This window comes from Pan troglodytes, chromosome 2, assembly GCF_028858775.2.
Source record: "Pan troglodytes isolate AG18354 chromosome 2, NHGRI_mPanTro3-v2.0_pri, whole genome shotgun sequence".
In the NCBI taxonomy this organism is placed as follows: Eukaryota; Metazoa; Chordata; class Mammalia; order Primates; family Hominidae; genus Pan; species Pan troglodytes.
The window spans coordinates 194,619,125-194,763,303 of record NC_086015.1 but is presented as its reverse complement, the minus strand read 5'-3'; the positions used below and the strand labels follow the sequence as shown (position 1 = coordinate 194,763,303).

The 144,179-nt window shown below is 36.9% G+C and overlaps 1 protein-coding gene across 1 annotated transcript; it reads right to left on the bottom strand.

Annotated features, from left to right (window-relative positions):
• Window positions 1–104,324: 104,324 nt before the first annotated feature.
• Window positions 104,325–141,753, bottom strand: PYDC2 (pyrin domain containing 2). The gene has a single exon (XM_054682402.2). It carries the CDS (start codon window positions 106,252–106,254, stop codon window positions 105,961–105,963), a length of 294 nt encoding a protein of 97 aa, XP_054538377.1. The 5' UTR covers window positions 106,255–141,753; the 3' UTR covers window positions 104,325–105,960.
• Window positions 141,754–144,179: the final 2,426 nt, after the last annotated feature.

Sequence of the window (144,179 nt, the reverse complement as noted above, 5' to 3'; positions counted from 1 at the left end):
CTCTTGGTGATGGGAAGCTATTTATGGTTTTGCTTGGGGGAGAAACATTAAACAGCGATCTTAAAATGTTTATTTAATATCAGGCATCATGCTAAAATGTAATACGCATAACCTTGCTTAAACCTTGCAATAAGTCAGAGAATAAGATTGTAAAATTGAGGAAACAGATTTTCAAAAAAGATAAATAAGATGAAAAGGTAAAACAGCTTGAAAGTACAAGAAATAGTTTAAAGACAGCTTCATCCATGTCCCTACAAAGGACATTAACTCATCATTTTTCTATGGCTGCATAGTATTCCATGGTGTATATGTGCCACATTTTCTTAATGCAGTCTATCATTGTTGGACATTTGGGTTGGTTCCAAGTCTTTGCTATTGTGAATAGTGCCACAATAAACATACGTATTCTAATTTTGGGTTCCAGGTTTATCCCAGTCCACCTGCCTGATTAAATCTGCTATTTAAAACATTTCTTTGGAACCATTATTTACGAGATACTTTAGTGAAACAAAAAATCCAGTTATGGAGTTCATATAGGAATTTTCTGCAAAAAAAGAAAAAAAAACCTGAAATAACGAGGGCCTGAACTAGAACACGGGATGGAAATAAAAGGACAGATGGGATAGGCTGTGTGAAGTTATTACAGAGACCACTGGACAACTGGGCATTTTCCCTCTGGGCTTGTTTAATTTTGAAGAAGAAAATAAATACTAAATTTCATTTTATTATTATTAATTTATATGGTCAACTAACTTAAGGGAAGAAAAATTAAAATAGCAGTAGAATATAAAACCAAGTGCCAATAAAGGCTTTTAAAAGAATGGATACTATCATATATTTTCTTCTTTCTTTTCTAAAAATAAACGAGAAATAAAAGCTTTCAATGTTTTTAGGTTTTTGAATCCACCCACTTACACCTGTTCAGAAACATCTGTTTTCCTATAAAATGGAAACCAGAAAAAATCAAAAGGCCAGCTAGTAATAATATATGGTGAAGAGAAAAAACTTCTTTCATAGTTTATTTAGTTTTTTTGTGTGTTTGTTTTTGATTTTTAGGATATATCTGTAAAACTAAACTGCACATGATTGGTTAGGTATCAATATGGGAATCTCCCCCATTGTGCTTTGGATTCCTGGCACTCTCTTATTTGTTAATGTCGTTAGCACATCACTTATTTTCATATGGTTTTAGAGATACGTGGTTATTCTGGGTATTTCATGGTGTTAATTTACTAAGATTTGGATATATAGAGAATAAATTCCATTATCTTAGAATACAGCTAAAACTCATGGCATCTTTTATTTTGGAACTGCAATGACCCTAAGCACATCTAAATTAATTATAATCTAGCACAACAATGAATCTTAGCAAGGTACTGTCTGGCTAAGAAGATGATACATCTGACTTGAGAAATAAATAAAGGAGACAAGCCATACTTAAAATAGGGAAGAGACGATCCCAGACAAAGTTAACAATAAGGGAGAAGATTCTGAAACTAAACCAAGCCTGGAATTTTCAATGGATAGAAAAAAGTCCAGTGTGTCCGAAGTCAGAGAAGATGAGAGAAACAATGAAAGAGGAGCTGGAAAAGACGGCAGAAACAAGATCAGGCTTGCTTTGCAGGTCATGAACAAAATATTCTATTTACAATGGGAATTCATTGGAGTGTTTTAATTAAGAGAGTAACAGATCCAATTTACATTTTAAAAAGTTTACACTGATGTCTCTAGATGATGAAAGTAGGAGTTCAGGGATTGAAACAAGGACACCAGTTAAACAACTTTAACAATTCCAGATAAGAAACAATTGAAGTCTTGGGCTGGAGCATTGGAGATGATAGAAAGTGTTCATAGTTGGGATACAGAGTAGAAGAATAACAGATTTGGGTATAAATGAGCACGGAGTTTATGTCACTGAATTTATATTCAATTAGTCTACGTTGTGTAGAATTTATTTTTAAAATCGTAAAGAATAATCGGTGATATTTTTAACAATGATTAAATGAATGAAGCTAAAAACTGGAATTTCTCTATTTGGTACACATTGGTTTTTAGAACCAGGCTATTAAGCCATTTAATTTTTTGAGACAGGGTCTTACTCTGTCGCCCAGCCTGGAGTGCAGTGGCACAATCATGGCTCACTGCAGCCCTTGATTTCCCAGGCTCAGGTGATTCTGCCACCTCAGCTGGGACTACAAATGTGTGCCACCACGCCCAGCTAATTTTTATATTATTTGTAGGGACAGAGTTTTGCCATGTTGCCCAGGCTGGAATAAAGCCATTTTAATTCATAAAAGGACACTGACAATATTCCATTTATACCGAACACAATTGTTTATTCACATGATTTATTTTTTATAAAACTTCTGAATATCTTACTGTGTCATTTATCTGCTCTTAAACTCATTGAATTATGTTATTTTAGCAGAGGTTTTATTTAAGGAATGTGTTATATACAAAAATTTCAAGAAAAATAGATAATTACGCAAAAGAATGTTTAAGAGTTAATTTTCGATGTACATGAGTTTAGGTTTTCCTGTACATTAGTAAAATATAACTGAACCATTTGATAGTAAACATGGCCAATACTTCCAAGCCTAATTTCAACTAGAGAAATGCCTGTTTGGTTGGAATTGTGTGAACCGTTTACATTTTCTGCTGATGTATGTTCAAATTCAAGTGGTGTTTGTGTAATGAGATAGTCCACCTTAAGCACTAATAATGGTTTGCTGCACGATCATCATCATACCAATGTGTTGTAATTTATCACACCTGCCATCGACGGAACTCTAAGAATTTCACAAACAGCCCCTCATTAATCTACTCACTTAGCTCCTTTCCCCTTGAAAGCTTCTAAGCAATTTAAGAAATTATGCAGCAACTATGGGAAAGAGATTTTGGACCACTCAGTGAAAAACACAGGACTGAAACAGGGTTTCAGGGTTGCAAAGATGTAAATTCCATGTGAAACAATCTGGAGAACTGACACAATTATATATATGTATATACACATATATATATACACATATATATACATATATATACACATATATACATATATATATAATCAATTTCTGTTTTTTTTAATGGGAAACACTCTAAAATATTTAGATCAAGTTCTTCATTTTAAAAATTGTGCTTCTCTGTCCAGTTTCTTACTCATCTGTTTTCCCTGGCAGTTTGGAGCTTACTGAAGACCTGGGGGTCTGTCACACTAAAACAAATTACGTATTGCACCAGAACTACATAATTATAGCTAAAGATTGTTTCCCATGACACTAAATTTGATGCCATGTTCATGTACAATATACTTGGTATTCTAAAAAATTCTGAAATATTATTTATACTGTTTAATAATAAAGCATAAAGTATACTCTGAATATCTTAAACAGGTATATGTTCTTGATTGGCATAAAATGTTAGACTAGTTAGAATGTTAGTAATTGTTCTTTAATTTTATAATCTCTTTATAGATCTATTTATGTCATTAGATTATTGATTTTATAAGCACTTACAGAAGACCCTCATTTGATAGCTGTTATATAATTTCCCCAAAATGCTAAACCTTAAGCAAATATATTTTATAGATAATAAATAACTTTGAAAAATATTCTGCTGACAAAATGAGTTAACATTCACCTGAATTTAAGGAATTGAAAAGTTTTAGAAAGATAATAAAGAGATAATTTATATTTACAAAGATTAATTCCCACGACAAAAAGATATTTCACTTTACAAAAATATTCACATTAGGATTTGTATAGACATCACTTTAGATATCCCTGTGTAAACTGTATATTTTATGTTAAAATATTATTTAAAGCTCATACGATGGAAAACTGTTTATACTGGGAAAATACTTAGGTTCTTAAAAGGTAATAGGTTTGGATGTAGTTGAGAAGCTGCAAAGTTTCATGAGAATGTAGTAGCAAGCAGACACACCCAATTAATTATGTAAATGTTAAATCAAGCATTCATCTATAGGTGAAATAGGCTAGTCAAGATAAAATTTCTTCTTAATTAGAAAATGGCAGTCATATTTGCAAGTGGCATATATAGATATAAATCTCCTTCTGAATAAATGGAATCAGGGCACCTAATTGGATTGAAAAATAATGTCACTTAAACCTGTCTCAGCTTAAGCACAAAACATGCCTTCCTTATTTTTAATGAAAATCAGAATTACCTGCAGAAGAAAGACTAAAAAATGACTTAAAACGTAGTAATTATTGGTTCTGGCTAGAGACCTGGGGATATTTGATCCCAGTGAGTTTTAATTGTAGAAGGAATATTACAACAAACACCTATGTAGACACTGTATCTGTTGAAATTCAGCCACTTTATCATTATGTTATCAAAAAATAATTTTTAAGTGATAAATAATATATAGGTGGGGTTGAAGCCTCTCATGCTCATCTTGCATTCCATGACCCATCAGAAAAGATACTAAATATGCTTAATTTTGCATTTTTTCAATACCATTCATGGTTGCATATATTTACGTCCTATATTTGCCTTTATTGAGTTGGAACATTATTATTTTGTATGATTTAGACTTTACATAAGTGCTACATCCTATATGTAGTTTTCTGCAACTTGCTTTTTGCCATGATCTTACATTCTTTAATATTTATCTTTGTTGATATGTGTAAATATAGTTGATTCATTTGAAGTACCCTGTAGTATATCACATTATGGGTATATTATGATTTATTCATCTATTCACTTAATGAACATTCAGATTTTCTTCTATCATAATATAGCAATGTTCTCTTCTGTTTATGTCTTTTTAATCACATGCCTGTTTCTCTGAAAATTGTTTTCACATCTTTAAATTTACTGGATATTATCAAATTGATCTAATTGTATTTACTATTATCTGCTCCATCAAAGAATAATCATTAGTGGTTTCATTCTAACTGTACATATTATTGCCAGGTGTTTAATTTTTGTATCATATTGTTGATGTATTATTTTATAAAATATAAATGATCCTATTTCCTAGGAAGTATGAGCATCTTTCAGTGTTACCTGACCATTTATCTCCATTTTGTGCTGCTATAACAGAACACCACAGACTGGGTAATTTATAACAAACAAACAGAAATTTACTGGCTCATGTTTTTGGAGGCTGGAAAATCAAAGATCGAGGGGCTGGAATCTGGTGAGGGTCTTCTTGCTGCATCATCCCATGGCAGAAGAGCAAAGAAAGGGCAAGAATGAAAGAGAGAGAGAGGGAGAGAGACAAAAGGGTGCCAAATCTGTCTTTTTATGAAAAACCCAATACCAAGATAAGAAGCCCATTCTCATGATAATGACAATCCATTCATAAGGGCAGAGCTGATATGGTTTGGCTGTGTCCCCAGCCAAATCTCATCTTGAATGTAATCCCCATAATCCCCATGTGTCAAGGGAGGGACCCAGTGGGAGGTGATTGGATCATGGGGGCAGTTTTCCCCATGCTGTTCTCATGATAGTGAGTGAGTTCTCACTATCTTCTCTTGATGGTTTTATAAGTGTTTTTCAGTTCTTGATGGTTTTATAAGTGTTTGACAGTTCCTCTTACACACACTCTTCTCTCTTTCCTAACAATGTTCCTGCTTCCCCTTCCTCCATGATTGTAAGTTTCCTGAGGCCTCCCCAGCCATGTGGAGCTGTGAGTCAATTAAACCTCTTTCCTTTATAAATTACCCAGTCTTGGGTATTTCTTTATAACAGTGTGAAAACAGACTAATACACAAAAGCCTTCATAGTCTTATCACCGCTTAAATGTCCCATCTCCCAACAATGCTGCATTGGGGAATCAAGCTTCTAGCACATAAACTTTGGGGGACACATTCAAACCATAACACCACTTATTTATCCTCTGATATGAACCTTACCCATTTTCTTTGAGATTGTTTTTAAATCTTAAAGATGTTTTAGTTAAGGATATGAATAATCACATCACAAAGACAGATAATTAAATAGTCAAGTATCATGTCAAAAAATGTTCATTCTAAAGAATGATCCAGGATATAAAACCCATATTCTTGGTATTTGGTATGAGTATCTGTTTGGGTTTATTCCCAATTACATATATTATTGTTAAATTTTTATCTTTTACTTAATCTAAAGGAAATTATTTCCTGTTTACTGAGCAGAAGCATCATTTAATTTTCATAAAGCCCTAAAAGTTAAGAATAATTAATACCACATTTCATTGACTTAAACCTGGAAAAGTCCCTCAACTGGCTCAAATTCACCCAGCCAGAAATGAAAAATGTCAGGTTTGAAACTGAGGGGTATGGTTCTATGCTGTTATTTGTTTAACCACTCCACTATCCTTTCTAAATGAACTGTGGCAAAGGTTTTCTTCTTTTCTAATCCTAGTATCTCTTATTTCTGTATCTTTTCCTTCCAGACTTTTAAGAAGATGAAATAATGCTAATAGAAGCTCTGGTATTAAGAATATTAAGAAATTTTTATCTATTCCTACCTTTAAATGAAACACAATTAACATATCAGTTTTAGGAATAACATTTGTTTTTAAATTGATAGAGTAGCTCTATAGCATAGTGATTAAAGAGAGTAGGACTAGAGCTAAGATACTTAAAATGCAAATCCAAGTGATATGGTTTGGCTGTGTCCCCACCCAAATCTCACCTTGAATTGTAATAATCCCCACATGTCAAGGGCAGGACCAGGTGGAGATAACTGAATCATGGGGGCAGTTTTCCCCATAATGTTTTCCTGGTAGTGAATAAGTCTCACAAGATCTGATGGTTTTATCAATGGGAGTTCCCCTGGACAAGCTCTCTTGTCTGCCACAATAGGAGCAGATATGATAGGAAGAATCAGGCTATTACCCAGGCACTTACCCACCCTCCATCCATTGACAAGAATAAGGTTTTCATTTCCACATTGTGTGTTCTGACCTCGGTTTTATTAGCTCCCCCTGTAAAATAAAGGGGATGAAGTAGATAATTAATGGATCTTTCTAAAACAACATGTAGATTGTAATTGATAAATGAAAGAGGTAGGATAACAAGTCAGAAAAGAGTTTTCTAATCAAATACTGATTCTGAATCAACTGACTCCCCCTAAGAAAAAACAAATAATATTTGCTCTTCTACACTGTATACAACATAAATTTCAAAGTAAAATCTTGAAAAATAAAGCCTTAAAATTTTAGAGGAAAACATTTTGTATTACCTTAGTATAGCAAAATAAATTTAAAAACAGGGATTGGAAAGTACAAAACTTAAAGAAAAAGATAATTAGATTTGACTATCTTAAAACTAAATGTGTGAAATACTAAAACATCAATATATAAACTTTAAAGTACAATTAAAATATATAAAATGTTAATACATACATTTAGTAATAGCTATCCATAATATATATATAAATTATATAGATATATACACAACAAAGTGAAAAAAATGTCAGTGATGAGCGGAATATACAAGTATCAGTAAGTTAAAGACAAAAAAAAAATGCAGAATAGGAGATTTTTGGTAGACTTTAAAAGACAACTAGAATTTTCCACATAAAAATTATTTTAGGCCAGGCACATTGGCTCATGCCTATAAATCCTAGCACTTTGCAAGGCTGAGGCAGAAGGATCTCTTGAGCACAGGAGTTTGAGACCAGCCTGGGCAACATGGTGAAACCCCATCTCTTAAAAAAAAAAAAAAAAAAAAGAGCCAGGCATGGTGGTGCACGCCCATAGTCCTGGCTGCTTGGGAGGCTGAGGTGAGATGATCACCTGAGCCCAGAAGGTTGAGGCTGCAGTGAGCCATGATCATACCACTGCACTCTAGCCTGGGCAATGGAGTGAGACCTTGTCTCAAAATTATACGTATGTTCTTTAAAATTCAAAGATGATAAGCAGTTACTCTGTTTCATTTCCTTCTGGGTTAATAAAAACATATTAGAACTAGATAGAGGTGGTTGTTGGACAATATTGTGAGTGTATGAGATGCCACTGAACTGTTAACTTTAAAACAGTTAATTTTTTGTTATATAACTTTTACCTTAATAAAATCAAAGACATTAGATAAAAAGAATCTTGTTAATTTGATCACAGAACTTAAAATTAAGTTATGGTTCTCTCAAATTAAATTATATCATAAAAACAGAGAACAATTTGATATGTTTAAATATAGAATGCGGTTATTTTGATGTACTAAATATGGAATAAAAAGTTATGATTCTAAATTCCTGACAATATGAAGGACAAAAAAAGTTAGAACACATCTTCTTTGCCAGATGTCTAGCACAGTAAGCCAAGGTGTTGCTTGATAAAATATTTTGCACACTGCAGAAAATGTTTTTGACTTTCACTGAGACTTATCAAACTGGCTTATTCATTCTCTGATGGCTGCATGTTCAAGATGCAAAAATTATTCCCATTTTCTCTTCTTTTAATTCTTTCTCTTTCCTTTTAACATCAATTTACCAATTAACAATTCCTAAGCCACAGATAACTACACAGATATTCCCATTATCTCATTTCCGCTTCCTCCAGAGGATTAGCTGACATAGGAGTAAATCTGAGATCAGATTGTTCAGGATGAACTTCATTTAGAGAATTGGTCTGGGAGTGGAAAAACACAATGGTTAGAACACGCTCTCAAGGTGCCTGACTCCCTGGCTTTAAGTCGTAGCTGGTAATTGATGTGGATTCCCTACATCAACTATGTGACCTTGGAGAGGTGACTTAAATTCCATGCACGTTAGTTGCCTGACTTGTAAAATAAAAATGAGGATAGTAATAGTACCTACCTCCAAGCCTATTTTTTTTTTAAAAAGAGTTAACATAGAACATTTAGAACAGTTTCTGTCACATGGTAAGAGCACAGTAAATTTTAGCTATTGTTATGATCATCATTAGTAGCACAGCTTGAAAGCAAAGTTTGTTTCCCATTAGGGCATCAAATCCTGCTCCTATGGAGTCTAATGGTTTTTGAATTATGAATCAATGAGTATTCAAGAGAAGAAACTGCAACACTAGGAGTCACACACCAACACTCACTCTTTGATTGACTGTAAATATTTGATGGTATACAATTGTGGGAGCTGATTAAAAACACATGTAAGGCTGCTGTCCTTGTGTCTGGTACTGAGGCTGAGTTCAGAAAGGGAAATGAAGCAACAATAATATGCTTGTTACATCCAGCGGTGGGGGTGGGGTGGTTATACAGGGGTCCTACGCACTGTTGCAACTTGCTTACATTGTCACTGGTAGCTGACTTACCTTGTTAGTGTGAGGCAGTAGACAGGCCAATTGTTACTGAGATTTCAACCAGATTCTTTTTTAGTTACTTTGATTTTTGTCACAAGTGCCATTTACCATTCTGATGAAGGACTCCAGCATTTCCTGCAGGATAACCAAATCATTCCAGTTGGAGGCTTGGACATATTGAAAGATCAATGTGAGTCTCAGTTCATCAGGGATCCAGACATTGATTATGGGTTTGCCCTCACTCTCACCGCTTTATACCCATCTTACATATCTGACTGCCTGTTGAGTCAGTAGACCTTTCAAAATTCATGCAGAACTCCTTTTGTTCCAAGTTTCTTCCAGTAACTTGGAACTCTTCAGTGAAGGGAATTCTTAGAAACGTAGCCCCAGATTTGCTATTGAGAGAATACAAACCCAGCACAGTCCACCCCTTTTTAAGCTAGCTTCCAATGACACCTCTTTTAGCCATACTGAACTTCTAAATAAAGACAGTAGCAAACCCACACTTTCACCTAACATAATGCAACTATCCCTCACAAAACCAAAAACATGCTAGCCCTCTCCCCAAAAGAGTATACAAATTTTCTTCAACTATTTTGGACTGATGTTCATTTCTCTTCTAGTTGAGTCACATTCCCCTTTTGATATTCTGAAATGTAAGTACTAAAATATGAAATTGACTACTATTAATACACTGTATTGTAGACAGTAAGGAAATGGGAGAAGTGAGGATAAAAAATTGCTACTATATACACAAATCTATTCATATCAAAGTAAGGAAAGTTTTGCATGACCAATGCAGTGTTCATTTCTACAACTGGTCATATCAACTTAATTAGGATTTATAACTACCTTTTTCCACCAGTCATTCTATAACCCCTTTACCCTCAGCAAATACCTCAGCTGTTTATGGTTTCTTGCTGTGTAGGATGTCCCACATCATCATTCTTGAAGGATCTGGACCATTATCAGGTCTGCTTACTTCAGGCCATTGTAATTTTTTTTAATTGACTTTAATCTTGGGATATGTGAGTACTGGGAGGCATTCCACGGGATCTCCCTAGATTATTACAGAAACATTTTCCCCATGATTTTGTATTATATTTTCTATATGTATTATATTAAATACATACGTGTTTGTATTTACATATATATCAAATATGGTATTTAGTATAGATGTTTGACCTAATGCCATTGTGTGAGCTGTTTATTTAGTCTCTGTGAAGCTGGTATATACAACCTGAATTCTACAGACCAGTAAGCATAAAAGGGAAGATGGGTATGAAGTTGGTAAAAGCTAAGACAAACTGGAACCCACAAACACAAGGTGGAACCCCTGAGGACAGAGAGGAACCCACATCAGTCTTTACCATCTCTAAGCCTCCAACTTTGATGCTGCAAGTGTTCTGCAAGACATGCTGATGCCTTTCAACAAGGAGCTAAAAATGTGCCTCCTTGGAAGTCAGATAAGTCAAATGAGGTTTCAGATGAGCTACATTAACTAGGAATTATGCATGGGAGGCAATTCTGGAAAACACACTTTTAGCCTACCTAAATTGGTGCAATATGGTACCACAATATACTCCAATCCAGGCAAGAAAACAAACAAACAAACACTCTGTATTAGAATGCAAGAGGTTTCTAATCTTCTAGAATTCATCCCCAGTGGTGCTTTTGTTTTGTTTCATTTTTTCAAAATCAGTGATTAAGTTCTTTTGTTAAAAATGAGAAACACTCTCCTAGAAGTTAATGTTCTACATTCTAGACTTGGTTTTGTAACTCAATAAGTTTGTGACATTCAGGAATTTACTTTTCTAAACTAAGACTTTGCCTCCCCACCTATAATTGGAACAAATAACCCAGCCTCTTCTTATTCCCTGATTTGTTGATATAAACAAATCAAATAATGGATGTTGAAATGTTCTGTAGCTTACAAAAAGTAATATACAAACTACGAATAGAATGATTAAATTTGTTTTTGCTTTTGTGAACAACAAAGACAAATGATGTCATCAACTACAGAGAATATAATTGATCTCGATTCCTTATGTGGCCTCAGCCCAGGTCCTTAATGACAGTTTTTTCAGCATTTCAACAAGCTGCCTGCTTTATGTGTGAGGCATTTTCTTTCCATGTGGCCAGCAGCAGGAAATGAAATCCATTACAGCCCCATGTAGGTGGTTAATTTCTTTGAATTGTCATTTAGCTAGATCTTCAGTATCTTCCTAATGATCTCCCTAGTGCAATGCAGTGCAAATCTTCCATGTTACTTGTCATCAAAGCAGCTGTTTTCAAAGATGCTATTTGCTTTTATTTTATGGATTAGTATCCTTTTTTACTTTAATGAAAAACACATTATTATACACACGGCACTTGGCCAAGCACTGGAGATGAAGTTTGGGGAGGGGGTGATTTTTTTTTTTTTGAGACGGAGTCTCACTCTGTCACCTAGGCTGGAGTGCAATGGCATGATCTCAGCACACTGTAACCTCTAACTCCCGGGTTCAAGCAATTCTCCTGCCTCAGCCTCCCAAGCAGCTGGGATTACAGGTGTGTGCCACCACGTTCAGCTAATTTTTGTTTTTTTTGTTTTTTTTGTTTTTAGTAGAGATGTGGTTTCGCCATGTTGGCCACGCTGGTCTCGAACTCCTGACCTCAAGTGATCCACCCACCTCGGCCTCCCAAAGTGCTGGGATTACAGGTGTGAGCCACTGCACCTGGCCACAAATCATTTTTCTACCTATAAAAAACTCCACCTACTCTAAAAGAAAGACCACAAATAAGATGAGAGAGAGAAATTTCTATTGGAGTCAAAAGAATGGGAGTTTGTTTCAATTGAGGGCAATTAGAATATATCTTAAAGGAAGATACACTGGAACCAGGCCTCAAAGAATATTCCAGATTTCCTTAAGTAGACAGGGGTATGTGCATTTCAGAGGTACGGCAGAGGGAAAAAGAGAGAGAAAAGATTATGTCTGTAAGGAAAAGTTGTCATGAGCCTGGTGAGTATAAAGTTGAATAACATAAGAAAATGATTTGTGTATGTCCCAGATAGCAAAGGCCACCTAATCAGTTGGAACTTACCCCAGGAGCAAAAGTGAGCTATGTGAATGGGCTAGTGATACAATCAGAGAAGTGCTTAGAGGGTTGCTCTGTTTTTCTACCTATAAAATAAAATCTGGACTAAGAGACCAAAGTCTTGGAAAATACTTGGCTTATTTATGTATTAGTGCCTGTATGGGGAAAAGATTCCATGAGGATAGAGATTTGGTTGAAAAAAAGAAAGGATATGAAATGCAGGCAACAAAAAATAAAGACATTGTGTTGTATCAAATCTCTGTCACTTAAAATTATTACCTTCTCTCCTTTGAAGCAAGTCATTTTTTCTTCACACACAAAAATATACGGTGGCAGGATTATCTAACACAGCAACATATTTTGAAATAATACTACTGGAAAAAATCTTATAGACAATCATGGGAGAATTAGGATTCTGCAAATTCCCTAATGACCCTTCTCCCCATCATTTCAGCTCTAAAAGATTTGGAGGATCACTTTGGGATACAGAGGTAATAATTGAATGCCGCTGTGCTCAGGGAAAGGCTTCAGATTCTCCATGGGTGAGTTGGGCCATCAGCTCACCGCTACAGTCAACAGTAAACATGGTGGCATATTTGAAAGTGGAATAATTCACATTCCTTCCCTAAAACACAACATACGAAGACGTACTCACTGATGTGCATCATCGACTTTTCTAACATCAGGTGAATGCAGCACAAGAGCTGGCCAAAGGCCAGCTGCCATTTTACCCCCATCACTTGCTTCTTCCATCACGTTTATCTTTTTAATTTTGCAAACATCTATGCTATATTAATTATATATGCTTCCATAATTTTGCACATGCCACGTTTTTCTCTTTGCCTCAAGTACTGTAATCCTTCCCTCACCCTGTCTGAACAACTATTTTTCTTACTCAGAAATTCAAGAAAAAATATCACTTTAATTTATCTCTCTAACTTTAAATGTTTTGAGAAATATTTAATTATTCACTCTTATCTGTTAAAATTGTACCATGTGCATACCTCTAGTGTTACATTTAATCACACACTGAATTATCTCAGTTCATATATAGTATATCCCTCAGCATGTACATACTGTTCCATAGCCTGCACTTTATCCAATAACCTATATCTAGCCATATTTTATTGCTCTATCCTTGATTATCCTTCACCATAACTTTCTTACCTACTTCTAGCTTATATTATTTTATACTATATGAGGTTTTATAGATTACCTAAGTCATATCTGGTGCAAGATGAGGTACATATAAATGCATAAATGTGTGAATAAACAAAGTAATAATCTCTCCTCTCCTACTGGTCTATTCAATCCTTGATGCATCCATTGCCTTTGGGTGACCTTCGATGTTTCTGAAGGTGGCAGAATAAATAGCATACAGCAAGGGCTCACTCGAGTTTGGTTAAGAAGCAAACGGTAACTTTTTGAGAGCTACTTCTTAATACTTTTAAACAAGTGAATTAGCATTTCCATCATAACTGATACTTTTGCTGAAAGAAAATGTGCATGCTTTTAAATGTGAATAAAATGTTATTCTTGTTATGTGGATTAGTAAGATTTTTTTTCAAGTGTCTTTCTCAGTGGCATCTACAGATCAACTTTAGGCATTCTATATAACAAGTATATTAATAGATCTACATGCTAAAGACAAAGGGTAAAAAACAATCAGAGTCATTTTATGTTAATGTAAACTGACCGCCTCCTGCTTTAATCACTTACCTACATCCTGCTGATCTCATGGCTTCACCTTTTTGACATTAAAAGAGAGGGGGAAAAAACTAAATTTCTTTACATTGAAATACATAGAACACTGACGTTAGATAAAGGGTGATTTTTTTTAACTGACTGCTTGGCTTATCTAGGTTTTATTGTTAGCTTTCTATAACTGGTTCCTTGTGCAAATGTATTTGATGGACTAAACAGTATATACCTGTACAAATGTGCATGGGAACTTTAAGAATGGTGATAGATTAGATATTCATCATAGTTCTCCTTGAAGAGGTCCTTCAAGTCCCTTGTAAGTTGGATTCCTAAGTATTTTATTCTCTTTGAAGCAATTGTGAATGGGAGTTCACTCATGATTTGGCTCTCTGTTTGTCTGTTATTGGTGTATAAGAATGCTTGTGATTTTTGTACATTGATTTTGTATCCTGAGACTTTGCTCAAGTTGCTTATCAGCTTAAGGAGATTTTGGGCTGAGACAATGGGGTTTTCTAGATATACAATCATGTCGTCTGCAAACAGGGACAATTTGACCTCTTCAAGGAGAACTACAAACCACTGCTCAATGAAATAAAAGACGATACAAACAAATGGAAGAACATTCCATGCTCATGGGTAGGAAGAATCAATATCGTGAAAATGGCCATACTGCCCAGGGTAATTTATAGATTCAATGCCATCCCCATCAAGCTACCAATGACTTTCTTCACAGAATTGGAAAAAACTACTTTAAAGTTCATATGGAACCAAAAAAGAGCCCGCATCGCCAAGTCAATCCTAAGCCAAAAGAACAAAGCCGGAGGCATCACATTACCTGACTTCAAACTATACTACAAGGCTACAGTAACCAAAACAGCATGGTACTGGTACCAAAACAGAGATATAGATCAATGGAACAGAACAGAGCCCTCAGAAATAACGCCGCATATCTACAACTATCTGATCTTTGACAAACCTGAGAAAAACAAGCGTTGGGGAAAGGATTCCCTATTTAATAAATGGTGCTGGGAAAACAGGCTAGCCATATGTAGAAAGCTGAAACTGGATCCCTTCCTTACACCTTATACAAAAATTAATTCAAGATGGATTAAAGACTTAAACGTTAGACCTAAAACCATAAAAACCCTAGAAGAAAACTTAGGCATTACCATTCAGGACATAGGCATGGGCAAGGACTTCATGTCTAAAACACCAAAAGCAATGGCAACAAAAGCCAAAATTGACAAATGGGATCTAATTAAACTAAAGAGCTTCTGCACGGCAAAAGAAACTACCATCAGAGTGAACAGGCAACCTACAAAATGGGAGAAAATTTTTGCAACCTACTCATCTGACAAAGGGCTAATATCCAGAATCTACAATGAACTCAAACAAATTTACAAGAAAAAAACAAACAACCCCATCAAAAAGTGGGCAAAGGATATGAACAGACACTTCTCAAAAGAAATCATTTATGCAGCCAACAGACACATGAAAAAATGCTCATCATCACTGGCCATCAGAGAAATGCAAATCAAAACCACAATGAGATACCATCTCACACCAGTTAGAATGGCAATCATTAAAAAGTCAGGAAACAACAGGTGCTGGAGAGGATGTGGAGAAATAGAAGCACTTTGACACTCTTGGTGGGACTGTAAACTAGTTCAACAATTGTGGAAGTCAGTGTGGCGATTCCTCAGGGATCTAGAACTAGAAATACCATTTGACCCAGCCATCCCATTACTGGGTATATACCCAAAGGACTATAAATCATGCTGCTATAAAGACACATGCACACATATGTTTATTGTGGCACTATTCACAATAGCAAAGACTTGGAACCAACCCAAATGTCCAACAATGATAGACTGGATTAAGAAAATGTGGCACATATACACCATGGAATACTATGCAGCCATAAAAAATGATGAGTTCATGTCCTTTGTAGGGACATGGATGAAATTGGAAATCATCATTCTCAGTAAACTATCTCAAGGACAAAAAACCAAACACCGCATGTTCTCACTCATAGATGGGAATTGAACAATGAGAACACATGGACACAGGAAGGGGAACATCACACTCTGGGGACTGTTGTGGGGTGGGGGGAGGGGGGAGGGATAGCATTAGGAGATATACCTAATGCAAAATGACGAGTTAATGGGTGCAGCGCATCAGCATGGCACATGTATACATATGTAACTAACCTGCACATTGTGCACATGTACCCTAAAACTTAAACTATAATAATAATTAAAAAAAAAAGATATTCATCATAATGGTTTAGTCACATTGTGCATAACTTTAAACTAATTTTATAATAACAATTAAAATAAAATAACTTTAATAGTCTAGTAAAGTTGGTAATCTACAAATGAACATGTAATAGATATGTAACAATATGATAAAAAATAAATTAATGCAAGGGAATGGAGTGAGCTGTTGTGCTGCTGTAGATTTGTTAGTCAAGAAAAAGAGATCTCCCTGAAGAGGTAACACAGGAATAGGGGAACATCTGGGAGGCAGGCTTTCCTGGCAATGGGAAGGGCACTTTTAGAATGCTGGACCAAAGATTCTCTACAATCTATCTCAACTCAGTTGAATGGCAAAAATTGTCAAGAGTTGGTTGACAATATAGATAACCTTCTCAACTTGTCAGAATCTCAATGTTCCTGAAAGAAATTCCTTTTTACTAGTTTGTTGTAGTTGTTATTGTTATTGTTTCTGTTAAATTAAAAGTCCCCAATGAGATATTTGTTGAGATCAGTAATTTTATATTGTTTCTACGAGATTTGAAAATAGTACATGCTTCTTTTTCAAAATATTGTTTACTTAGTCAGTTGGCATCATTTTGAATGAGAACACAGATTAAAGTAAAAGTGTAAATAGAATGACATAACAAAGTATGAAAGAATCAAATGCAATAGGACGAAAAAGTTAGTGTTAGCCCCAAGCACTGATTACTGAAAGCTTTTAATGAGCAAATGTTTAAATGAGAAGTGAAACCAGTGAATGAAAGTCAGACTACGAGCTATATATCAGAATCAAGCCCCTCTGCCTGCCTCCAGACTCTGGCAAGCCTCATCTGTAACAATTGATTCTAAAGGGGTCAGTGCTGAATAAGGATTTATTGTTTTTGATGATGACTGTGAGGTTAAAGTAATGGAGAAATTGAAAGTTGCTTGCTTAATGGAAAAATATGTAGAATTGCAACTTAAAAAAAAACTGCCACCAAATTAGGACAAACTGGAATCAAAATCATTTCAGAGATTGATGACATGTCATTACAGGCTTGAAATATACATCTTATTCCTTTAAATTCATATTTTTATCAACCACTTAGGCCAGTGACATAATAAAATCTATTAACCTCAGTTATTTTGTCCTCTAAGTAACATTGGATAGTGCAAGAACAATTTGAAAATTGAATGGATTTCTTTCTGCATTATAAGATATGCTGTTTGACCTTTCATGTTTTTAACAGAAATGCTTAGTTATTCTAAAAGTGGTTTGATACACTATTATATTGGCCATAAAATATTTCTTTCTGTAATGTCTCTTTTGTCCTTTCTTTCATATTAGCATCTATTTTATTCTTTTAGTTCAATGCCTGAGATCATTTCGATGGAGAAAAACTTCTAGACCATTTGTAAATTGAAATATTACACCCAGGACAAATGCATTGATAAGAAAAACATTTAAAAGCTTGAAACATCTTTTTATTGATCTTTCCTAGGCTCCAGATACAGATATAAATAATAAGAGAGATAAGAAGGAAAAGATTTTGAGCCAGAGGGAAAACCTTGCTGAAGGCCCAGTGAGTACAGAGGACAGTGAGAAGAGAGTCCTGGCAGGCACAGCTCAGCTTCAAGGGAAGAGGAAGAGAGTGAGAAGGCGAGAGTGGGCAAGGGGCAGGCAGCAGGGGCTGCTGTCCTTCTGAACACTCTGAGCCTTCTGTATATGTCTTACCAACTTAATAATGTCATGGTCAAATAAATTGATATGGTTTGGCTGTGTCCCCGCCCAAATCATATCTTGAATTGTACTTCCCAAAATTCCCACATGTCGTGGGAGAAACCTGGTGGAAGGTGATTGAATCATGGGGGTGGGTCTTTCCCATGCTATTCTTGTGATAGTGAATGAGTCTCATGAGATCTGATGTTTTTAAAAATGAGAGGTTTCCCTGCACAAGCTCTCTCTTTGCCTGCTGCCATCCATGTAAGACATGACTTGCTCCTCCTTGCTTTCCACCATGATTGTGAGGCCTCCCTAGCCATGTGGAACCGTAAGTCCATTAAACCTCTCTTTTTTTTTTTTTCTAGTCTCAGGTATGTCTTTATCAGCAGCATGAAAACAGACTAATATAGAAAATTGGTACCAGCAGAGTGGGGTGCTGCTGAGAAGATACCCAAAAATGTGGAAATGACTTTGGAACTGGTTAACAGGCAGAGGGTGGAACAGTTTGGAGGGTTCAGAAGAAAACAGGAAAATGTGGGACAGTTTGGAACTCCTTAGAGACTTGTTGAATGGCTTTGACCAATATGCTGATAATGATATGAACAATAAGGTCCAGGTTGAGGTGGTCTCAGATGGAGATGAGGAACTTGTTGGGAACTGGAGCAAATGTGGCACTTGCTATGTTTTAGCAAAGTGACTGGTGGCATTTTGCCCCTGCCCTAGAGATTTGTGGAACTTTGAACTTGAGAGAGTTGATTTAGGGTATCTGGTGGGAGAAATTTCTAATCCACAAAGCATTCAAGACATGACTTGGGTGCTGTTAAAAGCATTCAGTTTTAAAAGGGAAACAACATAAAAGTTTGGAAAATTTGCAGCCTGACAATATGGTAGAAAAGAAAACCCCATTTTCTGAGGAGAAATTCAAGCCACTTTTCTGGCTGCAGAAATTTCCATAAGTAACAAGCAGCTGAATGTTAAACTCCAAACAATGGGGAAAAGGTCTCCAGGGCATGTCAGAGGTTTTCATGGCAGCCCCTCCCACCACAGGCCTAGAGCCTTAGGAATTAAAAATGGTTTTGTGGGCCAGGCCCAGGGTCCCTGTTGTGTGTGCAGTCTAGGGACTTGATGCCCTGCATCCCAGCTGCTCCAGTTGTGACAAAAGGGGGCCAAAGTGCAGTTCAGGCTATGGCTTCAAAGAGCATAAGCCCCAAGCCTTGGCAGCTTCCACGTGGTGTCAAGCCTGCCAGTGCATAGAAGTCAAGAATTGAGGTTTGGGAAACTTCTCCCAGATTTCAGAGGATCTATAGAAATGCCTGGATGTCCAGGCAAGAGTTTGCTACAGGGGTGGGGCTCTCATGGAGAATCTCTGCTAGGCAGTGTGGAATGGAAATGTGGGATCAGAGCCCCCCACACAGAGTCCCTACTGGGGCACCATCTAGTGGAACTGTGAGAAGAGGGCCACCGTCTTCCAGACTCCAGAATGGTGGATCCACCAACAGCTTGCACTGTGCGCCTGGAAAAGCCGCAGACACTCAACACCATCTCATGAAAGTGGCTGGGAGGGAAGCTGTACCCTGCAAAGCTATAGGGGTGGAGCTGCCCAAGACCACGGGATCCCACCTCTTGCATCAGTGTGACCTGGATGTGACACATGAAGTCAAAGGAGATCATTCTAGAGCTTTAAGATTTGACTGTCCTGCTGGATTTCAGACTTGCATGGGGCCTGTAGCCCCTTTTTGTGGCCACTATCTCCCATTTGGAATGGCTGTATTTACCCAATGTCTGTACTGCCATTGTATCTATGAATTAACTAACTTGCTTTTGATTTTATAGGCTCATAGGCAGAAGGGACTTGCCTTATATCAGATGAGACATTGAACTGTGGACTTTTGAGTTAATGCTGAAATGAGTTAAGACTTTGGGGGACTGTTGGGAAGGCAAGAATGGTTTTGAAATTTGAGGACATGAGATTTGGGAGGGGCCAGGGCCAGAATGACACGGGTTGGTTGTCCCCACCCATATCTCATCTTGAATTGTATCTCCCACAATTCCCACATGTCATGGGAGTAACCTAGTGGGAGGTGATTGAATCATGGAAGCGGGTCTTTCCCATGCTATTCTTGTGATAGTGAATAAGTCTCATGAGATCTGATGTTTTTAAAAATGAGAGTTTTCCCTGCACAAGCTCTCTCTTTGCCTGCTGCCATCCATGTAAGACATGACTTGCTCCTCCTTGCCTTCTCCCATGATTGTGAGGCCATGGCGGAAGGCCATGTGGAACTGTAAGTCCATTAAACCTCTTTTTCTTCCTAGCCTTGGGTATGTCTTTATCAGTAGTGTGAAAACAGACTAATACACAAGTGGATAATGGAAAATATGGTATATGTAAAGTGTCATGTTACTCAGCCTCACAAAAGAAGGAGATTCAGCCATGTGCAACAACATGGATAGACCCTGAGGACATTATGCTACGTAAAATAAGCTAAACTTTAAAACTACAGTAAAATACTGTATGATCTTACCTACATGTGGAATCTGAAATAGTCAAACTCATAGAAGCAGAGACTGGAATAGTGATTGCCAGGGCCTGGGGGAAAGAGAAAAATGGACAGGTGACAGTTAAAGGGTACAAAGTGTCACTTATGCAAGATACATTCTGAAGATCTATTCTACAGCATAATGCCTATAGCTAATGTTATGTTAATAATATGCTTACAAGTTTCTGAAAAGGTAGATTTTATGTTAAGTGTTCTTAACACACACACACAAACAAATAATAACAGAAAGGGTAAGAAGGAACTCTGGGAGATTATGGATATATCTAAGGCCTCAGGGTGGTGATGGTTTTATGCATGTATACATATCCCCAAGCTCACTGAGTTGTATACATTAAAGATGTACAGCTTTTTACCTGTCAATCATACCTCAATCAAGTGGGTAAATAAATTATTTTTATTAAAAAATAATGGTCATGGCATATTACCTTGAAATATAATTTTAAGTGTTTATTTTATGGGAAAATGAAGAATTTTGCTCTATCACCTCTGTACCTACAATAAAAGTTACTTCTGAAAGCAGGAGATCAAGTTATGGGCCTTGAAAGCTATCAAATGTTATAAGGAGGGAAATCAGTTTCCAACTGGTTCAAGAAACAAATGCCAAAGCCCTGAACTAAGGTAAAGATGAAGGAGAAGAAAAAAGTAAGAGTGAAAAACCTTGGGTACATGTAGATAAAAGCTTTAGAAAAAGCATCAGAAACTGAAGGTTCTACTAGGAGCAGGAAGGTCACATGTATCATGAGGGTGGCCTGGTGAACACATATCTCATCAAAACCTTCAGCTGATGGTTCCATTCAGAGACAGGGCAAAAGAAGTCAGAAAACTAAGCTTTATTTAAAAACTCCCGATTTTTATAATGTTGACATTTAATTCAAATCCATTTAAAATATAAGGTAGCCAAGTTGAAATGGACCTGATGGTCACATCTGACTGTTTTTGACTTCTGAGTTAAAGCCATATGAAAACAACTGAATTGCAAAGCTCTGCATAACTGTGAACTGACGGCTAACACGAGCTGTGCAGGTTAACATAAAGATAACTCAGGAAAATTCTTGAAAAAATTCCAGTATTTGGACTGACTGGCAGATAAAATTGTGTCCAATTAATTGGGTACATTAGATTAAGTCAATTCATAACACTTACTTTGAAGGACTTTTTTATATGTGGAAAGATGCTCATAGTGGTTTTATACATATGAACACAGAAATAAATTATATATCATTATTTATGTGCAAATACAGCCAGCATTAAAGCTCATAATAGAACTAAATAGTGTATATGTGTGTGTGTATGTGTGTGTATAGTGTATCTGTTATTAGGAGCATTGAATCAAAAGTCAGAATGCCTGTAATGGAGTAACAATTACACATTTAACAGCTATGGAATCCAAGTTATTTCACTTTTTAAATCGTGGATGTACTCAATGAGGAGCAATAACCCCTATTACTGCCTAGCAGAATTACTGCGATAAGGATCAAGTTATATTACTGGTTAAAGTGTTTCATCAAATATCGTAATGTTTTAAATAAGCCTCAACATTTAGAAAATTCACTCTTTTATTATTCAAATAATCTATTCTTGAAAAAAGTGGAAATATAAGACCTATAATAGCTGGCAAAACTAATCAGCCTTATAGCAACAAACCACGGCAGATAGGACATTGCTATACAACCTAACCTTACCAACTTGTCAATGTGAAAGTTAACTGGCTGTGTTTGTTCACAATATATATCAGTATCATTTGCTTAATGAAAGAAGTAAACTAAAAGAATTCACTGATAGGGGCTTGGAACAGTTTTTTTTTTATGTGATTCCGAAAGAACATCCTGCAAATCAGTTATCCTTTATGTGGGATTCTTAAACATAAAATACAGCCTGCAGCGATGCAATATTACATAATTATCCTAGTTGAATAACCTCCTTCTAAAAGCACAGTAAGGAGAAACTCAGCATGAATTTATATGATACTCATTATTCAATGGTGTCAACTCTATGGTCAGCCATCTCCAGAATTTCTCTCTGTCATAAGAGAGAGAGAGCTCCGTTAGCCTAGGGCATCATGGGAATTTGTCCCTCCACTTCTCACAGTTCATTGGATGGGACACCATAATAACACTTAAAATTTTATCCACAGCTGTATAACTAATCATTATTGATATAGGATCAGACCCCTGTATTTGCAAATTTCATGCTTTCACAACAACAAGGATTAAAATGGAATTACCAGTTGGGGAATGTCAAGAAAACTGGATATTTAATTCCGTTAAGACTATCTATCTTTAAACTGTCATATGAGCTTGGATAATTTAACTCCTCACTTTAGTTTCCTTACCTATAAAATTAGAAAGTTAGACTAGGTGACCTCTAAGTCTCTACCAAATTATAATATCTTACTATTTATGTGGTTTGTTAAATAATTCCATTTGGAATTGAAGAACAAAAGCTGACATCAAGTGTGTATCAGAGTTAGGTATATAGTAAACAATGAACAATTATTATTGTTCTACTTTGGCTCATTGTTTCCTTCCAAATATTCTCAAATGATCACTGCTTAAATAATTTTACACCATGTCTTAGGTAAGATGTCATTAAAAGTTTAAATGTACTCAGTCATTTTTCTTGATTGAGAAGGGGAAAAATAGTGCACATATTTTTGTCTTTCATTTAGTCCAGATAGGTTTGTGTATTCATTTCAGGAAAAAAAACAACCTTCAAAACCTGCAATGCATGTGTGAAAGTGTATCTCTTAGAACTACTTAAGGAAGTTTTCAGATGGCAAAGATCCTTGCAATGCCCATGTAGAAATGGCTAAACTCTGTAGAACTGGCCTAAGAATATAAAAAACTGCAGAGTCAGGTAATAACTTGTGATGATCAACTGAAGTGATGTGATTTTTTATTTCATGTGGAACTCCTTCATAAACAATGTCTTAGAGGAAGGCATTGCTTAAAAATAACAAACACCCAGCCAGGCACGGTGGCTCAATCCTGTAATCCCAGCACTTTGGGAGGCTGAGGCAGGTGGATCACCTGAGGTCAGGAGTTCAAGACCAGCCTGGCCAACCCAGTGAAATGCCATCTCAACTAAAAATACAAAAAAATTAGCTGGACGTGGTGGCATGCGCCTGTAATCCCAGCCACTTCAGGAGACTGAGGCAGGAGAATCACTTGAACCGGGGAGGCGGAGGTTGCAGTGAGCCGAGATCAATCACTGCACTCCAGCCTGGGCAATAAGAGTGAAAAAACGTCTCAAACAAAACAAAACAAAACAAAACAAAAACACCTTATTTGTATATATTTCACCTTATATGTATATATTTAACCATGTATATATTTCCATAAGGAGGAGAATAGACAGCTTGTCAAACAACTTCATAATACATTATTACTCTATAAAACTAAAATTTATAGCCACGTTGTTCTACATCCTTCAAAAATAAGAAATTAAGTTTAAAATCCTACTTATGTGATGGTTAAGATTGTGTATCAGCTACAATTATTGATTGAATATATTTTACCTTTTTAAAAAAGTCTGGTGGTTGGAGGAGTATGAAATGTAAGACAGGTCCTGTCCCTTCACGTGCCTGGGAAGACACAGCATTGCACATGCAAGTGTACTCACATATACATTTACACTCACACACACACACAGTCAGAGAACTACAAAGTGCTCAACTGTATGAAATGATCCATGCAGTAAGAAGTTAGAAAAGGAAAATACTGAAAGATAGTCACCAAAGAAATCTCCTAAAAAACTTGTAGGACTTGAACTAGAGCATGGAAGATGGCTAGGATTTGGAAAGGCAGAAAAGAGAGGGGAAGGAAATTCTCAGGAAATACAAGAAGGCTATGCCTTGATCATCTGGGGACCAGCCTTCACAAGGAGTTAGGACGAAGAGGAACCATCAGGAAAATCGTTTCTAAAGTTTTAAAGATAAAATATAGTAATGCCATGAAAGATGAACTAACTCCAAAAAACAGGTAGGGGCCAGGAGAGCAGTTAGGAGGTTCTTAAAAAAATTTTACCGCAAAGTGAAGAGGGTCCAAAATGAGACTAGAGAAAATTGGCAAAACATAGCATTTAAGTGCAGAAGTGCTACAAGGAGTAAAGTAGCAGTTTACGTACAAAGGTACATACCTATATTCCAAGGCATGTGCCTCATGACTGAGGGAAAAGACGCATTATAAAGAGAAATAAAGTCTTCAGGAAAAAGAACCAAATTGGGATAGATGTTGAGATAGAAGAAATGAAGGAATTATAAGCTAAAAGTTTGAATCTTAATGTAGCAAATATAGAAATGGGGTATAGAACTAAATTTGGATATGATGAATGTATTTGGAAACTATCAATGTGGAACCATGAAAGTAGATATAGTCTATCTGAAAATAAATATAATGGTGGTTTGTAATACTTTTAAAGTTGCAGACATTTGGAGAATACAACAAAAATTATAAATTTTCTCCCAAAGTAAAATAAATGTTTATACTGACATTTACATAATTTTGTACATATTTTCAGAAAGTATGTGGACCCCATTTACCTTACCTAAATCCCAGGATGGCAAGGCTTATTTTGAATAACCAAAAGCATGAGGAAATGACAGTTGAAAAAAAGATAATCTCTACTATGTATTTGGTATTTATTATATGTCAGAATTGTTTTAATATCTTACACACGCCATTTTTATATTTATTTTGATCTCCATAATAATCAATGAGGTAGGAATTCTTTTCTTCTTTTGCAGAAAAAATTCACAAATAGCAGAAAGAAAATAAGTGAATTGATTGTTCCTATATCTTGCCTTTAAACATGTTCAGCCTTGTTAGAAATTATTATGATATTCCTTAAAACGGTAAGAAAGATTTTATTCAAGACTATTGCAATAGAGAAGAGACTATTGAAACACAGCAAAGAGAAGAGACTATTGAAACACAGCAAAGAGATTGAACTCAACTCCAAATACAGTAAACACCACTGGAGATATATAGCCTACAAGCATAATGAAAAGTCAAGGATAAAAAATTACTAAGAAAAACTTGATCAAATATCAAGGGCAGGGGGGGATTCTTGTTAAGGCAGGACAATGTAATCAAATATCTAGAGTGGGAGGATTCTTAATAACAAGACTCTTTGCTAAAACTGGGTACAGAAGGTCAACAGTGGGTCCCAAATATGAGGCATAGTCAAAAAGAGATGGCTCAGAGAAGCTTGACTAAAGTTTGGAGGGAGACTTTGTTACCCTCTTTACTTTGCATTCATCTATTAAAAATATTTATTGAGTTCTAATTATATGACAAGCACTGTGTTCAGTGTCCTGAGATCAATTATACAGGTCTGTCCCTGTACTTTTGGAGTTTGGATAATTGCTACTCCTTCTTTATGTTTCAGCTCAGAGATCCACTCCCTTGTGAAGACCTCCCTGAGTTCACTTCATCTTGAGCTACGTCTGCCATCATAGGCTTACCTCTATAGGCTGTAACTTCCTATTTACTTGTCTATGTAACCTTTTATACTACAAGTTCTATGAGATTATGGGCTATGACATCCTTGTTCACTCATCCCCATTAAACTAGCACTAACACTGCCCAAGTAGTAACTCAGTAAATATTTGACAAAATTTGTAGAATAGAGATAATAAAAGAAGCCAACAAGTGATGCCAAATGCTAGTCAAGAAAGAAGCCAAGGATGCATCATTTCTTAGATACAAGAAATTTAGAAAGAGCCAAATGAGTAAGGAATTGAAAAGATGCTATCAAAAGGAGGACTGTAAGAGCCTTTTGAGCTACCCAAGATTTAATGTTCTCAGTGGGCCAAACAGCAAACAGTATGAGATTTCAGCTACAATTCATTAGAGCACAGAATATGGACTTGATCCCATGGCAAATGACTCTTGACCCTGGAAGAAACTACAATACTTCTAGCTGATAGAAGCTCCCATAGGTCAGTTTAAGTCATGGTTTAGTACATTTCTTTCTGTGGACCTCATTTTCACCATTAGCGAAATGTGGGCCTGGGGGTTGGGGGGCAAAGAGTGGGATGCCTGAATACACAGGGCAATACATATGAATGATAATTCTAAGAGGCTGTGACTCCATGGCCTACAAGTGTGTTTTTGAGACAGTAGATGGTTATCAAAGAAGTTCATTAAAGAGATGATGACATATGGGTCATGGTAAATAGGCCGTCTAATTAATGGTATATCATATTTCTCTTTGTTCAGTCAATTCCAGGCACAACTATTATTTCTTATTTTTAACTGAATATCAAATTATAAAAGAGCTTTGAATCAGACAGTAAGAATAGTTTTTTCTTTTACTGAACAGCAGTGGACCCTGAAGATCAGAGTGGACTATGAAGATGAACTGCCTGGACTTCAGTCTGAGCTCTGTCATCTGTTAATTAAGTGGCTATAGGCAAGTACTTAAACTTTCTATACTCTAATTTCCTCATGAGATAAATGGGAATGACAATATCCTTCTCATGCAGTTTTTATAAATATCACAAACACATTCCTGTGAAGGGCGAGTGTTACCTGGGACATAATAAAAGTTCCACAATTGCAGGCCAGGCGCAGTGGCTCACGCCTATAATCCCAGCACTTTGGGAGGCTGAGGCAGGTGGATCATGAGGTCAGGAGTTTGAGATCAGCCTGGCCGATATGATGAAACCTCATCTCTACTTAAAAAAATACAGAAATTAGCCAGGCGTGGTGGCATGTGCCTGTAGTCCCAGCTACTCGGGAGGCTGAGGCAGGAGAATTGCTGGGACCTGGGGGGGGGAAAAAAAAAGCTCCACAATTGGTTGACATTACTAAAGATGAAGAAAACCAAAATGGTTGCATAATAAGTGTCACACACAATGTCAGGCCTTTTTACATAAATTATATTGTCCGATTCCAGCTATTACAAAAATTATAGATCAGAAGTCTAACATTCAAGCCTTTTCTCATATCTCTATGTCTGAGTATATCAATGAATCAAGTCATCTGAATATGTGAGACTGTACTTGGTATCACCCCAATTCTGGGTATCATATGAATCTTATGATTAGTACTATGAGAAAAAGACCAGGTTAAAAACAAAAGAAATTCAGAAGTCTGTTCATCACGAATCTGTATGGTGTTTGCCATGTTTTGTTGTGTTTATCTCTAAAGTCAATACCATGGGTGACTTTTTTATACCTAATTAACCTAGTTGAAATGACAACTCAGTACACAATCATATTATCAAGATCAAGAACATGCTTTTATTCCACTTAGTATCTCTGAGAGACCAGAATGATATCTCAATGTTAAACAGTTTTAATGTTTGCTATTAATAATTCTGATTCCCGATGGATTTCCTATTTAGTCTAAGTTCATAAACAACTTAAGACTTCTATTTCTAACCTATCTATTCAGCACAAATAGCACATATTTAATCTTGTTAACCCATGTCTGCATAATGACTTTCACTTTTTACTAATAATGACACAATGATAATTTATACCCCTACAAATGAAACCATCTTGAGTGGTATAAAAAATAAAGTAAGGCTGGATCAGGATGGAAATTTTTTTCAACTTTTCTCCCATCTCTTGTTTCCTCCCAAATGATCATTTCATGTTAAGGATTGTTCATCAAATCTCAAACAAACGGAGTTTTAAGTACCAGTATCAAGCACCTGCACATTGAGAGCAATGATTACAGGGGGAAAAAAAGGATTGAACACCATCAGTGTTATTTATCATCACTCCTAAGGTACTGAATATAATGTTGCTTTAATTGTTGACATTTGTATTGCACATTTAAGCTTACAACAAAATAATGATATATATTATGTCCTTACACAACCCTGTACATAGTTGCCATTTTTCCCCATTTGATATGCCATGAAACTGAGATGCACAAAAGTGTGTCAATAATAGAATGAGGCCCAAATCTTCTGAGTTCCCTCCCATCTCACCACCACCCCCGCTGCCGGATCATGTTCTCCTAATTCAAATACCACTTTCTTTCCACTAGTCTACAGTGATTTTATAGTTATTTTCTGGGTTTCTAGGGAGAATATCTGTAGCTGCGTATTCACAATGCAGACCTGTAAGGGATTGCTGAACTCAAGTGCACTGACTTTCAACAAAATAACAGGATCCTCTCTTCACAAGTATTTATTTTTGCACACCATTTATTTCAGAAAAAAAAATTTATTTTATTTCTTCACTTCTAAACCAAAGGCACTAAACAGCTGCCCTTGTTTGCACTGATATTGCAGGATTTGTATCCTGATGAGCTACATACAGGTTGTTACATTTCAGTAATTTGACAATGGAATAAGATGTGCACCTGGCTCTCGAACAGCTTTAAAGGCTTAGACTTCCTCTGAAATGATCTCTTCAGCCAGGACAGAAGAATTTTTTTTAAAAATCTGAAATCGCTCCAGGTAAGTAATTCTAAACTCTGCTGCACATTAGAATCATCTGGGGAGTTTTTGAAACATGCCTGCACCCAGGTTCCTCCCCTAGAGAGTCTTATTTAATTGATCTGCCATGCTGTCTGAGCGGTTGTATTTTTAAAACCTCCCTGAGTGATTCTAATGTGCATTCAGGGTTGAGAAACACCAACTGAAGACATAACCCAGAGCAGTGCTCTCAGCACTGGCCATGCATTGGAATGTTGCGGGGAGAGGGGGGCAGCTTTTTAAAATACTGATACCAATACCCAATTAAATCAGAATCTAAGTAGGCTCCAGGTGCTGGTGACTTTTAAAGCTCTGTAAGTGATTCTGACATGCAGTCAAGTTTGGATATCATTTATCTAAAAATAATTACAATTTAGTATGTGGTCTACAAATGAGCAAAACCAATCAATCAAGCAAACAACAACAAAAAACAACTAGAATCTGAAAACTTGCTAGAATTGAAGAGTTTCAGACTCCACTCCAGAGGTACTGAGTCAGAATCTGCCTTTGACCAAGGATTCCAGGTACTGAGCATGCACAATAAAGTATGAGAAGCTCTGTTCTGGACTGCTTTTCTAAAGACCTGAGGACAGTATTAACTTCCATTTCTTCTTCTCATTTGATACTTCTCTCAAGTTCAGATGAGTATGTTCTACTGATTGGGACCATTGGGATAAATTGCTACCATGTGTTCCTAATTGCTACACAGCACAAACATGATTAACTATAGCTAATTATCACTAATTAGCTATCTACTAAGCTAACTGCTGAGCCTGGAATTCAAGACCCTTCAGAATCTAAACAGATTTCTTTCTTGCCTTTTCCCATTTATTCCCACCCTACACTCTACCCAAATATAGACTGCTCTGTTCCACATATGATCCACACCTTCTAGCCTCTTTACCTATATATCCATCTGTCCCTAACATGCTTTCCTTCCATGTTCAAGTGTATCAGCTGAAGTTCAGTTAATGCTATTGTACTGTGATGATTTCTAATTCAACCCCATATCCAGCTGGTAATAATTTGTCCTAGCACAGAATACTCATAGCATCCTATCTATACCTCTCCTGTGGCCCATTAAACAATCTTCTTCATGTTTTCTAGACTTATTTTATATCCTCGATCAGATGGTAAGTTATGTTAGAAGAGGATTCATGCTGATACAGTTTGGAGGTGTGTCCCCACCCAAATCTCATATTGAAATCTAATCCCCAGTGTTGGAGGTGGGGCTTAGTGGGAGGTGATTGGATCATGGGTGTGGATTTCCCATAAATGGTTTAGCACCATCCCCCTTGGAACTGTCCTCACGTGAGTGAGTGAGTTCTCTTGACAGCTGGTCATTTAAAAGTGTGTAGCATCTCCCCTCTCTCTCTCTTGCTCCTGCTCTGGCCAGGTGACATGTCTGTCCCCCACTTCACCTTCGATGATGATTGTAAGTTTTCTGAGGCCTTCACAGAAGCTGAGCAGATGCCCCACCATGATTCCTGTACAGCCTGCAGATTGGTGAGCCAATTAAGCCTCTTTACTTTGTAAATTACCCAGTCTCAGGTATTTCTTAATAACAATGCAAGAATGGACTAATATACATGAGCAATTCACTTCTGTAATATTCACACAACCCTTCTCGGAGCTGTGTGTATAGTATGTAATTTTTTTGTCTTTCTGCTCACAATTTCTTATGCTTAACCAGTTCAAGCCAGTATTCTTAGTATAGTCAGTATGTTTATACTGTCTGCTCTGAATAGATTTAGATCAGATTTTCACAAATAGTAGTCTTTGCAGAATGTGAATTATGAATCTCTAAAGAAGATATTGTATGGAGAAGTTTGGAAACTTTCTATGTCCAAGAAGCTTTTTTAATGAGCTTCTTACAGGTATCATTTGCTCTGCATGTCACACTTTGGGATATTTTTAATAATAGGGAGTGATAAGTCATCCAAGATAAATTTAGGACGATTCAGGCTTTCAATGGTTACCTAGATAAATCATCAACATTTCTTCCTTTTCAATGGGAACACAAGAATCCTATGCAAAAGAGACAGAACACCACAATGGTATTATTCTCAGGCTGGATAGGTGAAAATCTGGAACCAAACATCATCATAAAAAGAAAACAACAATAACAACAAAAACACTGTGCTGTTATTGCTAAGGAAACTCCTGTTTTATAGGTTGACTAACTAGGGATCTTTAATATACTATCAGTTATGTCTGAAAAATAAGGAAGCACCTATTAAGTTTAAACTATTCTAGGAAAACTTGCATTCATGATGGTCTTGGATGTAATGTATTCTACTTCCTTGAAAAATATGAAATAAAATGGAGTAAGCAAGTAGAAAAGTACTTTTATTGTCTCCTAAAGTCTTAGAAGCATTTATAATTTTGAGAAACAACAAAGAAATCCACAGAATCCACTGTAACAGATGGTTCTAATTAGCATGTTAGAATTCATTGAAAACTATGTCAAAGTTGATTGGCTATTTGTGAAAATATTTCTGACCAATTGTTCTTAAACTATTTCCATAAATATATTGGGACATTTTATATCACTTTATTAATATTGAGAAATCCAAAAGAATAAGACATGGTCATGTAGACACTATTTTCTTACTATATCCCAGCAATGTCGGTTTTCTGTCAAAGTCAATGATAAAGCATCCCTCTGTTTCCTACTGGATGACTTTAGAATGGAATGGAGGAGAAAAGTAATCTTTATAGCTAAAGACTTAAAAGAAGATGGCAGGTATATTTATTTCACGCATTTGTGACATGTATTTATCTCTGTTGACTCCATAATTCCAATCTCTATGACTACATCCTTCATTTTCTGCTTCCTACCAAAGGACAAAAATATATTTCTAGAGTATTTCTTATTGACGGTTCCAGAAATATATGAACTAGAATTTTAGGATCCTTGGTACAGAAAAGTTTCATGACTTACTTTATGTTTTTTCAAATGTTGTTTAAATATTGGTTACAGTGATTGAACAATCTCACCTTTAACACAACTTTCCCCAGCCATAAGTTTTATTTTTAAATTGTTTTAAATTTGCATAAATGTCTTTGCCAATTAAATTGTCAGATAATTTGACAACATTTTTGCTATCATTTAGACCCGTGATTTCTCAATGTAGCTATATGCTGAAATTACCTGGACACTTATAAAAATAGTGATGTCTGGGGCCCACTTTCAGAGATGCATATGTCATTCATCTTGTATGTGGCCTGGGGATCAGCATTTTTTAAATATTTCTACATAATTCTAAGCTGCAGACAAGGTTGGAAAACAAAAATTTTGGCCAAACTTTTCAACGATGGGTTTTAATAACAGTTTTAAACTTAGATGTACTAATGGCATGAATCCTACTCTGCACTTTTCCATTTTATTTCAGATTTTTCTTGTTGGAAACTCTCCAAGTTCATGAAATCCTTCTGAAAATGAGACTTTAAATCTGGACACAGATGACCTATTTAATGAGGCATTGATAAATAATAGTAAGTGACATGCAAAAGCCCCTTCCAGGAAGAGAAGGAAACAGAAATGCCCAGTTACCACCATCCAGAGATACTAGTCCCATTACCTCTCATAGCCATCTAAAATGTTGACCATTTGTTCCCATCCACTATGAATATAGCTACACTTTTCCTTCATTATTTTTAGACACTCCAACTCTTCTTATACTAAGATTGAATACACATTTTCTACTTTCTTGCTTTTTGTATTTCTATGGAAGTCATAAAAAAAGATTTTGGATAGCTAAGTGATAGCTATCTAAGGGCATGAATTTGCAAATCAAATTATAAAACCTGTTTAGAAGTCTAATGCATAAAAACTAATATATAAAAATGTAAATTAAGGCAAAAATCAATTAGCTCAATGTGACATTCATGTGGCTTCTCTTTCTGGACTCCATGTTCTCTCCAGGGAAACACTGACTATATTATATGCAATAAGGAAAATAGCCAAGGTGGATGGCCCCATAACACATAGTTACAGCTGCCAGAAAATAACTCTCAATTGTTGAAAAACAGCTCAAAAGGTGAAAAAAATCATTTATCTTGGATAGGCTCAATACCAAAAAGGGGACATAATTATGAACTATAGTATTTACTGGTACCTAGATATATTCTCCACTCACATGCTTAATTATTCCCTCTTTCAAACTGTAGAGATGCTCTTTTGAACTGTCCTCAGCATACTTGTCATGCCCAAGCCCAAGGTCTTTTGGTGGGTAACAGTAGTTGCTAAAGAAGTTAGAGTTTGGTTAGCTCTCATCAACAACCTTGTTACCAAGTTATAAAGAGAGCAAATCTCAGACAAATTTGCCTACACAGTGACATTTATTAATTAAACATTTATTAGCAAGTTAGCACAATATAAATTATGCAATCTGTATTAGGGCTTAAAAAAATACAGCCTTCTCATTCTTTCAGTGATTAAAATGCTATAGTACAAGAAAAATTCACTGGATAGAGCCATATCAAGATTCCAGTAGCAGGATTCTGTTGCCCTTAGAGTTGTTACCCCTACAGTTTTCACTGGGCTTGCAGAAATCAGAGTTTCCAGCTAACTACTAGATCTTTGGGGGTTTCTTTGGTTAAGAATGGTGGCCTTGGGCCGGGCGCAGTGGCTCACGCCTATAATTGCAGCACTTTGGGAGGCCAAGGCGGGTTGATCGCCTGAGCTCAGGGGTTTGAGACCAGCCTGACCAACAGGCAGTGGTACCCTGTCTCTATTAAAATTACAAAAATTAGCTGGGTGTGGTGGTGGGTGCCTGTAATCCCAGCTACTTGGGAGGCTGAGGCAGGAGAATTGCTTGAACCCAGGAGGTGGAGGTTGCACTGAGCCGATATTGTGCCATTGCACTCCAGCCCGGGCAACAACAGAGACTCCGACTCAAAAAAAAAAAAAAAAAAAAATAGTGGTCCTGCTAGATTCTTAGACACTGTTCATGCGTGGGTCTGAAGTGTCTCTTAAGTATACCTGACAATCAATTTATTTTAGAACACTATAATTTTACCAATATAGGACTCCTTCTAATATTCATCTACTAATCATGTTAACTAAGAGTACACCAAATTCACCAGGAAAACCCATTTCTGGCATTCAGCATGAAAACTAGCAAAACTTTGGTTGTAGCCCAAGGTCTACATAGCTGCCTATGGAGGAGAGGCTTACTGATGAGAATGATTGCTGTCCCTTGTGTGTCCTTGAATAGGATTCGAGATGTAAGTGGGGACTGCTTAATTACAAAAATATTTATTTGCTGTTTATATATCTATATAAACAAACTAATACATATTATCTGTATATAATCATATTGTCTTTAAATGGCTACTCATTATAACAAAGCTGCTCTGACTCTGTTCTGGAAGTTGTTTCCTCATTATTTTTTACATGTCTGCTTCCCTTATAGAATGCAAAACTCCTTGAATTCAGAAATATGTTGTATATTTGTCACCTCCACCTCCACATTTTTAGCATGATACTTCACACAAAATGTTTAATAAGTATTTTGAATAAACTATTTTCTGTAAATTCGAATTCTTGTTCTATGTTTAACATTTTTCCTCTCAACACATCATATTCTTTGAAATTATATCTTGAGATTTGTATCTGAAACAAAGGGTATCTAGGGAGAATTGCTTATTTTTTTTGAAAAAGAAAGGAATCTAGGCAAAAATAGCTGTGTGGCCATTAGACTTCAGAAATTAAATTATCACTCTTTGTCATTTTTAGGGGGAAAAAAAAAAAGAACTGCAAATGGCCTCACATGACTCAACAACTCAGGAGAGAACACATTTTCCAAACCAAGCCTATACAGTTGTCATCACTAATAAACATCCCCACAGTAATCTGGAATTCTAGCATTAATTTTGTGAGGGAGAAGATAAATTGCAAAGATGCAATCTTCATTACTCATCGTCCTTGCTGGGGTTTCCATCTTTTTTGCTCCAGTTTCTTCCTCACAGGCACGCTGGAAGATAGATGTTGGACAGTTTGCCAGATTCATTTTGAGAAATCACAGATTGGGAGATTAAAACTGACATTTATCTTTGCTTCTATAATGGCTGAATTTTGAGATACCTAAGCATTAAAATACTTTAAGAGTGAGTAACTCTTAAAAGCTCCTGACAATTCGTGAGGCTAATTCTATCTCCCATGGTTTTACCCATAATCTGAACTTGGCAGATTTTTCTCTCAGCAGAGAGCCTGTTCCCCAGAAACAGTATAGATGGCTACAATGAGTAGATGATTAAATTCCTCTCCATGATCATCAGAGCTTATCTGTGGGCCAGGATTATTACACCAGAGAATGAAGACCCTTGTTCTTAATGCTGCAGCTACTGCAGTCTCCAGATGCACTCACTGCGTCTAAGAAATTGGAGCCATTTTTTTCAGAGCTGAATTTCAAAGTCACCTTCTCAGGAGATGTACATTGTTTAGTTGTCCCCAAAGAAGAATGCACCCAAAACAGTAAGAAATATCATTTTCTGGCTCAGTTCTTGTATTGTTCTATCTTTCCAAGCATCTTGCAATTAGAGTTACCAGGTGTGTCCTTGAAGGTAGAATGAGGCCGAGTTTCCATTGTGACTAAGTAAACAGACATCTTCAACGCTAAAGAAGTTAACAAATTTTGCTAAAATTCTGAATTTTTCTGAAGTTTCTTTATTATTGCTCTGAACTAAATAGAAATACTACTGCTCAGTTATATAGAGGGAACAATACATATGCCTGGATGTGAGTCTCTGGTGAATTATCTCATTGTCTGGTTTACCTTCCATGACACTCTTCCATCTGTTGACTTAAATACTGTAAAAAAAAAAAAAAAAAAGGGTATTGTGTAAGACACCAAGAGAGACAAATGTGTAAACTAAATAGGTTTTTCTTTTGGGAAAATGAACATAAACAAGAGATGACTGATTTAAGCAATTATAATGACAGGTAGAAAATATATAAAAATGAAAATAGGTATTGTAAAAATTTGGAATTATCCGGTGTGTTAACTATATAGAAAACAACCCCAGATATGATTATAAGAATAAAAATTGTAAAAGAAAAGAAATGTTATTGGATAATCAAAACACTAAAAAGATAATAGAAAGAAATTAAGGAACTGAAAATTCTCACTTAGGTCAAATAAAGTTGATCTCTGAAAAATAGAAATTATTAAAACTTCTTTCAACTACTGAGTCATGGCACATGTTCATGATTTGCATCAGTTGTGGAGTATATTACAAATAATTTGGGTACAGTAATACCTAAAGCGTGAGAGGTTTTTTTTTTTAATGGTGTGTCTTTCCTTTATAAATTGGAACAGATATAAAGCTCCCTTTTAATAACTGCAGTCACACTTTCTTGCCTTTCCGTTTACTATCTTATATGGGAGACAAAGTTAGAGCAACTTCTTAGGTGTTGCACAACCTCATCTATCAGATGTACCAGAGCAAAACGCAAGAAGCAAACAAACCAATGAACCAACAGGAAAGGTCGAGAACTTCTCCATAATCGATATTCACTCAGACAGACAGACTAGCCTTGATAGAGGGTAATTAACAAGTGCTTTATCTATATAACATGTGCTTATAATTCAGGAATCTACTCTCTACAGCAACCATGTTGGTATTATTTCTTAACTTCTCTGACTTTATAGGGCAGAAATAGATTAATATGAAGAAGTTCACTCTACAGAGGCTGAAATTTAATAAAAGAGATGATAAAAGTTTATGCTGCTACAATTTACTGAGCATTTATTCTTTTTCAGATTTGTGCTAAACACTTTACATATATTATCTCACATAGTCCTCATAAGAACATAAGAGTTTGGTATGATTGTCTCTATTTTATTAATGACAAATATGAGGCTTTAAGAATTTAAGAAAACTAATCTGTTATGTAAATATTGATCAGAGAATTGGAATTTCATACCAAATCAATCTAATATCAAAGTCAATGATTATTATTTTATATTGCCTCATATAACAATAATGGAAGTCAGAAGATGATAAGTGCCATAAGAAGATAGTAAATTAAGAACTGTTGGATTGGGAGAAGAGAGAGAGAGAGGCTTCTCTGAGATAGAAACGTAGAAAAAGCCTTAAAATTCAAGTAGTATATAAGAAAATTGTAAAGTTGTCCCTCAATATACTCAGGGGACTTGTTCCAGGACTACCTACATAGACTCAAGTCTGCACACACTCAAAGCCCCACAGTCAGCCCTCTGGAACCTGTGCGAATGAAAAGTTGGTCTTCCATAGGCATGGATTTTGCATCCCTAGAATATAGTATTTTGGATCCACATTTGATTGGAAAAACCAATAAGTGGAACTATGCAGTTCAAACCTGTGATGGTTAATATTGAGTGTCAACTTGATTGACTTGAAGGATGCAAAGTATTTTTCCTGGGTGTGTCTGTGAGGGTGTCGCCACAGGAGATTAACATTTGAGTCAGTGAACTGGGAGATGCAAACCCACTCTCAATCTGGGTGGGCACCATCTAATCAGCTGCCAGTGCAGCTAGGATAAAAGCATGCGAGGAACGCGGAAGGACTAGACTGGATAAGCCTTCTGGCCTCCATCTCTCTCCTGTGCTCGATGCTTCCTGCCCTCAAACATCAGACTTCTAGTTCTTCAGCTTTTGGACTCTTGGATCTACACCAGTGGTTTGACAGGGGCTCTCAGGCCTTTGGCCACAGACAAGGCTACACTGTCAGCTTCCCTACTTTTGAGGTTTTTGGGACTCAGACTGGCTTCCTTGCTCCACAGCTTGCAGATGGCCTTCATTGTGGGGCTTCACGTTGTGATCCTGTGAGTCAATACTCCTTAAAAAACTCCCTTTTATATATACATCTAACCTATTAGTCCTGTTCCTCTAGGGAACCCTGAGTAATACAAAACCCATATTGTTCAAGGGTCAACTGTATTAGTCATGATTCTCCAGAGAAACAGAACAAATAGGAGATTATCTATCTATCATCTATCTATCATCTATCTATCTATCTATCTATCTATCTATCTATCTATCTATCTATCTATCATCTATCTATCTATCATCTATCTGCTTGTCTGTCTATACACACATACACAGAGAGAGAGAGAGAGACACACACACACACACACAGAGATTGATTAACTGATTTATTAGAAGGAACTGATTTATGTGATGATAGTGGCTGAAAGGTTCCACCATCTGCCATCTGCAAGCTAGATATCCAGGAAAGCCAGTATAGTTTCAGGCTGAGTCCAGAGGCCTGAGGTTCAGGACTGCTGATGGTGTAAGTCTCAGTCTGAGGGCAAGAGGAGAAATCCCAGTTCAGTAGTCACACTGAGAGAGTAAATAATTCCTTCCTCCATCTTTCTGTTCTATCTAGGCCCTCAAAGGATTGATGACACCCACTCATGTTGGTGAGGGTGAGCTGCTGTACAGTCATCTGATTCAGATGCTGATCTCATCTGAAATACCCTCACAGACACACCCAGAAATAATATTTAACCAAATATCTAGGAACCCCATTGACCAGTCCAGTTAGTAAAATGAACCATCACAGAGAAGAATCAAACTAGCATAAAGGCATAATTCAGTCCCTGTGTCTTAAGGGGTTTTGTTCAATCCCTTTGGCCTCTCCCTTGAGCCAGGCAAGTTACCAACTGAATTATGAGTAGGGCACTGCCTTTGGGACTTACACACATCTACTGAGAAGATACAAACTCAACAGAGGACTTGCTACCCCCTCATTTTCTCCAAGAACTGCAAAAATCTGCAAATTTTATCTGAAACTCAGGAAATCATTTATAATGAGTTATTTTCCTACTCCAGGGCTTGAAGGAACACTATATTTGCATTATTGATTGAACTGTAATTTAAATTGCCTCTGTTCTAAGGTAGCTTGTGAGTCGAAAATTATTTTTAAAGAATGTCTTGGAAAACAGCCGTAATGTCCAGGTCTCATTAGCATGATCAAATAATAAGACAGTGAATGTGGCCTCGCTCATCTTCAGGCTATAATCTGGTTTGCCGTGGGTTGATGGCATAGGGATAGATAGAGCTCCCAAACCTGTGTCCTTTATTAGGGCACCTGGGTAGCCTCAGATCCACATCAAGAATCTTAGAGCTTCTCCAAGCCTGAAGAAATTCCAAAACTCTTATGCTTTTAAGTTTTCTTTTATACAGAGATTACTATTCATTTAATGATCAAAGTAAAACCCAATCCTGTTTTCCTTTCATTTTTAGTTGCCAGAGGGCAAAGCCATTTTAAAGTTTATCTATTGCATAAACATAATAATTACATGAAGAAAAACCTACCATAATTTTATGACTTGGATTTTGTCAATCATAGCAGAAGCATTTTCCACGTCAATACATATTCTTCATAATTAACATTTAATTAATAAGAAATAATTATTGAGTCACTTGTTGCACATAAATTTTTTTTTTAATTTTTGTCAAAGTGAAATAGAATATTCAATTTTATAACCATTGTATCCCAGGACTTTTGAATAATTATTGTTGTGTTCTTTTTCTCTATATGATTTCTAAAATCTGCATTGCTATCTATTTATGTTATTTATATGTGCTATTTTAAGTATTCTCAAATTATTCCTGAAAGTATGAGAGATGTACCTAATTAGATGAGATAAGCAAATGAACACATCCTAAAGATCACATACTTGGAATTTGTTCTAGGTGAGGGACGAGGGAGGTAGCAGGCAAAAATGGAGAGGGGATCAGCATTTTCACTCTGAAGTCTTCATCTCATTGGTGTTACATCTCTCACTCTCATTTTATCCTGGTGACAAGTCTTGGCTTTCAGAATATAGCGCAAAGGACAACAGCTTTTAAAAGGGTTATTTTCTAATCATGAAATTTCCATCAGTTTACTTCACAGAGAAATACTTTTAAGGACTTTCTTCAGCCACTGAAATGTGGTTAAAATTATGTCCTAGTTATCTTTCTGGCATTTTGGAGCAGGCTGGGAAAGTTTTCAGAGTCATGACATCTTCCGGGCATTTCTCAAACTACAATTCTCAGGTCTATTCTGCTCTGGGTCCCATCACACTGAGGACCCATCCCCACCACAAGATGAAGTACATGTTTACTCTATTGAGTCCTAGAATTTCCATCGGTTCTATATTATAGCTTTTATTTCTCCACTATTATGTCCTATCTTTCATTTATTATGATTGCATTTTCCTATATGTCATTAAGCATAGTGTATTAATTGCCTTGAAGTATTTATCTGCTTATTCTAACATTTGGGCCATCTTAGGTTTAGCCTCCATTGATTATTTATTCTCTTAAAAATCGGTCAGACTTATTCTTCAAAAGAATGATAATATTCTTCTATGGTGATTACTTGGTTGGACATAAACTGCAAACTTTGTCTCCTAAACAGTAGCTCAACTTAACCCAGTTTTTGTTTTCTGTTTTGTTTTCTTTTGTCTCAACAGGGCTTATAGTCTTCCCACACATGTGTGATTCAGAGGTTAACCAGAAATTTGAGCGAAGTTTATATACTGAGTTAGAGGTCCTCCTCTCTGTCTTTATATTTTCTGGGATTCTATGCTCACTATCCGGATTCGTAAATATGCTAAACCCTATCCTCTGATTGTTCAGGTCAGAAAGTCTGAAGTTATTGGAGTTGTAGTCTTTACATGTGGCACTGCCTTCAGGCTAAAATACTAGAACACACACTCTGTGAATGCCCCTTTCTCCAACTTTCAGTTCCCCTCATGTACACTCTCCAGATCTCTTACGTAGTTACTTTTCATATTTTGCCCAGAGTATACAGTTGTTATCTATGGGAAAGTAAGTCTGGTATGAGCTCATTTGGCCATTAGAAGAAGCAGAATCTTGCCTTATAGATTTCTTTAAAACAGACACAGGAAATAAATTTGAATACCCCAAAAGAGTCAAAACTGAACCAATCTCATGAAGATCCCTCAATTTATGCTCAACTTGGGCCTGAGGAATTTCTTTATGAATGAAGAGCAAACTCCTTCAAGGAAACCTCATGATCTTTCAGGAGGCACCTACCTGTAGCCTGACCATGCCAAGAGTTCTAGAACAATACTAATACAGACCTCATACACACAAGCCTGGACTTTGCAATTGCTTTCTAAATTTTCCCTTACAGCTTATCACTCCTTTCAATCTAGGCTGAACATTAGTTTTGAGCATATCTCTGCTCAAACATTTTAATTGGTTATTGTTCACCTAATTAATTCTAAACTTCTTTATCTGATTCTTTTTTTCACTTTTCACATTATAACTGGTAAGTTTTAAAAAATATACACAACATGGACTGGGAAAATCAGTGCATAACTCCACATTCTATAATATATGTGAGCTCAGAGAAGTAATTTCTATAATGAAGCAGTGAAGTCATCTAAGCTGGTTCGAGTCCAAGCTTTATGCTTAGTAGTTGTGTAAGTATGGATAAGTTTTTTAACCTCTGTAGCTCAGTTCCCTACCAGTAAAGTGCATTTAATACAATGCAACTTCATAGGGTTGTTTTACAGATTAACTAACAGAACACTTGAAGGCATCTTAAGATAGTGCCTGCCACATGATGCCCCAGTAACTGTTAGCTAGTATCATTATCTGTGTCTTGGTTGCATTCTCCATAAAATGTGGGACATAATTCTATTTGAAAGATTAATGGTTCGCATGCAATGAATGTTAAAACATTTAAAACACTGTTCCAATATGAAGGCATAGAACTCAGCTTTAGCTGTACAGACCTACTTGTCACTTCTTGCTCTGTATAATATGCAGTTTATACCTTCCCACATCAAGATGATTTTCATGTGTCAAAAGACCATCTTACATTTCTGTCTGTTGAAAGTCTTGCCTTTCTTTATGGCTAAGCAAACTTACACCAACCCACCCTAAAATCATGTATGATCTCATCCAACTAATGATCTATTCTTCCTCTACCCTTCCAAAGAGGCACATCTTATGTTTCTTATGTAGATTTTCAATTCATGCCATATTATTTCCTCTGGACTGTGGACTACTTAACAATAGTAACTGCAATTTATATATCATTGCATCTGTAGCAATACCTATACGTAGTGTCAATAAATATCTGTTGGATTGAATTAAAACACAGTACTCAAAAATTACATGAGCACTGGGAGGCTGAGGCAGGAGAATAGTTTGAGTTTAGGAGTTCAAGACTAGCCTGGACAACAAAGTGAGACTTTGTCTCTAGCAAAAATTTAAAAATTAGCCAGGCATGGTGGTGTGCACCTGTAGTCCTAGCTACTCAGGAGGCTGAGGCTGTCTGGAGGATTACTTGAGCCCAGGAGGTCCCATTACAATGTGGGCCCATCCCCATCACAAAATGAAGCACACATTTACCTTATTTAGTCCTAGAATTTCCACTATTTTTTTTTTTTTTGGATGGAGTTTCACTGTTGTCGCCAAGGCTGGAGTGCTGTGACATGATCTTGGCTCATTGCAACCTTCGCCTCACAGGTTCAAGCGATTCTCCTGCCTCAGCCTCCCAAGTAGCTGGGATTACAAGCTCCCGCCACCATGCCCAGCTAATTTTTCTATTTTTAGTAGAGACGGGGTTTTGCCATGTTGGCCAAGCTTGTCTCAAACTCCTGACCTCAGGTGATCCACCCGCCTCGGCCTCCCAAAGTACTAGGATTACAGCTGTGAGCCACCATCCCACCCCACTGGTTCTATTTTATAACTTCTATTTATCAAGGCTGCAGTGAGCCATGTTGCACCACTGCACTCCAGCCTGGGTGACAGAGCAAGACCCTGTCTCCGAAAAATAATAATAATAAATTTTATTAGCAAATAAAAACTTAAATTTTAAAAATGCCCAGTTTATACCAGGAAAAATAAATTAAATACATTGTCATGTTTCTTAAGTGATAACCCAAATTAATAATATCTTTTAAAATGAGGAACTTTCTCTTTGGGGCATATTTTAGAACTTCAGTTGACAGGCAGTTGAAGTTCATGGTATAAGTAATGACGTTATTTCAAATTCCAAGGTCCAGCCACATGGCCCCTTTGGCTCAATGCAATTCACAGTTAGCAAAAACTGCTTAGTGCTGGATTTCACACCTGGTCTCCTGGGACAGGATGGAAGTGCAGTAAATAATACTGAAAAAGATCATAAAGATGCATAAGAACCATCTGTGCACAGTGGTATAAATGACAAACCGAAGCATTTCATCTGTCATCCGCAAAGTTAACCTACTACCTAGGGGACTAAGACATAAATAGAAACAGAGTCTCTTTCTGCTGGTCTGACAGAAGCTTTGCCTTTCCATCTAACCGAAAGCAAACGCAAAGTGTGCAGGCAAATAAACCCCGCCCCATTTCCGAGTGCTTGTTCTTGCTGCGGCGGTGTGATTCTAGAAGGCTACCCTTTCAAGCTGTTTTTCTGAGATCCATCTGGAATTGTTTACACAAGGGCAAATCTCATTTATTTACTTCAAAACATCACTACTTGTCCTCTACCTAGCCTACATACTGCTCAGTAGATACATAAAAGGATAATGATACATAAATGCTCCAGGTATATAAAAGGAGACTGCTTTGGTGGGTTGAGAAAAAGAAAATACAGTTTGTATTTTTTTAAAATCCTCAAATGTTAAACTAGAGGTACTCTGAGAGATTGTATATCTCTTTCCTTTTGTTTTATAACTATGAAAGTAGGAGTCTATGCCACAATGATGCCAAAAGTACAAAACAGTGAAAGCCCCACAGTGTGGAATATGTTGCCTGGCTCTCCATTCTACCTGCTGCTGATTGGTGGCCATACATGTCTCAGTCTTGGCTTTGTCCTCTGTTAAATAAGCGATGGTTCTAAGTTTTCAAAGGCCATTCTAGCTCTGATTCCTTAAGTCAAATCACCTACAAGTTTTCTCAAGATTATTTAGGTTGTTTACAGAATTCATTTCCTTGGAATTATAGGATTGAAGTTCTCATTTTCCTGTCAGTTGTTGGCTAGAAAAAGCTCTCAGTTCCTCAGAGGATAAAATGGATTAATTCATGGAGATCAACTTCAGTAGCATCCAGCACCTAGCCAGTGCTCGGTAATTTCTTATGAACAATGATGATGCCTTTGTACCAACCACCTTATTGGTCTCCTTGATAAGTTTTTATAGTTTGAAAACTGCCTAAATTATGTTCTTAAAAAAGTAATGAACATTGTATTTAGTCTCTTCCAATTCTCAATCAGATTAATTATTATCTTTAATATTGTATGACCTGGTACTTCCATTATAATGTTGAGTTTAAGCAGCTGTCATATAAACCTTGTCTTTTTCCTGACTTTAATAATAGTCCTTCTAATACTTATCCTTTAATGTAGTTTTGTAAGGATTTCATAGATATATTTTATCAAGTTAAAAAAGTTTCTTTCTGTTTTTATTTTATATTATCTCAAGAAAATAAATCACCAGTTTTCCCTCTTTGCTCTCTGATACTACATCTATAAGATCTATTTCTTGAAATTTAAAAGAAAGTCATTTATAAAATTATCTAGACTTTGCATCTTTTTTCTGGGATGTTATGATAGTATAATTTTGATTACCAATGGGATTTTTAATATTTTCTTGGCTTATTCCCTTTTTCAACTTTTTCTTGAGTCAATGTTTAAATTATTTTCTCTAGAAGTAATTTTACAGATAAAGTAAAAATAGCCCATATAGTTTCTGCATATTCTCTTGGGACCCTCACTCAGAAAGTTTTGAGCTGCTATTCAAAAAGAAACAGCAACCTTGAGGTCACCATGAAGAGACCACATGAAGAGACCACCTAAAGACTGATGCTTGAGGAAGTCCAGATCTTCCAGCACACAGATGTTGGAGTCCTCCCAGCTGTGGTAGGCAGAATTCTAGGACAGCCCCAGAGATTCTCACTCCCTGGAGTAGATGCCCTCTGTACCTCCACCACTACCACCACCAATTGAGTATTGGTGGGACTATGAATATGATGACTTAACTCCTAGCATTAGATTCTGTTATATGACAAAGGTCAAGGAATTCTACACATGTCAGTAAGGTCCTCAATCAGTTAACTCTGAGTTAGCCAAGGGGGAGATTATCTTGCCTAAGCTTGACCTAATCAGGTAAACCCTTAAAAGGAAGAGGACCTTTCTTTAAAAAAGTGGTTGTAAGGATGCCAGCGTCTACTGCCGACTTGGAAGGGGCACACTGTCCTGTTGTAGAGCAGGCAATGTGGCAAGGTAAATTGTGCCCTCCAAGAACTGAGAACAACCTGTAGCTCAAAACCAGCAAAAAAGAGAGGAGAGCCCTGGAATAGCAAGGCACTGAATTCTGACAATGACTGTTGAGCTTGAAAGAGAACTTTGATCCTCAGATAAAACCCCAGCTCTGGCCAGCATTTTGACTGCAACTTTGTGAAAACTCTGAGCAGTGAACCCAGTTTGTAGTTGCATTTTTATTTATCTTATTTGTATTTTTACTTTTTTTTGGCTGTTGTTATATATTGAAACTTCGTGACTCATGTCTTTCTTCAGTTCTAAATAATTATCTGCCAATATCGCATTCTCTCTTCAAATATTGCTTCATTGGCATTCCTTCCATTTTCTTCTTCTAGAACTTTTATTAGACATAAATTGAATCCTCTCAATCTATCATCTGTCACTTTTTTAATGTCTTTTTATTATTTGTATTTAGTTTTATTTTGAATGAACTTATTAGTGCCATAATACATAATTAGAACTAAATAATATGTTTATTTTAAAGTCTTTGTAAAACTGGCCAAGTGTGGTGGCTCACGCCCATAATCCCAGCACTTTGGGAGGCCAAGGATGCAGGATCTCTTTAGCCCAGGAGTTCAAGACCAACCTGGGCAACATGGCAAAACCTCATCTCTACAAAAAATAAAAAAATTAGCTGAGTGTGGTGGCACATGCCTATAGTCTCAGCTACTCGGGAGGCTGAGATGGGAGGATCCCATGAGCACAGGAGGTCGGGGCTGCAGTGAGCCATGACTGCACCATTGCACTCCAGCCTGAGTGACAGAGTGAGACCCTGTCTCAAAAAAGAAAAAGCCTTTTTAAAATTGCTAAACAAAACGAATACCTTGTAGAGTGAATTAATGATCTAATGGTTGATTTTCTTGGCTGTATTTCTTACCATTAAATACCTCCATGCATTAGAATTAGGAATTTCAGATTCCTTTTAAGGGAGAAGTTTCTACTTTCCATTTGCCTTCACCTCTCACTGTCTTGTAGTGTCCACTGAGATCTTCTAACCCATCAATCTAGAGCCACATTTATAATAAGACTCCCCAGGTCTAACCCTGCAACAATATAGGAACCCTGCAGATCCAGTCATTCAGCCAGCAAGTGATTTGATTCAGTTCTTATTCTCAAGACTATGTCTTATTCTTCCTTCACCTCTCAAGTTCAAGACTCCATAGAAACTGTGGCCCTGGCTGCAATATGTAACTGTTACATTCAGACTCCTCAGATAAAAAAGAATGTCACAATCTATTTCTGAAACTGAGTAACAAGACTAGCTCCAAGCACCCAACTTCCATGGAACTCTCTTATTACTTGTAACCCTGCAAGAGCCAAGCCTTCAGTTACTATTTGCTTTTCAACCCAGACCACAGAATTCATTATAGCTCTTTTACTCCTAACCACTTTGTATGCCTCTTTGTGTCTCACCCACTGAGATATTCATGTTATTTTTATTACTCTGGCTATGTCTTATTGCCTTATTTGCTTTATCTTGATCTATCCATCTAGTACATTAAAATCTGTTGCTAAATATTTGGAACCAAGGGGGCTTGCAATATGAACTTACTATACCTTTTGACCCAAAGATACCATGATTTTTACACAATTAAGAAATCACTTAGGAAGGAGTTTTATTGTTTGTCCATGTATACTTTTTGGTAACTTTGTTTCCAAAGCTATCAGCAAATACAGTGTTTATTTTGCTCCATATAGTTTTCATTTTGACAATTCTATGTATCACTCCTAAGATTTCTATTTGGCCCATCCACAAATGTATTTCTTAAGTCTATTCTCTTTGAAATCTTAATCTTAATTTCTAGATTTTTTTTTTAATTCTCTTCTTTGTCAAAATTTAAACATACTTAAAGTTTCCATCAGATAAGTCCATATTCTCTGCTACCTGCAGAGTAGTTTACCTATCTGTTATATCCACTGGCTGTTTCTCACAACTGTGTATGTGGTGGAATTTGTGCCTTTAATAATATTTTTAGTAGTCATTCTCTTCCACCCTGAAATATAGTTCTCTAGTGGTATTTACTCATGCCTATGGGGCTCACTGGTTGCATAGCAATTTTGAGTTTTCAATGTTTATGTTTCTTTGTTATCAACATTGAATAGCGAGTGAAATTCATACTCTATATCTTCATTCAGCAAAAACTGAAGGTTTCAAACCTGCTCCCCACCCCAAATAATTATTTTTATACCCAAAGATGGGGCAGGTAACTATATCCTTAGCCTATTTGGCTAAGTTTTTCTATGATGACGATGATGACGATGATGATGGTCATGATGATGATGATGATGATGATCTTGCAGATTCCCGGTTTGTGAAGGAAGCCTACTTAGAAAGTCACTTGCCAGTATCATCCTGATCTCTTCGTGGACTTTAACATGCTAGGAGCCATGATGGCTTTGTTCTTGTGTTATATCTGAAATAAGATTACTACTCCTACTCACTATGGAGCTATGCATTCATCTTCGGCACTTGAAAATTTCCCTTCCTTTCTTGGCTCACAGTGTTATTTTGAACAGAAGCATAATATTTGATTTGTATTGCTCATAAGTAGGCAAGGTGGAAAGGAGTTAAATAAGTGAAAGATAACTTTTTAACATTTAAAGCTGTGTAATAGTGAAAGAAATCTAGAATAGTAATGAGTTCCCATTACTATATGTGGCAAATCATAGAATAGAGGACTCTCTACTAGGGGTGACTGGAGCAATTTCTTTTGTGTAGTAAGTGTGACAAGGCTACTTAAACTCTTAAGGTTCACGGTGTAAAGATGTAAGTGTTATAGTAAGACATTTTATAAAGCTACATAATGTATCCTCAGAGCCTCAGCTTTCCCACCTAAAAGCTGGGTGACTTGGGGCAAGTCACTTTCCTTTTAAGGGTTACAGTTTTATCATCTGTAAAACTAGATATGGATAAAATTACGCCTAAGTTTTAAAATTCTTAATGAGTTCATTTCTGGTTTATTTCTATCACTTTCCTTCAGTTAGCCATATATATATATGTATGTAATAGAAGTCTGACTCTTGAACTGCTGACTGAAACACTTTTATGATTTTTCATGCCCGTAAAGTACATTAAAGTGCTGGGAGAAATGCATTTCTCTGACCATGGGATTATATGTCACACTCATTTGATGCTAATATAAATTCAGAACCCCTACATACCTCCCCAGCTTGAAAGTTTAGGCTGCTGTTAAACTGTTGGGCATAAAAGCAGATGTTTTCTGATACTAATTGTAGGGGTGGGTTGCCCCTCCACACCTGTGGGTGTTTCTCGTAAGGTGGAACGAGAGACTTAGGAAAGAAAAAGACACAGAGACAAAGTATAGAGAAAGAAATAAGGGGACCCGGGGAACCAGCGTTCAGCATATGGAGGATCCCGCCAGCCTCTGAGTTCCCTTAGTATTTATTGATCATTTGTGGGTGTTTCTCGAAGAGGGGGATGTGTCAGGGTCACAAGACAATCGTGGGGAGAGGGTCAGCAGACAAACACGTGAACAAAGGTCTTCGCATCATAGACAATGTAAAGGATTAAGTGCTGTGCTTTAGGTATGCATACACATAAACATCTCAATGCTTTACAGAGCAGTATTGCTGCCCGCAGGTCCCACCTCCAGCCCTAAGGCGGTTTTTCCCTATCTCAGTAGATGGAGCATACAATCGGGTTTTATACCGAGACATTCCATTGCCCAGGGACCGGCAGGAGACAGACGCCTTCCTCTTGTCTCAACTGCAAGAGGCATTCCTTCCTCTTATACTAATCCTCCTCAGCACAGACCCTTTACGGGTGTCGGGCTGGGGGACGGTCAGGTCTTTCCCTTCCCATGAGGCCGTATTTCAGACTATCACATGGGGAGAAACCTTGGACAATACCTGGCTTTCCTAGGCAGAGGTCCCTGCGGCCTTCCACAGTTTTTGTGTCCCTGGGTACTTGAGATTAGGGAGTGGTGATGACTCTTAAGGAGCATGCTGCCTTCATGCATCTGTTTAACAAAGCACATCTTGCACCGCCCTTAATCCATTCAACTCTGAGTTGACACAGCACATGTTTCAGAGAGCACGGGGTTGGGGGTAAGGTCACAGAATCTCAAGGCAGAAGAATTTTTCTTAGTACATAACAAAATGGAGTCTCCTATGTCTACTTCTTTCTACACAGACACAGTAACAATCTGATCTCTCTTGCTTTTCCCCACAACTAATGATCAGCTGATATTGTCAAGAATACACAAAACTGGTGGCTAAAAGGAAAATGTTGTTATGGGGAAACCACTTAAGCACATCTCTATCACAATGAATTCTATTATCTGTTTTTTTTCTCTGCCGCCTCAAGTAGACTGAAAGCTTCCTGAAGATAGTAGTTGCTATGTGCATATCCCTAAACCTGATACAATAAAAATAATAGTTTTGTGGCATGATCCTGAGCTGCTTACATGTGTTATCTTATTTAAGATAGTATTGTCAATATTATGATTGTCTAACAATCACCTTTTAAGAAAGATACAAATATTATCCCAATTTAAGAGATGAGATAATCAAAAAAAGAGAAGCCAAATAATTTATTCAAGTAATTTAAGTGATAGAGAAAAAATTCTTATTTTATTTTGCCTGAGTCTAAAGCCTACAACACTATCTTTTATAGTATTTTATAGTGATTAGGATATAGTTACTTATATTTATTAGCCTATTAAGTGTACTATCATTTACATTGAAATGGGCATAGATCCCTTTAGAATTTCATTCAATTTAATACAAAAAATAATTTTGAGCACCTGCCAGAAGGCAGCTATTTTGCTATGCAATTCAGAAGGTAAAGAAAGAAGTAGAAGACAATTGCTGCATATATAGTTTAGAGTTTAGAAGAAAATATAAGATTGAACACAAATAACCTTATTACAAGTCAGACAGATTAAGGGCTGTGAATAAAGCACTAAGTGCTTTGAGGATTCAAATAAAGGACAGACAACAGTCTCACCATAAGAGACTCCACAGAGAGGATGACATTTGAGAAGAGTCTTGAAGACAGATAAGATTTTGATAAGAAGATAGTAATATTTTGATTAGAAGAAATATTATGAGGGCGAGGAATGAAGATGGCAAAAGTCACAGTGAGGCAAAAGTGTGTAAGTAATAGGTCAAGGACAGGGTGTCTGCAAAAGTTAGTGGATGGTAAGGCTTTACAAAGGTAGCTAGGACATCCAGCTTTTATTTTTCTCCCCCTTCCTCTATGCAGAACTTTACTGGTGACCATTACTCTTCAGGCGGAAATACTAAACAATGTCAGATGAATTTCTAATTCTAATTGTACCATATCCAGAATTCAGATGTATCTTTGTCCAAGAATTATTTGTCATGTCCATTGACAAAGCACATTGTCAGAAATTGTATTGTTCTCTGAATTACTGAAAAGGAAGAAAGATTCTACACTCATCCATGTACTGTATTTTCTCGTAGACCCACAGACCTATAGAAACAGGGGAGACCTCAAGAATCATAGACATTTGAGGTGCAAAGGTACTTTGAATGTCTTCCAGTAAGTTCCTTTTCCTCGTCTTCCAGGAATTCTTTCTATGTCTGAACTAAATGACTACCTAATCTATTCTTATATCTCTCCAGAGGAAGAAAGTTTCGAAGGCATCTCTAGGTTATATGTTTCTTTGTTTTCAAGTATGAAAATGGTCCTATTGCCCCAATTTGGAGTCATGCATTAGTGCTTCCCTCTACCAAGAAATGTCAAGCGACACCAAAGATGTCAAGAAGGATGGATGGCAACCTTGTGATTCTGTGAAAAATAGAGCATGTTATTTGGAATGTTAGTAGATAGGAAGTGTGAATGAGAACTTGAGGCCTAAATCTCAAGAAATTTTCTTCTTTTTATGATGGTAGGGCCAAGTTATTCAATTTATTAGTGCATGAGTTTTCCCAGTCCCCAAAATGGAAAGATTAGTTTCATATCATAAAATTCTTTGAGATGCTTCCATAGCTTAAGGCAATAACAAAAATAAAAGTTGTATAGCAACAAACTATAATTTATACTTATAAAATTCTGCCATTTTATGTGAATCACAATTTATGGGTTTAGTTCTCACTCTTTGCTTACTTTTCGTTACCTAACTGGAATCTAAATTCCATGAGGGTGAATCCATAGCTCACGGAAGTCTATCTCCTCCCAGCTTTCCACACAAGCTTTGGTCTCTCCCTGCTAAAAAAAAATAATAGGTTACTTTTTTTTGCATTTTATCTTGCCAGAATTACCATTTAGAAAGCTTTTATTAAATTTGTATTTTATATGGATTTTCTTTTTTTATATAATTCACAATGGTTGCATCATTACTTGGCTATAAGAATCATGATTTAATTATAGAATAAATATCAGGAATTTTGTCTGCTTGCAAATAATTCATAAACAAAAGATTGTATTCCCAAGATTATTTAGAAATTCACTGGAATCTACAGTGAAAATAATTATATTAGGACTCGATACATACACACACAGACACACACACACACACAAGCAATTTATTCCTTACAATTAAATAATGTCTCCTTGAAAACAGATTGTATAATAAACCAATGAAAGGCAACGAGTTAATCTGAAATATTACAAGCACAGCAAATAAAACTGATTTGTAATGTTTAGGCCACATGTATTTTCCAGGACACCAAAGGATTCTGGCGCTTGAAATCACTTTCCCCTTTTCACCTGCTTATGAGACTATGCACAGTTGCATTAAATTGTTTTTAAGTTAGAAAAGGAAATTAAAGAATATACAAATTCCCCTCATTTGTGTGCCCTACAACTATTTCCCTAGTGAAATAATGCCGCTGAATATACAACGAAGCCCCTGCTTAGCACTCAGACACTCAAGTCAAATCCCAGAAGACATCCATTCCCGCATACCTAACCTGCCTCCTTTGAAGGAATTAATCATGGACGACCCAAGAAAATGTCTTAAGTAGCAAATTCCTATGAACAGTTTCTTTATTGAACTGAAGTCAGAAGAGTGAGCCCAAGGTGTTTAAGCTGCTTGTTTTGTGTTTATCGAGAAGGCTGTCCTTTTTTTAAATGTTTGCCTTTGGATTTACTCTATCTTCACATTATTGGTAACCACAGAATTATTGCTTACATATAGAAAGCTACTTTTATCCAGAATTTCTAAATAACTGTATGATTATAAACATAAGACACATTAGTCTGGAAATAATGTCACAAGCTCTCGCGGCACCAACTCTCCTCCCTCTATGCTAGATAATGGTTGGAAGTGGGCCAGATACACAGGAAACTTCAGTCAGTCCAGAGGCGATCACTTCATTTAAGAAAGCGCATTTTAATCGATATTTTGTCAGGATGTCCAAAGGGCCAGCAACACACCAGTGTTGTGTGAACATCCTCTCCATTTACACAGGGTGTACCCCAAGTAATCGAAGGAATCCTCTGGGGAGAAACTCCCAAAAATTCTGTAGCAGGGCCTTTCAGCCCCTATGCTAAGGCCCACTCCCACACCACTGTGGAGTGTACTTTCATTTTCAATAAAACCCTTAATTTCTTAAAAAAAAAAATAGGGAGTAAGCTTTCAAATAATGGCCTTTTATTTTACAAGGCCAAAAATATTCTGAGAAATCTCCACCCTGGACATGTTGTAACATCCAATGACATCCAATGAAAGAAACTTCACTGAATTACATGGCTGCTAAAACGCATGGACATTTTTTCTGTAATTTGATCTGCAATTAACAACACAACTCAGTATTGTCAACAGTGATTATCTCCACGTGGTAGGAACAAAGATGAACTTTATTTTCCTCTTGGTACTTTTTTTGTATTTTAAAGTTCTCTAGAACAAAAAAAGAGATGAGACAATTATTATTTTGATGGACTATAGCATGTAGTGGGGAGGAGCGCAGACAGCAGAGCCAGACCACCTAGTTCTAATTTTTCCGTGTAAGCACTTACCAGCTGTGTGACCTTAGGCAAGTGATTTATCCTCAGTGGGCAGCAGTTTTTTCATTCACAAAGCTGAGATGTTGGTAATAAGAGTAACTACCTTACACAAGTCTGTCATGAGGATTCAATAAGTTAAAATAAGTAAAGCAATTAAAATAATGCTGGCATAAAGTCAGCACTTTATAAATGGTAATAATTATTTTTAAAGCACGTTTTCAATAACAATGCTCTTTGTTTACAGTGTGTGGCAGTAATGTCTTTTAGCTCGATGGTGCACTTCAGACCTGGATCAAAACAAACCTCTCCAATTTTGATAATAGATGAAATTATTGTTTCAATTGTCAATGTTGATCTACATATTTCTAAGGAAAGAACAATGTGAGCACTAGACACAGGATTCGAAGTAGAGGCTTCAAACTAATTTGAGCTACCCAAAGGTGAATAGGGCAGCAACTGGGATGAGGACACCTCATCGTTAGTGTCAGTCCTTTTACTAACTGCGTGTGACTTCAGGCGCATTAGTTGCTTTCTCTGAGCTTTCTCACCTCCATCGGCACTATTGTCTCTTTCTGTTCCCTCTTATTTATCTCTTCTCCTCTTATCAGAAAGATGGAGAGAAAAGTACTGACCTGCTGAGTAAACAATAAGCAGTAAAATATTAAAAATAGTATTTTCATGCAAAATATTTTAGAGCCTTGCACTATAAGAGCTGATCCTCAGAACACATCTGTGATGGGCATAATACCTCTCCCCTACCTTAAAAGTTAAATAACTGATGTATTGGAAGTCTAAATTGAGATGTCATATAGCTCTCATCGAAATCAGAGTGCAAAGGAGAGCAATTGTGCATCTGTTCAGTGGATATGAAAGTGTGTTGCTCTCTCTCTGCAAGGGAATTTAAATGACTCATTGTCTTTGCCTAATAGTCTAGCACTATATATTTCCACTCCATCATTTCTCCCCTTTTCTAGGTAAGGGGAATGTCTAATAATCAGTAACAAAAGACAACTGTACCAAGTTTGTTAACTTTGATGATGAAATACACATTAATAAAAGGCATCTTACCCTTGAATCCAGTAAGAGAGGTTAATGGGTACATCAAAGACCAAATTACAAAAGTCGAACATGGCAAATTCCATATAACCTTCAAGACTGTAGAAATCCTAAATGACTTTAATAAGAAGAAATGACTTTTGCTTCAATCTACATAAACTCAAAATGACTTTGGTTCATTGGTACCATCTCCTAAAATCGTGCTTCTCAAAGGATCTACAGTGAAATAATGAATTCCCACAAAATGAAAGGAAAGAAAACAAAAACATATAAAAACCGCATCATCACTTGTGTTTCCACACTGGAAAGCCATGCTATAGAATGCCAGAGATTCAAGGAATTTAAGTTCTTTATTTCCAACCCAGTTATTTTACACATATGGACCCCAAGAATCACAATATAAAAGGATTTACCCAAGGTCATACAACTCAACTTGAATAGACTCGGAACAAAAACTCAGGTGTTTAGATTTCTGTGTAGGAGTTTTGGAGATGTTTCTTGTATCATCCATGTGGGTGGTTTTGTTCTGTATTTCCTCATTCTTACTGTTAGAGAGGTTGATGCTAAAAGATAATCTTTTCTGTCTTTCCTCTTGTAAAAATTTTCTACCTTAGATAAAATCAAATTCCTAACTTACTGACAAAATACTCTTTTTTCAAGTTGCCTATCTTAACCTTCATTGTGATCACTTACTAATGTTGGTTCATCTTCCTTTGTACTTTCAAATAACTTCTAAAGTGGAATAGCTCGATAAGAAAAAAGTGGAGGAAAATATCATTTCAATGTTGCAGAATACAGCCATTTCTTATCCATTACCTCTTCAATTATGCATATACGTTAATACCAATATCCACAATAATTCTATCTATAGAAAAATAAAATTATAAAAACATGACTGTACCCTCAGAAGATAAGTCCTTTTTCTGAACTATATTACTATTCTTTCCTGTTTCCTTGTTTGGTTATTCTTCTGATATTCAGGTCTTAACTTTAATTTAGAAAATAAATGTGGAACAATCCTTTCATGCCATAGACCAAGGGCATGTCATTTAATCATTGAAACACTAGTGTGGTCATCATCACCTGACAATTCTAGTTGATCTAAAATGCAGAATGCTTACAATATTTATATTCTAAGGAAAATAGATTGGGACATCTATTTTTAATCCCAGAGATTCTATTAACTCCTGATTACTCTGTGGCCTATGCATGACTATAATATTCTTAATATTGCAACAACCCAAAATAAAACTATATTCCCTCAATATAAAAATTATGCTGTTGTCAACTGTTTTCTTAGTTCATTCAGGCTGCAATAACAAAATACCGTAAGCTGGGTGCTTATAAACAACAGAAATCCATTACCCACAGTTCTGGAAACTGGGAAGTCCCAGGTCAGGGCACTGGCAGATTCAGCATCTGGTAAGGGCCAATCATTCTCTGCTTCATGGATGCCCATCTTCTCTGCGTGTTCTTACATGGGGAAATAGGGCAAGGGAACTCTCTGAGGCCTCTTTTGTAAGGGCATTGATTCCATTCTTGAGGGTGCCACCCTCACGACCTAATCACCTCCCAAAGGGCCCACCTGCAAATTCCATCACACTGGGGGTTAGGTTTCAACATAGAAATTTTAGGGGGACAAACATTCAGTCAATAGCACCTGTTAAGTCAGCACATGTTTCTAAAACCTACTGAATAATGTGTTCAACATGGGAGGACAATGGTGAATCTGATCCTGTGTATTTTTTTCAATTCTTCAGATCAAGAAGTCAGAAATTTTTTGAGAAAGGGTTCCTTTTCTGTCTGTAGATAATGTGCATGTCTATGAGGAAAGCAGGAGGGACCCACTGCTATCAGTTCGATCCTCCTCCTTTGAGAATCCTGAAGAAAACACAGTGAGGGAAGAAAGGAGAATAATGGTAGGGATAGCACACGGAAATTCTGTGTAAGATGTACAGAGAAATCAATGTGAAACTGCTTCCCCAAATTATTTCTTCCCATAAGAAAATATTTGTATATCTTAGAGAAGTTAATACTTGACTGTTAGGCTGACACTGGGTCCCTAGTATAAAATTAGAATCCTAATAATTTCCAGCAGATTATAATTATTTATGATCACTAAATGCCATATCCAAAACAGAACCTCTCATTTAAATTTCAAGCTTTAGAAATAGATGGAAGAAATGTGTGGACTGTTCATCCATTTTCTGAACATTAGCCCTCCTATTATTTTAGGTGTAGCATGTTTTAAGCTACGGTTCAATTCTCTATATTGCATCTTCAATTTACTTCCATTTATACCACATTAACAATTTTCAAACTAACCAGGCAGAAATACACTGAACTGTAGCCCCAGAAATAGGTGAAATGAAATCAATGTTACTAAATCTGCATGTAGTGATTATAGATGGAAATATTACATCATTGCCATGACAGTGCCATGATGCCTTTGATTTTTTTTTTCATGGAATAACGAAATATGCATTTAATAGGTATGTCTAATTGTCTTTCATTCTGGGTTTTGCTCGCCAACATAGTAACATGCTTTTTGCTAAATGTTATAGTATTGGAGTTCCTCTGCCTCCAGCTGCCATTAACATATTTTGTATTCATGCTTTGCGTAAATTCTGGAAAATGTTTTCAGTTAAGCTTCCTAACTATGCATTTAATTTATATTTAATGAGACAGGAGAAGGTAAAGTTAATGTGAATTGATTAAACTTAAAATAGATATATTGGTGTTTATTAATCTACCAGTAGATAATATTATGATCACCTTCTGAAGTTAAACCATCATCAGTAAACCCCTTTTCTAGTTGAAGTTAAAGGTAAATGGAAGCATTAACAGATTAAGATGAGTCAAGGACTGGCTCTTTCCTACAATTAAAGATACAAATATCCCAATTTCCTTAAGCAATTTATAGCAGCTTATGAAATGGTGCTTAGAGCTCTTTTAGTCCTTCCAGTAAATGTGGAACTTTCTTCTACAGCCAAACCAGTAAATGGTTGTACTCAGCCACCTTGATGCAATGTGGGCCAATGTGAATCTGACCCAAAGGTCTATATGTTAGATCTTTAAGCATTTAAGACAGCTCTCAGGTCCCTCATAAAACTTTTTTTTTTTTTTTTTTTTTTTTTTTGAGATGGAGTCTCACTCTGTCGCCAGGCTGGAGTGCAGTGGCGAGATGTTGGCTCACTGCAAACTGCACCTCAGGTTCAAGCGATTCTCCTGCCTCAGGCTCCTGAGTAGCTGGGACTACGGCGCATGCCACCATGCCCAGCTAATTTTTGTGTTTTTAGTAGAGACGGGGTTTCACCATGTTGGCCAGGATGGTCTCCATCTCCTGACCTCATGATCCACCCACCTCAGCCTCAGAAAGTGCTGGGATTACAGGCGTGAGCCACCACGCCCAGCCAAAAATATGACAAATCAATCCTAGGTACTTGAATAATACTCATATTACTGCACACCCTTCTAAACTGACTGCCTCTATATTTCAGTTTCTTTCTTAAATTAGGAATTTAGTGTTCATACATGGTAGAAGCAGTCTATACTTTCATAACTTTGCACTATATCCCAGACCTTCCCACACACTTATTCTCCCCAAATTCCAATAATAGGAACTATGATTAAATGTTTTGGCATTTTGGTAAATGCCCTATCGAACCATCAGTCTGACTTTTAATAACTCTGATTTCTTTTAGGTGCAAGGATTAGGCAATGCTTTCTGACATGGTAGACTTTTGGTGGAACTAGTTATCAGCCAAAAGACTGCTCATGGGAAGATAGCCTTATGGCAATACCATCTTGACATTTCAAGAAAGGGTCCTTTTGAGATAAAATTCAGGAAAAAAAAAATGCCACATGAAATAGAAGTCTATCTAAAAAAAAAATTCTTACTGAAAAGCAACGGTACCTACAACTGTAAATTGTCAGGCATATAGTGATGAAGGAGACACAATATGTTGTGAACCCTCCTAAGAGCCTTGGTTCATATCATTATTTCTGTAAATTTTCTCATGATCACACCCTAACTAAGGAACATCCAATATTCAGACTCAAGGCTGTGGCTTTAAAGCCTGTGCACTTTTCATTATACCCAGCTTCCTTCATACCAAGACCTCCCGGAAGGGGAGAAAAGGCAATTAATTCTACTGCCAGCCAAGGAATTTTCTCATTCTATTTACCATTTGAGTTAAGGTATGAACTAGCCCTTTAATCTGGGGCATGAGGACATATCATAAAGACTGATCAAAGTCTATTCTAAATTATTCACTGAGCAGAGTGTTTCAGGACAGAATGGGACACCAGGAAGTTACCAGGGGACTTTTATTTTTGTGGACCTATTATTTTACCCTCAAATTAGCATCGCCTTATAAATTCTGTATTTCTGTGGATATCACCATCCTTCCCCTTCCATTCTAAATATTAGAAATTGAGGAGCCTGGATTCATGGCCTCCGAATGGCAACTGGTCCACCTGAGCCACGCTCCTTCACATGCCTCATTCAGCTCCACGGTATTACCCGATAAAACATTCCATCTGGTGTCACTCTGTCTGTTCCGGATTCTCCATTTTCAGGATATGCTGCCTAGTTTACTAAATTAATCTGTTTAGCCTGTGCCTCCAAACATGTCTACTACCTATGCATAAGCTTCTGGATCCCCCCTCTTACCTATAAGATAGTCATTTGCTTGTCATTTAAAGAGCTGTATAATATTTCTCATTTCTATTTTTCTAGTTTCATTTCACATAATCCTGCATTTATACCACACATGGCGGCCAAATTGACCTATTTGATTTTCCAAACATACGCTGAATTTTCTTAGCTCTAGGCCATTACCTTAAGACGATGACTTTCCTAATACAGGATTATCCTATTTTACTTCAGCTGATCATTGAAGACCGACCACCAATGAATCTGCAGTCCTGAAGCCTGTTCTTGTTTGCAATATCACCATATTGAGATTTTAACCATCTTTAAGTTCCTTCTAAGATGTCACTTAAAATATTCTTATTATAGTATGTCTCTCTCTCTCTCTCTCTCACACACACACACACACACACACAGAGACACACACACAGACTTGCCCTGCATATCCCTTCTAGATTCAATTACTCATCTTTCATTCATAGTATGGGGTTTTAATAACAACAAGTACCTTGTAAGTGTTGCTTGAAATAAAGTAACATAAAGCACCCCTTGTAAGAGATTGAAAAGTTGTCCCAATGTTTGCATACCAATATACTTAGGAGTGAGTACTACAGTACTTTTCTATAATCATAAAACTGCCTGACTTCATTTAATGTAAGGTCAGAAATAGAGACCAGCTTGGTGCGACAAGTACTTTCACATAATCCTCATTCCCACTCCACCATACACCGAGGAAACTTTATTTTTTTCCAAGTCACAGATGGCATAAGAGAGAAAATGGAAGAACAGCTGGGAGTTTCACAAAGGTACCTTCGGCTCTCTCAGAAGCTCAGTTCAAACTGTCCCCATAGCCAGAACAAAGCAGTGAAAGAAGCAAAATTGCCCAATATTAAAATGCTTTATTCCACTTGAATTCCCTCGAATTGCTGCTATCCTCTGTTTAGCTTTAACTTAGGTGACCTGGCAGGTACAATTGCAGTGTGTGGCCTCCTTGAATAACAGCAACAAAGGCATAGTCCTTGAGAGCTGCCAACAGTGGTGGTGTATAGGTGTCGCTGGCCAGCCTGAGCATAGTTAGGAAGAAAAAAAAATACAAAGACTGGGATGAAAGGATGGAGAAGTCAGAAATATAAGACAGAGCAACTCAGTGGTGAAATGGAACACCACAGGCTCACTCCTCTGCAAAAGAGTCTTATTTGTAAAATGGTCAAAACTCCTTCAAAATTTAGTAGATGTCCTATTTGAGCAGATGTTATAGTTTACATTTCAATCAGAAGATAATAAAATAATGAATCTGTACCAGATTTGGGGATTGGGTGAATAATTCATTATGTGTAATTCTAGGTTAATATACAAACCTGGACTTTTTCTCTTCTTGAAAACTCTATCTGGAGCTTCATTCTTCAAAATGTAACCTCCTACTTAACACCTTCACCCAATCCTCCTAGGAAAATGTATTTATTTATAAAATAAACATCAAGAGCTTACTATGTACCAGGCAATATTTTAAATACTGCGGATACAACTATCAATGAAAGAGGCACAGTCTGTGACCTCATCGAACACTTATTTTAGTAACGGGAGCAGGGGCCAGTGAGTAAAATGAGGAGAGGAAAGGAATACATAGATAAATATAAATAAGCCCGATGTTTTGGAGAACGTGAAATGGCCTAAAGAGTATAAAGTGATGTGATAGAGAAGAACTGCCAGCTGTGTGGATGGGGTGCTGTAATTAAGGTCATCAGGGAAGGGTTCTCTGAAAAAGAGATATTTGAATTGTTATCTAAAGGCAAAAATAGTCAAATAAGAGTGAGAGAGATAAGGGGAAAAGAGAGGAAGAGAAGAGAGAAACTATGAACCCAGAGCATTCTAAGTGAATGGCCCATAATGCTAGAATATTTCTGGTCCAAAATGTACTAAGGTACAGAGGCCCTAACATGGTTTGGCTGTGACCCCTACCCAAATCTCATCATGAACTGTAGCTCCCGTAATTCCCATAGGTCATGGGAGGGACCTGGTGGGAGGTAATTGAATCATGGGGGTGGGTCTTTCCCGTGCTGTTCTCATGGTAGTGAATAACTCTCAAAAGATCTGATGGTTTTATAAATGGGAGTTTCCCTGCACAAGCACTCTCTCTTGCTCACCACCAGAGAAGACCCTTCCCTCTTCCTTTGTTTTCCACCATGATTGTGAGGCCTCCCCAGCCATGTGGAACTGTGAGCCAATTAAATCTCTTTCTTTTATAAATTATCCAGTCTCAGGTATGTCTTTATTAGCAGCGTGAGAACACACTAATACAGGCCCTAAAGTGGAAATTAATTGGAATAAGCTTGCTTTATTTGCCAAGTGCAAAGAAAGCCACGGTGGTTGGAGCATAGTGAACAAAGTGAAAAGTGCTCAATATGGAAAGGTGGAATAGTCGGCAGAGGTCAGCAGTTGTAAGGTATTTTTGGCCCTGAAAGGAGGATTGAATTTGATTCTAAGTTCAGTAATAGAAAGGATTACTTTTGAAGACTTTACACAGAGGATTGACATGTTCTAATCTGCATTTTAAAAGAATGAGTCCTACTTCTGTGAGGTAAATGGACAGTGTAAAGCAAGACCAAAGAAGAGACAGAGAAGGGAAGTGTAATAGTTCAGGTGTGAGCTGCTGGTGGCTTTGAGTCGGAATAGAAGCAATGTTACCTTCATTATCCTCCTCTTGTACTGAGTGAACCTATACTACAGAATTATCACACTGAAGGATATTCTAATTTATATGTGTCTGCCACCTGTACTAGATAATAAACAGCTTGAAGATTGAGGGTTTATTTTATTCATCTTCCTAGCCCCTATCATTCAGGGTACAGTGCAGAGCTGACCCTTAATAAATGTTTGTAGCACAGATCATAGCAAAATGGTCTTTTCCTGTGATCCTGAAAAGTACCATTGATGTATAAGTCAAGAACCTATGATACCAACCTTGGTCCACTACTTATAGCTCTTCATCTTGGGTAGATTATTTGACCACAACATTCCCCTAGCCTCAGTTTATTCACCTTTCAAGCTCACGGTCCTATTAATAGCAAACTAGAAATAAATGAGCAAGGGCCTTGTAAAATTACATTGCAAAGTCTCATTGATTGCAAAGCATTATTATCAGTTCTGTTTCCTCTTCTTAAATATTAGCTTTTTATATTAGAAAGAAATATTTTTTTCTCTTCAAATTAGAACTCACCAGATGTCTCTTTGAAAATCTTAGGAAATGTACTGGTGATTTGGGAATGTAGAATAATCCTTTAATTCTCCCAGCCTTCTGTTGTTGTAGGTGGTTTAGAAGTCACAGATAATTCCCACTTCTTATAAATTTTCCAACCATCCTAATTCTTCTCTCATGCAAAAGACTGGGTTCTATTCATGAATCAAAAGCTGACACATAAATAAATGTGTGGTATAAAGGCAGTGTGGTGTAGAGAAAAGATCACAGCACTTACAGTCAAAGGCCTGAAGTCTCTTTTTGGTTTTATCACCTTCTAATGTGGTTTGCAGCATGAATTAGGCGTATCACTTACCATGTCTTGTGTCTAAACTTTCTATCATATTGAGGAGACAAGAAAAAGTGTGTTTGGATTTCCCACAATATCCAATTCTCTTGTTCTCCAACATTAATTGGTGTCCGACAATTCAATTCAATTCTGATATCAACTACCCCGAATTAACACAGATCCCACAAGTTAAGGGTTCCATCCTGCAAGCCTGCCTCCACTTCTGCCAGTCACAACGAGGTCTTTAGGCTACCTGCACTTCTGCCTAACAACTATAAATTTGGAGGTTCTTCACAATCCCCCTTCAGGCCCCATAATTTACTAGAATGATTTATACAACTCAGGAAGTCACTGTACTTACGATTACTGTTTTATTATAAAGGAAACAATTCAGAAACAGTCAAATGGAAGAAGTGTGTAGGGCAAGATACTGGGGGGAGGGGGCATACAGAGCTTCTGTGCCTTCTCTGGGTACACCACTCCCCCAGTACATGGACATGTTCAGCAACACAGAAGCTCCCTTAGTAAAGAGTGTGTGTGTGTGTGTGTGTGTGTGTGTGTGTGTGTGTGTGTGTGTGTAGAGATAAGGTCTTGCTATGTGCCCAGGCTGGAATGCAGTGACTATTCATAGGCAAGATCATGATGCACTACAAACTCAAATTTCTGTGCTCAATTTTTCTGCCTCAACGTCTCAAGTAGCTGTGACTACAGGAATGTGCCACTGCACCTGGCTATGTTTCAAAGTTTTTATAAAAGTTTCATTACATAGATATAATCGATTAAAGAATTAGTTATTAAACTCTCCAGCTCTTCTCCCCTCCATGAGGTTGGAGACAGGGCTAATAGTTCTAATTCTTTAACCAGGTGGATGGTTTTTCTTCTGGCAACTAGCCTGCATCCTGAAGCTATCTAGGTGCACAACAAGCGTTACCCCGTTAGCATAAAATCAGGAATGGTCAAAAGGGGCTCATTATGAATAACAAAATTCCAGTGGTTGTAGGTGGTTTGTGTCAGGAACCAGGGACAAAGACCAAATATATATACTTTTATTATACCACAAATGGCAATCAATTAGGTTATTTCTAATTTTTCTTACAGTTCTAAACATTCTGCCATTGGTTAATTTTTATTTATACTCCAGTTCCTAAAGTCAGTTCTGTACTATTGAGCACAAAACCACATGGGTATAGAAGCACGTGGATTATATGAATCTAAACACAATAGTAGGATAAAAATGGTTAACTCTTCATTCCTTACCACCATCGCAAAAGGAAAAGATTCTCAATGCTAATAAAATTTCCCAAGATTAAGAAGAAAGAAGGAGACATTTAAACAAAAATAACAATTTGAGAGGTGGAGGAAGAAAATAATTTAATGCAATAATCTCATTAATTCTGACTTCCTTCTAGGTTTCATCATATCTTAAAACTGTATATAATAGCAAATTTTTTTCTACAAACTATTCAAGTAAATAGGATAAACTACTGTCTGAGAGGATTGCTTAAAATCAGGTAAGATAGTGAAGTTAAACATCAAAAATATATAAACATATTCATGAACAAAAATCTAAATAATGATAAGCCACTCACGCCAATTTACCCAGTCATCAAAGCACAAATTATAAAATTCCAAATTTAAAAATAAAGTTAAAAAGAAAGAGAAATGAGGAAAAAAACTAGCCTTAGTTGCTATAAATCAAACACAATGAGAATTTTCCGCTCTTGCGTTTTGGTCCCATTATTATTTTCGTGAGAACTGTAACTGGAGATTTGTCCCTTTGGGATACGTAAGCGACTATGGTAAGGGTTTTGCTCTCCACCTTCAGATCAAAGTAGATGCCATGTTTTTCTCCAGATGACTTCCTGTACATTCTCTATTCTCTCATGGCCAATAACAAGTGATCAGAAAGTTACTAATAAATGCTTTACTGTTAACTGGCAAGCTAAACTTCATATTATTCCAAAACTAACAAAGGTTATTTTCAGCCAATCAAGGGAAGTCACATTTACCGCACCACCTTGTGAAAGAATAAGGAACTTGCTTGCCAAGGTAAGGAGCAAAAAGTGAACCTTTCTGAACTCATTAAAGGAAATTTTTCAAACGCTTAACTTCTTTTCCATTATCTATTAGTTACTTCACAATATATGTGTATGTACATGGACAACTCAATTTGGAAAATTTTTCTACTTATTTTCAATATTTTTCTCTCAGCGCAATTATTTCACTATTATCGGAGCCATATAAAATAAAGGCAGTATGTACTGTGCCTAAAGAAATATGGTTTTATATTCAAGCAAAATATATTCCTTTTCTGTATCCCTGTCTTCTCTTCCTTGAACCTCTTTTCTTATAACTCCATAGATATCAAGACTCTCCTTTTTTTAATAAATGGAAAAAAGGCCAGGGAATTCATGTCTAATAGTTTATCATAGCAGGGTATAAATCAAAGCAACATAAATACTGTGTGTATTATCTAGTATTCCAATCAATATTTGTTCTACAAATTAAAAATGGAAAATGCATGGATACTGTGCTGCTTATTATTAAGTCTGTTTTCTGAATTTTAGGATTAAGATTCCCAAATAGTTTACTCCTTAAATTGTGCAAACTGCCATTCTAGATGTTTTCTTTTTCTATTTATTTGCAATGTGTAAAATTATGTGGCCCAGTGGTTCCAGATTTTCGTGTGCATAAGAAGTAACTAGAGTATTTGTCACTTGTTACCAAACCCTATTCCCAGGCTTTGATTCCAGAGAACTGAAGTGGGAGCCCTCTAATCTGCATTTCAACCAGTTCGCAGATGATTCTAAAGTGGGTGACCCACGGCCACACTTTGAGGAATAACGTTCTGATTCTAAACTATCTCATTTTGCCATTTGAATTTGTTGGCCTGTTGTGGGATTCCTAATTTGTGTGTAACTTCTCTCATTTAATCAGTTAATTTTCCTCTTCTACCATGTTTTCCATGTAATGTTTTGTCCTTGGATCTATTTCTATTCTATTTTTATATTATTCAATCTTCTGAATTTCTTTTTCTGTCAGACACTGAAAAATAAATCTATATTATACTCCATAGTAATGTTCCCTCCACTATATAGCAGACAATCTAGGGGTTTTAAAACTAAATAATCTTAGGGCAATTTACTCGTTTTTAACTAATGTGCAATTCTGTTCAGGCTGCCTTTCCTACAACACTTAGGATTTCTGAGTGCTAATACCTCTCCAGTCCTATTCTATGACCTCCAACCTCCTAAATCTAATTATCTCCAACTTTAAAAATCTGCCTGAGTAAAATCCGTAAGCAGAAAGAATAGGCACAGCTGTACTCTAAGCACAGCTCTATTTACTACAATTCTTTTAACTTTTCTAATTAAAGTTTCTACAGTTAGGCATTTAGAGAGTATTTGCAGTAATTTTGTTTTCACTGCACTGAAGGTAGGTCATTAGCCTCCACAATTTGAAGAAAAAAATAGGCAGGGGAAAAACATATATATACATATATATATATACACACACACATATATATACATATGTGTATATATATACACATATATACATATGTATATATATCACACATATATACATATGTATATATATCACACATATATACATATATACATATATACACATATATACACATATATATGCACACACATATACGCACACACATAATATGTATGTATACATTGTATATATAGTGTATGCATTTCAAATGTATGTAAACCTATAACAAACACATATGCATATAAATAATAGAAAGCCACATGGTATGGTAGAGAGAACCCTTTACAGTGGCTATTGAGCAACACCTTGATTCCGCCATTAGCTTTTGCAACATTCTCTTCCTTCTTTGGGCTCTGTCCTCATATTCCAAATCGGGTTTGAATTTGATAGTTAAGAGGGGTCTAAGATTCCTTCCAGATCAAGTGTCATGGGAATCGTAAGGTCACAGAGTAGTCAAGTTGCTCACTTTCTAAATGATCAAGTAGACACCGTTTTAAAGCTAGAAAGTGATTTGTACATAGGAGAGATTGTACCATAATTCCTCTTTCAGCCCATTTCTAGTCTGCATTGACAGCTTCTGTTCTGGCAAAGGAAAGTGGGAACTAAGGCAATTGCTTATCTTAATACTCACATTGGCTAAGCCTATTCCTTTCATCTCCCACACTCTTCATTCTAGCCTGAGTTTCAAGGTCCCTGAAATTCTGTGTTTCCAAAGCTCATCTAGTTCATAGACATTATTGTCATCTCTTGGTTTCATAGCAGTCACCACTCTCTCCTCCATTGCTAACAGAAAGGTCCTTTCTCCCACCTTCAAAAACCCAGCTTGGAACCTTTCACAAAAGCATATTGTGTAAACCTAGAACTGAACTTCCAAAAGTTAACAAGATGGCTAAAAAAAAATTCACCTCTGCTGCTTACATTCTCTGAGACCTTGAACAAGCTTTTTAATTGTATTGGGCCTCTACAAATGAGGATTGTAACACCCACCTCACGAAATTGGTGTTGGCATCAAAGACGATGAGGTCTAAAAAATCTATCCCAGACCTGAGCCGTTGCAAATGGCTGGAAACCATTAACGCCTCATCTTTCCCAGGAATGTGTGAGAGATTAATTCCTTTTTACATCATTTAAAGTCTGTAAAACTATAATGTTATTGTCATTATTTGAGAAACAAAGTTCAGTGCTGTGCAAAGAACACATAGAAAACTGCCCACGCACAGCCTGCCACTGTCATTTAGAAAAGAGTTTTAATTCCGCAAAAAAATAAACAGGAGCAATGAAGCTATGCAGCTGTACCTGATTTCTACCTGATTTCTGCCATTATATGTGAGTAAATCTCTTGCCCTTTGTGGATGTCGAGGACCCCATCTGTGAACTGCCGAGACGGAGCTGTGTGAGCTCTAAGTGTCCTTCCTGTTCAGAGATTGCAGCGATACAGTCAGAAAGAGGCTCTGCCATCACAGCTCGGCACCCCGGGCAGGCAGGCAGGCGCTGTGCCAGAATGACTCCCTCCTCCCCGGGAAGGGTTTCCCTCGGCTGCAGCAGCAGCTCCAAGGAGGCTGCAGGCAAGCGGGGGCGGCACTCCCACGCAGCTCCTCAGAGACAAGGCAAGTGCTGCCTTCCAACCATCAATAATGCAGTCTTTTGTCCGCAATAAATTCCCTCCAAAATTAATGAAACAGCCCTTTTAAATTCTCCTGTCACTGCCTCATACAGCAGAAGCTGGGCTAGGCTTCCTGCCCTCTAAATAAATACAGAAGCCGTATAAATTGTCTGGAGGCAATATCTAGCTTGCTGGGACACAATCTAATCTTTTCAGCCGCGTACAGAAACAAGGAAAAACAAAGAAACCCAGCACCAATGTGTTTGATCTTTATTGCAAAAGGCACTCACTCTATCATACACACAAGAGCCCACACACCTGGGCAAAACTTTATGGGCATCCATCGTCTCAGTCACTTCCACTTTGCTGTTTTCTGCAATGTGACCTAGAGGATACCCGTAAGGAGGATTAGAGGTGAACTTAACTCCAGATATTATCTAGGAACTCCCCCTTCTTTTTACAGGTGAAGAAACTAAAATCCAGAGAAAGAAACGAACAAAGAGCTGCAATCTACAGCCTAGGGTCCTAGTAGTCTGAATCGGCTCTTCTCCATTTTTAATGTGCGTAAGATTCAATAGGTCTCAGGTGAGACCCTATAGAGTGTTCATTTCTAAGAAGCTCCCAGGTCCTGCTGCCGGTGGCGTTCCATGAAGTATGATTTTAGTATCATGTATGTAGAAAATCATGAGCCCCACTGAGGCGAAGCCAGTTATTTTTTTACTGTGTTCCCTGCACCTGACAACATCAATCCAGTAGGTATTTAATAAAAGTTTGTCAAATAATTACTTAGTACACCTAAGAGGCAGCATTGCATTGTGGCTGGAAACATGGACCCTGGAGCCATTCTGCCTAGGTTCACATCCTGACAACGGCATCAACAAATTGTGTGCCTTGGGCAAGTCATTTAGCTGCTCGTCCCTCAGTTTTCTCAACCATAAAATTGCATCACTAATAGTATAATGTCTTACAGGTTGCTGTGAGGGAGGGAAATGAGCTAATATAAATAAAGCACTTAGAATAGTATCTGGAGAGTGAGAAAACATAAATATGACTTACTTATGGTCACATAGCTATTTAGAGATCTGGGCAATTTATATTTTTTAACAGTTTAGTCCAGTATCACCATTCATATCTTTTAAAATTTTAGTTCAGGATCATCAAGCAATACCTGGCAGAAGAACATTCTATTTATTTAGTTATGAAGGATGGCATTTCTACCCTACAAACCTTTAGAGATATAAAATGTAAGTGTAAATCACATAAAAAGACATTATATAATTGAAGGTAGCTGATAAATGAACATACACATGTAAGCCAACCAGAAACTAAGCTCAAGCCTTATAGAGCTGAGTTCAAATTCCAGGTCATTCACATCTAAACAGCGCACAGGTAAACCATTTATTCTCTCAGAATGACAACTGGCATATAAATAAAATGGAGAAATATCTAACTTAGAAAAATGGTATATAGAATAAATGAGATAATGTGTAAACTCAAAATGACAATTGGCATATAAATAAAATGGAGAAATATCTAACTTAGTATAATGATATATATAGAATAAATGAGATAATGTGTATCAGGTATATAATGCCGTTTTGCACAAAGAGCTCAAGAAATAATAGCTAGTAATGGTGGTAGTAGTAAAGCCACAAAACATTTACAAGAAGTATAGATTGGAATAAAGCAACTATCTGTTCCACAGGTATGCAGACTGGCAGATTATTCATGCTTTCTCAGCTTTGACATGATATAATACCATAGTTTGTCTCCAAAACTATAGAAAGGTATAAAATGCAACATGAGTTAGAGGCTATTTCAGGCCAGAAGAAAGCTTGATGGAAATATGGTGAGGCACCAGAAGAGGACATTCCTAGACCCAAAAGTTCTGGGTGGAACCAGACACCAGAGAGAAATGGTGGATTATCACATTACTTTATGGACCTTAAAGACAGTATATTGGAATTCTTTCATTTAAACTTGGGAAAATTGAGACATAGAGAGATTGTTTTCCCTCTGATAACAGTTTAAACATGAAATAAGCCAGTAACCTGAAACATCAGTACAACCTGAATCCTGAATCCATACCCACCATCAAACAGCAATTCCACCAACCCGTGCCCAAAAGTTCAAAAAAACCATATGAAGAAAAACTTCTGGAATCAACTTTGACGTGTTAAGAGTTTAGAAGTCATCAATGAGAAAAAGCTGGACAAACTTAAACGATTACTTTGCTTGGACTTATCAGAGAACTGAGAGTGAACAATTGATTTAAGGACTTCCCATAAAGCTGCAGTAGTGAAGCCAACGTGGTATACTGGCAAAAGAATAGACATTTAGTTTGATGGAACTGAATAGAGGAACTAAAAATAGACCCACGCATGTATAGTCAACTGATTTTGAAAAAGGTACAAATGAAATTCAATAAAGAAAAATAGTCCTTTCAACAAATAGTGGTGGAACAGTTGGATATATACATATGCAAAGAGAGAGAGAGGGAGACAACGTAGACACAGAGCTAATACATCACACAAAAATTAACTCAGTATAGTTCATAGGCCAAAATGCAAAATGTAACACAATAGATCTTTTAATAGGAAAAATGTAGATGACCTTGAGTTTAATGATGAGATTTTAGGTACAATACCAACTAAACATTGTGATCCATGAAAGAAAAACATGTCAATTTCAATTTTATTACAATTTTTAAATTCTGCTTTGTGAAAGATATTGTTGAGACTGAAAATACATGACACAGACTTGGACAAAATATTTACAAAACACATATCTGATAAAGGTCTTGTATCCAGAACATACAAAGAACTCTTAGAACTCAACAGTGAGATAGCAAACAACGCAAAGAAATAAGCAGAAGCTCTGAACAGACACCTCACCAAAGAAGACATACACAGCTCTGAGTCTAGGTTCTGTCTCTCACTCTCTTTGCATTTGTATATATCCAATTGTTCTACCACTATTTGTTGAAAGAACTATTTTTTCTTTATTGAATTGCAGTTGTGCCTTTTTTGAAATCCGTTGACTATATACATGTGGGTCTATTTTTAGTTCCTCTATTCATTTCCATCATAGAAGATACACACATGTTAAGTAAGAACATGAAAAGATGCACAAATCATTTGTCCTCAGGGAAATACAAATTAAAACAGTAAATAGATTTCACCATAATCCTATTAGAATAACTAATACCTAAAAAATAACAATACCAATTGCTGGAAAGGATGCAAAGCAACAGGAACTCTCATTCATTGCTGATAGAAATTCAAAGTGGTACGGCCCCATTGGAAGACAGCTTGGCAGTGTCTTACAAAGCTAAATATACTCTTACCATATCAGTCAGCAATTGCACACCTATATATTTACCCAACTGATTTGAAGCCTTATACCCATAGTAGCTTTATTCATAATATTCCAAAACTGGAAGCAAACAAGATGTCCTTCAAAAGTTGACATGATAAACAAGATGTGGTATATCCATACAATGGAATGCTATTCAGTGTTAACAATAAAGGACCTATCAAGCCATACATAAACATAGATGAATCTTAATCTATATTTCTAAGTGAAAGAAGCCAGTCTGAAAAGACTACATTCTGTATGATTCTAATTATGTGACATACTGGGAAAAGCAAAGCTATAGAGATAAACAGATCAGTGGTTGGCAGGGACTCAGGGGGCAGCTGGAGGACTGAATAGGTGAAGGACAGGAGACTTTTTTAAAGTGGTGAAGCTCTTCTGGATTATACTATAATGATGGTTGGCAGGTGTTTGGGTGGCACGGAAGAACTGATAGGTGAAGCGCAAGAAATTTTAAGGTAAAAATATTCTGCATGAAACTAACGGTGGTTACATGGTGGTTTCATGGCACTATGCATTTGTGATAACTCATAGAAATTTACAGTACAAAGAGTGAACCTTCATGTATGCAATTAAGAGAAAACATTTATGAGGCTGAAGAGTCCCAGGATAGAGCGTAGAGTATGACTAAAAGCTAACTGTGTTACAAATTTATGAACTAACCTCACTGGTGGGGACAAGGGAAAAAGTACTGACCTAATCAACTTTGGAATGAGTGAAATTAAGATTGAAGTCAAAAGGAACTGTATATAAGCACTGTACTGTAATTCAAAAGTTATTTTCCACATGGGTTAGGTTAACAATTCTCAAACTACTATACTTATGTACTGCAATTAAGCAATTAAATAAATGGATGACAGATGGTGGGAGCAAGGTGTCTCATTTTTGTAGTGGGATAACCAAGATTAGGAGGCCAATTCATGTGGTAATGGATTAGAATTGGAGACATCAGTATAAACTCATGTTTAACTTAACATATGCACAGATGATTACAAATAGTAATATTTATAATCATGTGCAATGTGTTAGTATACATGTATATATTTCTTTGCTGTGTCAGCTGACAGGGCCTGAAATCAATGATATCCTAGTAACAGTTAGTAAAACTAGCACCTAGATATTGGTTTCTAGTACCATTTTTCAGTAAGTGACACCAAGACTTTCTGAGAAATGGTTGATTCTAGGACAAGGAAAGGAAATATACAAGATAGGCTTGGAGCCTCCGGTATTGCCATAAAATAAAAAAGTGACCAATAAAACCACGTGATAATGGGGAAATGTCATATGGACACAAGAACCAATTAAAAGAGCGCCCAAGGATTACTGCTGCAACAATTAGAACAACAACATAAATAAAGTAATATTAAATTATATTCCAAATATCTATAAGTTCATAGTGATGTAAATGATTGAAAAAATAAATAAATTGAAGATAATGAACAAATCTTTTGTGCAGAAGAATTCCAAACAATTTACGTAAATAATTTGATTTGAAGGTGAAGCATAACCCCTATTCCTTAAATATGGGTTGCACGTAGTGACTTCCTTCCAAAGAGTGTATGGAAACCCAGAGTAACTGCACAGTGGGGAAATCTGATAAACACTACTTTGACTAGGTATTGAAGCTTGACATAAACAGTGATAATGCAGTGATAGTATATATCCTTGATATAATGTGATCGGAATAGCATTTGAACTCTGCGGTCTTCCTCCCAACAACCTGTAACTCCAGTCTAATCATAAGAAAAACATCAGTCAAATACCAATTGAGAAACATTTTATAAAATACCTGACCACTAATTCTCAAAACTATTAAAGCCATAAAAACAAAGAAAGTCAGAGATATTGTCTTAGCCAAGAGGGACCTAAGAAATTAAGACCAAAAAAAATGTAGTATGTTATCCTGGATGAGGTTCTGCCAGACAAAAAATAAATTAAGTAAAAACTAAGAAAATCTGAATAAAGTATACATTTTAGTTAATAATAAAATATCAATGGTGGTTAATTAATTATGACAAATGCACTATATCAATGTGATGTTAACAATAGAGGGCAGTGGATGTGGGATATATGGGAGCTCTCTGTAGTATCTTACAATGATTCTGTAAACCTTAAATTTTCTAAAATAATAAGGTTATGAGAGATAATCTAAGGTTCCCTTGAATATCTGTGAAAATGCAAATGCTTCCTAGAAGGAGCTTTCTTTTATCTCTTATCAGTCACTTCACTTTAGTACGCAGAAAAGAGTATGATCAAATTCTGCTATGAAATTTGTAGAAAAGAGATAAAAGAGATCGATGGCTCTTGAATCTAAATAGGTAAAAAGAAGTAGGTTGTTTGTGAGTGGTAGTGTAAGAAGGTAGATAAAATAATATTTTTTAAGTTTATGTTCTTGTAATAGAAAAGATAGATACTGCTAAATGCCAAGATGCTCTGGGATAGAGCAGAAAAAGCAGAATGATCCTTTCTGTGTTATTTAGGTCAAGTCATTTGCTAGCTTTGGGTGTGTTTTCCCATACACTTAGTAAAGAAATTGAATTGTTACTCCTACAGGATCATTCAGTCATTCATCACCTTCTATGATGCCATGAATATGGTTTTAGCATGGGCTAACTGGCAGATTAACAAAGAAGCAGAAAGTTTTAGTTAAATTAATTCATTTTTACTTTTATAAGTGTCAAATTCATAGTCAAAGAAAATCGCCTACTGCATATTTTTGTATGACACATTATTATCTATGTAAAAAAATAAAGGAACCAAATGAAATTTAGTGCCATCTCATTCATCTTTTGGTAATGAAAACTTTGCCTTTTAAATAGAAAATCTGCATTTGACCAGAAAGAGGGAATAAAAACTTGGCTTATTCCTTTGGCTTGGTTACACTTCACAAAAACAGACTCTTAACATAATAATATCTGTATGTCACAGATGCCAGCAATTATTTATAGCATAAAAGAATAGAAGCATATGTCTATTTAGATAAAGCACATAAAAAGTACAGTCTCTACTTCCTACTACTGATTGCCTCTTCATGAAATCTCTCAGATGTGACATCATCAAACTCATGTTGCATTGCCAAAATTCCATAAAAAGATACCCAATTTAAAAAATTGGCTCCTTTTAGATAAAAATAATGACATCAAAGTTAATGGTACAGGGATGTTTTACTTAGTGTGGAAAGCATAATTAATGAAGGAATATATAAACGAACAAAAATATTTCAATAATAAAAATAATTATTTCAATCCATATACAGTTATTTTAGAGAAGTAGGATGCCTATTCAGAATTTAACCTATAATAAACAAAATGAACAAAAAAAGAAAAATAAACCCCATTTATAGCAATTTCATTTCCAATTTTTGTGACATTTGATGTTTTCACAGTAAGAGTCATTGTAACTGATGACAGAACACTTTGCACCTTTGACTGCTGCAACCAAAATAGATCTTGGAGATCATCAGTGCGACCATTACATTTTGCAATTGAGAAACTGAAACATGAACTAGCTAACCAGGACAAAAATTCCATACCATGAGATTCCCACTGCGACCATTACATTTTGCAATTGAGAAACTGAAACATGAACTAGCTAACCAGGACAAAAATTCCATACCATGAGATTCCCACTTCATTGCTGCTTTACCTATAGAACCAAACACAGTAGTCAGTGGTGTACTGGAGCAGACTCATCCTGGCTTATGGGAGCCAATTTTTAAATATTCAGGAAGTCTATTAGTCAGGTATTAAACCACTGGAAACCTGAAATTGGCAACAGTGGGAGTATTTATTCCACAGAAATAGGCAAATACTACATATATGGATTTTCTTTATTTATTCCTTTCTTTCTTTCTTCTTTTCTTCCTTTTTTTTCTTCGGGGATTTGTTTTCCCAACACAACACTGGTCCCAGCCCTCAAGTTGCAATTATATACAGTAGTTGCCAGTTTCATGTAAAAATAAACTTTATACTAAAGATAGGAATGTTGATATTTTTAAGTTTATACTTAGCATTTCTAGAAAAATGGTATATTGTACTCATTTGGGAAAAACTTAGAAATAATATTCTATATTTCTAAAGATGTGAACATATGTGAAATTTATATTGTACGTCTGACAGAGAATGTCAATCCACAGTACAGGAAATTGTCCTTACCAAATTAGAAATAGGCATAGCTATTTCACAAAAGCGGAGTTATTTTTATGGTAATCTTACAGGGATATGATGATTAGTTAACTGGATCAAAAAAAATAATAGGCATAACCTGGAGAAGAGCATGAATAGGGTGGGAGGTGGTAAGAATCCAAAGGAAAAGTAAAATAAAGGGAACAGATTCCCAAAGAAGCTTCAACCTGGTAACAGGAGTTCTCACTCCCACTGGCCGGCTGCTTTAAGTTCTTGTGTCAACTTGTTGCCGTGGCTTTGTGAAAAACAAAATGTTGAGTCAATTCTTACTTGTATGACCTAACTTCTTAAAGAAACTGCTAATAGTTAAAGAAATGTTATGAAGGCTAAACCATATTAAGTTCTGTCAGAACATTCTTTACAGCTTGGGTGATAAAAATGAAATATTTCATTTTGATTAAGTATAATTTGAGACATTTAGGATATATTAAAATTACAAAAACCAATTCGCAGTTTGACATATAGGGTTGCAGTAGGATTTCTAATCTCAGAACTTTTGACATTTGGGATGGGATCATTCTTTGCTTCTTTGGGATGTGCGTGTGTGTGTGTGTGTGTGTGTGACAGAGAGAGAGAGAGAGATTAGGAGGTGGAGAGCAGCCTGTGCCTTGTAGGATACTTAGCCTATCACTGGCCTCTACCCGCTTGAAGCCAGTAGCCACCCCCAACCCCAGTGAGCCAATCAAAAGTGATTTTCAACATTGCCAAACATTTCCTAGGGGACAAAATTGTTCCAGGTTTAGAATCACCCAATCAACAGTATAGAAAGAAGGTATGAACTCAAGAAACAGGTTTGGAAATCATGTTTTTAGTAATTGCTAAAGCCTGTTTAATGGTGTCTAAATAAGGGTGAAGATCTCCCAGGAAACACGTATAAAGTAGAAAAAAATTAAGGATCCAAAATCAGTGGATAAGGTAGAACTCTTTCTATTAGAAATAACAGTTACCCAACTCAAAGTAAATAAATAAGATAATTTGTTGGACCTCAAGAAATGAGATCCTGAGTAACATTTAAAAAGAAAAAAAAAAAAAAAAAAAAAAAAAGTGTTCAGCCCATGAAGATGAAAGGACTGGCATTAAGTGAATAAAGAAGCCCTGAAAAAAACAGTGTAACAAAAGCCAAGAAATTCTTTATCTTCTCTACCCTACTCTTACCCTGAGCCTCCCAGTCTTTGAGACTCAGTTCAACTCTCTTGTTTCCTTTGAAATCATTACTAATTCTCAGTCATTACCAGCATTCCTGTCTCTGGTTCCTTTTCTTGGAGATTATGCCAAAAAAACTTGCAATGAAGTGTATTCTTTTAATATCATTTGTTGCTGCTTTGTAATTTTTTATTAGAATCTATTTGTTCATATCACATGGATTTACATATGCAGCTATAAGAGGTAAATATAAGCATATTTTCTCAAAGATTCATTATAAGAAATTTTCTTTGAATGAATGAAAGTTAGACACATGCAGTTTTGTAAGCACACATTGAGAATATGTTTTTAAAACATGTTTCTTTTTTCCATTGGGCCCTATAAGGCCAAGAGAGAAATCCAGCAAGAAAAGGCAATAAAATGTAACCATCCTTTTTTTTTTTTTTTTTTTTTTGAGACGGAGTTTTGCTTTTGTCGCCCAGGCTAGGGTGCAATGGTGCGATCTCGGCTCACTGCAACACTGCAACCTCTGCCTCCCGGGTTCAGGCAGTTCTCCTGCCTCAGCTTCCCGAGTAGCTAGGATTACAGGCGCGCACCACCACGCCCGGCTAATTTTTGTATTTTTAGTAGAGACAGGGTTTTACCATGTTGGCCAGGCTGGTCTCAAAATTCCAACCTCCGGTAATCTGCCCGTCTTGGCCTCCCAAAGTGCTGGGATTACAGGCGTGAGCCACCACAGCCGGCCAAGTATACTTTCTTTAAGATGCATCCTAAACTGTTTTCTTTCAGTGAATGGAAGAGTTTGATAGAAAAACACCTTTATTGGTAAATATAGAGAATATGTCATTACAATATATTTTTTTCTCTATTGGTTCATATTACAAGGGTTTACATATGCACTTATAAAGGGCAAATTTCTTAAAAGTTCATAATAAGGGCCGGGCGTGGTGGCTCATGCCTGTAATCCCAGCACTTTGGGAGGCCGAGGCAGGCGGATCATGAGGTCAGGAGATTGAGACCATCCTGGCTAACACGGTGAAACCCCGTCTGTACTAAAAATACAAAAAATTAGCTGGGCATGGTGGTGGGCGCCTGTAGTCCTGGCTACTTGGGAGGCTGAGGCAGGAGAACGGCTTGAACCCGGGAGGTGGAGCTTGCAGTGAGCCGAGATTGAGCCATTGCACTCCAGCCTGGGCGACAGAGCGAGACTCCACCTCAAAAAAAAAAAAAAAAAAAAATTCATAACAAGCTGTTTTCTTTCAGTGAATGGAGGGCTTTGATAGAAAAACACCTTTGCAAGCACATATTAACAATATGTTTTTAGAACATGTTTCTTTCCTTATTGGGCCTCACAAGGTCAAGTAGAGAAATTCAACAATAAAAGGCAAATGTAAGCATTTTTTTTTATTGTCAAAATTCAGAAAGTATCATATAAATTCAGTTGGAATAGTGTCTTCTAGTGCTTATCTTTCTATTTTTTTTTTATAGATTCGGGGGGCACATGTGCAGATTTTTTACATGGATATATTGCATAATGATGATGTTTGGCATTGTAGTTTGCCCATAACCCAAATAGTGAACATTGTACACTATTTAAGTCCTCACCCCCATTCCCTCCTTCTCCTCTTTTGGAGTCCCCAGAATGTATTATTTTGCTCTATATGTCCATGTGAACCCATTATTTAGCTTTCACTTATAAGTGAAACCATGAAGCATTTTATTTTCTGTTTCCCAGTCATTTCACTTACTACCTCCATTCATGCTGTTGCCAAAGACATGATTTCATTCTTTTGTATGGCTGCTTAGTACTCCATGGTGTATACATACCGCATTTTCTTTATCCAACCACCCATTGATGGACACAGGTTGATTCCATGACTTTGCTATTGTGAATAGTTCTGTGATAAATATATGATTGCAGGTATCTTTTTAATTTCTACTTTTAACTTTTGTCAGTACATAGTAGGCATACATATTTATGAGGTACATGAGATATTTTGATACAGGCATTCAATGTGTAATAATCACATCAGGATAAATGGCTTAGCAATCACTTCAAGCATTTATCCTTCCTTTGTGTTACAAATAATCCAATTATACTCTTTTAGTTATTTTTAAATATACAGTAAATTATTGTTGATTGCAGTCACCATGCTGTGCTATCAAATACTAGATTTTATTCATTATATCTAACTACATTTTTGTATGCATTAACCATCTCCAATTGTCGCCCAACACCTCACTACTGTTCCCAGCCCCTGATAACCATTGTTCTACTCTGAATCTCCAGGAGTTCAATTGTTTTTAATTTTTAGCTCCCACAAATATGTGAGAACATGTGAAGATTTTCTTTCAGTGCCTGGCTTATATCACTTAACATAATAACCTCCAGTTCTATCAGTGTTGTCAATAGATAACATCTCATTTGCAAATGAGAGGATCTCATTCTTTTTAATGGTTGAATAGTACTTCATTGTCTATATTACCACATTTTCTTTATCCATCCCTCTGTTGATGGATACTTAGGTTGATTGCAAATCTTGGCTACTCTGAATAGTGCTACAGCAAACATGGGAGTGCAGATATTTCTTCAATACACTGACTTCTCTCTCTCTTTTTTTTTTTTTGGTATATACCTAGGAGTGGAATTGATGGATCATATGGCAGTTCTATTTTCATTTCCTTAAGGAACCTCCAAACTGTATTCCACAGTGGCTGTACTAATTTACATTCCCACCAGCAGTGTACAAGGGTTCCCTTTCCTCTACATCTTCACCAGCATTTGTTCTTGCCCATCTTTTAGATAAAAGCTGTTTCAACTGCAGTGAGACACTATCTCATTGTGGTTTTAATATACATTTCTCTGATGATCAATGATGTTGAGCACTTTTTAATATACCAGTTTGTTATTTGCATGTCTTTTGAAAAATGTCTATTCAGATCTTTTGCACATTTAAAAATCAGATTATTAGATTTCTTCCCACAGAGTTAAGCTCTTCATATATATTCCGTTTATTAATTCCTTGTAAGATGAATAGTTAGCAGATATTTTCTCCCATTCTGTGAGTTCCCTCTTCACTTTGTTTATTGTTTCCTTTACTGTGCAGAAATTTTTTAACTTAAGGTTTTCCTATTTGTCCATTTTTGCTTCGGTTGCCTGTGCTTGTGGGGTATGACTCAAGAAATTTTTGCTCAGATCAATGTCCTAGAGAGTTTCCCCCAATGTTTTCTTGTAGTAGTTTCATAGTTTGAAGTCTTAGATTTAAGTCTTTGAACAATTTTTATTTGATTTTTGTATATGGTGAGAGATAGGGGTCTAGTTTCATTCTTCAGCATATGTATATTCAGTTTTCCCAGCACCATTTATTAAAGAGACTGTCTTTTCCCCAGTTTATATTCTTCATACTTTTGTCAAAAATGAGTTCACTGTAGGTGTTTGTATTTGTTTTTGGTTTCTCTGTTCTGTTCCACTGGTCTGTATGTGTCTGTTTTTATGCCAGTACCATGCTATTTGGGTTACTATAGCTCTGTAGTATATTTTGAAGTCAGGTAATGTGATTCCTCCAGCTTTGCTCTTTATGCTCAGGAGAGCTTTGGTTATTCAGCATCTTTTCTAGTTCCATATAAATTTTAGGATTGCTTTTTCTATTTCTGTGAAGGATGTCATTGTTATTTTGATAAGGATTGCATCGAATCTGTAGATTCCTTTAGAAGTATAGACATTTAAAAATATTGATTCTTCCAATCCATGAACATTGAATATCCTTCCATTTTTGTTTCCTCTTCAATTTTTTTCATTAACATTTTACAGTTTTCATTGCAGAGATCTTTCACTCCTTCGGTTATGTTAATTCCTAGGTATTTTATTTTTTCGATAGGTATTATAAATGGAGTTATTTTCTCGATTTCTATTTCAGATTGTTTGCTGCTGGCATGTATAAATACTACTGATTTTCTTATGTTATTTTGTATCCTGAAATTTTACTGTTTATCAGTTCCAGTGGTTTTTTGGTGGGGTCTTTAGGTTTTTTTCAAATATAAAAGATTATGTCACCTGCAAGCCAGGATAACTTGACTTCTTCTTTTCCAATTTCGATGCCTTTTATTTATTTCTCCTGTCTGATTGCTTTAGCTAGGCCTTCCAATAATACGTTGAATAACAGTGGTAAAAGTGGACATCATTTTACACTGTTCCACCTCATGTTCCAAATCTTAGAGGAAAAGCTTGCAGTTTTTCTGCATTCAGTCTGATAGTATCTGTGAGTCTGTTGTATATGGCTTTTATTTTATTGAGTAATGGTCCTTTTACACAGTTTTTAGAGTGTTTTTATCATGAAGGGATTGTGAATTTTATCAAATGCTTTTTCAGCATCAGTTGAACTAACCATAATGTTTTTGTCCTTTATTCTCTTGACATGATGTATCACATTGATTGATTTGTATATGTTGCTTCCCTGAGATAAATCCCACTTGGTTATAACGAACGATCTTTTTAATGTGATGTTCGATTCAGTTTGCTAATATTTTGCTGAGAATTTTTCCATAAATGTTCATTGGGATATTGGCCTGAAGTTTTTTGTCTGTTTATTTGTTGCTGTTGCTGTTGTTGTAATGTGTCTTTGCATGGCTTGGTATCAGGGTAATACTAGCCTGGTAGAATGAGTTTGGAGACATTTATTTCTCCTCTTGTTTTTTGAATAGTTTCAGTAGGATTGGTATTAAACCTTCATTAAATGTTTGGTAAAATTCAGCTGTGAAGCCATCAGGCCTTTGGCTTTTCTTTGCTGGAATACTTTTTATTACTGCTTAATTCTCATTACTACTTATTTCTCTGTTGATTTTTTTGATGTCTTTATGATTCAATCTTGGTAGGTTGTATGTGTCTAGAACTTTATCCATTTCTTCTAGATTTTGCATTTTATTGGCATATACTTGCTCAGAGTAGCCTCTAACAATTCTTTGAATTTCTGTGGTCTCAGCTGTAATGTCTCCTTTCTCATCTCTGATATTATTTATTTGGGTCTTATCTCTTTTTTTCTTAGTCTGACTAAAGGTTTGTCACTTTTGTTTGTCTTTTCAAGAAAAAACAACTTTTCATTGTTCTGATTTTCTGAATTTTGTTTCAATTTTATATATCTATCCTTGGGTTGTTATTTTTTTTCTTCTACTAATTTTGGTTTTGGTTTTCTCTTGTTTTTCTAATTCTTTAAGATGTATTATTAGTTGTTTATTTGTAGCACTTTCTCTACTTTATTGACGTAGGTGCTTATAGCTATAAACCTTCCTCCTAGTACTGCTTCTACTATACCCCATAGGTTTTGGTATGTTGTGTTTTCATTATCATTTGTTTCAAGAAATATTTAATTTCCTTCTTAATTTCTTCATTGACCCACTGGTCTTTGAGGAGTATATTACACAATTTCTGTTTTTTTAATGGTTTCCAAAATCCCTCTTGTAATTAATTTAAATTTTATTCCATTGTAGAGAGAAGATACTCGATATAATTTCAATTTTTTGAGCTTTTGAAGACTTGTTTTGTGGCCTATATGGTCTATCCTTGAGAATGATTCATGTGCTTAGGAGTAAAATGTGTATTGTGCAGCTGTTGAATGAAATGTTCTATTAGGGACATTTTGTCTACAGTGCCTTTTCAGTCCAAAGCATCTTTATTTATTTTGTCTGAATTATCTCTTCAATCCTGAAAGTTTGATGTTGAACTCTCCAGCTATTATTAAATTGGGATCAAGCTCTCCCTTTAGCTCTAATAATAGTTGCTTTATAAATCTGGGTGCTCCAGTGCTAGGTGCATTTATATTTACAATAACTTATACCTTCTTGCTGAATTCACTCCATTATTATATAATAACTTCTTTGTGTCTTCCCTTTATTTTCAGTCTGTCTTGATAGGTGAGGTGTGTTTCTTTTAGGCTACAGAGTCTGAGGCTTTTTTTTTTTTAATCCATTCAGCCACTCTATGTCTTCTGAATAGATAGTCTATTTACATTCAATGTTATCATTTATAATTAAGGACTTACTTCTGCTATTTTGTTTTTTGTTTCCAGTTGTTTTGTGGTCTTGTCTTCCTTTTTTTCTTCCTCCTGTCTTCTTTTTAGTGAAGGTGGTTTTCTCTAGTGGTATGTTTTAATTTCTTGCTTTTTCTTTTTTGTGAATCATTGTATGTTTTTTGATTTAAGGTTACCATGAGGTTTGCAAATAATATCTTATAACCTATTACTTTAAACTGATGACAACTTAACACTAATTGCATAATTATCTGGATTGCCCAGGCAGAGCTTCTTGTCCTTTTCCCTTACTTTCTTTCAAACAAACAGAGTTTCTTTCTCTCTCTGTGCTGAGTCACCTGGAGCTGTGGGAGAAGTAAAACAGCACTGTTGTGGCCACCACCACTGGAACTGCTCTGGATCAATCCAGAAAGCAGCATGCTACTGGGTCTCCTCAAAGGCCTGTGGTAGCCACTGCATGGCTACGCCCTATGTTTGATCAATGCCCTAAGGCTGTACAATCACCAGGTGGGGAAGCCAGATAGGGTGTGTTGTTTCCTTCAGGACAGAAAGTTTTCTCCAGCCTTGGGTAAGTCCAGAGAGTCCATGTGGGACCCAAGGCTGGAGTCAGAAGCTCTAGGAATCTCCATGGTGCGCTCTTCTACTCTGGCTGATCTGGCACATAAGCAACAAAACAAAGTCTTTCTTATTCTCCTTTCCGCTTTCCACAAGCAGAGGAGTCTCTCCCCGTGGTCAACACTGCCTCAGGCCCACAGCAAATACCACCAGTGTATTAGTCCATTTTCACACTGCTGACAAAGACATATCCGAGACTGGGAAGAAAAAGAGGTTTCTTGGACTTACAGTTCCACATGGCTGGGGAGGCCTCAGAATCATGGCGGGAGGTGAAAGGCACTTCTTACATGGCAGTGGCAAGAGAAAATGAGGAAGAGGCAAAAGCAGAAACCCCTGATAAAACCATCAGATCTTGTGAGACTTATTCACTACCACAAGAGCAGTATGGGGGAAACTGCCCATGATTCAAATTGTCTCCCACCAGGTCCCTCCCACAACATGTGGAAATTATAGGAGTACAATTCAAGATGAGACTTGGGTAGGAACACTGAGCCAAACCATATCATTCCACTCCTGGCCCCTCCAAATCTCATGTCTTCACATTTCAAAACCAATCACGCTTTCCCAACAGTCCCCCAAAGTCTTAACTCACTTCAGCATTAACCCAAAAGTCCACAGTCCAAAGTCTCATCTGAGACAAGGCAGGTCCCTTCCACCTACATGCCTGTAAAATCAAAAGCAAGCTAGTTACTTCCTAGATACAATGGGGTTACAGGTATTGGGTAAATACCGTCATTCCAAATGGGGGAAATTGGCCAAAACAAAGAGGATACAGGGCCCATGCAAGTCTGAAATCCAGCAGGGCAGTCAAATTCTAAAGCTACAAAATGATCTCCTTTGACTCCATGTCTCATATCCAGATCACGCTGATGCAAGAGAGGTAGGTTCCCATAACCTTGGGCAGCTCCACTCCTGTGGCTTTGCAGAGTATAGCCTCCCTCCTGGCTGCTTTCACAAGCTGGCATTGAGTGTCTGTGGCTTTTCCAGGCACACAGTGCAAGCGGTCAGTGGATCCACCATTCTGGGGTCTGGAGGACAGTGGCCCTCTTCTCACAGCTCCACCAGGCAGTGCCTCAGTAGGGACTCTGTGTGGGGGCTCTGACCCCACATTTCCCTCCCACACTGCCCTAGCAGAGGTTCTCCATGAAAGCCCCACCCCTGCAGCAAACTTCTGCCTGGGCATCCAGTTGTTTCCATACACCCTCTGAAATCTAGGTGGAGGTTCTCAAACCTCAATTCTTGACTTCTGTGCACCCTCACGCTCAACACTATGTGGAAGCTGCCAAGGTTTGGGGCTTACATCCCCTGAAACCATGGGTGGAGCTGTACCTTGGCCCCTTTTAGCAATGGCTGGGGCAGCTGGGATGCAGGGCACAAAGTCCCTGGGCTGCACACAGCATGGGGACCCTGGGCCCAGCCCACAAAATCATTTTTTCCTCCTAAGCTTCCAGGTCTGTGATGGGAGGGGCTGTCATGAAGACCTATGACATGCCCTGGAGACATCTTTCCAATTGTTTTGGGGATTAACATTCAGCTCCTTGTTACTTATGCAAATTTCTGCAGCTGGCTTGAATTTCTCCTCAGAAAATGGGATTTTCTTTTCCATCACATTGTCAGGCTACACATTTTCCAAACTTTTATGCTGTTTCCCTTTTAAAATGTCATGCTTTTAACAGCACCCAAGTCACCTTTTGAATGCTTTGCCACTTAGAAATTTCTTCTGCCAGATACCCTAAATCATCTCTCTCACGTTCAAAGTTCCACAAATCTCTAGGGTGGGGGCAAAATGCAACCAGTCTCTTTGCTAAAACATAACAAGAGTCACCTTTGCTCTGATTCCCAACAAGTTCCTCATCTCCATCTGAGACCACCTCAGCCTGGACCTTATTGTTCTTATCACTATCAGCATTTTTGTCAAAGCCAATCAACAAGTCTTTAGGAGGTTCCAAACTTTCCCACATTTTTATGTCTTCTGAGCCCTCCAAACTGCTCCAACCTCTGCCTAATACCCAGTTCCAAAGTGGTTTCCACCTATTCAGGTATCTTTTCAGCAACACCCTGCTCTACTGGTACCAATTTACTGTATTAGTCCATTTTCACACTGCGGATAAAGACAAACCTGAGACTAGGGAGAAGGAGGTTTAATTGGACTTACAGTTCCACATGGCTGGGGAGGCCTCAGAATCATGGCAGGAGGCAAAAGGCACTTCTTACATCGCAGCCACAAGAGAAAATGAAGATGCAAAAGTGGAAACCCCTGACAAACCCGTGAGACTTATTCACTCCCATGAGAACAGTATGGAGGAAACAAAGCCCACCCCCAAGATTCAAGTTCTCTCCCACTGGGTCCCTCCTATAACACGTGTGAATTATGGGAGTACAATTCAAAATGAGATTTTGGTGAGGACACAGAGCTGAACCATATCAGCCAGCCTACCACCAACATTCACTCAAGGCCCAAGTGGTCTTCAGTCAGCTTTTTGTAAATGCTGCCAGGTCTGGGGCTTTATCTACAGGGCAGTGGGCTCCCCTGTGACATAACACAGGTCCAGAAATGCCATCCAAGAGGCAAAGTATAGAATTGTGGACCCCAAGACCCCATTTGGTGCTCTATCCCACTGTGGCCAAGCTGATACCTAAGCTGCAAGACGAAGTCCCTTTTACTCTTCTATCACTTTTTCTCAAGCAAAAGGAGTCTCTTCCCATAGCCAGCATAGCTGGGAATGCACTAGGTCACACCAGAAGCGAGCACATCTCTGAATCTCACCCATGGCCCACAGTGAGTACTGCCTGGCTACCACTGCTGATTATTCAGGGCCCAAGGGCTCTTTAGTCAGCGGATGATGAATCCTGCCAGGGCTCAGTCTTTCCCTTCAAGGCAGCAGGTTCCCTTCTGGCCCAGGCTACATCTAGAAATGTCATCTAGGAGTGGGGTCCTGAAATCGGACCCTCACAACTCTGCTGGTGTTCTGTCCTACTCTGGCTAAGCCAGTATTCAAGTTGCAAAACAAAGACCTTTTTACTCTTCCCCCTCCTCTTCTCATGAGAAGGGAAGGAGTCTTTCCTGGAGCTGCAAGTTGTGCTGCCTGGAGTTGAGGAGGTGTGGTGCAAGCAATCCCTTGGCCGACCAAGCTGGTATCTCACTAGGTCACTTGCCCCTCAAGTCTGCTGGCTCTGAGCCCAGCACAGTACCAGGACATGCCCAGGAATTGCAGTCCTTGTGCCCTAGACCGCTTTTAAAGTTTATTTAGAATCCCAGAGCACTTTAGGCAACAATGGTGAGGCTTGCCACAACTCAGGTTCTGACTATGGGATGGGCACTTCCCTTCTGGCTGGGTCTAAATAATCCCTCCATGGGCTCCAGCTGAGTTCTGCCTGGTGTTGCTTTCCACTGCGACAGGGCAGCCCTGATTTCTAGAGCAAAATCCCTTTATCACTGTGCTCTTCCTCTCTGAAGTGCACAGATTCTTTCTCTGTGACATGTGGCTGCTGCTGGGGAATGGAAGAGGGGTGACATTGGCAACTCAAGATTGTCTCTCCTATCCTCTTTAGTGTCTGCTTCAGTGATATCACGTTAAAACCAGGTTCTGTGATTACTCACCTGATTTATGGTTCTTATGAAGGTGATTTTGTGTGTGCATGTGACTAGTTGTGTTCAGTTTAATATTCCTGCAGTCAGGATGATTAGTGAAGGCTTCTATTTGGACATCTTGCTCTGCCTCCTCTTTCTGCAGGTGTCTTTTTGATATAATGATTTCTTTTCCTTTGGGTGGGTACCCAATAGTGGGACTGATGATGGGTGGGTACCCAATAGTGGGATTGATGATTTAATGATAGTTCTATTTTTAATTCCTTGAGAAGTCTCCATCCAGTTTTCCACAGAGGTTGTACCAATTTACATTCCCACCAACAATGCATAAGCATTTCCTTTTCTCCATATCCTCACCAACAGCTGTTTTTTGTTTTTTGACATTTTAATAATAGCCATTCTGACTGGTGTGAGATGGTACTTCATTGTGGTTTGAACTTGCATTTCTCTGATGATTAGTCATGTTGAGCACTTTGTGTGGTCACTTGTATGTCTTCTTAGTGATTATACCCAATAAACTTGCAAATAAGTGTATTCTTTTAGTATTATTTGTTGCTTTGTTGTATATTTTATACTTCTTTTTCTAACTAGATTTTAATTTCCTCAAGAATAAGAACCTCTCATGCTGTAGTAGCCCTCTAGAGCCTTTTACTGGGCTCAGTGTAGTTAGAAAGTAAATAGATATTTCAGTATTAACTGTTGACTAGTTCCTTCTATTGCCATTTTTGAAGAGCATCATTTTAGTTGACATTAGTGAGTGATTATAGTGAAGCACATATAAGAAAGACAAAGATGCCACATATCAGCCCCAAGTCACTCTCTAACAATGCCCATTTCCATCATTGAGCAATGTGCTAATTACTACTCTTCTAAAAGGGAGGTAAATCTCATTTCTTTTTTTCTTCCATAAATCAAATTTAATTTCCTACTTTAATGTTCGAAGACATGCTTATAATTGTTTTCCTCTAACCTACTCTGTGTTTCCAATAAAAACGTGGTATGTTACTTAGAAAGACAGTATTAAATGAGGAAGGAAGAGACTTTTTTTCTAGTCTTTCATTACCACTCAATTTTACTGTGAAATTGCATGGAAATATTGCTCTCTCTGGTCCTCAGTTTCCCATTGTATAAAACAAGGTGGTTTGATGTGTAATTTTTTCCAGTCTTAACTGCATAAAATTTAGTGATTTAGTCAAGGAAGTTATTCTGCTTAATGTTTGACTACAGCCTCTGAGAAGCCAAATGCATTGCAGAAGATAACAATACATACGTATATATTTCGATGATTAGAAAAAACTAATTTAGTAAAAGCACCAAATAAGTATGCGGCTTTATAGTAAGTTAGAGCAATCAACGACATTGTCTCCCTTTTTTCCTGCAAACAAACCTAGTTCATCTTGGCAATAAGATAGATGTGGATAGACCTATGAATACTATTGCAACTAATTCTGCTTCCAGGTACCTTGAGAGAACGCTGAGGTTAGCAAGACAGTGAGGTGGGCAATACATTGCTTTTTGAATAAACGGATACATTTCACCTTCTATCACAAAACTGCCTACTAAGTGAGTCCCTTGAGCATAACTCAGCATCTATGAAATGTTATGTAATCTTTGCATTTTATCACTTTAATTTCAATAATTCTCCATATTTTACTTCTTTTACAGACAGCCAAGCTTTGTCATCATAATGCCCTGTTAAAAAATCAGCCCTTCCTCTCAGATGGTTACCTATTAGATGTGTCTTTTGCTATAAACAGGAACACCTTGCACGTATACTTTATGCCACCTTTCAAATGAGAAAGGAAAAGAGAATTTCTAGAATTTTCATTGTGCTGAATTCCTAGAAATTAGAGTGTGAATAATGGCCACTGAGTTTCATGTGCAAGTTATTTATATTTTTAAGGTATGTATAAATGTCTGAAAGCCTCACATTCATAAAATGCAGAAACACTTTCATGCATTTCCAACTATTTAATGTGTAATAACAATATAAAGAATTTAAAAATGGAAATTTCTCTAGTCTAATGCCATCTGTTTGTAAATTTTTTTGTGGGTAGCATTTCCTTTCAGCCTTTGCTCATGAGCAGACATAATTTACGAAGCTGAAGTCAGTGTAGAGATATAATTTTACATTTGGCTTTTCTACATTGCATATTAGGAAACTTTTTTTATTCTGCCTCATAGTCATTACAATGTGAAATGGCAGCTTAACATTCTGTTTCTCATGCTCAAACTCAAGCCAAATGGTACTCTTACACCATTTCTTGTATACGGGCCATGATTTTTGGCCTCAGAACCTTTGCATGTGTCGTTTCTGAGTCTTACAATCTAGGCCCATCTCCACATGTCCAAATTCTACTCATTTTTGAAGTTTAAGTTCTACAAGTAAGACTTCAGTGAATGTTTTCTGATGGCCTTTTTTGTACCCTATAAATAAATACAAATATTATTTATTAATTAGAAATAAGAGGGGCTGGGTGCAGTGGCTCTTGCCTATAATCCCAGCACTTTGGGAGACCGAGGTGGGTGAATCATCCAGCCTGGCCAACATGGCGAAACCCCGTCTCTACTAAAAATACAAAAAATAGCCAGGCATGGTGGTGGGTGCCTGTAATCCCAGCTTCTCAGGAGGCTGAGGCAGGAGAATCACTTGAACCCGGGAGGCAGAGGTTGCAGTGAGCCGAGATCGCACCATTGCATTCCAGCCTGGGCAAAAGAGAGAGACTCTATCTCAAAAACAAAAAAGCAAAAAAAAACAAAAAACAAAAACAAAAACAAACAAACAAACAAAAAAACCAAGGAAATAAGAGAAAGGAAGAAAGAATAAACCCAGTTTAAGTTTCCCATTTTTTAAAATTTTATTCTAGTGTTCTTCCTCTTCTACCATACTGATTACCACCCTCACATAAATACAATCAATAAGTATTGAAAAAATCCAGATAATGACTTATAATAACAACAATTAATTTATTTTTAAAATCCTCAACAATAACAATAGGTTTGTTAATAAATCCATAAGTTGTGTTGATTCACCTGGTATCAGGGATAGGGAATTTGAACTGTCATCTCAGGAGAAAATTCTGCCTAGGACAGAAGGTTGTTATTTTTCAGGACCATAACCTATACCCTTCTCTAAGTGTTCTTGAAAGAAGTCAAAACACTGAAGATACATTTGACCCTAGAGTAGACCAAGCCAGATAACTGTATTAATGAGGTGAGTAAATATTACATTTATCACTGCTGCTTAGTAAACAAGGGATACAAAGGCTTGTCTGAGCTCCAGATTTTGGGGAGCAGGTATCTGAAGAAGAGTATTTCTAAAATTTGATTATTCTGTAGAAGAAAAGCCAACAGTCCTATAACCCGTTAGGTTTCACATGTGATTTTCAGATCTCTCCACTTCACTCTTACAACACCTAGTAAGAAAGAAGGGGTTTCTTATTCCCAATTTACAGATTAGAAAAAATGAGGCTCAGATAACCTTAGAGAGACTTGTACAGCAGCTTTGCAAACAGGGTTCTTCCTCTGACCAAATTCTCACACTTTTTCCCACAATGTAATATTGCTCTAGAAAAATGTCTTCATATAATTGCAATTTAAAGTGTTTATATTTATCAAGGATCTATATAAAATACAACACACACACACACACACACACACACACACACACATATATATGCACAAAATTTTAACTAGTTTTTTTTCCTCTACTCTGTCTCTCCCAGTTATGTCCTCAGGGAAATCTCATGAAAAAGCTGCTCATCTTTCATGTAACACCCACCCCTTCTTCCCATATTCTAAACCAATTTTCTTTTTCTGGGGACAGTAAAATCTGTTGGGCACAACAACTTCCAATGAGTGCTATACTTTCTTCCAGGTGTGAATTACTTTCAGTGAGAGCTATAGCTCTTTCTAGGCACTGCCACTTTTGCTTGGTCCACGTCTGCTTCTTGAGATCCCCGTATCCATTGCATAAAGTAGCTGTTTCCACTACATTCTGCCATGTTCCAGCCACCTTTGTACACTATGTTCACTAACCCCACAGTCTCCACTAGGCCCTGTAAGCCAGTATCATTGAATGTTTTTGTTCAAGTCCTGAAAATTTCACTGGATAGAGTTATGTAATTATTTCTCTTACCCTTTTTATATTTTATTCAGTTAGCAGTATGTCAAATTATCAAAGCAATAATACCCTATACCTTAACTAACCTACAGAAATTTCACTGAAAATAATTATCTTATTTATTACTTATTTGCTTCCTCTCTCAGAGCCAGGAACAAGTTTATGACAGACCTCTTTGCTGTGACAATTAAAACCTCATTGATCAAACAGTCCTGACTCATTCCTTATCTCTTCTCTTAGACATTTTCTCCAAACTCCTCAGTTTCCCAGGCACATATCTGAAAGCCTTACCCCCTCATGGTTTACATATTAATTGATCTAAACTATGGCATTACAATGAACAATTAATGGGCTGTAAAAAAAGAGAATTCACTTGGCCTCGACTTGCAGAAAATTCTCTTTAAAGTGACACAAATTTAATGCTTTAAGATTACATTTCCTTTTTTCTACAGATCAAATTTCACTAGTTGGTTCTGCAGTAAATACTATTTGCCTAATCTTAATAATGTAAACATTGCTGAACTGTATTTTTTCAAGTTGTAAGCAAAGCACAGAAGTATCTAATCTGGGCTGGGCACAGTGGCTCACGCCTGTAATCCCAGCACTTTAGGAGGCCAAGGCGGGTGGATCACCTGAGGTCAGGAGTTCGGGACCAGCCTGGTAAACACAAAGTGAAACCCCGTCTCTACTAAAAAGTACAAAAATTAGCTGGGCATGGTGGCACATGCCTGTAGTCCCAGCTACTTGGGAAGGTGAGGCAGGAGAATCGCCTGAACCCAGGAGGTGGAGGTCGCAGTGAGCCGAGATCGCGCCATTGCACTCCAGCCTGAGCGACAGAGCAAGACTCCATCTCTTAAAAAAAAAAGTCTCAAATCTATAAACCATGGAAATGTTAAAATGTTTAAAATGATAAAACTGTTATGAACTAGGAGATAGGAGAGAAGGAGAGATAGGAGTAAGTTTGTATTATACGAGAGCAAACACTACATCTTTTGTTTTTGGAATCATCTACTACTGCTGAACACTGATGGATCAAGAATTTGAGAAAATTATGTTTATTTCTCAAACTTATGGGCAATGGAGTGAGCAGCTGTAGGTACACACCAGAAAAACGCAAATCAGAGAATGTAAAGTAAGTCACCTCTTGCAGTGGATCTGCAATGAGGAGGTGGAGTGGGAGACTTACTATTGATTTTATGCTCTGCCTGCCATCTTATGAGAATATTTTAGGGATCAATTCCTTACGTTTGCTTTAATAGACTTTAATAACTTCTTTTTAATTTTCTTATGGAATTCACCTATTCTAAGTGATACCCTTGAACTACAGGTTAAGGAGCATCAGCCTATTTTCACACAGAGCAGGGATCCCCAGAAGTTTCTCTCACTCCGTGTCTCTGACAGGCAAGAAACCAAGAAAGATCAGCCACTTGTTCTCATGACGATGCCTAAAGATCAGAAACTAAACCTTTTTTTTTCTTTTTTTTTAGACGGAGGCTCACTCTGTCACCCAGGCTGGAGTGCGGTGGTGCAATCTCAGCTCACTGCAACCTCCGCCTCCCGGGTTCAAGAGATTCTCCTGCTTTAGCCTTCCGAGTAGCTTGGGTGCACAGCACCACATCCAGCTAATTTTTGTATTTTTAGCAGATACAGGGTTTCACCATGTTGGTCACGTTGGTCTTGAACTCCTGACCTCAGGTGATCCACTGTCTCTCAAAGTGCTGGGATTACAGGCGTCAGCCACCGTGCCCAGCTTAAACCCTTATCTTACCCTGACTTCTCTACCATCACCTCCTCTTTCTCCTTACCCATGCTATTTGCCAGAGCTCAAAACCAGGTCCAGTGATGGCCTCTTGTGATTCCTAAGCAGTACAGTTACTCAGTTAATTATAAACACACTTTCATAAAATGCGTAGCTAAATCCGATGCTCTCCACAAAGAAAATTTTGTAATGCAGCTAAGTAGAAACATGACACAAGCTTGGTGAAGAAACATGGAAATGCCACATATGAAGAAAGAGTGCTGCCTTCAGTCATTTTCTGGTGACTGGTGACTGCGCTGTCTGACAACTTACCTATGCTCTGCTTCATCACTTGGGGGAATGCCGTGCACCTGTCCAGCCCTTTGGAGCCACTATATTCATGTTAATAAAAAGTATACAAAAGAAAATTTGCTCTCTTCCAAAATTATAAGGCAAGTGTTTGTTAACTAACCAGTAGCCATACAATTTTTATATCATAACATCTAGGAAGCCCTAAAAAAAAGCATTTGTTGACAGAGAAACTATAAATACATGATCAAAAATGGTCAACTGAATCACCATAGAAATGAAGGGCTTTTTTCCTAAGATCACACAAAATGAGTATGGAAAGAAAAGCTATGAGTTACTTGTGCATCACACCTTTACCATCCTCTTTGAAGGTAGAACTATAAAAATATTTTTTCTGTATCCAAATTACAATCCATATGTGATGACTATTAAAAATAGGATGTTTTATGTATCACAAATACTGTCATCAGCTGTTTTTTTTAAGTCTGTAATGAATGTTATTTTTCCTTGTGGAAAGAATTTTCTAAATTATCTGGATCATCTCAAGCTTATAAAGTGGCAAACCGTTCTTGTCCTTCATGTCTTTCATCCTCTGAAGTAATTCTCTAAGCAGTTAGAAAGCATTTGGGCACACTGCTGATTTGCAGCCTGCCAAGATTTTTTTTTTATATGACCATAAACACTAAATTTTGGATGGCCTATATCGTGCATGGTACTGATTCTAAGACAGCAAGGGATTAAGTGAATTTCAAAACTTCAGCTCACCAGAAGAAACCCAGAGATTTTATCTACCCATGTGTTTAAACTGCACAGTCATTAAAAAAAAAATGGTACTGTAGCTCCAAGCCTGGACGTGATCCCTGATCATCTTTGACATTTTCAAAAACAGAAAATTATTTGGCTTTATTTTAAATGTCACCCCTCTGCAGGTGAGGAATGTATTCATTTAAGAGAGTGCAGGAGGGAACAAACTGTGCTGATGCTCACTGTCTACAGAACGTTTAATAGACTCGACCAGATTCTTGTGAAATAGAATTTGGGTATTTGCTGAATCATATAGAGGCAATGATCAAAAGGAAAGCTCTTACTTACTCTTCAGAAGCAGTGGGGTGTAGAGGGAAGTTTCCTGGTTTAAGAGGTAGAATGTAGGATTTGAGTCCCAACTTCATCAGTCACTAGCTCTGAGTCTTTGGACAAGTCAACTACTCCCATAGGCCTCTGTTCCCACTTCGGTAAAAGGAAAGTTAGCACTAGCTCTTTGGTCACTTCAAAAGCCTTTTATTTCTCAGAAAGTCAGGAATGCCTTATTCTCAGTCTCCCCATTTGTAAAATAGGGCAAAAATTTCATGCCCTGATAATCTCTTAAGCTATTAGAATATAGATGTGAACCCACTTTCAAAATAAAAAGCTACTAACTTTAAGATGTTAGTTTTATTTATCCATATATTTCAAAACAATAATATATTGTTATATATTATATATATATAAAATATATAGTCTCTAAAAATAGAGACTATTGCCTCTATTTTTCTGAAATATTTATCATTTTATTCTAACCAAATAATAAATTAAGAAATTTGGCTATACCCTAATTTGTTTGAATTGGTTGGGCTATTTCTTATTTATTCACTCTATGGACATCTTATCTCTCAGGAACTGATACAGATTTTTTTTTTCTGGACAAGAACATGAATAGGTGAGTCTTTGGACCAGTCACCCTCTAGTCTATATTGAAAGCCTGCAGTATAGCCAATGATATAAAGGGAAAATGGCCAGATACAATTACAGTCATCAGAGTCAATACCTTTTCTTTTCCCTTTGGAGCAGTATCATACTATTGTCATCCAAGAAATGCAGTGACATTTCATTTCCAGAGGAAAGAAACCTCACAGCAATTCTGAAGCAATTTCATGCTTTCTTATGTAGAGCTCTTCATTGTACTGTCCTTCTTCCATTGTTTATGGTTATAAATTTGAGACTATCTAAAAGGACTTCTAGACTGACTATTCTTTGTGAAGATATCTCCCCTGTCATTCCTTTAGCTGCACAAAATCCTTCCCTACAATCTCTACTGCTACCCTTATCAAACTGAACTTGTCACTATTCACTTTCTTGCCCTTTACTTTCCTACTTCTGCTCATGCTGTTCCTCTGGTTGGGCATCCTTTCCCCTAGTTGAACGTGGCAAAATCTCCATCCTTCAGAGTCTACTGAAATGCCAACTACTGATACAGACTTGCTTGACGTTCTTGAAGGCTTGAATGTTTCCATCTCCTGGAATCCCCTAGCCTTATTTCCATATCTCGTTCAAGATACTTATCACATGTGCTCTTATTGTTTACCTACCATTCTTCTCTGCCTTTTTGGATCAAAGTCCTTTGAAGGGGGGGGGGGGATGTGATCATCCCAGTGTTTCCCAAAGGACTCATATGTAATAATTAATGTTAATGTTACATGAGTGGGTACAGATTATTATATTTAAATGCTACCCATGGTCTCAGGCTACTAGTAAAACCAAGGACTCCTTACATGAACAACTGAATCTTGTTAGTTTTCAGTCCCCAATCTCTAAAGGAAATTCAGTCCCCAGTGGACAGAGTCCTTTTCACCTAAATATTCGTCTCTGTGCTAGCTGTCATGCCTTCCTTCTTTGCATGTCCACATCTTAGCCATCCTTAAAAAGCCAGACTAAGTGCTCCTCAAGATGCCATCCCTAAATCGTAGGACTTCATTTTACCCTTCTTTGAACTTCGATTAGCACTTTGTATGACTTATTTCCCCAACAATAGAGTTAACTTCACCTCCACTACCACCACCAACTCTTCTTCCCTAACCCCGGGCCACGCTTTCACCTCTCCAAATCCTACAAACACACACACAATATCTAGCCTCTCTGAGGGCAAAAACCAAGTGTATTTAATCTCTATAGTTCTTATATTACCTAATACGCTAACAAGTATACAGTGGTGTATCACTAAACATTTTCAAAAGCACACCAATTGTAGAGGTCAAATTCAATGGACTTCCAGAGTTTGCTTTTTAATTGCTCTATCATGATGGTGCAGTCTGGTATTATTTGACAAAAATAGCGATAAAGCATAGGGGCTCCAGTATTCTGACCCAGACCCTTATTAGATGTGTAGTTATATCTTAGTTTCAATATTCTAAACAGTAGAATGTAAATACAGTCAGCCCTCCATATTCATGGGTTCCACATCTGTAGATTCAATCAATGACAGATAAAACATATTTGAAATAAAAAAGGATTGCGTTTGTCCTGAACATATACAGACTTTTTTCTTGTTATTATTCCTCAAACAATACCACATAAAAATCACTTATATAGTATTCACATTGTATTAGATATTATAAGTAATCTAGAGATAATTTAAAGTACCCAGAGTATGTGTGTAAGTTATATACAAATGTTATACTATTTTATAGAAACAACTTGAGTATCGTGGATTTTGCTATTTGTGGGGGCTCCTGGAACCAATCCCCTTATGGGTACACAGAAAGGACTGTCATAGTCAAAGCTGGCTACATAATCTGCAGAGCTGGTGGAAAATGCAAATACAGGGCCCCGGGAATAAAGGAAAAACTGGTCAGTCTCCTCTTCCCAAAGGCTTTCCACTCAACCCATTATGAGTGGGTGAAGTATTGCATCCTAAAAGAATTAAGACACTGGAATGAATTTTGTATCTGGATTAGAGGAGGGTAAGAGGCTCTTTCTAACTTATCTGCCCAATGCTCTATGGGCAGAGAGTAATGGTAGAATGTTGACCCTGAAGCAACCAGGCTACCTCCCTGGACAAAAGGTGGTAGTGGACATAAAGGAAAGGGCAGGGCGCCTAGAACCTGTCTCAGGGAGGTGAGGTGAGGGAAGCAGGATAGTACATGTGCCCAGGGTCTAATCTCACACACACGCTCCTTTGTCCTATCAGACTTAGCTTACAAAACACAAATTCAAATATAAAATTATTAAGACTTTCAAGACAGCAAACAATGGTAGAACATTAAACCCCAAGTGCAGGGTCTCCTGAGTATAGGGCTTTGCGCAACTGCAGTGGTTGCAGGCCCATGAAGCCACACTAAAAATAGTAACAAATTTCTTGCATTGATGGAAAGCCTACATTTGCATGCACTGAATAGCAAAAAGACAAAGTTTTAAGATTTAATTTGCTGTTTATACAGAAACATTGGAAATGAGAGTATGAATATGGAGCTAGCTACAATATGAACATTCCCCTTTTTTTCTTTCTGGAACCCCTATTCCAAAAAAAAAAAATAGAAGAAGAAGAAAGAAAGAAAAGAAGAATACAAGAAAGAAAGTGAACAATAAGCAAATTCCATTTTTTGCTTAACTAGGAGATTTAAAAATCCACAAATTCAGATCTATAGTCTAAAGCATCTAAAACTGACTTCAGCCCCATGGGACACAGTGGCACAGGGAACAGTGGTGCATTATAGAGAGGGCAAGTTTCCAGAAGGATGAAAAGCAGCAGCAAGTCAGAACAAAATGTGCATTCCCTGGAGGTCAAGAGCCTTTGGGAAAGGAAATTTGGAGAGCTGAGTGTTTTGAGAAGAGATAAGATGAAATAGCCTAAGATTGGAAAAAACCTACACGTGGGGTAAAATGGCAGGAAAAAAGTCAAAATGTGAGTTAAGCCTTTATAAATTCAGAAAGATCCACAAAAATACAGCTTCTGCTGGTGAGAGGATCAGCTGTGTCCCTTCGACAAGAACTGTGTTCCTTTGTTGAATTAACCAACAAGAGACCTGGGGAACCTGGAACAGGAAGAAGTCCTTCTAAGCCCAGATTGGTTGAGAGAAATTGAGGAGGCATATCTTCACAAAGAAACAAATAGTGGAGCTCTGTTTGAAGAAAACAGGTGGTACTGGTTGCAGCAGAGGAGAGAGTGTTTGAGAGAAAAATCCTGGAAGACTACAATACACTTGCTTCTCAATTACCCCTTCCCAGACCTTTGCAGGAAACACAAAAGGAATATTTAACACATTCAACCGAATATTATAAGATGATCTGACACAGCCTTGATAAAAGAAACTATAAGATGGTAAAAAGAAATTTGAAGAAAAAAAAAGAAACTATAAGACAGGAAGGTGAAAACAGAGAAACATAACTTACTGTCAGAAAAAGAAGATGTACCAGAAGTATACTGTCATGTAATATGTGAAAATTATAACCAAAAATGTAATATTAAGTTTAAAATTTAATAAAGCAATCATGGCTACAGAAAATAATCACAAAATTGAAATATAGGAATTCAGGGAAAGAGGTGACACACAGGTGGAGGTAAAATATGAGCTGACAAGTCACAAGAAGCACAAAGGAGAATGGATATTGGGAAAAATTTAGTAAAATAATTCAGAATATAAATAAATTTAAATAAAGGCATTGAATTAAAACATTTAGTGAAAAACGATAGACACGGAACGGAATGAACATGGAATAAAGAAACTAAGTAGAGTGAAAATGACAGCTATAGAAGTTTGGCAAAGCAGATCAAATATAAACATAAAGTAATTTCTGAAGAAAAAAGTGATAAAAAGAGAAAATATTTAAAAATATAACTGAAGGAAATTTTTTCTGATATAAGAAGACTTAAATTTACATTTTGAAAGAGAATATCATGTGGCAGGGAGAAGTAACTCAGATCAGTCAACATAGAGCTTTTTCCAAAAAAGTTACTAGACTTTAAACAAATTATCATTTTTGGGCAGTCAGGAAAAAGTTCAAGTCATAATAAAATGAAAAAACCTGTTAGCCTCAGATTACTCCACGGCAACATTCAATGGCAGAAGATGATGAAAAAATCTGTTATTTAAGGAAATAAGCTATAACCTAAGGAATTTCTATCAAGCCAACCTGAATTCCAAGTATAAAAGAGACAGATTAACAGCTGATCCCAGGAGCCTTTCTGAGAGAAAACAAAAAAAGCAACTGGAAGACAAACTTTCGCCAATAAATAGATAACTAGGGCAATGTAAAATGAGTGGCAATAAAAGAAGCTATTTGATTGTAAAACAAAGACATTTTTGAAAATATTAGGAGTAGATGGCAAGATAGAATATAAATAACATAAATGCTGATGATCTAGAAAAAAATACAATTAATATAAATGAGAGGAGGAAGGTGGAAATGAAGCTAGAAGTTAGAATAAAGCTGGAAGATGGCCAGTAGTAACTGGGACCAAAAGATAATGTCTAAGGGTCAAGTAAAGTAATAGAATAGGCATATTTTACACTACCAAGATAAATATTAAGAAAGTAAATTGTGTTGACTGAAATTGGGTGACAGGAGAAACCACACAAACTTTAGCAGATACTTTGTGGGGACTTAGAGAACTATTAAAATTTAAGAACTATTAAGAATTGGATCAAATCACACTAAAATAGAAGAGTTTCATTTACTTCTTGAAATCCAAAAGAGATCAATATTGAAAATCTAAATAACATAATCAAAAAGGCATCTGATTGATATATCTTAAATTATGTGCCTTGACGATAAAGAATAAATACTTAGTTATCCTTAGTTTTTCAGGTCAGATTCAAGAAAACTCATGAGACAAACAAAAAATGTCAACAAATTCTCCAAAATGAAAACAATACTGAAGATATTTTCTAATATCAGTATAATAATACTGGAAAATAACAAGAAACAAAATAATTCTTCTTTAAAGCATCAGCTGATATGGTTTGGTAACCAAACCTCATCTCGAGTTGTAATCCCCATAATACTTCATGGGAGGGACACAGTGGGAGGTAATTGAATCATGGGGGTGGTTTCCTTCATGCTGTTCTCATGATAGTGAGTTCTCAAGAGATCTGATGGTTTTATGTGTGTGGCATTTCCCCCGCTGGCACTCATTCTCTCTCCTGCTGCCCTGTGAAGAGGTGCCTTCTTCCATGACTGTAAGTTTCCTGAGGCCTCCCCAGACATGAGGAACTGTGAGTCAGTTAAACCTCTTATCTTTATAAATTACCCTGTCTCAGGTATTTCTTCATAGCTGCATGAGAATGGACTAATACACCAGTGATATGGTCTGGCTCTGTCCCCACCCAAAACTTACCTTGAATTGCAATCCGAATTATAATCTCCACGTATTGGGGGAGGGACCTTGCGGAAGCTGATTAAATCTAGATATACAATCATGTCATCTACAAACAGGGACAATTTGACTTCCTCTTTTCCTAATTGAATACCCTTTATTTCCTTCTCCTGCCTAATTGCCCTGGCCAGAACTTCCAACACCGTGTTGAATAGGAGTGGTGAGAGAGGGCATCCCTGTCTTGTGCCAGTTTTCAAAGGGAATGCTTCCAGTTTTTGCCCATTCAGTATGATATTGGCTGTGGGTTTGTCATAGATAGCTCTTATTATTTTGAGATACATCCCATCAATACCTAATTTCTTGAGAGTTTTTAGCATGAAGGGTTGTTGAATTTTGTCAAAGGCGTTTTCTGCATCTATTGAGATAATCATGTGGTTTTTGTCTTTGGTTCTGTTTATATGCTGGATTACATTTATTGATTTGCATATATTGAACCAGCCTTGCATCCCAGGGATGAAGCCCACTTGATCATGGTGGATAAGCTTTTTGATGTGCTGCTGGATTTGGTTTGCCAGTATTTTACTGAGGAATTTTGCATCAATGTTCATCAAGGATATTGGTCTAAAATTCTCTTTTTTGGTTGTGTCTCTGCCTGGCTTTGGTATCAGGATGACATGATTGTATATCTAGAAAACCCCCTTGTCTCAGCCCAAAATCTCCTTAAGCTGATAAGCAACTTCAGCAAAGTCTCAGGACACAAAATCAATGTACAAAAATCAAAAGCATTCTTATACACCAATAACAGACAAACGGAGAGCCAAATCATGAGTGAACTCCCATTCACAATTGCTTCAAAGAGAATAAAATACTTAGGAATCCAACTTACAAGGGACGTGAAGGACCTCTTGAAGGAGAACTACAAACCACTCCTCAATGAAATAAAAGACGATACAAACAAATGGAAGAACATTCCATGCTCATGGGTAGGAAGAATCAATATCGTGAAAATGGCCATACTGCCCAAGGTAATTTATAGATTCAATGCCATCCCCATCAAGCTACCAATGACTTTCTTCACAGAATTGGAAAAATCTACTTTAAAGTTCATATGGAACCAAAAAAGAGCCCACATCACCAAGTTAATCCTAAGCCAAAAGAACAAAGCTGGAGACATCACACTACCTGACTTCAAACTACACTAAAAGACTACAGGAACCAAAACAGCATGGTACTGGTACCAAAACAGAGATGTAGATCAATGGAACAGAATAGAGCCCTGAGAAATAACGCCACATATCTACAACTATCTGATCTTTGACAAACCTGAGAAAAACAAGCAATGGGGAAAGGATTCCCTATTTAATAAATGGTGCTGGGAAAACTGCCTAGCCACATGTAGAAAGCTGAAACTGGATCCCTTCCTTACACCTTACACAAAAATTAATTCAAGATGGATTAAAGACTTAAACGTTAGACCTAAAACCATAAAAACCCTAGAAGAAAACCTAGGCATTACCATTCAAGACATAGGCATGGGCACGGACTTCATGTCTAAAACACCAAAAGCAATGGCAACAAAAGCCAAAATTGACAAATGGGATCTAATTAAACTAAAGAGCTTCTGCACAGCAAAGGAAACTACCATCAGAGTGAATAGGCAACCTACAAAATGGGAGAAAATTTTTGCAACCTACTCATCTGACAAAGGGCTAATATCCAGAATCTACAATGAACTCAAACAAATTTACAAGAAAAAAACAAACAACCCCATCAAAAAGTGGGCAAAGGATATGAACAGACACTTCTCAAAAGAAGACATTTATGCAGCCAAAAGACACATGAAAAAATGCTCATCATCACTGGCCATCAGAGAAATGCAAATCAAAACCACAATGAGATACCATCTCACACCAGTTAGAATGGCGATCATTAAAAAGTCAGGAAACAACAGATGCTGGAGAGGATGTGGAGAAATAGGAACACTTTGACACTGTTGGTGGGACTGTAAACTAGTTCAACAATTGTGGAAGTCAGTGTGGCGATTCCTCAGGGATCTAGAACTAGAAATACCATTTGACCCAGCCATCCCATTGCTGGGTATATACCCAAAGGACTATAAATCATGCTGCTATAAAGACACACGGACAAGTATGTTTATTGCGGCACTATTCACAATAGCAAAGACTTGGAACCAACCCAAATGTCCAACAATGATAGACTGGATTAAGAAAATGTGGCACATATACACCATGGAATACTATGCAGCCATAAAAAATGATGAGTTCATATCCTTTGTAGGGACATGGATGAAATTGGAAATCATCATTCTCAGTAAACTATCGCAAGGACAAAAAACCAAACACCGCATGTTCTCACTCATAGATGGGAATTGAACAATGAGAACACATGGACACAGCAAGGGGAACATCACACTCGGGACTGTTGTGGGGTGGGGGGAGGGGGGAGGGATAGCATTAGGAGATATACGTAATGCAAAGTGGTGAGTTAATGGGTGCAGCACACCAGCATGGCACGTGTATACATATGTAACTAACCTGCACATACTGCACATGTACCCTAAAACTTAAAGTATAATAATAATTAAAAAAAAAAAAGAAAAAAAATTCATGGGGATGGTTTCCAAATGCTGTTCTCATGATAGTGAGTGAGTTCTCACAAGATCTGATGGTTTTATAAGGGATTTCCTCCCCCTTCATGCTGCACTTCTCTCTCCTGCCTCCCTGCAAAGAAGGACATGTTTGCTTCCCCTTCCACCATGATTATAAGCTTCCTGAGGCCTCCCCAGCATGTGGAACTGTGAGTCAACTAAACCTCTTTCCTTTATAAATTACCCATTCTCAGATATGTCCTTATAGCAACATGAGAGCAGATTAATACAACCAGCATATTAAAAATATAACAGATAGGGTTTATTCCCTAATTGCAAAGATGCTTAATTCTCAGTGATTATAATATTATATTAATAAATCTAAGGAGAAATATTATTGGAACTAATTTAAAATCTGTTCATAAAAAATACTAAATAAAAGATGAACTGATGGATAATAATATAAATAATATAAGTAAATGTACAACCGTAATCATGAGACGTATATTTCAGCACAAAGCATAATGCTTTAAAGTGACACATTAAGAATTTGCACTAAACTCAGGACAAAGCAAATACTTGCTAGAGTCATTTTTACTTAATATTATACTAACCAACACTTAAGAAGAAAAAGGAATTATAAGTAAGTCTAAAAATTGAAAATGAAGACATTGATGAAATTTGTAAATGGGATAATCATATTCCTTGAACATTTAAGCAACTAAAGTCAGAGAATTTAGTAATATAGCAAGGTATCAAATTATAAATCAAAAATCAGGCCGGGCAAGGTGGCTTGCACCTGTAATCTCAGCACTTTGGGAAGCCAAAGCGGGTAGATCACATGAAGTCAAGAGTTCGAGACAAATCTGGCCAATATAGTGAAACCCTATCTCTTCTAAAAATACAAAAATTAGCCATGCATGGTGGCATATGCCCGTAGTCCCAGCTACTCGGGAGGCTGAGGCAGGAGAATCACTTGAATCTGGGAGGTGAAGGTTGCAGTAAGCTGTGATCACGCTACTGCACTCCAGCCTGGGCAACAGAGTGAGACTTCATCTCAAAAAAAAAAAAATCAAAATAATGCATATATACAGAAAATAAGCTAGAGGATAAAGTGAGGGAAAATACCTTTAAGACAGCAGCAAAATAAAGATAAAAATTTTTTGGAAAAACTTAAGTGTTTACATTTTATATAAGAGAAGTTTTAGAACACTGCTGAATGTCTCAAAAGAAGAACTGAACAAATTAAAAGACGTCCCTTCTTATTGAATAGAAAAAAATCAACACTAGAAGGATGTAAATTTCCATCAAGTTTTTAATAATGTAAGGCAATATTAAAAAAATAACTAACATGCCTTTGTTTATGAATTTTTGTGATGATGGTTTCTTATTTTGTTGTTTGTATATTTTTGTTTGTGCAATGAAACTAGAAAACTAATTTTGAAGTTCATAAATAAAACTAAACCAGCAAGGCTAGGCAGAAAAATCTCTTAAAAAGAAAAGCAATAAAGTAAAGAGCCTCTTTGCTGACAGATATTAAAACATATTACAGATGCTCCTCAACTTACAATAGGGTTATGTCCTGATAAATCCATCAAAAGTCAAAATATCATTAGTATAAAATGTGTTTAAGACCTCAATAAGCCCATTGGAAAATAAAAGAAATCATAAGTTGAACCATATTTAAGTCAGGAAACATCTGCATATAGCTTCTATATTTAAAGCATCTTGATATTGGTGCATGAAGAGACAGACCAATGATACATGTAGAAAGTCAAGAAATAATTAGCCAGGTGTGGTTGTGCACGCCTGTAATCCCAGCTACTTGGAAGGCTGAGGCAGGAGAATCACTTGAAACTGGATGGTGGAGTTTGCAGTGAACCAACATCATGCACTGCACTCCAGCCTGGGCAACAGAGCAAGACTCCGTCTAAAAGAAAGAAAGAAGAAAGAGAGAGAGAAAGGAAGAGAGAGAGACAGAGAGAGAGGGAGGGAGAGAGAGAGAGAGAGAGGGAGGGAGGGAGAGAGAGAGAGAAAAAGAAAGAAAGAAAGGAAAGAAAGAAAGAAAGAAAGGAAGAAAGAAAGAAAGAAAGAAAGAAAGAAAGAAAGAAAGAAAGAAAGAAAGAAAGAAAGAAAGAAGGAAAGAAAGAGGGAGGGAGGGGAGAAAGCCAGATATATTAGGAAGTTTACTATGTACATTTCAAATCTGTAGGGAAAAGATGAGATTGCAATAAAGGTTCTGGTATCCTTGGCTGGCTGCCTGAAAAGAAGAATGCTGGATACATACTTCATACCTTTGCTGGGAAAAAGTGGCTAAATAGATTACAGATTTAAAGGCAAATATTAAAATGTAACCATGAATGAATCAGGAGTAAAGATAGGAGAATTATTTTATTCCCTTGGACTAGGAAAGATCTTTCTATGAGTCTCATCTGGAAGCCATAAAAGTAGTGATAGATTAATGCACATACATAAAATTGTAGTCTTCTGCTGTGGGGAAAATCATAAGCAAAGTCAAAAAGAAAAGAAATTGCAACTCATATCCAGATAGTACTAATCTCTCAGACATAAAAGGAGTTCCTAGAATCAATGAGAAAAAGACAAAACAAAACAAAAATGGAATAAAAAAGGAAAATTGTCAAGAGTATGAATAAATAGTTCATTGAATGGAAATATTAACGGTCTTTAAACATATGAAAAGATGATAAACATTCATTGTCTCATTTTTTGCATTTTTAACATTTATTGAGATATAATTCACATATCACACAACTCAGACATTTAAAGAATACAATTAAATGTTTTTAGCTTATTCACAGATATGTACCATCATCACCATAGTTGATTTCAGAATATTCTCATCACCTCGAAAAGCAATTTTAAATGTTTTAGCTATTACTCCCTATTCCCCTCTACTCACCAACTCTCCTTCCCAGTCCTAAGCAACCTGTTATCTACTTCTGACTCTATAAATTTGGCCATTCTGAACTTTCCTATGAATGGAATCATATCATATGTGATGTGACCATATAATATTTTGTCTTTTATGACAGGCTTCTTTCATTTAGCATAGTGTTTTCAATGTTCAATCATGTTTAAGCATGTGATCAATACTTCATTTTTGTCGAATAATATTTCATTAGCTGCATATGCCACAATTTGTTTATTCATTTGTCCATTCACAGACACTAGGTTGTTTCCACCTTTTGGCTATTGTATACAATGACACTATAAACATTTGTGTTTATATGTTTTTATTTCTCTTGATCATGTACTTATAAATATAATAGTAGATCATATGAGAACTCTGTTTATCATTTGAGAAATTGCCATCCTGTTTTCCAAAGTGGCTGCACAATTTCACATTTCCATAAGCAGTATATGAGGATTCTAGTTTCTCCACATCTGTGCCAATACTTGTTAGTATCTTTCTATTCTAGCCAGCCTAGTGGATATGAAGTGGTATCTCATCATAGTTTTGATTTGCATTTCCCTGAATACTAAAGTTGTCAGGCATCTTTTCTTTTAATGTTTGTGAATTATTTCACCTTTATTTATCTCAAAATACTGGTGATATAGATATTTCATATATAACAAGGTTAAGCAACATGTGCATGTAAAATGGAGGCAGAACCAAGGCTAAAGCAACATCTAGCTCAGCCATCAACTCACTATCCCTGAGGGGTTAAGGTGGGGGCATCACACAGTGTTCATCAGCTCTCCCAGACAGATGCGTTTGATTCATCTTTTCAAAGACCTGGATGGCTGCCATCCCTGCCGAGTAGCTGCAGGAGTGGCTGGTGAAGATTTCTACCAGTTGCTTCCCATTAGCCTTGTCTACCTCTGTCTGGGGGACGGTCTGTAGCTCCTTTCCCAGGGAGATTGTTCTGATCAGAGACTTGAACTTGCTCAACTCATCCTGGCTGAGCTGCTCCAGAAGAGCCTGCAGGTTGAAGTCCAGCTCTGCAGAAGATGCCATCTTGTCCTATGCGGGAGCTCTCCCAATGCCTGGCCCTATGCTCTGGTTCTCACATTTTTTCATATACTAATAAGTATATATTTTTATATCTTTTTAGAAGAAATATCAATTCAGATTTTTGCTCATTATAAAATTGCGTTATTGTCTTTTTATTGCTGAGTTGTAAGAGTTCTTTATATAGTCTAGGGACAGGTCCTTCATTAGATATGCGATACGCAAATTTTTGCTCCCATTCTGTGAGTTGTCTTATCAGTTTAATGATGGTGTCCTTTAAGGTACAAGTGTTTTTCATTTTGATGAAATCAAATTTATCTATTTTTTTCTTATTGTTTATGCTTTTGATGTCATGTCTAAGAATCTTTTGCCAAGTCTCAGGTCATAAAGATGTACCCCTATCATTTACTATAAGAATATTACAGCTTTAACTCTTACATTTGGGTATTTGATATATTTTGAGTTAATTTTTGTATGTGGCATGAAATAGAGGTCCAACTTTATTCTTCTGCATGTAGAAATCTACTTGCCTAAGCATCATTTGTTGAAAAGTCTATTCTTTCCCCATTGTACGGTCTTGAAACCCTTGTTGAAAGTGAGTTGACCACAGATGTACGGGCTTATTTTTGGACTCTCAGTTCTGTTTTATTGAGCAATGTGCCTATCCTTATGCCAGTACCACATTATCTTAATTACCATTAAGATGCTAAGTCATGAAATGAGGAAATATTAAATAAATTACAAAGTCATGAAATAAGGAAAGGTGAATTGTCTTTGTTTGCTCTTATTTTTCAAGATCATCTTGGCTGTACTGGGTCTATGCGATACTACTTGAATTTTCTAACTAGTTTGCCCATTTCTACATAAAGTAAGCTGAGGTTCTGACAGGGATTGTATTGAATCTGTAGATCAGTTTGGGGAGTAGTGCCATCTTAACAATGTAAATGAAGCCTTCCAATCTATAAACACGAGATGCTTTCCACTTATTTAGCTCTTTAATTTCTCTCAATAATGTCTTGTAATTTTCAGAGCATAAGTTTTACTTCTTTGTTAAAATTTATTTCTAGGTATTTTATTCTTTTTGATATGATTCTAAAAGGAATTGTTTTAATTTCAGTTTTGGATTGTTCATTACAAGTGTGTAGAAGAAAAACTGATTTTTATGTAGGATCTTGTATCCTGAAACCTGGATGAACTCATTTAATAGTTCTAACAGGTTTCGAGTGAATTTTTTAGGATTTCCTATATACAAGATTATGTTATCTGCTAATACAGACACTTTCACTTCCATTCCAATCCAGTTGCCTTTCTTATCTTGTCTAGTTGCTAGGGCTAGCACCACCAATGTAATGTTGTATGGTCATGCTAAGAGCAGATAGCATTGAGATGGTCCTGATTTTAGGACAAAAATCATTTTTCCATTAAATATAATTTTGGCTATGAGTTTTCATAGATAACTTTTATCAGATTGAGGAAGCTCCCTTCTATTTTCCAGTTGGGAGTATTTTTATCATGAAAGGAAGTTGGGTTTTGTCCAGTGCTTTTTCTGTGTTTATTGAGATAATCATGTAATTTTTGTTTTTATTCTACTGATATGATGAATTATATTAATTGATTTTCATATGTTCAAACCAACCTTGCCATCCTGGGATAAATCCCACTTGGTCACTGTGTACAATTCTTTTTATAGGTCACTGTATTCAATTTGCTTGTATTTTTTGGAGTGCATGTTTCAGATTGAGTATAAATTTATATGAACCCTAGAGAAGGCAGTCCTGAAAAATATAAACGACAAGAGCATTTGCTCTTTGACCTGGCTTTTCCACCTCTAGTATTTGTCTTACAGGTGTGTCTGCTTGCATAGCATTATTTGTAAGAACAAAATACTCACTTAATGTCCTCAATAGATTCTTGGAAACTGCAACTTTGAATGAAATGATGTATAACAAAAACAATTTTATCATAGGCTAACTCATACAAGCAAGAGTTAAATTCCTATGGCATGCTGGTCACAAAAACATCACCGAAGTTCTAAATAAAAACCAAAACACTTCTAATATTAAACATAGAAATAAATGTGAGCCCTACATGCATTTTAAACAGATTAATAAAAATGAGTAAGATGATTTTTTATCCACTTATTCCAATTCAGGGTTGTGAGTGGCCTGAGGTTATGCAACAGCTCAGGGTGCCAGGTGGAAACCAATCTTGAACAGGACGCCATCCTATCACAGGGTACACTCACGCAGACTGCGAGCATTTAGACACACCAATTAACCTAACATCTTTGGGATGTGGGAGGAAAGTAGAGTACAGAGAAAATCCATGCAGACATGGGTAGAACATGCTAACATGCAAACTCCATATAGACAGTGGCCCCTGTTTGGAATTTTTTTTTTCCTCATCAATGTTATACAAAATGATGTTGAAAAAAAATGTTATTTGAGGACCTGTTGTATCTGTTGTATTTAGCAAGAGGCTAAATACAGGATGAGGAGTGGCTTACATAGTGATACATAAAAAGGTCCATGATATATTCAGTTTAAAAAAAGGCACATGCTGGCTGGGTGCGGTGGCTTACACCTATAATCCCAGCAGTTTGGGAGGCCGAGACAGGCAGATCACCTGAGGTTGGGAGTTCGAGACCAGCCTGACCAATGTGGAGAAACCCCATCTCTACTAAAAATACAAAATTAGCTGGGCGTGGTGGTGCATGCCTGTAATCCCAGCTAATTGGGAGGCTGAGGCAGGAGTATCGCTTGAACCTGGGAGATGGAGGTTGCGGTGAGCCAAGATCGCACCATTGCACTCCAGCCTGGGCAACAAGAGCAAAACTCCATCTCAAGAAAAAAACAAAACAAAACAAGGCACATGTAAGTCCTGTGAGAGAAATGGGAGGTGGGATATAAATTATATTTGTTTGAATTTTCATAAGGAAACTCTGGAAAGATATTTTAAAAATCAGTAAAAGTAGAAATTAGTACAGAACATGGTAGACACAGATGGGAATGGAAGGGAGGTGTTCACAGTGCTCGTTTGATAGTTATACATTTTGAACCACACAAATGTATTACTTGCATTAAATAATTCATATTTCAAAAAGAATCAAAACATAGAATTTTTACTAAGATAAAGTCATTGGGCAGGAAGCAGCTCTTGGTATCATCAAGTTCAAACCTTTTTTGGTGGGCGACCAAGTCTCACTCTGTTGCCCAGGCTAGAGCGCAGTAGCACGATCTCAGCTCACTGCAAACTTCGCCTCCCAGATTCAAGCGATTCTCCTGCCTCGGCCTCCCAAGTAGCTGGGATTACAGGCACCTGCCACCACACCTGGATAATTTTTTGTATTTTTAGTAGAGATGGGGTTTAACCATGTTGATCAGGCTGGTCTCAAACTCCTGACCTCAGGTGGTCCACCCATCTCAGCCTCCCAAAGTCCTGGGATTACAGGCATGAGCCACCACGCCTGGCCAAGTTCAAATCTTTGAAATGAATCTTTGAATTGAGAAACAAAGGTCAAGCTAGGAAAGAGGATTTACCTCAGGATACATGGCAAGTTCTTGGCAGAACTGGGATAAAGATTCACATGTTCCAATTCAAAATCAGGTCTCTTCCCACTTCTGCATATCTGCTTTTCACGTTAGGAAATCCTGTATTTGGCTTTTACTGTGTATTATGGGAAGGGAGCATCATGCTTAAAACTAATATACTCAGAGTCCTTTCTTCCCAGTGGTACCCTGGTTCACCTGGAATATGTGTCCTACTTGGTAGCAGCCTCCACATTATTCTAATGAAGACAGGGCAGTTCTACATGCCAGAAACCCTTTATTAAAAATTCACAAAAGTAGACCACAAATGTTCACATTCTGCAATGTTTTCTTCTTGCAACCACTTTAATGTTTTTCTCTCTTCTATGAGTATTTCTTTAGAAATACTCTCTGTGCATCTGTCCACCGTGATGGTACCACGAGCACTATAATCTGATTTATATTGTCAGTCACTCTGCAAAAATAGCCTATTGCTCCAGAGATCATGGGGATGGTGTCGAAGTTACTGATTACTAAATCAGAGATAACTATAGAGAACAAGACTTCATTCAGGCAAGTTAAAGCACTTTCTACATATGTTCCTTAATATATTGGCCATAGATCCTTCCCAAAATGTATTAAATGGGCATAATTTTTTATGCCTAGTCTCTCTTTGTGAATCTCCCCTCCCACCCATTCTCCCTCACCAAGTTTCAAAAATTACTTGCTGACTCCACCAGCTATTGTATTGGGCATGTGATTCAGATGTGACCAAAGAGAATATTCTACCCCCCTAATCAAAGTGTTTGGATCAGAGATAGGCACACAACTCAGGCTGGGACAATGAAAATGCATGGAACTTTGCTGGCACTATCAGGAAAAGCCTCACTTTCTGTGGGGTTTACTAAACTGAATGAGTACAAGTCTAGAGCTTCCAGTAGTCAACTCTGCTCCCACACCCAAAAAGACCAAATGAAAATCAACGGAAATCAAAGTCCAGGAGAAAGGCTGTCAAAGACCGTGGTTAAGCCCCTGAATCTAGTTATACCTAAAATTTCATCCTTGGTCCCCAGTTCTAAGAGAAAAAAACTAGTGTTCTCTTTGGTGGCTATTTAGGTTAGATTTGAGTTATTATTAATTATGAGATGTTGGTATATTTTCTCAGCTATAATGCTCTCCCAATTATATAGTGTATTTTTTATTCTATCCAATATAATATTCATGAAAATTGAAAGTTATTTATTTATTTATTTATTTTGAGATGGAGTCTCACTCTGTCACCCAGGCTGGAGTGCAGTGGCGTGATCTCGGCTCACTGCAAGCTCCGCCTATCAGGTTCACGCCATTCTCCTGCCTCAGCCTCCCGAGTAGCTGGGACTACAGGCACCCACCACCACGCCCGGCTAATGTTTTGTATTTTTAGTAGAGACGGGGTTTCACCATGTTAGCTAGGATCGTCTCCATCTCCTGACCTCGTGATCCGCCTGCCTCAGCCTGAAAGTTTATATTAAGTAAGCAGATATTTAGCGTGGTATATTCCCTGCTTTAATCCTAAATTCTCTGAAGCACTTAGAAGTTTTTCAATAGATGAATAGTATTCTACAGGAAAAAAAAAAGTGAGCATTGGAAATAACAATGCTTATAATCCTTCCTACAAGTTATAAAGCACTGTCATAATGCTACCTTCACCCTCTTACCCCCATAACAAGCTTTTCAGGGGGACAGTGTGTTATAATTGCATTTTGAAAATGAACAAAGCAAAGTTTCAAAAGCCATAATTTATCCAAAATCACAGAGCTAAGGAAAGAAGGAATTGAATACAATCATCTCACATTTTTGTGTGCGTTTCCATTATGCCACAGGGACTTAGATAAGGACAAACAAAATGTGACTGTTAAACTGAAGCATTCAATCTAAATTGTAACTTTCATTTTCACTTGGGGCTATGAAATCATATGGCTTTCCCCTTTTACCTTAATCTTTCTGTTCCACTTTCCCTCTACCAGTCCTGTCCAGGAAAATCTGTGCTCACATTATACAGAGATACTGATTTTGCTCACTAATTTAAAAAACATAGTTTTCAAAAAGTATTATTTGTAAAGAGTACAAGAGAAAACCTTTTTGTTCACAAAAAATAAGTAAACAATCCTTACAGAGTGGCTTCAGGCTGCTTAAGATAATTTAATTTGACTAAAAAAAAACTGTAGTGTTGACACATATGTAAGCCCTGGGAAATTATGCAAGACTATGCTGGATAAAGATGAAGAAAGTTATAAGCAAGAATAAGGCAGAGCCTTATACTGGAGAGGAAAAGGGGGATAGCATAGTGGATAGGGGGACATAGTGTGTTTCTCAGGATTTAGAATTAAAAACTACAGCATTTTTTTTTATTTATAGAAAAAAATCTGCTTTGCTCAAAACATACCTGAGCTGGGAGTCAGGGTTGGAAGATGTGCAACCAAGAGTGAGATTCAGGGACTGTTCACGCAGACCACACTGTTTCTGCCAATGGAGACATGTACTGAAGCTGCACTGCATCCTGGATGCCAAAATTTCTAACATCTCTGTCCCCCAAAGCCATACTCTTCAGCCATCAGGCTTGCCTGATCAAGCTCCCATGAGGGTGATTGCTTCCTCACATTCTCTCTTGTGAATCAAAGTTTTCTAAGGATGTTTCTGGTTGGGAATATCCAGGTCACATGCCTCTCTCCCTGCTCCAAAATAGGCTGGGAGGACAAATTTCTGGATTCTGCATTGAGAGTAGGGACACAATAAAATTGAGGGAAATCTTCAAACATAGAAAAGATGTTAAAAAGCTTCTGACATTGTCTAAGCTTACGCCTGTTTACCAGATACATTAGAGGAAATACAAAGGAATATGAAGGTTTTATTAGGAATATTACTTTTTTAAATAGGGAAGAGTCTTCTGCTGGAAGAAGCAGCAGAGAGAGTTGGAGATAATGGCTTTTGAGAAAGACTATTTTAAGAAGACATGAGGCAGAAAAGGCATACTCCAAGCTCCCCATTATTCTAATCCTTCACAGTAGGCTCACTCTTCCCTTAGCTCTCTACTTCATGGGTAGCCCAGATTAACTGTTATAATTATGCAGGAAATATGATTTTAGAAGCTTTCAAGTCAGTTTTACAGAAAAAAAGCAATAGTAAAATATTACATTGTCCTACCATGGCCTCAAACATCAAACTCACAGACATCAATCTCTCAACTGAATCCAATTATACTGAAATCATTTCAAATATACAGAATAAAACTTCAAAAATGTAAGATAAACATCTAAAAATGATGAGGCAAGTGATGCCTGTTCAAATTCCACCTCTTGAAGAAATTCCCCCAAAGTGCTGGATAATTAGAACCCTGAGCTTGGCACAAAGCTGGTTCTAAAGGAAATCTTTTATTCTTGCTTTAAACATATGACAAGCATAGCATCCTTCTACCAAAGGAGGATCATGTTCCCTAATTAGAATGTCCACCAGGGAGGTAATGACACCATGCCATAGGACACAATCCCTGGGCAGCACTCACATATTCCAGCCTATGCCTTCACAAGGAAATAACAAACGTCCAGGGGACTGTTCACCCAGCCACCTCCCAGTGTATATTGAACTTTTTCTATTTTCAATTAAGAGAGACAATAGGAAAATAGTCTTTACTCCTGCTTTCTAGATGTCAAATATCATCTATACAATTATTTTATCTTATAAAATTTATTCCATTAAAAATACTACCAGCTATTATTATTTACAGTGGAATACTATGTAGGTTATGATTATGTCTGAAGAGGAACGCATGATACTAAATACCTTTAATATTATATCAGTTCTATTTCTGAATGCATGAAAAAAGACTATGGAAGGATATGTCAAATTTTAACAATGGTGAGATTTAGGTGTTTAGATTTTCTTTCGGTTTTGGTTTTTAATTTAATTTTTACTTTCTGTTCATTTATACCTTTCTCAATGTTTTAAATAAGCTATAAAGCATATATATACAAAGCATTCATAATCAGAAAAATAATAATGAAGACTTATTAGACTGTCAAAGTCACAATTACTGGAGTGCAATGTAACATGTGTGATAACTTATCATATCTTGAATATAAAAAATCCAAAGAAAATTATTTTCTAAATAATAATTATTAAATTAACCACTTGGGATGTTGAACTTTCTAAACTGAACTCCTTCCTTGCTGAAAAAGAAATAGCAGGAAAAATAAGTACTAGTTCACTTCATCTCAATTGCTCAAATCAACATCATGAACATCTGCTATAGATACCTGGGGGCCTAACGTTGTTTACTTCAACACGTAATGACTTTAGACTGCTTTATTTTTTAATAAAGTAGTCTTTTCAGCTCTTTTATATACATATTGTCTGTTCATTTGCATTATTGAGGTTGTGTAGCTTTGATCATCATTCTCTAATGCCGGCAATGCCTTCTCTTGCGTTCGCTCTCTCCTTATTGGTAGAAAAGTGAGTGGAAAGGGCATACATTTTGGCATCACGAAGGCTACATTTGAATTCAGATGTATGCAGGTACTAATGTTCAGCATCTTAACCTCACTTAGAATCTCAGTTTCCTTATCTGTAAAGTGGGTATGAAGATAATAATAGTACCCAATATAGTTGTAAAACAAAATATGGTTGTTAAATTAGTTTGGACACGCGAAAGCAGTTTTCAAATTGTAAAGCAATACACAAATAATTTTAATCTTTGCAATTCTAAAGTTCTTCCTTTTGATCAGCTATGGCTTTAAGAACCAGATAAATATATTAAGCGGTATAATTAAGAGCAAAAATAAAATACAGTAAATGAGCTTTAAATGTTGTCAGGGGTCTGAATGGAACCAAAAATGGGAAGTTTCATCTAGTCAAAGACATGTATTTCTCCACAGCTTTAACATTTCTAAAACTGGAACATGTTGAGATGATGTCACCAAGATGGCAGAGTAAAAGGTAACCCACTCATATGCCTCCACAGCAACAAGAATTCTGTACCTATTTACAGTCAAAACTCTCTCTTCAGGAGCCTCAGGATTCAAGTAGGAATTTGTGAAACCTCATTGAAGCCTAGGACTTATTAGGGTTGTTTTTAAGCATGCAGACCAACACCCAGGTGGCTGATCTGCCCCACCAAGCTTGTTTCTGGGTTCACTGCCAAGTCTCTCAAGGAGTTTGGCTAAAGCTCCATTTGTTCTTGAGCCTGGAACCAAAACTATCTGCCAAGAGGTCCAGAAGGAATCTTGCACACTCTCACCTGCCCACTGACATTGGTCTCAGCAGTGAACCTGACAGTAACCCTGTGGTGCTGCTCCATCCTTCCTCAGCTGACCTTACAGCTCAGAGATGCTCACACAAGGACCCAGAGGGAGACTCACCCATATCCCCCAGCCTGGGAGTCTAAGCCTCACAGATGGGCATGCCAACCTCTATCCCACAGCAGGTCCCAAGGGGACCCAGTCTCAGCTTTGGCCTCTCTCACTGTAGTTGGGGAACTATGCCATCTGTGCTGAGACCTGCTGGGAAAAACTTACCTGTCTGAGCCAGTGAGACCAGGATTTTAAGCCTCCTTCCCACAGCAGATCCCAAGGGGGTCCAGTCTCAGCTCCAGCACCTTTTGCAGAAGTCAAGGAACTATTCTTATCTATTCAAGAACTTGCTGAGTGACACACACTCCTCTGAGTCAAGACTAGGCTCTCCAGCATCTGTCCCACAACAAATTCCAACGGGACTCACTGTAAGCTTCAGTCCCTCTTGTTGCATTCAGAAAACTATGTCATCTATACAGAGATCTGCTGGGAGATACGTGCCCATCTGAGTCAATGTAACATGCATATTACCCTTCATTCCACAGCAGATCCTGAGGGGGCCCTGTCTCATCTCTGGTCCCTCCTGTTGCAGTCAAGGAACTACCCCCACTTAGGCAAGGACACGCTGAGTGACACTCACCTGTCTAGGTCAATGAGACAGGCCCACCAGCAGATCCTGAAGGAGCCCAGGCTCAACTCTAGACACTTTCACTACAGTCAGGGACTCATCCACTTGTGCATATGCCTGCTATGAAGAACATTCACCTGGGCCACTGGGGACAATCTTCTGAACTCAAACTCCTGGCCAACATTCCCAGACAGCCTTAATAGTCTCCTTAGATCTTCCCCAAGTCTATTCTTGCCAAAAAGCCACATTAATCTTAGACCTTTTTGCAAGACTCACAGCAAGCCTGGGCTTAGACCATCCTCTAGTGCCACAATGACTGTAGTGATCACAGGCTGAAGGAACAAAAAATTAGTCAGCTTAGAATTACTGAAAGGCTTTCTGAAGAACGGCAGGTACAAACAAAACCAGACTGTGAAGACTAAAATAAATACCTAATCCTTCAATGTAAAGACATTGTCAGACATCAGCAAGTGTCAGGAACATTCAAGGAAAATATAACACTACAAAGTGGACAAAATAAGGTGCCAGAGACTGACCCTAAAGTGATGGAGATATGTGATCATTCAAGCAAATAATTCAAAATAGTTGTTTCAGGAACCTCAGCAAACTTCAAGAAAACACAGAATCAATTAAGAAATCTATCAGAGGAATTTAACAGGAATTGAAATAGTAATTTTAAAAATTGAACGAATATTGGTGCTTAAGAGTATAATAAATGAAATGAAAAATGCAATAGATATCAACAGCAGAATGGATCAAATAGAAGAAAGAATCAGCATGCTCCAAGATGGACTATTGAAAATATACAACCAGAAGAGAAAAAAATAATAGTACTCAGGAGGCTGAGGAGGGAAGATAGCTTGAGCCAGGGAGGTCAAGGCTACGTTGAGCTATGATCATGCCACTGCACTGCAGCCTGGGTGACAGAGTGAGACAAACAACAATGACAACAACAACAACAACAAAAACCTGTTAGAAAAATAATTACTCTTTCTGTACTTTATACAAATAATCAGGCCAAGTATAATGAATTGAATTGTTCTTACCATAATTTGTCTTCAGTAAAAATAGAAGATTGGAGAGAGAAAAATTGTTTCAATAACTATGGTATGCCTGTTATTAAATTCTAGTCTCATCAGTTGTTTTTGAGTTTTTTTCTGTAATTTAGACTGGCTCTGCTTATTTTTGTGAATCAACCAGTGATCTCTGATTGCAGCTCAAAAGAAACAAGAGAGATGGGTAATGTGAAAATCTGGATCAATATTCTAATTCTGGGCAGATATTGGAATTGGCTAGCAACTCTGTATTAGCTTGGTTCCAATAATTACCCTGTTCACAGAAAGCCTTCTTATTTAGTTTACTTGGGATAATTTTAATTATTTTGCTTTAATGTTGTGGAATATCTTGCTGTTGTACTCTTGGTGTACAAATGCAGGAAACGCTTACTCGATGTTTTCTTTTTTTTTTTTTTTGAGATGGAGTCTCACTCTGTCGCTAGGCTGGAGTGCAGTGGCGCAATCTCGGCTCACTGCAACTTCCACCTCCCAGGTTCAAGCAATTATCCTGCCTCAGCCTCCTGAGTAGCTGGGACTACAGGCACGTGCCACCATGCCCAGCTAATTTTTGTATTTTTAGGAGAAACGGGGTTTCACCTTGTTGGCCAGGATGGTCTCAATCTCTTGACCTCGTGATCCACCGGTCTTTGCCTCCTAAATTGCTGGGATTACAGGTGTGAGCCACCGTGCCCGGCCTCAATGTTTTCTTAAACAGTTATTAATCTTCCAGATAACATCTTTTGTCAGAACTCAAGAATTATGAGTGGCCCTCAACATACTGATGCTTTCTGACTGAGCTGCTCTCTACTCTGAATACAAGAAATCCTAGTAGTTAGGCAGGAACACCACCCCTATTCAGCCTAAAGAAGTTACAGAAGAGGGATCTTTGTCTTTCTACAACTTTTAGGATTAAGGGTTCCCTTGTAAAAGGGAGGAGGGAAACATCAGAGGCGTTGGAACCAGAGCAACTTCGTCTTGAATAGAGGCTGCGTAAAATAAAGCTGAGACCTACTGGGCTGCATTCCCAGGAGGTTAAGGCATTCTAAGTCACAGGATGACACAGGATGTCAGCACAAGGTACAGGTCACAAAGACCTTGCTGATAAAACAGGTTATGGTAAAGAAGGTGGCCAAAACCTATCAAAACCAAGATGGTGATGAGAGTGACCTCTGGGCATCCTCATTGCCTGTTATAAGCTAATTTTAATGTATTAGGATGTTAAAAGACACTCCCACCAGCAGCATGACAGTTTACAAATGCCATGGCAACATCAGGAATTTACCCTATATGGTCTAAAAAGGGGAGGAACCCTCAATTCCAGGAATTGCCCACCCCTTTCCTGGAAAACTCATTAATAATCCATCCCTTGTTTAGCATATAATCAAGAAATGACTGTAAAAGTGGCCAGCCAGCAGCCCTCAGGGCTGCTTGGCCTACAGAGTAGTCATTCTTTATACCTTTACCTTATTAATAAACTTACTTTCACTTAAAAAAAAAAGTTTTTGAAAAAAGTGAAAATGGAAACACAACATACTAAAACCTGTGGTATAAAACAAAAGCAGTAGTAACAGGGAAGATTTTAGCAATAAATCCTTATATCAAAAAAATGGAAAAATTTTAAATAAACAACCAATTGGTAAACCTCAAGGAACTATAAAAGCAAAAACAAACCAAACCCAAAATTCATAGAAGAAAAGCAATAATAAAGATCAGAGTAGGGTCGACCACAGTGGCTCATGCCTGTAATCCCAGCACTTTGGGAGGCCAAGGCAGGCAGATCACTTGAAGCCAGGAGTTCAAGACCAGCCTGGCCAACATGGTGAAATCCCGTGTCTACTGAAAAATACAAAAATTAGCTGGGCGTAGTGGCACACGCCTGTAATCCCAGCTACTCAGGAGGCTGAGGTAGGAGAATCGCTTGAACCCGGGAAGCAGCAGTGAGCTGAGAACGTGCCACCGTACTCCAGCTTAGGCAACAAAGTAAGACTCCGTCTCAAAAAAAAAAGAAAGAAAAAAATATCAGAAAAGAAATGAATAAAAGAGGCTAAAAAATATACAAAAGATCAACAAAACAAAGGTTGCTTTTTTGAAAAGATAAACAAAATCGATAAAACTATAGTTAGACCAGCAAAGGAAACAGTTAGAAAACACAAATAAATGAAATCAGAAGTGAAAAAAAAACATTAAAACTGTCACCACAGAAATACAAAGGATCATTACAGACTACTATGAACAACTTTACAGCAACAAATTGGAAACCCTCGAAGAAATGGACAAATTCCTGAATACATACAACCTACCAAGATTGAACCATGAAGAAATAGAAAACCTGGACAGACCAATAATGAGCAACAAGATTAAAGAAGTAATAAAAATGACCCCATCAAAGAAAGGCACAGGACCTGATGGATTCACTGCTGAATCTTAGCAAACATTTGAAGAAGAACTAATACCAATTCTATTCAAACTATCTCCCAAAATTGTAGAAGAGAGAATACTTCCAAACTCATTATACGAGGACACCAAAGGTGTCAAAGGAAACCAGACAAAGACACAACAACAAAAAAGAAAACAACAGACCAATATCCCTGATTAGCATAGATACAAAAATCCTCAACAAAATACTAGCAAATAAAATTTAACAACACATTAAAAATATCATTCACCACAATCAAGTGGGATTTTTCCCAGGAATGTAAGAATGGTTCAACATATGCAAATCAATCAATGTGTTACATTGCATCAACAGAATGAAGGACAAAAAAATGATCATTTCAATAGATGCTGAAAAAGCATTCGATAAAATTCAAACATCACTTTATGATTTAAAAAAATCTCAAGAAATGGAAAAATATTACATGCTAATGGATTAAAATAATTAATATTGTTAAAAATGTCTACACTGCCGAAAGCAATCTACAGATTCAATGCATTCCCTAACAAAATACCAATGATGTTCTTCATAGATATAAAAAAAAATCCTAAAATTCATATGGAACTACAAAAGACACTGAATAGCCAAAGCAATCATAAGCAAAAAGAACAAAGCTGGAGGCATCACACTACCAGATTTCAAACTGTACTACAAAGCTATACTAACCAAAACAATATGGTACTATTTATGGTATTGACGTAAAAACAGACACATAAATCAATGGAACAGAATAGAGAACCCAGAAGTAAATCCACACACTTACAGCCAACTCTTTTTGGCAAAGTTGACAAGAAGGTATATTTGAGAAAAGACAGTCTCTTCCTGCTGGGAAAAATACATCTCCATAGGCAAAATAATGAAACTAGATTCCCAACTTTCACTATATAGAAAAATCAACTCAAAGTGGATTAAAGACTTAAATTTAAGCCCAGAAACTATGAAACTACTAGAAGAAAACCTTGGGGGAAACAACATAGCACATTGGTCTGTGCAAAGATTTTTTGGGTAAGACCTCAAAAGCACAGGTAAGAAAAGCAGAAATAGACAAATGGGATTACATTAAACTAAAAAGCTTCTGCAAAACAAAGAATATGGAATGGAAGAAATTTTTTGCAAACTATCCATCTGATAGGGAATTAATAAGCAAAATACATAAGTAATTTAAACAACTCAATAGCAAAATCATAATAGTCTGATTAAAAATGGGTCATTTCTCAAAAGAAAACATACAAACAGCCAATAAGTATATGAAAAATGTGCAACATCATTCATCATCCGGTGAATGCATATCAAAGTCACAATGAGATATTATTTTACCCCAGTTAGAATAGCTGTCGTCAAAAAGACAAAAAATAACAAATGCTGGTGAGGATATGGAGAAAGGGAAATGCTTTACACTGTTGGTAGGAACGTAAAGTAATATAGCCATTATGGAAAACAAACCTCAAAAAATAAAAATAGAACTACCACATGATCCTGCAATCCCACTGCTGTGAATATATCCAAAAGAAAGGAAAGAGTATATTGAAGAGGTATCTGCACTTCCATGTTTGTTGCAGCACTATTCATAACAGCGAAGCTATGGGATCAACTTAAGTGTCCATCAACAGATGAGTGGAAAAAGAAAATTTGGTATATATACACAATAAAATACTATTCAGTCATAAAAAAAGAATAAAATCCTGTCGTTTACAATGTGGATGGAGTTCTAGCTCATTACATGAGGGGAAATAAGCCAGGCACAGAAAGACAAATATCATGTTGTCCCACTCATATGCAAGAGCTAAAAATGTGGAATTCTTGGACTGCAATGGTGGTTACCGAGGCCGAGAAGAAAAGAGTAAGATGAAGAGAAGTTGCCTAATATGTACAAAAATACCATTAGGTAAAAAAATAATAATAATCAGTCCTAGTATTTGATAGTGCAATAGGAAAATTATAGTTAACAATAATTGATTGTATATTTCAAAATAGCTATGAGAAGAATTGTAATTTTCCCAACACAAAGAGAAAAAGATAAATGTTTGAGGAGATGTATATCAAAATTACCCTGATTTTATCATTACACATTGTAAATTCATATATCAAAATATCACATGTGCCCTTTTAAAAATATGATATATCAATTAAAAAGTACAATAAAATAAAACTGGGATGTGTCTAAAGCTGGTGGTGTCTTATAATTGCTGTGGCCTGGTGGCAGTTGTAATGTCATTGCCTGCCCGAATGCAAATATCAAAAGCATCATCCTCAAAACTTGCAAAATGGGTATCCGCAGCTTGGAATAAAGTCCCAGATTAATGAGTGAAGCATTATTTGAAATAATGCTGTGACATCGATTTTCCTAATGGTACAAAGGGTGATATTGTGAGAAATGGCATGGATATGGATGGCTGTGAGTCCAAACATGAACCAGAAGAGTCAGACTCTGAATGGGGAGGAGCTTCCAGAAAATGTAAACAATTATTTTGTTTGTGTTCATTTTTAAGGTATCCATAAAATGGACATATAATTCTACAAACTGTCAAAAATGACTTATAAAGCTCTGCCAGTATGTATAAAATAAAATGCAAATTTATGTGAAAGCATTATCTTTTTATTGGCAGCATTTTTCTCTCTTAATTGTTTGTATAAACAATAATGATATTTCTGACAATCAGTGGCATCTCAGAAACAATGAAATAGCTAAATGTCTAGTTGGTTTTTTTTGTTTTGTTGTCTTTTTTTAAAATCATGTTATCTTGAATGTTTCAGCATACTCTCCTAACAATAGAGGCATTCCCCTATAAAATTGTGATACCATTTTCACATCTCAAAAGCTGAGCAATACTTCCATAATGTCATCCAACCTCCAGTCCATACTCAAATGCTCCAATTGTCCAAAAATGTCTTTTGTATGTTTAAACCAATATTCAGTCGAGTCTCATGCATGGTACGTGACTGAAATTGTTCTTATTATTAGCACTGGGTATTACCTACTCAGCAGGGACAAATTTATTTTCCCCATCCCCCCGAATCTTTTAAGGCATTTTGTTTCATCTTGTTTATTATCTTATGGAACTCATTTAAGGTAAGGAATATTTAGCAGCCTTATTACAAAAAAACCCTGCTCATTTGGCATCTGTATCTCCTTTTACTGCGTTTTTTTTTAAATCTTTCTGAGGTAAAATTAAATAAAAGGCCATTTTCAAACAACTTGGGTTTGCAGCAGAACCAGTTGTTCTGAATACACTAACTCAATTCCCCTGTGGGGTAATGTACTTACGTACAGCAGAGGCCCCAGATACCTGAACACGGGTCGCCTTTTGAAAGTTCGGTATGCTGTTCTCTGAGTGTTAGGGGTTTGGTTAATTTTGAGTAACCTCTTTATTTTGATGAAATATCCAAATCTTCCTGTTGCCACTTTGAAAATAGCTCCCTCCACATTTCCTTTAGATTGGAGTTGCTGCTTTGAACATAATGTTCATATCTCTGGAAAGAACAGCATCTCTCGATGAATAAAAATATTCCTCTTCAAAAAAGAACTTGCTGTTCCATTATTATATAAAATGTTTCAGTGCTGGTGTGAAAAGAATGTATAGACTTGTGGGTAGTGTATAGACTAAAAAACAAAACAAATTGAGTGCTCCAGATAGTAGGAAGTGAACACTGCATATTCTTATTATGCTTCTCATTTATCTTAGAGCAAAATAAAATGAGAATTTTGGGGGGGAAATGGACTTTAAAAACCATACAATCTCATACCTAATATAAAGTACAATAATGTGTAATTGAAATTCTCTGGCAACCCTAGCTAAAAGTGAGTTGTATGTTTCTATTTTAAGTTTTTCAGAATGAATTTTTTTTTGCTTCTAGTTCTAAGTAGGGCTTTCTGTAAGACGTCTAAAGAGTAGAGTTGCATATGAGTAAAGTTTTACTGCTTACAAATTTTTTTTACAAAAGAATGATAAGTATCTGAGGTGATAATTTTGTTAATTTGCCCAATTAATCATTTCACCTTGTAAACATATATCAAAACATCACATTGAACCCCATAAATGTATGCAACTATTATTTGTACATTAAAAATAAAATCAAGAAAGAAAAATATATATATTCCTTTTTCAGCTGCTATGAACAATAAACTAAGCCAGAAGCATGCAAAAGCGGGTGATGTCTGATCATTGATTTAATACGACAGCTCTATTATGTGGATTTACTTAACTAGTTTCACAATGGATAAGTCTTAATTTCCACACAATGACATGTTATTAAATATAATAACAAGCTCTGTTAACAAGCGTCTCCCCTTTCTTCTGTTTCTACTATACTCCTAAATGGGGAAAAAAAAAAATTCAAAAATGTGATCTTGAAATAGAAGCTTTCTAGATTATATGTCTAAGAGTCATTACCACTGCCCAAGCATGGGGCATCTCAGTGAACAAGGCAGGTCAAGGCCATTTCTATTTTTTTCAGGCTTGCAGTTGCAGAATTTTAAAAATGCCAAAATATAGCTACAAACTAATATATGTTAAAGGTTTACACTTAACAAATTATTGTGCTCTAGAAAATTCAATCATGGTACATGTGACCTATCTTGGAGACAATTTCAAAAATATATTTTTGAAGCCCAACATTATGAAACACCCTAGGCTCTCAACTTCCAGTCTCTTAGAAGCTGAGCTAATCATACATTCACTTCATTAAATACACAGAGTTTTGATACCTCTATAATCTTCACCTCCTGTAAACTATTTGTTGTAGTTCTCTGGTCACGTTTGTATGTAAACACGTGCCATGGTAAAGTACCAAACACTGACACCTACAGCAATAAAAAACAATTGAAAAAGTGTGTCAGAATATCATGCTGCACAACTTTTGATAGGGAAAATAGTTTTCTATGTTAAGGGTAGCATTTTAATTCCACAGAGACCATAAGAAAGTATGTGCAAATAAATTAGAGTTTAAAAATCCACAAAAATATTGATATCTCATCAGTTTATTCATTTACAAAGAAAATTTCTCTTATTTCAGAAGAAATAATCATCACTCAGTTCCCTGATTTTTAGCCATCTCTGTCCATCGATAAATATAGATATATTTCCACTCATTCTTATCATCTCTCTCCAGTCTCACAAGAAGGTTTATCTTATATCAAGTCTCAACATAATCCTTTAACCTGTGCTTTAAATCGTACTCTCTTCTTCCTGAGAGACCTCACAACATCCTCTTCTGGTACCTTCGACAGCTCCCTTACTGCTTTCTTTCCCTTCATATATAAATAAACATAAATCTCTCTCTCATTATTAAAAAAAAAAATTTAATTTCAGGGTCTCCCAGCCATCATCTAATTGTCCTGATTTCCCCTTAACTAAATTCTTTACAGGTAATCTACACTTTCTCCTTCCCTTTCTGCTCTCATCCTACAGCTATAAAATTTCTAACCCTATCTTTCCAGGGAAATTTTTCTCACAAGGTTAAGCAGTTACTCCATTATTTCTAATAAAATGAACACGTCAGCCTTGATTTTACTTTAAATCTATTAAATATGTAGATGTCTGGACCAAGTTTTCTTGAAATTGTCTCCTGTAGGGCTTCCATAATGTAATTCTTGCCTGTTTTTCCTTCAATATCTGTGGTAATTTTTCAACCTCCTTCATAGATTCAATTTCTTTCGGTTACACCTGAAGTGATAGTATTTCTCAGAGTTCCATCTTTGTTCTTCTTTTGATTTCATTGTATTCTGTTTCCCTGGGTGGCACCATCCACTCTTATAATTTCAAATAAACTCTACTGATGAAGCACAGATCTATGTTTCCAACCTCGATGGCTAAATGCCCTTTATGCTTTTCTGTCTACTTATTTCAGGGCCACAAAATCACTCAATGCTTTACCACCAAATCTCCTCCCTTTTCAATGAGTGGAACCACCGCCTTTCCTAACCCAGAACACAGAAATTATGCTCGATTCTTCCCATTCCCTTGTTTTTCACAAATCACTGAGGCCTGATGAGGCTACCCACGAAAGGTCTCTTTGTTCTACCAGATGCTCTTTACCTGCAATTCCTGATGCTTCCGAACCTTGCCACTTATATTAATAGCTTAGCTCTTCTCCCTGCCCCCAGATTGTTTGCCTTCAAATATTTTCACCACAAAACTAACAGGATGATCCTTCTAAACTGCAGAGCCACTCAAGCTATTTCCCATTTCCTCCCATGCTTAAAACAGGTCATTGAATTCCCACAGTCTTCAAAATAAAATATCAACTTGGCCCTCCACAGTCTGTCACTGCCGATTTCTGCAGCTTCATCTTACCAAATTTGCCTTGTAGCCCACATTTTAGTCATACTGAAACGCATATACTGAATACTGACATTTCAATCATATTGAAATGAATGTTTTGAATGAATTTCTGGAAAAAATGCTCTTTAAACATTTGCACTTCTGCACATCCTCCTCATTTGACTCAGCTTGAACATCACCCAGGAAGCAGTGCCTGTTTTCTCTTAAGGGACTGAGAAAATTCTCCTTCTGTGTATTCTCATACAATCTCATTGAACTAATCTCAGCTACAAGATCATTTTATTATTTTATATAGTCAAATATGTGTTCCCTAGGCAGCTGGGTTCAGTGTTCCCTGAGCTTGTGCAGTATATTTTCTTCTTCCTACCCGCACTGTCTTTTGCAATGTCTGCCACATATTTGTACTCTATCAATGTTGAATGAATGAATTCAAGCACTACTTACTAGTAATCTTTGGCAGTTAGTAATGTGATAAAGCATGTACATTATCTAATTTAAACTTAAAAGTGTTTCACTTTGTATAGATGCATACAGAGATGTAGAAACAGAAAGCAAATCACGAATTTCTAAGTTGATCTTTTTATTGTAGACACTAACATCGTTGTCCGTAATTTTACATGTGTGCCCACACAAATACATAATGTTTCTCATTCTGTAGAAATACAAAATACTCCCTTAGGGAGCATCAGGCAAGCTAAATTATTTTAAATACTTCTGTGAATGAGAAAGACTGTTATTATAATTAGGCACATGTAACTAGAACATGCTAGACCAAAAAAGTCTTATGTAAGAAAAAGGTATTCTATTGATATTTTTGAGATTATAATTCTCTTTAAATACTATTCTTTTAAAAAGAAACAATATGTAGAGGGCTCATTAAAATATTATTTTATTTTTTTGAACTTTTAGGTTCAGGGGTACATGTGCAGGTTTGCTATATAGGTAAATTGCATGTCACAGGGGTTCAGTGTACAAATTACTTTGTCACTCAGGTAATAAGCATAGTACCTAATAGGTAGTTTTTTGATCCTCACCCTCTTCCACCCTCCACACTCAAGTAGGCCCCAGTGTCTGTTGTTCCCTTCTCTGTGTCCATGTGTACTCAATGTGTAGCTTCCACTTATGAGTGGGAACGTGCAGTATGTGTTTTTCTGTTCCAGAATTAGTTTGCTAAGGATAATGGCCTCCAGCTCTATCCATTTTCCTGCAAAGGACATGATCTCATTTTTCATGGCTGCATAGTATTCCATGGTGTATATGTACTACATTTTCTTTATCCTGTTTACCATTGATGGGCATATAGGTTGATTCCATGTCTTTGCTATTGTGAATAGTGTGCCGCATTGAACAGACACATGCACATGTCTTTATGATAGAATGATTTACATTCCCTTGGGCATATATCCAGTAATGGGATTGCAGGGTCAAATGGTAATGTTTTAAGTTCTTTGAGAAATTGCCAAACTGCTTTCTACAATGGCTGAACTAGTTTTTATTCCCACCAGCACCACATAAGTCTTCCCTTCTTTCACAACCTCTCCTGCATCTGTTATTGTTTTGACTTTTTAGTAACAGCCATTCTGACTGGTGTGAGATGGTATCTCATTGCGGTTTTGATTGGCATTTCTGTAATTATCAGTGACATTGACCTTTTTGTCACATGATTGTTGGCTGCTGGTATGTCTTCTTTTGAAAAGTGTCTGCTCATCTCCTTTGCCTACTTTTTAATGTGGTTGTTTGCTTTTTTTCTTGTAAATTTGTGTAAGTTCCTTATAGAGGCTGGATATTTGACCTTTGTTGGGTACATAGTTTGCAAAAATTTTATCTCATTCTGTAGGTTGTCTGTTTACTCTGTTCATAGTTTCTTTTGTTGGGCAGAAGCTCTTTAGTATAATTAGGTCCGACTTGTCAATTTTCGGTTTTGTTGCAATTGCTTTTGGCATCTTTGTCACGACGTCTTTGCCGGGTCTCACGTCCAGAATGATATTCCCTAGGTTATCTTCCAGGGATTTTATGGTAAACCATTATTTTAAGTAATCAAATGCATCTTTGAGACTTCAAAGATTATTAAAAATGATATAGCTCAACCTCTTCATATATTACAGGAAAGGAAATTGAGACTCAGAGGGGAAAAAAACAGCTTGCATAAAATTGTACAGCTTGTAAATGGAAAAGTCAAAAGATGTTGGAACATTAAAAATTAAGTATGGCTCATTCCTTTATTGTAAATGATAGGTTTAATTTAAAATATTGTGGCCTCTATGTTTTTTCTCTGCAGTTTTAAAGCCTCACATTTTTAAAACCAAAATGAAAAGAGTAGTGATTCCATGTAGTACACACTCATGATTGACTATTTTATTTGAGTGTAATGGGTGCTGCAGGGGCAGTTTACATGTCATCTGCTTTCAGCATTAAGCTCCTGACAAGCAGAATCCCAGGAAATACAACTTATGTACCATTAATCCATCAGGGTCTCTTAATAAAGTACAAACCTAAAGGTAGGTAAGGCCAACCAGCACTTAATCACTCTGAGGAGAACTAAACCACAAAAAGTAATGTCTGGAAAAACAAAGCTTTTTTCCAATTCTACCACTCTCGGGCTCTTTACTCCTTGCAATATAGAGATACTACATCTGACACACAGAATCTGGGTCAAGAAATGATTTTTTAAGTGACAGAATTGTCTGTAGTAAGATCATTTCCACTCCTACTGTATTATAGTTCTTTTCACTGGTGCTAATTCAATACATACAATGCAAATTAACTTTAGATCTCACTTTTGATTTTTTTAAATGAGGTATTATATAATGAACAATAATTAAGGCATTTTAGATAAATTTTACTGCCTCGGGTCACTAAGTACTCTTTCTTGTTTCCCTGAAATGTTTTATATTCTAGAAAATATTTGATGTTCATGTTTAAATATGATCTTATAATCTACGTATTCTTACTCATAATGATAATGAAAACAACTTCTACAACTTAAATAATGTGGTACATAGTTCACAAAGTGCTTTCATATAGATTTCACACAATCTCCACAATCCTATAGTACTTTCATTTTTTTATTTCACAGAGTTGTAGTAAGCTCAGGGATATTACATTAATTTGGAAGTTCACAATATTATTATCTGGTAGATCCTGAAGTTGATCTCATATTTTTGGACACCAAGTTCAGTGTTCTTTCCACTACTTAATTCTGTGATGTTGGTGAGGACATAATATTAGAAACGGAGTAATGCAGTTTTTTTTTCCCCAACAAAGTTATTCAAAGTATATCAATTTTTGCTTCTAAGTGAATTTTCTTTCTTAAAATACGTTTCTATTCTAAGAAAAAAGTTTCCAAATTTTGGAGTCACTAAAAAATAAAAACCAGTATTAAATAAAGGATAAATAAACTGAAAAGAAAGAAGAGAGAAGAAAGGAAGAAAGGAAGGAAGGAAGGAACAAAGGAGGGAATGAAAAGGAAAGAAGGAGAGAGGGAGGGAGGGAAGGAAGAAAGGAAGGAAGGAAGGAGGGGAGGGGAGGGAAGAGAAGGGAAAGGAAGGGAAGGGAATAAAGAGGAAAGATGGTGGAAGGAAAAGGAAACAAAGGAAAGAAAAAGAAGAGAGGGGAAGGGAAACATCAGGCATTTCATTACCAAGAACGATTGCGCATTAGATATTTAAACAGTCCACCTTTCAAACTCTCTACCTCTTCTTAGCAAACCCTATGAAAATGCATTTGTGTATAAATATGTATGGTTTTCTGGGTCGAAGAATATAAAGCTTTCATCCATAATAGTCCATGGTACTATTATCAAAGGAGAACACTATCTGAAATAAGGAATTATTTGTGTGGGAGATGTAGAAAATGATAGAGCAAAATCTTCTAGGAGTAAAGAAGAAGCAACTGATTAAAACTAACAGAATCTGGAGGAGGGGGTTATGAAACTCATGGCATTCGAACTGGGTCTTGAAAGATAGATTGAATTTCAATAGGAAGGGGGGAAAATAGGGCATTTCATGCTAACAGAAAGGCAGGAGCAAAAACACAAAATAAAAATGAATATTTTGGAAAGCAGATGTTTCAACATCTGTTGAATGATTCAGGTGAGTGGGAGTGCTTAACAAGCGGCACTGATCAGAAAGCAAGTCAATTTTTGACCCCATTCCTGGCTTCCCAGTTTGTAGGATAGGCCATAGTTCTATTCCATTACAGAAGGACTGCAATAACTGCTTGCTAAATTAATCTATGCACACTTCCTGCCTCACTGTAATAAACTATTTGGTAATTTCTTCCACTAAAGAAATCAAATTATTTTCTTGTAAGTATATAGGAAGAGCATTCCTCAAAGAATATTATGCAAAAAAGGATAATGCTTGCCTTTTTGTTACTGTAGATTCTAAATATAAGCCTTTTTAACAAGCTGAGTTAACATCCCAATCTAGCCTATTCTTGTTTCTCTTTGCATGTGTTTTACTTATTCATCCACCTGAAATATTTCCAATTTGTAAAATTCAAGAAAACTGGGTTAATAAAACATGTGTGTCAAGAGTATATTTATCTCTAAATTTATTTTTTCACTACTATCTCAGTCCAGCACTAAAATCTGTAAAGAAGGAATTGACTATTATGTGGAAGTAACTTTAGAAACAAGGTTCATTGATTACATGAGCTCTAAATTCCCTCTCTAAAAATTCTGCTATATATGTTCTCAAATTATTTTCTCTTTAGAGGAAAATAACTTGTTACATACTTTGGTTCTTTATAAATTGATTTAATATGTTTGCTAGATTATTAGATGGTTTGTAGTTGCAACTTATATGGAAATTAAGTTCTAAAATCAGCACAGAAGGTGAAAATCCCATATTATGAATTACCAAATGCTAATTTAAAATATTTGCTACCAAAGTTACAGAGAAACAAATGGAAAGTCATGAATTATAGAATAAAAATGCATTGAGTTGAAAATTACTAATTCAAAGTGCCACTTGATGAAACTTTATTACATATTTAATTGCAGGAACCTGCACCGATGATAGTATATAAATAGAGAGAAAGTAAACTAACAAATTATACTCTTTGTGTCAAAAATTATTGAGATTGTGCTGATTCATTATCCAGTTTTTCTTACCTCTAAACTCATTCTATACTCTGTGATGTTGGGGCTCAAAACATGGCAAACAACAATTCCCAGTTTGGGAACTGAATTTCTGCCAGTAGGCAGCATAATAGAGTAATAGTGGGAGATGGGAGGAGAGGGACAAGGAGTTCTTTCCTGCCTTACTCCTTTCCCCTGCAGCTGCGCTGGCAGTGACACCTGGTCAAGCCTGCAACTTCTTTCTGCAGTCACTAAACCAGCCACATAGGTCTTTGTCCCAGGCTCTTCCTGTACCTATGATTCTAGGTCACCAGTATTCCCTTTCTGCTCTTTCAGCTCATCAATATCTGTGTAATGGTATCCCAAAGCAAATCTACTCTACTTTAAATAACTAATATGGTTTCCATTTTCCCATTAGGACTCTGACTTACACTATATTTCCAAATGAATACTAGTCTGATGCTCTAACATCTTCTATAATAACCACAAAATAAGGATGAAGAGAAGATTCAGAAAAAGCCAAAGATGGTGTCCCACCCTTTGGAACCAAAAAAAATAGTACAGACACAAATATGTACCGAATCCAGTGAAGAAAAATGTATTCTCTGAAGTTATCCAAGGCAAAACAGAATTCTCTAGACATCAATCACTCAGAAAAGAGGAACTGAAAGAAGAGCAATTTTATAAGAGAACTTTCCACCAAAAAACTAGGCCAAAAAAGCAGGGGTGGGGTTGGCAAGGAGGTGAAGAACAATTTTATCTTCTTCACTTTGAGAGCTTCGACATGATTTTATGCTTTTCAGCTTCAAAAATTGCCTTGTTCGTAAAAGTTTCATGGGTAATTTAGGTATTTTCTGCAAAAAATACAGAATATATTATGAGTTTCTGAGTTCAGAAGTTTTCTCCATTAGCAACCAATTTCTGATTCCTCTCAAAAAGGCAACTCAGATATTTTGGTCCCTTTCAGCTACTCACATTCTCATTCAAGCGAATAACTAAATGAAAATAGAGCACCATCATTTTAATGTACCTCGGGGATAAAGACCATGTTATTTCAAAAGTTAAATATTTTAGTTCCAGAAACCATCATGGCACTTGCATTTCTTTTAGAATAAAGGAAATAAATATCTCTACTTGGCCACCCATTAAGGTATACTTGGGCCACAATTTTATGGCAACTCCCAGCATAAGCCATTGACAAGTGAATTGTAACACAGTTGTCCTCAAGATGCCAATAATCACAGTCACATTGAAACCTCGCTGAGTACTGCTGACACAAGTAACACATAACCAATTAAAAGTAGCCAAGGACCAACAGGATCTGGGAAATAGGGAGACATGTATATCCTACAGATGTTAGAAACAAGCTGAGCTTTCCGACTCATCTGTAAGTGTGCAGACAGACCAATTAGTTCATTATATTGATATATTTAGAGGCAGATTATCCCAGGAAAACAGTTTGGCTCCTGCTCATTCTGGTTTTTGTTTTCAAATACAATAATGTCACTTCATATTTTTAGAAGAAGGTACAAATCTTTTTCACATCTCTTATCTAACTTGATCCACACAGAAGCAATACTCTGAGCTGACAAGCAAATACATGCATACATGCTCACAGAGGTGGAGCATCAGGCATGATCACACAGATGTGCAATAGGGAGTCAGTACTAAGCAGTCAGAATCATCAGAAAGCTGGGAAATGGGGTCGTCAATATTCTCAAACAAAAATGGTATACTCAGGACTTAAGTTCTAATTTTTCAAGGGAAAAATAAGTTTTACTACAGATGTCAGAGGATAAATAATTTCAGCCAGACCCAAGCAAGATTTTTGTCTTATATTCACAAAGAAATAAAACCAAGTTACTAAGTTACATACACTCCTTTGGAGCTAAAGTCTTTCTCGCAAAGTAGAAAGTCCAAAGAATGAGAATTATGATTTGACATGACCTGAAACTATCATTGGATTACCCACATATAACAGATGTTGATGGCATTCTATAAGCTAAAATGCAATATAAACTAAAGCAGAATTACAGGAGAAAAGACTCAACTATCTGCTGTGTAATATTAGGTAAAGTAATTTATCATACTGTAAATTTCTTCTTCAGCAAAATGAAAATAATATTTCCTCTCTGTATTATTTTAAAATTTTAAATAATCTTAACAGCCAGTGTTCCCCCGCTAAAAACTCAGCCAAGAAGTACCCCAATGAGAGAAGAGAATCAAACAACAATTCCACAAGAATGTTACTGCTAAAATAAAATTACGCGGACACCTGCTTCACCTTCAGCGAAGTCTGGGCCATAAAAGTTTAAAAACCACAGAGGTTGCCAAAAGACTCCACACAGAGAGGACCATTCTGAAAGAAGACTGAGCATGGTTTATGCATTGAGGTAGAACTCAGGCCTCATCCATTTTGCATTACTCCTTTGGAGAGTGAATGTAAAAGATTTCAGGCCATAAATAATTTACCTAAACACCCACAGATCTCCTAAGTATTAGGGCTGTTCTTTTAAATAGGCCAAAACCTGTGAAAATTTGCCAGAGACAGCCAGCCATGCCCAGAAGCAAAAGCCAGCCAGCAATGGAATTGCAGCAGCATCCCAGGACTAATCTCATTCTTGGAAATGGGATTTTCTCATGCTCTTCCCACAGAGCCTGGAGGGCCTCAGAACCTCACCTTGGGTCTTCCTAATGGCTTCTAGAACAGATCTAATCTTGCTAGTGTCTAGCTTCAGAAATCTAGTTTTCCAGAACCTCATTCACACAATTCCAACTGTTTCTTCTGACCTCAGAGGGTTCAATTTAACTCTTTCTTCCTACCACAGTAGAAGGAAGGAACACAGACATTATTCTCGGAGACAGGATCTCGAGAATTTATGGTTCCCCCAAAATGTCCAGTGGCTGTCAGAAGGAGCCTCCTTTTCTTTAAGAAAATTCCAGTGTTTTTAATTGTGAGCACTTGCCTTCACTCGAAGCCCCCAAACCCTAAGATGATTCCTGGCATTAAGAGGATTTAGGGGCCAGGCCAGGTGCAGTAGTTCACACGTATAATCCCAGCATTTTGGGATACCAAAGCCAGCAGATCACTTGAGGCCAGGAGTTCAAGACCAGCTTGGCCAACATGGTGAAACCCGTCCCTACTAAAAATACAAAAAAAAAAAAAAAAATAGCTGGTGTGGTGGCAGGTGTCTGTAATCCCAGCTACTCGGGAGGCTGAGGCAGGAGAATCACTTGAACTGGGAACCAGGAGGTGGAGGTTGCAGTGAGCTGAGATTGTGACACTGCACTCCAGCCAGGGTAAGAGAGCCAGACTCTGTCTAAAAAAAGAAAAAGACTTCGGGCTATAGAGTTAGGTATGGTATCCCCAATGTCCCCAAAATCTGTTCAGCTACTTAGCAGTACATCAGGCCATCTCTGAAATGCTCCAAAGTTACAAAATTCTCAATCATTTGTGAATTCTGATGGAGCCCAGAATTGTTTCTGAAGCTCACAGTAGGTGTAGGAACACCCAGTGATTAACCCTAGGTCCTTCTCTGAAGGCCAGGTTGTCCAGAAACCCCATGAGTTTCCTCCTTCATCACATAAGGGTGTGTGCACCCTGAAGGCAGAATCAGCACCTGAGCTACTTCCAGGTCAGTGACGGTGTCCAGGCTGCCCCCTAGAGCTGATTGGTTGTGCCCTGATTGCCCCCAGAAATCTTTTACCTTATCTTCTCATGGGAAAAAAATCCCAGGAAGACCATAGCCCTAACTGCCACTGGAAGCACTGGAATCCAAGATAGAGATCCCAAAGATTTCTTTAGCTTTTCTGGAGTAAGTAGGGGCTGTCACATGGCCTCAGCTTAGCACAAAAGCCAGCAGTCATTAGCCAGTATTCCTATTGAGTTTATACATGACTGTGAAGATCTAAAGGTTGGCACAAGGATTCACAGATCAACTCTGGGTGAGGTTAATGCTATCAAGAATTAGCCCTAAACCTGCAATTATAGATTGTAATCTGGCCATATTCAGAGACCCTCAATTCTGAGATCTCTAGAAACTTGTCCTAGTACTTCTCTAGGATAGGCAAAAAAGCCCTGTATATAGCAACTCTTAGGCTTGAGAAATTAATTATAGTGAAACAGAAGGCTTCTAGGTGAACTTGGCCAGCTTCTTGGGAAATGTTGACTTTATGTGAAAAAACACCGTATGTCTGAATATCTATCTCAGTATCAGGTACCTGATGTCAGAGGTTTTTACTACAAAAACAAACAATAACAACAAAATCTTACAGTTACCCAAAAACCCTATTATCCCCACAGTGAGACATCCAAAGAAGAAATGGCTCTGCAAGGCATACACAGAGGGCTGAATGTTTGTGTCCCTCAAAATTCATATGTTAAAATCCTAGTTCCAACATGATATATTTAGAGGAGGGGCCTTTAAGAATAATTAGGTCATGAGAGCGGAGCCCTCTTAAGTAGGATTAGTGCCCTTACAAAAGGGACCCTCTCACCCTCTTTCTGCCATGTGAGCCTACCATGAGAAGTCAACAGTCTACAAACGGGAGGAGGGCCCTCGCAAGAACTCAACAATGCTGGCACCTTGATCCTGGCCTTCTAGCCTCCAGAACTGTAAGAAATCAATTTCTGTTGTTATAAGCTACCCAGTCCACGGTTATAGCAGCACGAGCTGACTAAGATAACACAGACCATCCCTCACAGTACAAAGGGCCTTCATTGAGTAAGACCCAAATGTCTTCCAAGGACCTGGGAATCCTGAGCCATCTTGCAGTCAGTCTCACAAAGGTTATTGTTACCTTTGTGTCAGATTTGTTACTTCCTTAACAAAGGTCCGCAAGACCAACTACTTTTTCTTACCTTTACTCAAAAGTAAAGTTTGTTTGCTATAACAATTCAAAAGGAAATATAGGTGTTTATAAAGTAAAACTAGGTTTCTCCCTTCTCCACTTTCTCTGGGGAAATCTGATATGTATTTGTTATATTCTTTTCTATGATATATATATTATATATAAAATATCACATATAACTAATATATAGGATATTATGTTTTTAACATAAATTATATCATAAACACACACACATATTGAAGTGTTTCCATGTTCGTTTCACTTTGTCTTTTTAAATCAATGCGTCAGTAGCCATTTTCCACCTTATCTTTCTCCACCATCGCTCTTAGTTAATAATTTTCCTTTTCATCAATAAGTTAGGTAATCATGAGGGAACTTTCACAACAACCCTCCTACCAACAACTATGTTCAGATTCTCTGCCTTCTCTCCTATTCCTATGGCTGCCAGGACACTGCCTTCTCCTGGTTTTCTTCCTTTACAATGGGTCACTCATTCTCAGTCTTGATTCTGGTTCCACTTCATATTCCCAAGCTCTGAACTGTAGAGTGTCCCAGGATTCATCCTTAGACCTCTTATTTTCACAAGAGACAATCAGTCTCTAGTGATCTGATCCAGTTCTGTGGGTTTCAATGCCATATCTACACTGATGCTTCCAAATCTCCATATGAAACCTCTTTCCTAAACTTCAGAGGAATGTGTCTATTTGTCCACATCAAATCTCCACTTGGAGGTCTAACAGTTCTCTCAAACTCACCACGTCTGATCTCCACTGCCCCCTCTCTCCAGTTGTTACTGTTGTTTTCATCATAGTAGCATTACAGTAAGTTTTACTATGTGGTAATGCAGGAATTCTTCCATTGTTATGTGTCAATATTTTCCTCAGGTTCTATTGAATAATGGTGCAAGTGCTCACACTGGGCTTACAAAGATATAATTTTGAGCAAGTCACCTTCCCCTCTCTAAGACTCATTTGGAAAATCAGGTCAATAGTTTTCAGTGCACTTTCCTTGGTGTTCCTGGAGATTACTCTTACTTTAATTCAAGCTCTATTACATTTCATCCAGATTCCCAGGTAGGTAGGGGTGTGTGTGTGTGTGTGTGTGTGTGTGTAAAGGTTTATGGTCATGTACTTTGCCATACAGGTAGATGTAGATGTCCCCACATCTCTCAAGTAATTTGTCTATAAAATAAGAGGGTTCAGCTGATTTTGCCCCTTATTGTCTTCCCTAGAGCAGTGACAAGGGTATCACTTAGGAGATTAATAGAAATGCAGAACCCAGGCCCTCCTCCCAGACCTACAGGTGATTTACTTGTCCATTCAACACTGAAGTAGGCAGTGTTCCCTTATACTCCTGCAGCTCTGGCATTATAGGAGAAATCAAAAATTAAGTTATCATAATTCTGGTTTTCTTATTTTTTTTCTAAACATTAGACTGAATTAAATTGGAAACATTCTCCAAGGTTTAAGAATTCCCTAAAGAATTTGAAAGAGGGTGAGGAAAAAAGCAGTAAAAAGGTATTCTTGCAATTGACCTGGCCTGTGATAAATACTGAGGTCTTTTTCTCTCCTCACTTGTATGTGACAAAGATTCTTTCCTTGGCCAAACTCTACTCAGGTTCCTATGAGCAATTTTCCAACAAGTCCTGACCTTTAGACTTCTGACATCATCTCTGCATGGTCCAATTTTAGCACAAATCTGGCTAAGTCAGTTAAGTGAAAGTCCTCCACCTTCGATATCTAATCAAATCCCTCACTTCCCATACTGGATGTCTTATCACACTGGCTTGCCTTCAGCAAGGGTCCTACTAAGTACATTTAGCCGGAATACCACCTCGATCCTTGATGTTTCCTCTTAGCAATTTTTCATCCAGCGACCCTCACTCTGCTCCTTGGCTATAAATTCCTACTTTTCCTTTTTACATTCGGTGTCAAGCTCAATCTCTCTTCCCAATGCAAGACCTAATCTCAGTGGTCCTTACACTTATCTTGATAGTCATCCTCCCACAAGGCTTTAACAAAGTCTTTCTTACTGTCTTTAATAAGCATTAGAATAATGTTTTCTTTAACACATAATTATATTTGTTTTTCACCTGTTTGGGGCTTGTTTTTTTTGTTCATTTGTTTTTTCTTTTTGCTTTTTTTTTCCTCTCATTTTTTTCTCTATTCCATTAATTCTGAAAATGTCCACTACCCTGCTCAAACCTCTTTAGCTAAGTCTTGCTTTCCTACTTCAACCTGTTCAGGTACACGTTATCTATTCCATATAAGGTTTTCTTCTAAGACTTTATCTGAAAATAAGTTCTCTGGTTTTAAAAATATAAAACAAGAATTTTTTCATCTCTAACATTTTCATATTTTAGCATTAGTTATAAAATAAAAGATAAATTACATAAGAAAAAATATAAATAGCTGACAAGTATATTTAAAAGATTAATCTTTCTAGTAATCAAGAAAATGTGTCTTAAAACAAGATAGGATTTTTAAGCTATCAAGTTGACATGGATTATAGATAATACCCAGCGTTATGCCGCATACATGTGTTTCTCAGAGTTTGAGTATACGTTATTCACACTCTGAAAAAAGAAACATATATCACAAATATTTTTAAATGCAGTCTTTAATCATATGTTCATCATATTTCTAGGAGTTTATCATAAGAAAACATTTAAGAATGTACACAAATATTTAGCTAGAGGGATAGTTATCAAAGTGTTGTCTTTATTAGGGGAGTAAGAAAAAAACTGGAAAGCTATAAATATCAAATAAATGTAAATTAACTTCAGCTGTTTATGGTAAAATTGTAGTGGAACAACACTTAGAGGGAATGGTATTTACAATATATCAATTTTAAAGGATGTGTTTCAAAATAATATGAATCCCATTTTAGTAAAATAAATATGTACATGTGAGTGTCCATGTACATCTGCGTGTGTGTGTGTGTGTTGCTTGAGAAAAACATAAATGAGTTACCTTTTGCACTGGAATTACAAAGTTTCTAATTTAGATTCAGTATTTGTGGTTTTTAAGTAGGGAAAAAAATAAGAAAAAAAGTATTGTTAATTTCCAAAAGTACAGAGTCTTTCTCCCAAGACTGATGATGGAAGAGGACAAAGTCAAACCCTAAGAAAGAGTTTAGCTTTCCTTTTTCAATTTTCTGTTCTTCATTGTTTTTAGGTGAAAACTACTAATTAGCAAATACCTTTTGATAAGCAATGAGTGTCCTGGTGTGGCCAAAATGCAATTATTTAGGCAACGAATTAGTCACTGAACAAACGTATAACTACTTTTGTCCCTTAAATAGAAATAACATATAGGGTGTTTATCTCTTTAGGTTTTCTCTGTACCTGACTTCTGTTCTCTTTGGCACTTAATAATACTTTTGCCAGTGGGTTCATGACAAAGGTATATATATTTATCCAAACCACTCAGTGTGTCCATTTCTAGCAGCTACAGTAAAAATTCAAGTGTTAAAGTAGATGACAACTATTGATTAATGGTTGAGGAAAAAGCAATATTTTTTTCAATTGTTTTTCTCTGTCAACAACTAAGATTAATTGCTGATTAAGCAATGTTAAAATAGACACTAATATTTTGCAAAGTGAGATGCAAATACATTACTTGTAATTTTAATTTCAAAACAAAATGAAATAAAGTTTAACAAATAATTTGCATGAATAATTTTATTTTCTAATTTTTAAAAAGTCATTTGAATAAATTATGAAAAAACAGATAAGCAAAAGAAAATATAAGTTAAAATCATCCATCATCCCACTGCCAAAGGACAACTATCCTTAACATTTGTATATTTACCGTTTAGTCTATTTTCTATACTAAAATAGATAGGTGTATATAACATATATAACTTGAATCATAGTAAGCCTATTGTTTCATAAGATTCATTCCATTAAAAAATAAGTCAATAAGCTATTTTGTGGATTACTATCTTATAACAGAAATGTAATGGCAGCAGGATGATCCACATGACAAGCTGATAAAAATTTATTTTTTTTCCACTTTTTATTTTGAAATTTTAGACTCAGAATAGTTGTAGTAATAGCACAAAGAAATCCTAAAAGTCTTAAATTTCTGAATGTTAACATGTTACTGCATGTGTTCAGCATTCCCATGCATACTTTCTCTCTTTCCCTCTCATATGACTCCTTCTCTCCACAGACTATGTATACATGGGTACATAAATACATATATATATGTATAATACTTTCTAAAGAGAAAGCTGCAAACAGAATTACACTCTAAACGCTTGAGTGTAATTTTCTAAAATGAAGGATGTTCTTTTACATAAACATTACAATTAATAAAACTAGTAAAATTACTTGACATTGATGCAATACTTCTTGTGATACACAGATCAAAGTTACAGAATAAATTCAAATTTCTCCCATTTTTCCCATAATGCCTTTTATAGACCAGGAATGTTCTTTTTCTTATCCAGAGCACAAGCAAGGATAACACATTGCATTAGTAAATTGGGTCAGAGCCAAATCATGGTGGACATTAAGATGTAGGTCTATTAAGAAGTTTCTACTTAATCTTATAAGAATAGAAGACATTGGAAGTTTTAAGCTCAGATTATCAGATTTTGTTTTGTTTTGTTTTTTAAAGGCATTTCTGTTGGCATCACAGAAAATGATTTGGAAGAATACGACTGTTTAATACATTTCTGGAACAGTGAGACACAAGAGGACAAGGCACAGACTATACAGATGGAGAGGAGGGGAAAATAAGAGATGAATCAAAATGAAGTGTGCAAAGGCAAAACCTGTGCTCCTCCATTCCAAAGCAGGAATTAAATAGTTTAAGTTTGTGATGGCAGACCATTTCCTACCACTGCTATTCACTTATAAGGAAGAGGACAAGAAAATGTCCTGCCTTCAACTTATGTTTGCAAGAATGTTTTAAGATTGAGTTTGTAATGCATTGTGTATTTCTCAGTGAAAAGGGATAGTCCAGTTTAACAACTGTCCATTTCACATTTAGCAATCTGTTTATACCATCACAGCCCCCTATTATACGCCAAACTACGAAAGGCCTTGAATGTCAGCCCCCAAAGGTCTTACTTTCTCTAATAGCCAGCCTAATGTTAGAGATCACTCTTACTTTTGCACTTAAATAAATGGATGGTGCTAAACTTCTGTCATTTAACAAGCTAAATTAAAGAATAATTAACAGCTTTAACAGTTAAAATAAAAATATGCACATGTTTTACAATCCTATAAAACCTAATGAAATATATTATTCAATTAAAAAGTTTCACCTGAGAACTTAGGTTCTTAGGTTTATCATACAATTCAATCTGCACATCTTCTGGGAATTGAGTTAAAAATGCAGATTTTGATTCCATGGGTCTGGGGTGGAGTCTAAGATTCGGCATTTTAACATGCTGCCAGGGTTTGTCCATGATGCTAGTTCCCAGACCACACTCTGAATAACAAGAATGTAGTAATCATTGATTGAGTCTCACTGGATAATAGATTTTTACTTGGAGAGGGAGGTGGCACAGCAGGCTGGAAAGAGTACAAGGGTGGGAGTCAAGGATAAATAGTTCAAGAACTATCTCTGCCATTAATAAACTGGGTGACATGAGGCAGATCCTATGATCATTTGGGGCCTCAGTTTCCTCGATGTATATATCTGCAATGGAATAGTGAATTGTTTTTCTAGGACATAAGGATATGTTTTTAGCAAACATTTAACAAAATTCAAACCTTAATGAGCAGACATGCTATGGCTGGTTTAGTTGCAGTAAATGTATTTATTTAAAAATGTTCAATGTTTTCCTGCTGAGAGTGCATCTGAAATAGTTACCATCTGATTATAAAGAAAATGGAAAACTAAATTTCAAGAGAAAATGACCTCTTCTCTTCATAAAGTTGAAGGCTAAATGAAAGAACAAACAAAGACTGTGGCCGAGGAACCATAAATCAGGAGATTAAAATATTCCTTCTATATACAGAAATAAATACCCTACTTTTCTTCCTTAGGCATGGCTTTTAGCAAAATACACTGTTTTTGAATTTGAAATGAAACAGTTTTTCATTTCATTTAAACATGTGGCTCTCAACTGATGGGAGACAAAAGACAATTAAGTATAGTCTATTGCTTGCAGAAGCATTCAGATTAGTAGGGGCAGTGTTCCCAAGAAATCAATGGGGTCTAATCAGAACACCCAAAATCCAAAAGTATACACCTTGTACAAAACATTATTTCTTCATAATCTGTAAGTCGTTGTATTAGTCTGTTTTCACACTGCTGATAAAGACATACCCGAGACTGGGCAGTTTACAAAAGAAACAGGTTTATTGGACTTACAGTTCCATGTGGCTAAGGAGGCCTCACAATCATGGAGGAAAGTGAAAGGTACATCTCACATGGCGACAGACGAGAAGAAAGCGTCTGCAGGGAAGCTCCCATTTTTAAAACCATCAGATCTCGTGAGACTTATTCACTACCACGAGAACAGCACGGGACCCGCCCGATGATTCAATCACCTCCCACCAGGTTCCTCCGGCAACATGTGGGAATTGTGGGAGTTACAATTCAAAATGCTATTTGAGTGGAGACACAGCCAAACCGTATCAGTAGTAAACTAGATAGAATGGATTTTTAAAAAGTGAAGAAAGAGAAAAAGAGAGGGAAGGAAGGAGAGAGAGCTGTATTATTTAACTTGGCAGAGACTTATAGTGAGCACATTCATTCACTTGTCACAATCTTTGGGATCAGCTGTGTTTTTGAAGCAGCCCAGTATCCAGGGGTCACCTTTTGCCAGCTGCCTGGGTCCTGTTGCTTTTGATCACTTTCTCTGGCAGATGTGATGTGATTCTATTTGCCAGCTCGCTCCTTTGACTTTGCTAACTCAGTGCACACTGCTGTCATCTCACTAGCAGGGCTGCCTCTGGGTGAAAGCACTTACTCCTGCCAAAGGCGATCTCCCTTTGGAAGGGCAAGTCCCTGTCATCTCCTGACAGCCCAGACTCCCACGGCAGATGCAGCTCTCCCTCTGGTCCTGGTGTCAGATTCAAAGGCCTGACAAGCTTCCATCAGCAAAAGCTCTCTTTTAATTGCTATAGATCAAAAAGTGCTGAACATGTCCATCAAAATAGAGTAGAACAGGATAGAGGAAGAGAGGAAAGATTAGGCATTTACCAAGATAACCCAGGCTTTCTTTATGCCACCTGGTCCCATCTGATTAATGAGGGGGTCATTTTCCCACCAATACCATAAACAAAAAGCAACCAATTTCATTGTCTGTATCAATATACGGACATGTATTTTCTGTCATGTATTTTCTATTTCCTATAATTTGTCCCTACAGTTACCTCATATTTCCATTAGGGGACACCCGCCAACACACACCCACACCTACAAGAGAGAAAGAGAGAGAGCCCTTAACCGCATTTCTTTTTTTAATTTTACATACTTGTTATTCCTTTGTTCTTTCCCATTGCATTCTATCGACATGGCAAAAAACTTGATTTTCATAGCTGGAAATGGGCTTCACTAAACAGAGTCTAACAGTTGAGTAAACTAAGGCCAAGAGAATTGATCTGACTTCTGCAAGGCTACACAGAAGCTTTACCTACTACCCCACTTTCTATTTAATGTACCCTTCTATTTCATGACTATGCTAGCTATATTTAAATAACTTGATCTAAAAGCTCCAGAGGCAATCACACGTGCTCGTTGGAAACCAAGCCCACTATGCCACATTGGCCCTGCCACTCAATAGCTTCCTTCTCTGTACAGTGAGACGTGCAGCCTTCCCTACCTCGCAGAGGAGTTGTGAGCGTTGCAACTACTGTCTTGGTAATGCTATTCAGTCCAAACACACAGTGAGTTCTAATTTATCGACTATTTCTTTTTCTTTTTTTAACTTTCATGTTAAGTTCAGGGGAACATGTGCAGGTTTGTTACGTAGATAAATTTGTGTCATGGGAGTTTGTTGAACAGATTATTTCATTACTCAGGTATTAAGCCTAGTACCCATTAGTTATTTGTTCTGATCCAGTCCCTCCTCCCACCCTCTACCCTCTGAAAGGCTCAGTGTATGTTTTTCCCCTCTGTTTGCCCATATGTTCTCATCATTTAGCTCACACATGCAATATTTGGTTTTCTGTTCCTGCGTTAGTTTGCTAAGGATAATGGCCTCCAGCTCCATCCATATTCCTGTAAATGATATGATCTCATTCTTTTTTATGACTGCGTAGTATTCCATGGTGTGTATGTACCACATTTTCTTTATCCAGTCTATCACTGATGGACATTTAAGCTGATTCCATGTCTTTGCTATTGTAAATAGTGCTGCAATGAACATATGTGTGCATGTGTCTTTAGAATAGAACAAATTGTATATTCCTTTGGGTATATACTCAGCAATGGGATTCTTGGGTCAAATGGCATTTCTGTTTTTAGGTCTTTTAGGAATTGCCACACTGTCTTCTACAAGGGTTCAACTAATTTATACTCCCCCCAACAGTGTATAAGCATTCCTTTTTCTCTGCAGCCTCACCAGCATCTGTTCCTTTTTGACTTTTTCACAGTCATCATTCTGGCTAGTGTGAGATGGTATCTTATCGTGGTTTTGATTTGTATTTCTCTAATGTTCAGTGATTTTGAGCTTTTTTTCAGATGATTGTTAGCCGTATGTATGTCTTCTTTTGAAAAGTGTCTGTTCATGTCCTTTGCCTGCTTTTCAATGGGGTAGTTATTTTTTCCTTGTAAATGTCAG

Bases quoted from the DNA above. Each gene is read 5' to 3' on its own strand.
- PYDC2 (XM_054682402.2), bottom strand. From the start codon at position 106,254: ATGGCATCTTCTGCAGAGCTGGACTTCAACCTGCAGGCTCTTCTGGAG.